The following is a 144,179-nucleotide window of genomic DNA, read 5'->3' on the forward strand; positions in this document are numbered from 1 at the left end:
CTTCTTAAAAAACCAACCACAACCAATCTGTATTGAGTTTTCTTGGGATCATCTCACCATTTGAGTTTCACCCGGGAAGCCCTTATTTTAAAAAAAATAAAATAAAATATTTAAAGCTATTCCAGTAGAGTTCTCCAATAGAAATACTGACCCTGAATTCAGTGTTCACTGTCACCTCTGACGTTCATGCAGGATCACAGGATCTTCAAATGACTGCTGCCACTGTGAACGAAACAAAGGCCTCCCAAGATGTGTGTGTGTGTGGACAGAAGTCCTGCCATCGAAGGATCCCGTCATCAGCTTCTTTCTAACTGAGGCCCTGGGAACAACAAAATAACCACAGAGCTCTTGTAGTCAAGGAGTTTCTGTGTCCTTGATTTTCTTTGACTGTTTATTTCATACTGCTTGCTGGGCATAAAAGATATCAAAGAAAAGTTCTTCTAAATCCCCGATGGAAGTTGATGACTAGAACAAGCTAATAATACATTTTATCTAAATGCATCTTTCAAGCCCCGAGAAATAATATACAGTATCAATTCCAGAGGGTATAAGTTGACAGCATGTACATCTCAGGCTGTGGTGCTAAATCAACCATGTTTGATTTTGCTGACCCGATATTCATATGGCCCGTATTTGATTCCTGAACTTAAACAGGAACACATTTGTTTACATTTCAAACAACCTGCATCCACTGAGCAATGGCATAGCAAACACTTGAACAACACTGCAGAAAGAAAACGCAGATGAATATGTTGAATCGATCGAAACTCAAGAATGATGGCAAACTTTACACAAGAGGAACCTGCCCGATTCACATGGCCATTTCGCCACAATAGAAAAACAACCTCAGCTTTTCTTTCTTTTGTTTTTCTTATTTACGAGAGAATTTTACAGGTTTTGAAGTTGCACATGAAAAGAAACAAATGATAAATGAGTACAGAAGTACACTCCTTCAGTACTATTCAAAAGCACAATGTCCTCACACTATTTACACACTGGGTGAATATTTTAGATCTTTTGTCATTTTTTCTGTTGAGGTCAATTTACACTATAAGTTTATGTTAAATCAAATCTTTGCCTGGGACACACAAGAGTGGGAAGTTCAAAAGACTCCTAATGGACATTCTCTCTTCTCTGAGGTTCTACCAGGTAACCTTTTGGAGTAAAAGGCCAAAGATACTGTCAGCTCTGATATGCAGACTGTAGATTTTCTTCTTCCTTCACAGGTAAGGTGAAAATATCTTTTTTTTCTTCTCCTAAAACACCTCAAAATCCTCCATAATGAGAACCTTTCAGTTCAATTCATCAGAGAGATCTTTGTAATCTTCTTATTTAAACTCTGGAGTGACCGCTCCACATCTATTTATATCAAATCATTGTACTGGGGGCGACGGTCAATAGTTTACTCATTACTATTTCTGACTGTCACTGTCAGAAACTAAATTATGCCTCTTTACTTTCCTGACCATTGGTTTGTCCACACAGATTTTAAAATGTATATATGTGTGCAATTCATCCATGAGAATTATTCTTATTACAGATCAAGAATATATCTGTTAGTTGGTTAAATGTCTTGACCAATTTGTGCTATTCCATTACAATTTTAAACGTACTGGTTCAAAAAAGTCATGTGGAGACACAACATGAAGTACAATCTCCTCATATTTGAGATGTGAAAAAAGCCCCAAAATAACCCCCTTCACAAACACAATAAGGCTAATATGTTAACGTTGATTTCAATCAATATTCAGTCAGCATAAAGGTATACTAATTCATGATGGATCGGAAAAGCTAAAGAAAAAAAAAGTAACAAAGACAAGTTGTTGTAAAAAAGAAACCACTGAAAATCTCACAAGAAATACATTCTGTATTGAACATATATACATCCTTAAAAGTACTTTGCTTGGCAGATGCTTGCAGTTCACAAATCTAGGAATTGTTACATCTCTTTAAGAATCTTCAGCTGAATTAAGGTTTGACCAAAGTTTTATTTATTTTCTTCATGTTTTTTTTTTTTTTCTTTTTTGCACAAAATGAACAAAGACTCAAGAGGAGATACAAAAGCACGTCAAATAAGTTCTCTGGATTTCATCTGTGAAGGTCTGTGTCCAAGATCCAAGTTTCACCATGAAGGAGATCGTCTCAATTTTTATTGCCATTGGCAAAATTCATAGACTAAATAATGGTTGTGTAATGGAATCATTGCAGCCTTGAACACAGGAAACAAATGGTGGTGGTAAAGTTCATACGTACTGGTGATTATAGCAGCTTTGAAAAAAAAAAGCAAAGAAATTATTAGCTTTGGAAAGACACTGGCTATGTTGCATCAATCCAAAATTTGAAGCACCTTTTAGCGTCTGTGTGGTATATTCAACATCCCCATTCTGGGCAACTATTTCGAAGAAATCCCTCCTGCACTGAGCGTGTGTTCAGCACAAAAAAAAAAAAAAAAGGACTCTCCTGCCAGTAGTTGATCTCCGCGCAATCTTTTCTTCTCCAGTGCCTTCGAGATATTTTGAAAAACCATCTAAGAGAAGGATGTGAATACAAAAAGGTGCCTTGTATATACATGCCACATAAATAATATCACATTTTTCATTTTAATAAAAGCATCTGAAACAAATTATGTTGGTAACTCCACACATTGTGGACTCCGGAAGATCCTGGCTCTTCAAATCTGGCCTGAGGACAGGGCCTTCCCAAATCCCAGAGGCTCCTCATAGGCCACGTCATAAAGAGAAACACTTACGCCCCAGCATGACTTCAGTTTTTGGGAGTTTTCGCATTTATGACAGGTTGTGTATTCTTGCATTTTTAATCAATCATACTTATTTAAAACACATGAAGTATACCCTTTTAGCTTCTACCATCAGGTGCACTTCTTGCAAAGGTTTGCATTCCTCTCCTTGGTGTAAACCTGCACATCGCCAGCTACCTAATATTGTTTTCTTTATGATGCCTGCAAGGTGGAAGGTGTCATCTGTACTTTATGAGTGTTACATCTCAGCAGGAAATTATGTAGGCTTTCAGTGACTGTTGAAATAGCTTAAAGGCAACATGGGTACAATTAAACAGGCTATAATGAACTTTTCAATAAGAAAACAGCATCACACAACATTAATCCCCTTTATATGACATAGTGTTGAGAAAATATTAGTAAGAGCTCTCCCTATAACTGCATATGTTCATGGGTTGATATTTGTGAGTTATATAATTGGCAGCCTCATAACTAACTGTCAAAAACAGCAGTATACCCATAAAAACATGGCACACGCACGCACGCACACATACACACACACACACACACACACAAACAAAGATTCATTTTTCCCATGTTAGCCAAAGTTTGTCTTGATTTTTCCAATTTGATAGCAAGCATTGCTTGTTCAAACTGCCTCAAATACTTTGAATATATAGATTTATAGTTTTTCATTTAGGTATGAATATGTAATGCTCACTGGACATGAGGTTAAAACAGTAAGTAGGATGAGTGTTTGCAGTCTTTTTTTTCCCTACAGAGACTCCTGAGCCCCACAGTCTCTGTTACATGGGCGGGCACTCGGGGGATTACCTCGGCTGTCGAGAGACTCACAACCTTTCACACTCTTCTTTGCACCAACAGACCGTTTAAGTCTCCTATTAATCTATTGCATGGTTCGAGACTCTGCCACTAGACTGTTGGAATAGTAAGATGTATTAAAATCATTTTCTTTTCATAGAAGATGTGTAAACATGTTTCCTCACAGCATGGCTCATTGTCAAGAGCCAGAGCTTCAACAAATGTGAATATCGGTGTTATTCAAATGGGGCGGGGTTATAAAAAGGTTATAAAGAATTTAATTTCTTTTGATACTCTGCTTTTGAGGTAGTGGCAGTGATATTTTGTTTCTTTTGGACAAACAAGGCTATTTGCTTTCACTCTGCTTCAAGTGTTTATGCCAGAACAATCTAATATGACATGTGATTTGACAAATAAAAGACTGGTATCAATCTTCTCATCTAATCTTGGCATAAATGGGAACAAGCCTATAATCAGAAATCCCTGGACTATTCATTAAAGAGAAATTTGATTGTTGATATTCCCGCTAAAGTTTAAAATGCTGGGCCTAAAATCACAGCGATAAAGCCCAAAAATGTCTTGAAAAGCCACATAACAAGTACAACTTTTTGTATATTTTTGTGGCAAAGACAAGAGGAAACATTCATCCGTTCCGATCTTGGCGGGAAACAACCTACGTGTTCCTCTCCAATTCTAATGCTTGACTGAAAGACCTCACAGTTTCCACTTAGTATCATAAAACTTCACCCTTTGCAAGCTGAATCAGTTATGAATCCTCACATTACTGTATGTCAGTGTGGCAGATATGCAGAATAGGTCTGATGAGCACTCTGATGCACGGTCATTGTTCCGGAGAGATTTCGCACAAGCGTGAAGCAAGGCTGTTGCGCGGACATGACTGACGTGAGTCTTCACGGCCCATTTTTCTCCTCTGGCAGGAGAACGGCTGGCCAAATTCAGTGCCAAGTGCTTGCCGACCTCTTGCTGACCAACATGTGGATGTGAGGAGACGCTAAGTGTACCGTTTCCAACCCTAATTAGCCTAAACTCAGCACTGTTATCTTAAGGAAACCCTCAGGAGCAGTGAGTCGGTCAAACTGCGGATATAACAGCAGTTAGGAGTGTTTTCCACAGCAAATGGGCTAAATCAAGGTTTCTTTTGAGAGGGTTATCACTGGAAACAAACTGCCCAGAGAGAGAGAGAGTGAAAAAATAGAAGTAAAACACTGATTAGCTTTTAATAAATATCCTCATTGACCTGGGTCTGTACCGATCATGTCATCATGTCATGGATGGTTTATGCAAAATAAAAGAAATTGTTATTTTGTGTCATATGTATTAAACACCTGCTGCTATTTTTCTGGTGCTGCCACAGAAGATTTAACACATCACTCACCTATAACATGTTTTCTGTCGGGGAAGAAAAAACAGCAAGTCCTCCTCGGGAAGTGAAAATAAATAAAAAGAATGTGGAGGAGGCGGTGTGCAAACCAAAACAAAGCAGGTTGATTTTTCCATTTGATAAGAACGGAGTGGGAATTTTCCCTTGTTTGAATATTTACAGTCCAGTGGCATCTGCATGTACAGGGGTCAGGTTTTTCCGAAGTGTGCTGCTCCCTGGGAAGGTCATACCTGGGGGAGATATCACTCCCAGACATTTCATGATGATGCACAACTTGTTTTAGATGCGTTTATACTGTATATACTGTTTCAACAGTCAGATGAAGTGGAAAAAAATGCTTTAAGTCAACACCATTTGTTCAATTGTCTTTAAATATTTTTTTCAATCGTCATTATCATCATCAAAAAAACTGCTATTAGTAGTAGGAATCGATTACATCAGTCTCCCCATAGAGTTGAGTTTCTTCTAACTTTGCATTTTTGCAACAATGAGCAATATTGCACCTTCAAACAGCTGTTATTTAATTCTTGAACAGCTTCTCTTGGCCCAATAATCCCAAAGGTTAGCTCAAAACAATACACTTTAGTTCCTGTATTTGAGCTTTTTTCGACTTGAGTTTACCCTGCTTCTTCTGTTTGATGCTTGACCCCTGGATTGAAATAATCAATAAAAACACAAGCATTGAGCTGGGAGGTCACGCCATCTCAGTATCTCTCCAAGCCCACCTTCATAGCTGTTCAATCAAAGAGGCGTGTGATTTTGAAATCAATGACACAGCAATTGATCTGACACTTGCCATCAGAATGGGCTTTAACTAACAATCCCCCTAATCTGATGTATGAACTTTTACTGGCTTAATGGCCAAGTCAGATTCCATGATTTGGTTTAGTATTCTCTTTCAGTGAGATGGAAAACAAGCTATTTGCAGAGGATTTCTTAAAAAAGAAGAAATATAAACACGATTTTCATTTCTAGAATAAAAATGTCAAGAAGAAATAATCCCAGTCATATCAAGATGTGGAACATGCCTCCCATTAATGGTATGTGTCAGTCTGTTTTAGGGTAAATACATATATTGTGTCCATAGCTGAAGCCAAGCTTATGGCAAACTTAGTTGGTGATTATATTTCCCTTAAACGTCATAGTGTTCCGTGAAGAAGCAAAGATCAGTGTGGATGTACATTTGCAACTTTGAATACTGTCCTCAGCCACAAAAACCTCCAACAATATCTTTATTTCCTGTCATATATTATGCTAACTGTTGATCACGGGCAATGTTGGACTCTAAAATATGGAAACAAACACAGCAAACATGTCAATGGGCCGTCCTGTTGGAGAGCTGGATTGCTGATTCTGGGCTTCCCAAAATGATAAAACAACACCTGCTCATTTCTCATTTTCTCCTTATCATGAGTTTATTCTACACTGGCCAAAGTATGGCCCTGTGACATGAATGATAATGCCAACGCCAGGTTGTTTGTGCAAAGTTTGAAAAGAAAAAAAAAAGCGTTGTGTTTGACACGCGTCCCCTCTCCTTGAATTTATAACCAAACCTCATAAGACCCAAATATGTGCAAACAAGAAACAACTGGGCCAGTCTGTTTTTGTACGACCAGGAACCATATTGGTCTAGGACCATGAAATATCTGACTTGAACATGTTGCAGAGACAAAGATCCAACTGCCACTGCTTTCGTATTTGTATTTAATACGTTGACACACAAGTTGTCATCGAAAGTTTATTTCTTGTGTAATGTCTTTTTAAGTCCTCCCTCCATATGTTTATAATTATCCTCATCAAGAAAGTCAGTAAAATACATCCAGCTTTTCTGCTACTCCTCTAATTGAAACAGTATGGCTTATCTGAACTGCATCCTTGTCCAACTGTTGTCATGGTGATGTTGACAAATCAGAATTGTTTAATATCAACTTCATAGTTTTATTGCATCTGGCACAATGGGTAAAACTGCAGTTTTTTTAATTGACACTCACTCATCCCTAACCATAGATACTAATTCAAGTGCTCCTGAATTTGCACTGGATGCGCAGTCCCATTGTTCATGATTTTAAATGGGGAAAAATGCTTTATATTTTACATTTCTTTGTGCTGCAGTCTTTTTATCATTACTTTAAAAAAAGGCATGGTGATAGTTTTATACAAATATGTATATATTTATATACAAAGACGTATAAAAAGAGTCGAAGGGGGCTGCATATATTTTTGTAGATCTAGAATAAGCATATGTCATACTGTATGTGGACGTCTGGAGCGGCAGGGACGTACAGTTGTGTTCAAAATAATGGCAGTCCAACATGACTAACCAGATCTATCACTGGTTTTGGTATAAATCATATTATGACATTACAATTTTCCAGTAGGTGTAGTAGAGTCAGAGAAACCTACAGAACCAACAATCATGATTTTAATGCTTGAGTCTGTGTAAGTGAATGATTAAGTGACAGGGGTGTGTTCAAAATAATAGCAGTGGGGGGTTCAATCATTGACGTCATTCATTATGTGAAGAAACAGGTGCCGTTCAGGTGGCCCTTATTTAAGGATGAAGCAAAGACATTTTCTCTGAAAAGCTGAGAAAGATGGGTCGTGCTGGACATTGTTCAGAAGAACAGTGTGCTTTTATTAAAAGGTCGATTGGAGAGGGGAAAACATATAGAGAAGTGCAGAAAATGATAGGCTGCCTAGCGAAAATTACATCCAATTCTATATCTGATGGGAAGTCAAACCAGGGAGACGCGGAAGAAAACAGAAGACGACAATTCCAAAGTATCGAACAATAAAAAGACTCAGCCAATGATCAGCTCCAGGGAGATCAGAGATGGCCGGAAGTTAGGCGAATCTATTGGCAAGAAGCCCCTGCAATGTCCCACTGTTAAAAAAAAAAAAAAAAAAAAAAAAAAGATGTGCTGACAGGTATACAATTTGCCAAAGAACATAGACTGGCCTAAATAGAAATGGAGAAACATTTAGTGGACTGATGAAAGTAAGATTGTTCTTTTTGGGTCCCAGGGCTGCTGGCAGTTTGTCAGACGACCCCCCAAACACCTAATTCAAGCCACAGTACACTCTGAAGACCATAAAGTGTGGTGGTGCAAGCATCATGATATAGGGCTGTTTTTCTACCTATTTATCAGATACCAAGGATCATGGATCAATTTGATTATATCAAAATACTTGAAGAAGTCATGCTGCCTTATGCTAAAGAAATGGGTGTTTCGACAATGACCCCAAACACACTAGTAAGCGAGCAGCATCTTGGTTCCAGACCGACAAAATTAAGGTTATGGAGTGGTTCGTGCTGTGAGAGACAAGGATCAGGAAGAATCAGGAAGAACAGGAAAAGAAATGTCTTTTTTTTTTGTCACATAGTTATACAGAGTTCAGGAAAATTTGACTAATAAATTTAAGCCATCATGGATAAACCATGAGCAGAAGGCAGCTAAGGTTACATGTCAGCTAACAGCACCAGGGGAGCAGTTATAGGTTCATTGTCTTGCTCAATAACACTCCGACAGACTAGGAGGAGGCAGGAACTGAACCAGGAATGTTTGCCAAACGCTCTAACCCTCTGCACTACGCTGCCCCTGTAGGACAGAACATGTTAGATGTTTTGGAAATAAAGTCAGAGGCAAACTAAGACGGTTCGGTCATGTGAGGAGGGATAGTGAATATATTGGCAGAAAGATACCATGATTGGAACTGCCAGACAGGAGGCCTTGAGGAAGACCGGAGAGAAGATTTACAGAGGAATTTGTGTGAGAGAAAAGGATGTCCCATCACTGGCTCCGGTAGCCACCTGCATCAAGTTCAAGTCTCTGGTGCTTGTTTACCGGGCAGTGAATGGGACAGCCTTGTCTCATCTCCAGGTTATAGTCAAGCCACATGTCCCTAACCGTCCCCTCCGATCTGCCACCTCTGGGGCGACTGTTCACCCAATCACTCAGAGCTTCTGGCTGCCGATCGAAGCGGTCTCGGCTCTTCTCAGTCTTGGCTCCTCAATGGTCGCTGCCCATCTTTCGCCGTGAGCTGAAAACATACCTCTTCACCAAACACTACCTTACTAATCGCTCTTAGCCTACAGATGAAGATGAACGATGAGCTGAATGTATGGATGTACGTGTATGGTTCTGAGATGACTATTTGGTTGAGTGGTCACTTCTGACTTACGACTACTGGTACTTCGGATCTTCGGTGACTGAATTGCACTTCTCGTAAGTCGCTTTGGATAAAAGCGTCTGTCAAATGACTGTAATGTAAAGGAGGCAGCATAGGGTCAGATGGAGGCAGATGGTCCACAGTGCTAAACCCTGAAGGAAACAGATTAACAGAAAAGTAGAAGATGTTAATGTTTTTCAAAACTATTATAAACCTGAAGAATATATGGACACTCAGAGATCTCCGTTCTTTTAATGATTTTAGGTTGAATTAATTTGGGGTGTATCACTACAGTAGCCCCGTACTGAAGTGAAATGCGGTTATTGATACATCCATTGTTCCAGCCAGACAGCATGAAATGCAAGAGTTACCATAAGTCCCATCAGGCCCATCATTTGTAATGGAACTTAATGCTTTATAAAAGTTGAGACCATTAACTCATTACGAAAAGATTAACATGTTTTTTATTGAGATCTTTTGTCACACTGCTCAGTAACTATTTTTTGGAAAGATTCGTCTTTCCAACTAAATAGTTCCATGACGCAGGTCAAAAATGTGTACTTACTAATAATGTCACGCTCATCTCTTTTTGTCCAATATTGTGTCTCCTGGTCAATGGAGACAAAGCTAAATCAAGGCAAAGTTGAGAATAGGAGTAATGACTTGTGACATCTGACAGTGTAATTTATCCATTTACGGCTCGAAGAAAATACGCTGAGTTGACTTGACCTCAAATCGAAAAAATGTAGTTGAAACAGCTTAGTTTGGCCATCGAAGCACTGACAGGCATTACTAGTGACATGGTGATGTATGTACCAATTTTCCTCTATTTGCATGATCAGCTTGACAGTGGCATAAAACAGAGACCTCTCAGCACGGTGGAGAAATTCCAAGACAAGCACAGGTGTTACTCGGAATATTAAATATAGTTTCCAACTGCTGTGCGAGTCCCAATGACCTACGATGTTTAACAATGAATTGGTGTGCATGTCGAGGCCTTGGTAAGATTCAATTGACTTTATTCTCCACGCAAACTTGATTTTTTTGCTTTGTATGAAGCGATGTGATTAAAAGACGAAAAAAAAACAAACAGTTAGTTTCATCATTGAATCCCAGTCATTGTAAGTTGGGCGAATGTGTTACAATGTCAATATTACTATGAAGGGATTGATATTACTGGCTGCCTCTTTGAATATGGTTTATTGAGTGAGACTACAAATGAAAGGAGAAAAAAATTGTATGTCGAAAAATCTGAGATGATAGATAAATCGATGATGGATGAATCATGGTTAATCAGAGGGTCACCTTTTGTTATCCACTCTTGTGCAAACTGTCATCGACAGCAGTCTCCCTGGAACAAAAGAACAGTTTGAAAGGATTACTAACTGACAGACCTGCAGGAAACAAAATCTGCACAGGAAATAGACAGTGTATTTAAGCATAATGCCGACAAGCAATAGAATGAAGAATATAATGAATGAACATCCACATACCTTCACGTAACTGATTTGTATTGCTTTAATGTTTTTTTTTTCCCTTTAGGAACAGGTAAGCCATGACAATATATGTAAAATGATAAGCGCACACAAAATCTGAGACCCTTTTGCACATCCATAGTAGCACATTCATACAATTCATCCCATTTGTACACAGGTGTCACAGAAATAATTTCTTATTCCACTGAAACAAGGTAACTCTCGATTCAAAGCAGACAGGTACAACGCATGATTGTTCATGAACAATAGTTGACTTTACACAACTCTTTTCTTGACTTTTACCTCTCACTGAAATTGGCATTAGACTTGCATTTAATGCACCGTACCTCTTCACTCTCAACAAATCGCCTCCATACAATCACCTGTTCGATAATGTCCAAACTGCTAAGATGAGATAATGCAAGTTTTTTTTTTTTTTTTTTTTTTTTTTTTAAGAGACATCAGGAGAGAAAAAAAGTGAATAAATAAGAATAAATAAAACTGACTTTCAAGAGGGCCAGAAAGAAACCTTTGGCAGTATGACAAGCTGTAGCCATCAAGCTTCAAGGGTTGCGGTGAGACATGTCTAACTTTATTTACCTCCTGCATTTATACCCATATGGAATATATGTCACTCTTTTTTTATTATTGTGAATGTAAGTGCTTTATTTACACAGCAGGCCTGTTCTCTTGTGATTAGGCAACAGAGGAGGACATTTTTTGGAGCGTAGAGACAGAAATAAAAACAAAATGCAGCTGAGCGCTTCATTGCAGAAATAGCGGCGTGTGTCACGGCTGGGTGGACTCTTAAATCTATTGTTAAAGCTTACAGAGGAGAGTGATTGAGTGTGTAATAGAAATGGGAGAACATGAAAAGCCACATGCAGTCAGTCAGCATAGATGTTTGAATCTTTGGCTAAATCATAATTGTAACTGTCATGGTTGCAAATGGCTGTTTTTATATTGCATTTTAAGTTGGTCTCCAAATATGTTCGTGCTTCCCTTTTTTCATTTCTTTTTTTTTTTTTTTTTTCTTGTAAATCTCAATGGCTTATACTAAAGAGCTAGAATGAGTGTTTCTCCCCTCCTGACACACTCGGATGTCCATGCAATTCAGTCTACTACAGTCTCTCAGCTTCTATTTCACTCATGCCCTACCTCGATCAGAGACAACGGCAAAATGAAAAAACATGACAAGCCAAAACAAACATATACATGTACAAAGTAATGTACACCATATATTCAAACACATTTCAAAATCATCGGACTTTGAAATCGTTAGCCAAAATAAGTATATATATATTTTTCTCAACCCATCAAGTAATCTTCTTTATCTAGACTGTACAATATATGTATGAGTAATCATGAGGGACCAAAGCAACAAAAATAAATACTTTTTCGCTATGTCACCTTTCAAAGTAGTATATCTATGTACATTTATATTAATATCAATTTCCTTAGCTTATTGTGAATGGCTGAGCGCATGTTTAACAAGCAGGCATTTGCGCACAGTGTGGAAACTCCTTGTGGTTTACTTTTATTTTTTACCTCCTTTGCCCTAAAAGTATCTAAATGTAAATTTTGACAACACTGGAACCAAACACAAAAGGCTGAACTGTCCTTAATACAGTGAAAGGTAACTCTGGCTCAAATGGACCAAAAAAAAAGGAACAAAAGTAAAAATATATAGTTTTTACCATTATTTGACTACTTTGACAATGGGTTGTCTACATCTTTTTGAGGACTCTTAGAGGAGTACAAAAATGTTGTCTATTTCATGCAGTCTTTGACAAGTCATACAGCCTCAGTGTACTGTCTAAAGGTTTCTAAGTCATTTTCAGCACACAGCTTAGAATGTTTTCAGTGATGTTGAATGTCTCTATTATGGAGGATGCATTTTGGGACAACAACATGCATAAAGAACAGTGCATAGGTCCAGGTCGTGAGGCCAGTCCCTGGTGATTTCCAGTGTGTTTCAGTGGCAGCGTCCACTATTGCAAGCAGCTGATGATGGGCAAGTCTATGTGATGCTGGTGGTACAAGCCTGGCTGAGTGGCGTCATCTGGTGGACAATCTTCCTCTCCCTGGCTGCGATGCCACCAGCTTCGTGCTGATTTTCAGGCAATCCAATAAACAGATTTGGAGAGAACAATCAGACTTGGACCTGAAGAGGTGATGCAAGTGTGGCTGCACTGACACAAATTGAGGTGGCCTTAGCGTGGCACGGTTTCTTTTTTTTTTTTTTCTTTTTTTTTTTTTTTTTGAGTCTGGTCTGCTTTGTGCAGTTTGATTCAGTCATTTTTTTTTCACTACAGAGCCCTTTCCAGCACACAACAGACCTCAAAATGACCAGTCTAAGGATTTCACAATGACTTGGAAGGTAGAAGAACCAAGCTTAAAGATCAAGCTAACATGCATAACATCTTCAGGCATTGTTTTGCTAAAAGCCATTAAGGCCAAACTTTTTTTTTTTTCCTTTTTTTCCTGAAGACAAGTTCCAACAGAAATGAGATCTCCTCTTTTTTCTGTTTTTTTTTTTTTTTTTTTTTGAGTTCCACACTTTATCTTTTGAAAAGAGGAAATAATAATGGCTTCATAGCTACATCATTCTTTCACTTGTTTTATAATAACCTTTGGTAAATCAATAAAAAAAAACATAAAACCCTAAAAACGTACAACTCCCTACTCTTTCTCTGAACTTGTCATTGTTCCTATAATAAACACTTACTTTGCATTTAGGTTACATCTTAACCAATTGTCCTCCTCTCTATGGCCTCTATATGTTTGTCACATTCACAGCTCTCTATCGTTCATCACTCGGCAGACCTTCAACAACTTCCTCAAGTTTCTTCAAATCAGGACCAAAGTCAGGACAAACCCACAAAGCAGAGAGAAAATAAGAGAGAAGAGAAACAGAAACAATCCAGGGGAAGTAAAAAAATGGGACATCATCAAGTCCACGTGAAAAAGACACAAATGATGAGGGAGGATTTCGAAAATGGCCACTGCCATTTAGGCCTCGAGAGTTTCACCGCTTTAACATTTTGGAGACAAAGCTGACGATGGCCATGGCGGGCTGATCTGGATCCAGCTCGGCGAATAGGTGGCTGACATTGTCTGTTGTGCTTCCTTGTTTCCGCGCGACAAATCCAAAAAGCCTGGATTTAGAACAAAACAAACAAACAAAATATCAAGATAAAATTGTTGGACTAATAATAAACATCTTTTATGTAACCAATAACAATTTCAATAATTAAGAATGATAGTCAGTGATTAATTTTAATGTGCCTTAAAGCTAGAGTTTCGGTACATGTCTGATTCATCCCTTTCACAAAGGTTTGGGTGTAGACAAGACCACACCTGGGCATTTTGCTTTTTTATCTTTTGTGACTTTAATTTTTTAACTCTTTTTTACTTTAATACATATATAATACATAGTACAAAATACTATAAAGTATTTTCAATCAATCAATATTGAATTTAGAAACGCTTTATAAATTTCCTTTTGTTTAATTTTGTGTGGATGGTTTCATACAAAATAATATACATTATATGTATACGGGTACATTTATGTGATAATTGATGATTTTAAAGTTAAAATAAAGGGCCAATAAATAAATAAATATAATAAATATTTAAATAGCAATTTTAATTTGTTCAATTTACATGATACCTGGTTGGCCCGCGCATAAAAATGAAATAAGAAATGTGGCCCGCGAGTCAAAATAATTGCCCACCCTTGGTGTAGACTGGAAAACTATTCTCCCGAAGGCATTTGGTACATTCTATGTGTATAATGTATGCTTACCTCACTGAGCCACCTCCTTCTTTGCCCCATCTACGGAAAGAAAATATCATTTTTATTATTTCTAACTGAATTGACATGAAGTTGGTTGATTTAAATATTTGATTACACAAAAAACATCATACTTTCTGTCCTGGGGATCAATGTCACAGTAGGTTACTGTGTTTAGGGGGTAATGTCGTCTGAAGAAAATCCTGGAGCAAAAAAAGAAAATAGATAAAAGTTTTTTATCAAAAATAATATTCTGAAAAGGATGTGTTGGTGTTTTTGTACATAGTTGCTGGTATGACTACTTACCGTATTAAAACCAAATTATGAATCTTTGAACCAGCGCTGTTTGGAATATGGTTGTCTATTCATATCTGCAAACCTGTCTTTTGAGTTTCCCCTTTTCGGTCACCATGGTAAACATTGTTTTTACAAAACAGCGCATTTGCAAAAGGATGCTGAGGATCAATGTGGGTAAATTGTGCAAATGTAATCAGTTTTGCAGCCTTTTACAATAGTTTGTGTTTTATATCATGGCCATTATGTGGTAAGAGGAAATGAGAACTGGTTTGAAAATGTCCAGTAATTAGAGTAAGACTTCGTCTGATGCCAGGGTGTTTATTTCTGACAGCGGTGATATCAAACTTTTGCTCTCCATTGTGGTCAGCAGTGAGTATTCATGGGCAGAGGATGGATTCAAAATGCAACATTAATTCATGAAGGAAGTGCTTGTATAAATTTTGCATTTAGGTGACGACACCCATGACAATCTATGTTTCTAGAGATTTATGCATCTATGACAGTAAATACTTGGTAAGGGCCACTCATCCAAAACCAAATATATTTCTACAGTTAGAAAGAAAATGAAATATAAAACATTAGCACCTCACTGTGAGGTTGTGCACTTTTTTCATGAACGTAAAACTTAATTACATTCTCATATTTTATTCATCTTAGTTTCATTCATCAATTGCAATCACTGATTTCCAAGCTATAGTGACTTGAATTACTCATCATCTGTATGCACAATTATAAAAATATGAATTATATCATCCACTCCTGCCTGCAAAATATGGGGTGTTTTGCATCCCCGAGTCAAATGAAGCGTCCTTTATATACTGTCCTGAATACATGAATGCATAGTCGTTAAGGTGATGACAATATTTCCAGGCTTTTGTTCCCAATAGTGATCAATTCATCAACTGACAAGAAGTTGATTGCATCACTATTACTTATAATGCCAAATGAGTTTGTCTATATGTAGATGGCTTGGACAAAAACCTTGAAAAATGACATTGGATGAGGCGGGGACACATACATTTAAAAAAAAAAAAAAAAAAGCATCTACATAATCTTGAGTGAGTTGACAAAACTGGGTGGAAAAGCAACAAACAGTGTCCACAACTTAAAATTCCCAAACCGATGGCCTCAATTTCAATAACTCCAAGTTATAGCATTACTAGTCTTAAAAAAAATTAATCGCGCTCTTGTTTGCCGCATGTGTTTACGTACTTACTTTCTTTGACTGTCTGTGAGTGTGATGCCCTGTTGTGACACTTTGTAATGAACTGTGGTTGCAGCAGGCAGAGGATTGATTGCCAGCGTCTGGGTGATGGCCTTGGCAATGGCCTGAGGCCCTGTGAGAGACTCCATGTCCACAGAGTTGATGTAGAGAACATTACATGCTGGAGACAAACAGTGAAGAGTCACTGACAATAAAAATGGTGGGAAAACAACATACATGCATGTCGTCGTGGGGTGAAGGTGAGGGATGAGTCTCAAGCTTACTTGGAAAAAAAGATATGTGGTTAGGCTTTCATAACTGAGCATGCATTACAACTGTGCATGTAGGTATCAGGAAGACTTCTTTAAAGAAAAGTTAAATCCAACCAACAGCATTCTCTTCATCACCACTGAAAGCACTGCATCGGATTCAGAAAACGTGCACGATGATGCTATGCTACTAAATGCAAGCTAGTAGTTACCATAAGCTTCCTCTGGAACCTTTTGAACTGTAAGGCAATGGTGAAATTGTGTGAGGAAATTAATTCATGATGAGTTATGTCATTGAACCTTCGAGGGAATGACCCTCACATTTCTCAAAGATTCTTTTTAAAAATATCTCTTTAGTTATGTTTAGATTTGTTTGTTTGAATAGGATATGTTTGTATGTTCAGAAAATGAGAAATTCTCTGTGAGGCAGGATAAATGGATACAAAAAAGTTGCCAGAGACCCTTCTATGACCTAAAGGCTGGACACTATTAAAATTGATATTAAAATTGATTACTAAAACCTTACAAGGAAATAAATGAAACAAAACGTTTTTTATTTTGGAACACAGTGATGTTAAGCAGATGTTGGGTTTTGGTCAAGGAAACGCCAAGATGCCTTTGGAATGACATTCACTTTTGGTATCTTACCTCATAACCTCTATTCAACTAAGTAATGTCCTCAGATGTTGGTTTGAATTGAGACCATGCTCTCAGCAACATAACATGCCAAGTGAAACAGTTTGGATTACAAAGCTAGAATTACAGCTTTGTGCTAGTTGCAATTTACATACATTTGGGAGCACATAATAAACTGCAGGGAGTACAAGACTTAAAGGAATGGGGAAAAACAAACAGACAAACTGTCAGATAACTGTTGAATAAATGTGGGCAAAACTAATAATACATATCTCATGAAGGATAAGGGACCAAATAATAATGTTTAGTTTCTGTTTGGTAGAACACCAAAAATACACGATAATACTCTACATTTCAATCCATTATAAGTCTTTTTACATTCTCACCTGTATTTATAGATCTTCCAGTCTTTTGAGTTTGTAAGATTGCCCCCCCCCCCTTTTTTTTTTTTAACTGGCGTATTATTAAACTTTCTAACTAACAATGTGTTATTAGAGTTACATCAGTACATAAGACTTACCCGCTCCTTGTTTAAGAAGTTCAACCACAGGATCGGTTGGTGTGGCCAGTTCCAACGCCTCCTCATTTGGGTCTGTGAGGGATAGGATAGAACAAGGCAGAAATTAAAGAGACAATCATTTTTTGGGGAAAAAAAAAATGTGGCATTTATGAGGAGAAGCAACTGAGAACATGAATTATTGTTTAAAAAGAGACTGTGACGCTGAAAAAAGAAGAGATTACCTTTTGTGGGGATCATCAGCTTACAGGGCAGAGCCAGTGGAGTCATTGAGTGTTGGTACACTAAAGCAGAGAGACAACCTGTAAGGAAAAATGATTCAAAATAGATTAGATGACTGAATATCAAATAAGCAGTCGATAAGTATTAATAGAAACAAAAGCCATGTTAAACAGTGCTATAATTGTTAAACCTCACCAAAGTACGGTTCATTGGGACATCCCTTCAGACGGACACCCCTGGGACTCGTCTCGATCAGGAAGTGTCTCACCAGCTCGTTTGTCATGTCACCAACTACGACAGAATTTTCCGTTTCTTAAAAATTAATCGTGACTTTGTTAGTTTTATATGCAACCATAGAGAGCGAAAAGGTTATTGAATATCATTCCAATCAAACTGAAGTCTTTTATGAAATATAAGATAAACACTGACATAAGTTATTTTCCAATGGCAATAATAAGGATATGGAACATGACAATGCAGTTTCAATAGAATACTACAAAGTATGCAGCATTTTTTTTTAAATTTAGCAATAATTTGATCACAATGAAAAAAAAAAAAACAACCCAAAAAATAATGAAATGAGAAAATATTTAATCGAAAGAAAATATAAGCAGAATTGAGTATTAATCGAATGACAAAAAGCCCAAATAATTTTAAAAAGATTATATTCATTCTGCAAACGATTTTCACAACATTCTCCACATCCTGCCACAACTGTAGGCAGATGCAAATGGAAAAACTCTTGATATTTTCCTTCCTGAGTCTGAAGACTGAAACCAGATATATCACAACTCTATTCTCGAAATCTCCAACATGCACTCTAACCTTCAAATGAAAGAACTCCACATTAAGCATGCTTTATCAATTTTTTGTAGTTGTAAAGTGTATTAACCTTTTTTGTTTTGTTGTATGGTCGGAGGTGGGCAGGCCACCTTCATCGCCAAACCGTAAGCCCCCCGGAAGGAATGACTGTCCCTTATGATAAATGCCCCGGGCTCCCGGTCTTTCAGCACATTGATGGCTACAGGAAGGGAATAAAAGAACAGACAGGACCCAAAATGAGCAGGCAAATAATGTAAGAAAAGGTATGATCATTGTTAGATATGCAAGAAAAAGATAAAAGGTTAATAAGGCTCTATGAGATCATTTACTTCCTATCACAAGTTCATTTTATCTCATCTTTTCTTCAGATTTCATGTTATCTTCAAAACTAATTCTTCATTTTGTCCATGATGGTACAGGTAGTTCAGCCTGCCCTTAAACAGATCTGTGATGCTGTCACCAAATTTCTCGTCAGGAAGTTCGCTCTCTTCTTTCTTTAAATTATGACAGATTAAAGTGTTTATTCAATTTATCAAACGCCCACGAATGATTTGTTTTATTGTATCTTAATCTTATATTCTTTGTCCTTCTTTTATCTTCTTAACTGTTTACATTACTACATATTAAAGGGCCGTTGCTTTGTATGTGTGTTGGAACTTTTTATTGACAAACTTGTAAAATATAGGTACATATGAACCTTTGGGGCTCACTAGAATTCAAGTGGAGAGTTTTCAATAAATGAGCAAGTTGTTTCTTTATTCTAACTCACCTTGTTCTCTGGAAATGTCTGGCTTATACCAGAACTTGGAAGTGTCCTGGACAAACTTGACATTCATCTTAATGTCCGGATAACCATCTGTTTAGATACACGAGACAAATGAGCGCTGGATTTGACACGAACCATTTGGGAGGTGAAATAAAATGAACCCTTCTGCATCTTACCATATATGGATTTGGAGACATCTGGGACCGTGTGCGCGCCAGACAGATTTGGCGTGCTGCTACCACTGGTTGGCGTAAAGTTTCTGTTATCCGTCTTTTCTGCATCCCCGCTGGACATATGTCTCTTCTCAGGCAGCTGCGGAGAGACTGGGAAGGATGGGGTGCAGGGCAGCTGGGTGCTTCCCTGGCGGGACACGGCGCCCAGCTCATCGGGAGTGCTGTGGCCGCTCGCTACTGTGTGACGTCCCATCAGAGGGCTGGGAGGTACACCAGAACCCGCCGCCGGGTTTCTGCCGATCAGAGGGCTTGAGGGGACGCCATCTCTATTGCTGCCAGAGGGAGTTGGGTGTCTGGCCAGTGAAGGGCTGCCTTGACCCAGGCGTCTTTGGAGCGCAGGACTCGGTGGAGTGTTTGTGGCCACTGTGCGGTGGAGGGTGTTCGGGCTGCCGGGGACGGTGTGAACACCCATGATGTTAACCTGGGAGCCATCAGGCGAGGAAGGCCTGTAAGGGTAAGGGTGGTTTGGGGTTTGTGGTGCTGAGGAACCCATCTTCCTTCTAGATAAAGATATAAACTAATATTACTTTGACATCTAAAAATTGCCGCTCTTTGAAAATATGATCGCTTCGCGGTCGTGCCGCTCCATTCAGTCAGCAAAGTTTCGTAAATCGTAGGGATTTTTTCCTCTTTGTTGCTGTCTTGTTCAGAATGTTTTTATATCAGGAAATAAATGTAATAACATTTGAAAAATAGGTGTTATTTTTGGCGTTTCAAGTTGGCTTGACACATCAAACACACACTCGACACCAAGTCGGTGTCTGTTATATTTCCGATTTTGTATTTACAATAGCTTTCTCAGAACAAAATTTAGTTAGCCTGGGTTTGTCACAGCATGCTTTTTGCATTTTTTTTTCACCTTTTTTTGCATGACTACTCACCCGTCCACATTGTGGATAGGACTACTAGAGGACAGAGGAGCCGTGAAGGGTTGCGCTCTGGAGTCCCCAAAACTGCGATTATCTGAAGGATGCCCGGTATCAGAACAAAACACAAAAAAAAAACAAGAAGAACAATCAGAGAAAGTTTAGATAAATACAGCTGCTCAATAATGGTTATCATACAGAACCTAACTGGGCGCAGTTACGAGATTTAGGACACAGACGGAAAACTCAAGTGATAGAAATGGGCCATCAGAAACATAGAAACTCATTGGATAAATTAAAAATTATATTGTCTTTTGAAAAACTGGGGTGCAGAACTGCAAAGGAAAAGACAGTTACGGAAAACAACGGCAAGAATAGCAACAGTAGGTAGAAACACTTAGACTGAGATACAGATAGATGTACTTACCTTGCTCTCCATCATTAGAATCAGAGTCTGACCATAGGAAAAGAAACAAAGCAAGAGAGGAAAAAAGGATGTGTGGAAGAAGAGGACAGACATACTGCAGGCTGTTCACGGTTTATACACATTTGCAGGTGCAACTACAATTTTGGGCAGCAGAGGGCAGACCCTGGTCTAATGTCTACTCCGATAGTTCATTCAATTCATGCGGATCTCTTCTTTTTGGGCGGTCATCACGCTGTATGTTGTGTTGCCTCAACATTTTCAGATTGATTCTTTTAATGCAAAGCATTATTCCCAGCTTGAATAGGAAAATTAGCTGGTGACGCAACTTTGTTTGTTCATTTGTGTATTCATTAAATAAAAAATGTTTGCTAACAGACCTGATCCACCCTGTTGATGAGGCTTCGGTCCTTGTGCTGACAGAGGAGTTGTGTTTGATCCTGGAGGAGATCGAGCTGAAGGCAGAAGAAGATTTGAAGGGATGAGTTTTCGTAAAAGGTACAAGTAATGGGGGTGAGATGCAGGAAAAGCCATGCAAACATGTTGAATAACAACGCCTGGCATGGAAAGATGTTCATTTGCACATGAAAATGAATCAGCCAGTGAATTAACATATTTCTGGCGCTCTTTCTCTCTTTGGTTAATATTTTCTCTGGGGAAAAAAAAAAAAAAGATTTCTTATTTGTAGTGGTGAAAATACATATATATTTTTTGTTGAAAGCTTAATAAAAGCAAACTAAGCATAAGTTAACAAAATATATTTGGTGAACCTCAATGATGCCAAAGGTGGGACAAAGGTAATTTTGTGATTTACTTTTTAAAACATCTGACACCTGTGATAAAATAACCACCCAATCTAAGTATATAATATCTTGTGTTCCATTCAGACGGTAATAGTAACAAGAGAAATATGCAATATTATGGGATGCCCTGTAAATGTGGGACGATGCGAACAGTATGGTGACATACACAAAACCACAGGACTACAAGTTAGACTGTGAAGGGGTTAGTGGCAATAAACACCAGCTGATGATGTATTTTATCTAGAAATTAGAGGAAATTCAAGGGTTGATGAAAATCTGAAGCTATTCTTAAAACAAGAGTAGAGTACTTAGTAGGAAATGATGTTCTACTTCTATTGTGTTAAGCTCAAGTTTAGCTCTCAAAAGAAAGAACAAAAAGTGAAGGAAAAGAATATATTTTTGTTTAATTTAGTTATTTAATGCTACGATAGTTCAGGCAAATTATTAGTTGAAAATAAGCTCTTTGTTTTATTTTTGCACCACATCAGAAATGAGGCCAAATGCTCACTTCAAGTAGCCTAGAGATGGTGAATGAGGAGTGGTAGGGCAGTGAAATTAAGTTTTGTGCCACATATTGTTACTGCAACATATGTGTGTCATTTTCTAACTGTAGGCAAAGGAGCTGTGATATAAGTACGTATTGACTTACGAAATGAACCTCACAAAATGTATTAATGACTAAAAAAAAATGCATCCGAAAACCATTTCTTTCATTATTGATACTTTAACTGAACGTGGAGTGAAAAATCCAACAAGTGCCACGTCATAACGAAGAAAAACAAGGAAAAAAACAACAACACAGAGGCAGGATGCTCCACATTTGCATCTTTCTTTGCATACCACTGGAACATGATATGCATCTTAAGCAGAAGATATTCTGGACCCACATAAAACCATCAAACCACAGGGGATGCAAAAGGAAAAGGAAAAAAAAAACAGCTCCACTCCTTTAATCAATGGTATCTAGATTTGGTTTGTATACTGAGCAAGCTAACCAACAAAAAAAAAAAAAGTAATAAAAATAATGAGAATAATCAGATTCTCAAATATGTTATATGCTGCATCACTAAATAAGTCAGATATAAAAAAGTTGGAAAAAAAACAGTAAGAATAATGTGTCCGCATCGTAATTAACAAACTGCAGAACATTCCTCTTGATGTTCAAAAACTATTTGCGCATACCTATTTTTTATTTTTTTTGGGGGGGTGTTGTTGTGAGTCATGCAAGGCTAATCCATCAATCCATCTATCCATCTTCTTATCCTGCACAGAGGGTTGTGGGGGACTAATCTTAAAAAAGAAAAATATAAAAAATATGTTTCTGCGCTTTCTCAAAAATGTTGTGCCACTTGCTATCCACATATAACTTTTTCATGTCTATAGAATTTCATATGGAGAATTACTTTAATAATATAGTATATAATATATTTAATAGTAGTATTTGGTTTTACAATAATATATATAGAACTTGTGTATAGTTACTGGATTTTACTTTCTTTTCAGCTCTGGGAATCTTTTAATGTTATAGGATTTTACACCAACAAAATAGAATGGCTGTTTTCTTTTCTAAATGCAGAGTGGTGAAAGTAGACTCGGGCCCACCCTATGCAAATAGTCTATAGCTTCAGAACAAAAAAAAAGAAAAAACAAACTGCAACCTATAAATCTTCAAACCTGATTCACACTGAGACAAGACAGCCATGAAACAGGCCACCACCTGCATCCTGCTCCTGCAGAGCTTGTCTGCAGCTTTTGGAAAATATGTTTACATTCAGAAGAATCGTTCCTGGAATCAGGCTCAGGAATACTGCAGAGAGTTTCACACAGATCTGGCTCCTGTTAGTACTGAGCGTGACATAAAGCTCCTTCGTCGGCTTACGGACAACATCAATTACTATTACTGGATAGGACTGGAAAGGGCTTCCACAAACGGAGAGACATGGATGTGGTCTGGAGGTGGAAATGTGTCTAATTTTTTCTGGGATGAAGGCCAGCCAGATAATTGGCAAGGAGAAGACTATGGTCTAATCTATAACTATAAGTGGCACAATTCAGGCCCAGACAGTTCCATTCCCTTCTTCTGCTACAATGTAGTGGTTGTGAGGCAGAAAATGGCCTGGGAAGAAGCCTTGGAGTACTGCAGGAAGCACCATCGAGACTTGGCCAGTGTGGCATCACAGACTGAGATGCTGTTGATCCAGAAGGAATTAGAGAAAAATTTCACCACAGAATATTTGTGGATCGCCTTGCATTTCTTCCCCGGCCGCTGGCTATGGGTGGATCGGCAACCGCTAAAGTACAAGGCTTGGGGTGAAACTGGTGAGCCATCATGTCCTGAAGTCAATTTGGAGTGCGGGGCATTGAAGGTGTTGGGATGGACGCAGCATAACAATGCAGGGGCTCTTCTTTCCACAAACAGCACCGTAACAAGCACCAACATTAATTCCGGTAATGCAGAGACTAAAGATAACGCTGGAGGTTTAAGAGGATCTGATGTGGCTTCAAATATCGAAGGAATAGAGTGGGACACTCCTGACTGTGAGGAGAAACACAATTTTGTTTGCTATTAAAAAAAAAATAGAACCAATTTTAACCCTGCCAACCTTTAACTTACTTGTTTGTTGCTCACAGCTTAAAAAATTCCTGCTATAAAGTTGTACTTAGTCTTTTCGGTGTTAGGTCCTCACCAGACTTGGCTGTTTTGCTTGTGTTTTGGCATGTTTTAACATTTGAATGGTTGTTGGGGTCTCACTTTTAGGGACCGTATGCATTGATTTCATTATAATATTGTCAGTTTGTCATTGTGTTCATACATTGGGAAAATTAAAAAGAAAAATAATAATTTCATAAACTACCAAAATGAATAACTTTGTTTCTTGTTTTCAGTATGTAACACTGTCTTTTCTAACCCCCCCATGCTCAGTTCATCATCATTTTGCTGAGAATTACTACCAATAATAGTAATACTAATTCTATTAATAATATTAATGACAACAAAAAGTAGCAAAGGTCAGAAGTCAATATTTCAAGATCAGAGAGTGCTCCTGCCTGCATGCAAGTTGAACCTACACATGTTGAAGTAAGGACTCTGTGGCATGTCAGGGAAGCTTGGTGTTGGGGGGGAATTCTCACCACAGCCTCTAAAAGTGGGGCTGTTGCCAAACCCATCTGGCTCATTGTCCTCAAACGCCTCCCGGTAGCTGTGCATGGGACCCTGTATCAATACAGATATTTGGGAGAAATTAAAAAATAAAAGATAAAATAAAGGAAAAATGTTAGATAGGTGCAATCTGATTCATGATTAAAATCAAAGAAAGATTTCAACATGAGAATTTGAATAATTTAATCTTGAGCTTTTATTCCATGACATTGACATATAAAGATTTTTATGGAGCTATGCATTATTCATATGGGAAATCGTGCCACACTGATCGAAATATACACAAGTTTTGATGAGAGATATAAAATTAGCTCACAGATGCACCTGTCAGACTGTAATGTAAGCGTTTTAAACTGAAAATAAATTATCTTTTTCTCCGACTGAGAAGTTGAAAAATGATGTGCAGTGTTTTTTGTGTCAAGATATTTTACCTCTCTGGGTCTCCCTCCGGGGTTAAGCGCCAGATTGTGGGTGAAATCTGGTGAATGTCCAGCAGCTGGCCTGTTGTCATGGCTGCGCTGATACTGACCCTCACTGGTCGTGCGGCGCCGACCTATCTCCTGTGGCACTTCTGGGGTCATCCCTCTGGAGCGAACCCCTAAGGGGAAAAAGGAAAGAAAAGTTAAAAAAAAAAAAAAAAAAGCATTTTTTTTTTTAAATTTTCAAATAGCACATAACTCTAAACCTCTAAAATGTATCCTTATTTGTTTCTATATACATGTGCATATCCTTGGCAATGCTAAGGCCTTTTTTAGTATTTCAATACATCATTAAAACTAGAAAAATCTTCAGCAGAGAGAAACTATGACCCTAGATTTCTTTTTCATAATTTTTTGATTTCCACAATACTCATAATAAAGCACATATATATATATATATATATATATATATATATATATATATACATATATATACATATATATATATATATATATATATATATATATATATATATATATATATATATATACAGTAACATTAGGTAAAAGACAGACTATTTCACCCATGGTAAGCATTGATTATTCATAATTTTTAACTTGTGATTCCATGTTAAATTACTTCTTTATGAAGGCACATGTCTACCGAAACATTTTCGTGACCCAAAAAGTAGAAACGGACTCGCTAAGAAAAAGACAAAAGTGAGAAGAAATGAAGAGGACAAAAAAGGACAGGAGGGAGGGACATGAAGATCTAGAACAGATGAAAGGTATCATAAATATATTTGAAAAGTAATGATGGTAAAGCAGGTGAGAAATACGGAATAAATGGTGTGGAAAAATGGAAAAGACAGCTAATAAAATTAAGGGACAATGGACAAACCAGAGAAGGAATAGGAGCGATGGCGGTCTGATTGTTGTGGTGTTATGCTTTCACTGATGCCCTGGATACGAGCGTTGTATTCTGTTCCCGGGGAGGGAAGGCATTCGGGGTGGTGGATAGTGAGAGGGAGGAGGAAGGCAGAGGAGGACAGTAAAAAAGGAAAAAGCAATAGTTGGAGGGTTTTGTGATGAAATGAATAGTAAAGAAAAAAAAAGAGAATAAGAATTACTTAAATGAGAGTGGAAAAAAGCAAAGGCATTTGTGAAATGAAATACTAAAATGAAATTTTCCAAATTAATTCTCGTCAGTTTCTGCTCTTTCTGCTCTTTCTGCTCTGCATCAACGTCAGCTTCAGAGCTCCTCACATGCAGCTCAGTGCTCGATCCTAAATACAGTACCAGGGGAAGTAAAAACATTACTAAACGTATTTCATTCACATATCAATACAGTGATACAACTTTTGAAAAATAGCTAAAACGCAGAAAATTAATCAAAACTGATCAATTTGTTGTTTTGTGTGAATTACAATCAGCATTATTCTTGCATAGTTTCTCAACCACCTGCCCAGCAGGTACATTTTTCGAATGTTTTCATGAAAACATGTCAATTAACCTTGCAATTAATTCCCATCTTCAATAACTCCCCTGTTCAAGATTAATAATCTGAATAGCTTATAATGTGACACTTTTATATAATACGCAACCCCTTGTTACTTACTCTTCATTCATTGCCTCTAAGCTAATAATTCCAAGTCTTACCAGCAATTCGGTGAGCTACGAGGCCTTCTAGGTTTAGCTCCTCTTCTGCATCTTGTTCTCGTGCTAAGGAGGATGAAGATGTATCTTTGAGCTGAGGGGTAAGAACTGGGAGAGGAGAAGACGAGGCACTGTAGCCTGGATAGGGAGATGATCCCTGCAGGTCCGGGGAATGGGAAGTCCCACTGCCTTGGTACGAGTTTACAGGCTTTAACGGTGCCTGCTGGCTAAAATTAGGGGAGGGGTCTACGGAAGTGTGGTGTGGTGACTGGCGTGTGTGGAGGTAGGGTTCTGGTGTGTGTGTTGGGGTAGGTTTTTGGCTTTGGTAAGCAGGATTGGGCCTCTGTGGAGAATACGCTGGAGATTCAATCGGAGGGTTCTGGTTAGGCAATGTTGACACTCTCCCAGTCGGCCGCACAGGTTGATGAAAAGCATTGTTTGCTGATCCAGAATTGTTGTAGCCATGGATGGCAGAGTCCGCTTGGTAGGAAGGTCTTGCAAGGGTCTGGGAGAACGGCGCCTGTGATGAATTGACGTTTTCCCCAGGTGGGGCACTGTGTGACTTGGACATGTGCGAGTTGATGGGGTCCAGGTCAAGCATTAGCATGTTGAGTGCTTCAATTGACTGCTCAATGTCCCTCTGCGAAGCCGAAGTGGGAAAATGGGGCAGGCTGTGCGTCGACTGAAGGGGAGGGCCAAAAGGATCGTCAGGGAGGCTATACTGATGCCACGCATTTAGGCCTCTTTGAACAGCCTCCCGGCTACTCGTGCTCCTCTCAGGGGCTCTCGGCATCATCTTAGGGTTAGTCTGGTCCGGGCTCCCGGCTGCCGGGTTACCAAATGACTGGGAACGGAACATTCCTCCTCCATTCTGGTAGTTGTTATATCCCCCGTTGGGTGAGGAAGAGTCTATGCTTCGGTCTTGCATCGCCGTGGGAATACGTACTCCGTGCACAGGCATTTTACTTAACTTTTCCCCAAGAATAGCTCTTTCACTGACAGCCGTTTGCGTTTGATAGTAGTTGTCAGCCGGTGTTCCTTGGCCTTCTAGCGACGAGAGTGTTCCCAAACTGTCCACGCTGTTGCCCTCTTGACTGTTGGGCAACTCGTCATCAAGAATATCTGTCTCACGCTCTTCCGCTGATGAGCCAACAGCAAGCTGGGTGTGGCCCCCGTTGACATGAACTTGTGCAGGTACTAGATGTCTAACGCCGCCACCTGGACTGGTGGACGTGGAAAGATATGTTTGCCGCTGGGTGGGTGCCTCAAGGCCACTCAAAAGTTGATCGAGTTCCCTCTTCTCCTGAGGGCTGAGTGGTGGGTGAGTTGCTGTCGGGTTGCTGTGGTTCACACCACTCTGCACAGACTGGCTCTGTTCATCAGTACGGTCTGTCTTTATGGATGCAGTGGAGTTGCCTGAGTCGCTGCTCACGGAGAGGGTATGATCTACAGCAGGTAGGGAAGCGTGGCCTGTTACAGGAAGAGTCTGCTCAGTGGTTTGTAGAGGGTGGGTGGGGTGCTGCAAAAGGCTCTCTGCATTAGTTAAAGGGTTTTCATGGACTGGGAGGCCATTGATGGTGACCACTCCCTCAAGGGAGTCTTTCTTGCGGATGCGTGCATAAAGGCTTCCATCAAGCGGACCTTCAGTGTGAACAACATCTGAAAGAAAAAGGAAGTGCCCCGTTATTAAAAATGCTAACATACCCATTTCTGTCGTTCTATCTCATCTTCTTTAATTAATTATCTTCGATTAGCACACACAATAAAGGATTTGATTGAAAGCTTCATTATGTTATTTAAAAAAGAAAACCTAATTTTCTTTCAAATTTCTTTTTTTTTTAAACATTTGGAATTTCATTATTACATAGAGTGGGGATTTTGGTCTCAAGTTAAGTGTTCATATTATTCTTAACATTCCTATGCACTTTGACATGTTATTTATTCACTTTACATAAAACTATCAGCACATCCAGCCCCCCAGAATATATTCAACAATTTTGAGACTTTAATTTGATTACATTCTCTCTGTTTTGAGTTGTTTCAATCCAATATCAGTGTATGTGAATATCCTGCTGTGTTCATTGTGATTTCATAAGGAGAATGATTGATACAACAATAATGTTCGTTAACATAGCAGCAAGCTGGCAGCAGCTAGTCAAGAAGAGACAAAAAAAAAAGATGCTTCTTAGCATCAACAAAATTGTAATGACCATCACAACTGGTTGCACATGTTAAGCCACCAATGAAGTGCATGCCTCCAGACTTTGCACATCCATCCAGGCCAGAATACAGTTTGAAAGTTTTGACAACTTTTGGCTGTAAAATGCACCGTTTTGTAGTCATGACCCTAAACTTATTCCTTACATTCTGATATGCCACCGGTAACATTAGCCAAAAGTACTGTTTTTCATAAATATGCAGATAAGCCTTGGTTACTATTTTTCATACAAAAGTGGGAACAATAGCTGTTTGCAAAAGACGGGATACTGGACGGGTCTCCTCAAGCCCCACCCGCCATGTTAAGCATTTAACCCAGCAACCAACAACACTGCTTCTGCAGCCCTATTAATAGCAAAGTTGCAGGGCAAAAGACCGTGTCATATTGCGACATGACCCAAGGTGGATCCTGTCCATCCTGCTGGAAATGTTGGCATGTGTAAACAAAATATTAAGAAATGCTATCTCAAAACCCAGCACTAGAAAAAAAAAAAAAAAGAATTGATTATCCAATGCTATGTCAGAGTGCTTCAGCACAAATCAATGAATTATCTTTGTTCAATGTTTTAATCTAACATTGTTGAAATGTGAAGTACAGTGATTTTCATCATTTTTGTCCGGGAGAATTCTGAGTTATGGACACAACAGACTGTTTTGACTTGGCTTTGCTTGAGACAAAAAAATAGAGAACAGGTTTGGTAATGACTTTCAATAGCTTGTAAGGTTTCAGAGACAAACTGCATGGGATGTTTGTCATGGACTAACGATATACAGTGGGTATGTAAAAAAACAAAATATCACTGTTTTCATTGCTCATCTGACATTTGTAATGTCAGCTCTTAACTTTGAAGGGACGAACACATGGTATGATGAAACATACAACAGGAATACTTGGAAAGGATTTTTTTCCTGTTATACAGTATCTAAAATTCAGTCGTAACACAACTTCCAGAAAAATACAGTTCTGTAACATAAATGGAATTGAACAGTAATAGTGTTTACATTGTGAGTACGGTTAATCCTGCCGTAACATTTGTTCCAAGTGAACATATTTGATAAATTCAGACTGGTTATGGGTCATTTGGTCACAATATAGTTTTGTATGGTGATAAAAAACACAAACATGACCACGGCTTGCTTTAATGTGAGATGTTCCATGTTGAATGACCCTTCAGGAATGATGGGGGATCATTCAAGGCCACAGCTACCGTTAAAACTCACAGCTACACAAACTCACACATAGTGGCTAAGAAAACTGGGGAATGTACGAGATAGATCTGTGAACACTGTCCCTGTGCTTGGTTGGTATTACAAGACAGAAATTCATATTTTAAGTCTTTTTTTTTTTTTTACATATACAATCTATATATTTCTATGGTTCTAAAATCATTTCAAGACGAAACACATTGGAATGCCCCTCCTTGGGGGAAAGAGTGAAATATTCCCTCTCTGTGGTCATCACAAAGATGGCTTTTGAGATCAAACCTACCGTCATGTCCAAATAAGAATCTTTACAGTCCTTAAGTGTTTAGTTAGTGCCTCTTCTCTGTCTTTCTTTTTGCAATCTTTCTGATACAGGTCTTCTGTCACAAATGTAGCTGAATGGGGAGGCGTTGCTGTGGCACTGCCCCTGCCAAAACGGGGGACACACCACAGTCGCCACGTTTCCCCGCTGTCTGGGTTTCAAATTCATCTCCGAGAACATAGTCACACACTGCCAAGGACAGTAGCACCTGCCTACTGACATCATCGAGGAAGGGGATCCTTGCAGTCATTGTCTCTCACTCTGTCTTATTCTGCAATATGTATATATCAAGTTAACTTTCTCATTCAAACTAATACTGGGTATTAAATGTCACACTTTTAAGAATCTGTTCATGCATTATCAATACATATGGATACTTACAAACACACACACACACACACACACACACACACACAGTATGTACCAGTACCTGTATGTTATATATGAACCCCTGATACAAGAATATTGTGGTGTCCCGGGCAGCCTCCGGGATGCGATTGGCCAGAAGGGGAGATAAATAACTGAAGCAAGGACTGCTTGATAAAGGATATGGACTGAGGGGCTAATTCAATCATCTTAAAGAAGGATTTTATTTTGTAATTGTTATTCAGTTACATTTCCGTTATGCTGCATTTGTGCCAAATTTTCAGTTAATTTTGAAGTGTGGTAGCCCGCCAGTTTAATGAGCTCCAGATGCTATCATGTTTTCAGTGTGTTGAAAATAAAAGCATGACTGAGAAATGTATCGTCATTACTAAAAAGCAAAAACACACTGCTCACTACAACATTTTACAATGGTTCAGCTGAATAAACATGTTCAAGGTTAAGAATAAAAAAAGATTTTCTGCATTTTTCAGCCTGATAATTGTAAGGACTTATTGAATTATTGGGGAACATTTTATTCCGAGTACTTTTTAGTATGCATCAAGTCATGGAATTCAGATGTGCATTTTAATTCTTTCAGACAACAAGGCTGCTCATTTTCTTCCTTTACAGAATAGGGAAGGTCCTTGTTCTTGGTCATAAAAGCTCTTTCATTGCACAAAGTTAGAAGGAGTGACACTTTTTCCAGCTGTTTGTTATCCCATCCTTAAGCTAAATCAGGTGAACATACAATTTCATGTGACACGTCATGATTCAGATAAACTGAAAAATGAGCAGACCAATGATTATTAAGTAACAGGGCTCACAATGTGGCATTGGGGTTCATTAGAATAAATGTTTTACCAGACGGCAGTTGAATACATTTTTGATTAGTTGGCTTACTTGGGTGCCTGCAGCTGCTGATGCTGGCTTAAAGTTTCCAGTGAATCACCAGCCTAAAAGATCCTCTAACACCAACTTTAACTGATTTTCCAGAAGCCAGATTAGGGTGCAGGCACCAGACTCGATGTACAAAACAGGGAAAAAGGGTTGCCTTTTCCCCACCAGTGCCAATACTCTGAAAGTATGTGTAGCTCAGTGGTAGAGCATATACTTGCATGTATGATGTCCTGGGTTCAATCCCCGGCATCTCCACTGTAAGTCGCTTTGGATAAAAGCGTCTACCAAATGACTGTATTCTATTCCACACATTTATGTCACACTAAATATTTTTAAACATTAAACGAGAGCTTACTATATATGAGCTCAGTGCATTCATATCCATTGAGCAAAGACAGACAGAAAACTTGGTGACTTATGCACAGGTTGCATGCTTCTGGGGTGAGTGTCAGACCATTAATCACCTTGACTAATTCCTTTCCGGGCAGTTTGCTATGATCCTCTTGACTCAAAAGAGAAGCATCAAACAAAGCTGAGCATGACTAGAGCTTTGTGAATAAACCTTCACAAGGTTACTACTGTTGCCTTTGCCCTGCAACCAAGGTGTGTGTGCAACAAGGGCGTCGGACACAAGTGTATGTCAAACATGACTGCTATGAATAAACTTCTATTTAGTATTTCTGTAAGTAGTTTAATGTCTGCAAATGTAACATAACATTGAAAACAACAGAAGGCCAATATACTGTAGATAATGATCAGGCTATTTTTATGTCTTTGTGAAAAACTACTATAAGGCTTATATTGCATGGCTCAGCTTTCCGTTACTCTTTAATTCTGTCATGGCTTTCATTTCAGTTGACTTTCTGCATCTATAAAGTGTATACTGCACACAAAATCACACCCACTCAGCATTTTAGACAGACATTTGTCTCCCCAAATGAGTTTGATTGACCTGCTCATTTAGTGCATTGCAAAAATGCAGTTACAGTGGCCACAAGGCAATTGGGCACTTTATAACTACTGTACATGGTCTTCTGTCGATGCTGCAGTGTTGCTGCAAAAACTTTTTAAATGTGATTAGTTTAAATTCAAAGCCATTTGTGATTTTGCCCCTATACAAAGGTGCTGTACACAAAAACTTAACTTACTTACAGTACAATAGCATACAAAGAACGACTGACCTATTTTAAAAGTGTGATCATGACCAAATGTTACTTTGGTCTGGCTTCTGAGAATGAAGAGCTAATTCATTTTTGCCAGTGGTTTATACTGATTAAGTGAAATTTTGTGTGCTCTGGCTGTACTGTAAAACAATGTTCAAAATTCTTGCATCTACATTGTGGTACATTGTGGAATGTTGAGGTTTTGATTTTGTCGCCCATTTTAAGAAGTTAAAAGAACTGTCTGATTTTTGGTGAAATAGAAGGACTTGTGTTGCACAGTTGGAATCTCCCAGTGGTTCAAATTCCAATTGGTTCACATCAATCTGTGTCACAGCTCATTACCAAAAATTTGCTTGGTCACCAACTTCAATATTGGTACCCAGACTGTCCTAAATATGCTGCCAACAACCGCTTACTGCTGAGAATTCTCTGTATTTCCTTCCACTTGAATCGGTTCCTTTGAATGTATATATAAATTCTCTTGTGGTAATGAGAATTACAAAAGGTGCTTGGCAGAACAAATTAATGCAATTCATTTTGGACAATTGATTAAGTATTTGAAATATAAAGAGAGTGATGTAGACTTTTTCAACTACTTCCACAAATCAGAAATACTAAATGCTGACGCATGCAACCAACATCCACTAAACCTTTGTTTAATGTGCATCACGGCTTCTATATGCTTCTCATATGAAACTGTGGCTAGGATTCTGAAAATCAAGACAACCAGCTTCCACCTTGTGTCCATAAATAGCAATGACATGCCTCAAATTTCATCAGTTAAGTCACCAAGCTTGACAATTAAATACCAAATAGTTGCTCTTCCCCTTTGATAAAAAGTTCTACGCTTAAAAGGAAAACAATCAGAATTTACTTTTTTTGTACCCAAGGGGCAATGGAGGGGAAAAATGGTTTACTGCTCATCCACTTATATGAGCATGAAAGAAAATTAAACGGAAACTAAAAGTAATATAGTATTTTTTGGAGAGTGTTTAATGCAGTCAGTCTGAAAATTGCATGAACACATGAGGCCATGCATAAGCACACATAAATACAGTTGGGAGAACAAGTATTTGATACACTGCTGATTTTTCAGCTTTTCCCACTTGCAAAGCATGTAGAGTTCTGTAGTTCTTATCATAGGAACTCTTCAACTGTAAGTGACGGAATCTAAAAAAAAAAAAAAAAAAAAAGAGAAACACATTGTATGATTTTTAAGTTATTAATTTGCTTTTTATTGCATGACATAAGTATTTGATACATCAGAAAACAGAATTTGATATTAGGCACAGAAACATTTGTTGGCAATTACAGAGATTAGATGTTTCCTGTGGTATTCGACCGGGTTTGCACACACCGCAGCAGGGCTTTTGGCCCACTGGGAAATATGGACTTTCACCTCCCTTCAAAGATTATCTATTGGGTTCAGGTCTGGAGACTGGCTAGGCCACTCCAGGACCTTGAGATGCTTCTTACGGAGTCACTCCTTAGTTACCCTGGCTATCGTTGTCATGCTGGAAGGACCAGCCATGACAACCATCTTCAAGGCTCTTACTAAGGGAAGGAGGTTGTTGGCCAAGATCTTGCGATACATGGCCACATCCATCCTCCCTTCAATACGATGCAGTCACCCTGTCCTGTTTGCAGAAAAGCATCCCCAAAGAATGATCTTCCACCTCCATGCTTCACAGTTGGGATGGTGTTCTTGGGGTCGTACTCATCCTTCTTCCTCCACCAAACACGGCAAGTGGAGTTTAGACCAAAAAGCTCTATTTTCGTCTCATTAGACCACATGACTTTCTTCCATTCCTCCTCTGGATCATCCAGATGGTCACTGGTAAACTTCAGACAGGCCTGGACATGTGCAGGCCTGAGTAAAGTGACCTTGCGTGCGCTGCAGGATTATAATCCATGACGGTGTGGTGTGTTACTAATGGTTTTCTTTGAGACTGTGGCCCCAGCTCTCTTCAGGTCATTGACCAGATCCAGCCATGTAGTTCTGGCCTGATCCCTCCCCTTCCTCATCATCATTGATGACTCGTGAGGCGAGATCTTGATCATCATCTTGACCTTCTTCCATTTTCTAATAATTGTGCCAGCAGTTGTTGCCTTCTCAACCAGCTGCTTGCCTATTGTCCTGTAGCCCATCCCAGCCTTGTGCAGGTCTACAGTTTTATCCCTGATGTCCTTCCACAGCTCTCTGGTCTTGGCCATTGTGGAGAGGTTGGAGTTTGTTTGACTGAGTTTGTGGACAGGTGTCTTTTATACAAGTAAGGAGTTCAAACTGGTGTATTAATACAGGTAATGAGTGGAGAACAGGAGGGCTTCTTCTTAAAGAACTAATAGATCTGTGGGAGCTGCAATTCTTACTGGTTGGTAAGTGATCAAACACTTATGCCATGCAACAAAAAGCAAATTAAATACTTTAAAAAATCATACTGTGTGTTTTTCCTGGATTTTTGTTTTAGATTCCATCACTCACAGTTGAAGAGTACCTATGATAAAAAATTACAGACCTCTACATGCTTTGCTATTGGGAAAGGCTGAATAATCATCAGTGTATCTAATACTTATTCTCCCCACTCTACATGCCTATTGATTCTGGATCGCCACTCATGCAACAGGTGCTGTCTTTTGTTGTGACAACGCACACGTGCATATGTGCACATGATTCTCGCTAGCGCTTGCTTGAATGCCCAATTGTCATGTTGCAGTGTTGGAAGCCATTAAAAAGGCATCTCAACACCTGTGGCTAATGGTTTATTATAAATAGAAAATGTAATACAACCAGCATAATTGGTGTATCTAATGAACCAGCTGTGCAATAGATTATACTCGGTGCATTGTTAGTACATCTAAGAGTAACTAACAACCCATTAGACAACACAGTGTTTTGAGAGGCAGGATGTCAGTCCTTCAGTTATGTGTCAAATATAACATCCTGAATGAAGCCGACTAAGAACAACTGCAGCAAATATTTTAATTTGAATAAGATACGTTCCTGGTAATCTTTTTGAGAGGAGCATGGCGATTAAATCTGAAATACGGCTCTAAGAAACATCCATATTTTCATTATATTTATCTCTGAAATGATGGTGGGTGTTTTAAGTTGGCTTTGTTGAAAACACTTGATTGGAAGTAAAACATTTATATTGTAATCAAAGATACTGCATGTTGCACAGCATCCTCAAATAAACATTTAGACATTTAAATGTCTGGACATTTTCATGACTGTGACAAATTAGTTGGATACGATTTTACTCTGTGACATGCTGAAACTGGCATGTGTATAAACACGCACACAAACATGCACCAGCCATCAAGTAGGTCTCACAGATTCAGCTTCACGACTTTCATATCACTATGTCGACGGCTAGTCTGCATGCCAGAGGTGGCTGAGATTGTGTGTGTGTGACTGTGTGTGTCTTCATACAACATACGAAAACATAAGTACTCGGATTCCTACTCTGTAAGTGATGGATATTTGACTCAAAAAAGTAAATGATTCCCATGGCAGTTTATCAATAGGGGAGTCATTGTCAAATCTAATTGTTGCAACTTAATTTCTCTTCTTGAAGATGTTTCACCTCTCATCCGAGAGGCTTATTTAATACTGAATACAGTTCTTCAGTGTGAAGAACCCTTTCAGATGAGAGGAGAAACATTTTCAAAGAAAGAAACTAAGTCCAGTTGCCATGGTAAGATTCGACCATGATTGACCGTGACCTGGATGACTGAGAATCTTCAGCGACACATCAGCGGGAGAGGTGTCACAGTGTGTGTATTGGTGACAGGCAAAAGGAAAACTGTCAGCTATATATTTGCACTATCTGCTTCTTGGTTCATCTGTCACTTGTGCTCAACAGTTTGAGGTAACGTGATATGACTGTATCAGTGTCTGTTTTCAAGATTACCTTCAGGGTGATGTCATCACAAACCTGTCCATCATTTGCGTGACAGTCATAAAAGGTAATCTGTCTAAAACCAGTTCCAGCCCTTAACCCCAATCATGTCCTTCTATGCATCAAATATAGAAAGGAAACCATGTTTCAGAATGTTTTTCCTTTGCCGATATAAATGTGTAGTTTAAAGTGCTATAGGTCCAAGATTGACAATATCGACCGCCTGACGTCTTTACATAAGACTGCGTTGTATATGGTCATGTATTGTCTCTCTGAATCACTTGATAAGAAATTGTCAAAATGAACACATATTGTAATCATCTAATATGGTGGTTTTTTTTTTTTTCTTTCGCAAACTACCAGTACAGGACTCAGCTTCCTGTTAACATGTGACATCTTTGTATGAGAGAATGTCTTAGCTGCAATATCACAACATTATCTCTTATATTAAAAGAGAACCCCATCATGGCCAGTGCATAGCTGGTTGGGACTGGCTTCCTCAGCATCTGTCTATCTATCTTTCTTCGACTACTGAGTGTCAGACACTTTTATAAAAGTGCATGTGCTTGCCATCTAAATGAATACCCGTCTGCCATCTCTGTCTCTATTTAAATCTTAAGAGACAGAAACCTTTTACCTGCAGTAAAAACTGAGCTTGCTCAATGTTTGCAAGCTGCAGTAACAGCCTATGAACTTCATCTGTCCAGAATGCAAGTATACATATGTATCTTTTGTGGTGACAAAGAAAAAAGTTTCAGGATTCATTTCTTGACATCAAGCTGGTTTAATAAGCTGTTGTCCAAAAGCTGCACACCCTCCATTGTAACAGACAAAGGGTGTGTGAGACTGCCGATGAAAGCAGTGGAGACGTAGACACGTCAGTGAGAAAACTGTGGTATTAAGAGATAAGGACAGTCTCAGCGGGGTTTCCGAGTCAGGATTTGAACCTGCTGCTGCAGCTCACTGTTCTGTCACCAAGCCCTCTAACTAGAAGCATTCTGTGCTAATGCAGAGAACACACAGGATGCTTTCAAAATACCAAAGTGCTCTCCATTTCTGCAGACTTCAGTTTATGTGAAAGCATGGCAATAAATGATAAAATTAGGAATGTCTCTTCAAAGCTATGGATGCTAAGCTAAAAAAAAAAAAACGGTGTCTACTGGCAGCTGCAAACTTCTCATTTTAAAATCTAACAGTCGTGCAAGTATTAGACATGTAATAAAAAGACATGGTATCAAATTCCAATTTTTTTTGTTTTTTTAAATATGTAACTTCAGAAGAACTACTCAGTTCTCTTCATCACCTCAAAAGAAACTTCCAGAACCCAGTAGAAATAACTGAATGACAGAAACCAATTCACATTACTTAGTGTTTTTGCAAATCGATCCTGCACAGCATGCAGTCAATCCAAGTTCTCTGGAACTCACATGAAGTTACCAACCAATGTCCTTAATAGTTTTGGTGTGCCCAAATTGCAGCCTGCCCATAAAATGTTCCACACACAGATTGCTTGTTCCATGAGTCATTTTATACCATCAAGGTGCCAAACACACAGAATGCAACAATGTTTGCATGGAAACGCAATAAACATCCAAACAGACTTAAATGTCTGTGGAACCACTGGACAAAAATTTTATCATTTGGGACAAGGTGCTAGCAAAGGAAAAAACGACATATATTATGTTAATAAATTAGTTATGGCAAAATACAAAGTCAGATGTGGACTTATCAGGCATAGCAGTGCAACACAATTATATGTATTGCTACGCTAAGGATCACAAAATGAGGCTTGCAAAGTAATTTAAAGCAATTGGTTGTAACTCAAGGAGGCAATCTGAAGTGTCTGTGAACTCGCATTGCAAGGCAAATCAATGCAAAGAAACACAAGTGATCAAAGAATGGTAAATTCGAGCTGTGCAATCTAATTTTTAGTAGTGCAATGCAATGTGCCATAAAACACCAATATGGTCAAATAATAATCAAAATAATGCTGAAATTTGAAGTGATGTCATGCAAAAATAAAAAAATTGGCATGACAAAGTCTACTGAAACAAATCATGTTTTAAATGTGTTTAACATGGGCCAGAACTTCGGGTTTGATGTCTTGGCTCCAATTTTTATGATTTGTCATACTCTGGATTTGACAGATGAACATATTTAGTTCCTTTTGAGCTGAATGTTATAGGTGCGCGTATCATTGAAGCCGGGGCTGAATAATTGTGGAGGCTGTGGCAGAGACAGGTGGAGGGAGTGATGGGAAAATCTGTACTTCTGAAGTTCAGGGTGATTTTGCATCACAATATGCTATGAAAGACAGATATTTAAAAACAATATAGCTGAAACTGATTGCCTGAATTTTAAAGATTCCAGGGAAATAACATGACAGAAGTTTCACAGTACAGAACAATATAGAAAATCGAGGAAACAAAGTGAGGAAGAGAGACTTCAAAAAGTTGATATTGTCAAAAATGCAGTAACTTAAATCAGCCTAAGGAGGGCAGAACAAACAATATGCTTTTGCTGGCGTAAAGGTAGGTGAGCTCTATGCCATTAAAACATTCAACAACGTACAAAACAATGATTGATTTGTTCATTAAGCATACAATTTAAAATACAGTGAGTACGTACATCTCGGACTTCTATTTTTAATAAAGTTTCTGGCTTTGACGATCTATTACTCACCCAATGATGATAATCAGCTTCTGTCCTTCTGCCCTTGGTTTAATTTCATTCCATAACCACTTCTGCTTATTTTACTCTTTCCTCAAAGGAAAGCATTCAAAGGAAGAATAACCCTCACTTTACACTGTTATTCAGACTTTGCACGCGTCCAGCCCTCTGTGCCTCTTTCAGAATATTCTGTGCCTGCCTCTCTATCTCAGGGTCTCTCTCTGTCACTATCCAGCTATTCCAGACATGTTTCAGGGCTTGGCCCCCGCCAAATATGGGAGGAGGGCTGTAAACAAGGAAGGCAGCTTGTGCTGTCACTGCCTCTCTACTGTAAACCGCACACATTGAAACAAGCACACACTCATTCCACTGTGGTAAGAGACCGCTTTTTATGTTTTTTTTTCAAAACTGGGGAAATGTGCAGAGCATCGGTCCATGCAAAATTAAACTCCAAAGTCCAAGAATTTATTTCTAACTAATAACAGTTTTATATACGTGTGTCAAACTTAGAAAGCTTCTATTTGCTATAATTTCACCATATTTGCTGCAGAAAGCACCAGTAGTAGTACTTTGTATTTAAACATACGGCATTGACCGACTTAAAGGGATATTACCAACTTCACTTCAGAAGAAAGTGATACTTTTGGTGCCATTGTTATTATGAGAGGGGAAAAAAAAACAGCAAAAAGACACAAACCTCTCTGGGTAAATTGTTTATCAATCTGTTGCTAAGCATCCCAGATTCTTCAAAAGAGTTTTAGAGATTAGAGATTTTTTGTCTGTTTTGGTGCCCTAAACAGTGGCCTTTTGACATTAGGGTCAACAGCTGCCAGGCCACAGGGGCTATTAGTGGAGCGAAGTCAAGCCAATGAACATACCACATAAAAACAGCAAAAGACCAGAACACATGTAAAGAAAAAAAATAATTTGTGTGTGTGGATTTGTATAGATATATGCTAAAATAGTTTAACAAAACTTCTGCAAGCAGCTGCATGAATACTTATAAATGTATCCTAGTCTATAGACACGCATTTCACAGCACAAAAGTAACATTATTTCAAACAAACAGCAGCTGTAGGCTAAAAAGACGTCTTCTTGCATGCATCAGTATAAAATATACATGACTGAGCCCCCTAATCCTACAGGCCTTTTAAGACACCTATCTTTCATTGAGCCCTTTTGACTGGATTTCCAAGGTCACTGTTAAAAACAGCGTACAGGATGAGTGTCAGCAAGGCTCTGTTGCATTCAGACATCAACACAAGCCAATAGTTTATGTGCATAACATCCACCAAGATAAACATCCCTGGATCATCCCTAATGACTGATTGGTGTTGAACGAACGGCAGTGTGTAAAAATAGTCTATTCTGTCATGGAAACAACCATCTTTGTGTTCACCTGGGAATGCAAACATTAATAAGTCATATTAAATGCCAAGAGTGTTTTTTGGCATCTCCATTTTGACATTTTTAAAACTTCTTAAGACTGCTCACAACTTATGATCACAAATCACACCTATTCATTCATGTACAAGAACTACTTTAAAACTAATTGATATAAGTCAGAAAACTGAATTCACAGAAGCTGTAGGTTTCATTTGTTTTTTCCCTTTGTGTGCTTGTTTTAACCTTAAAATCTTAAAACTATGAAATAAATACATTTTATCCTTGTTTTAGGCACTTTTCTGAAGGAATCTTCAGAAATGAAAATTTGTCAAATTAAAATTTGTGATTTGCTATTATACTTCATGTGCATATATTACACTTGTGATGTGAAATAATGCTGCCCCTGTCACTCCAACAAATGAAAATAAATCCATACATATACATTTCCAATAAACTCCAGGCTGATTCTATTAAATGAACATTGGTCTTGCCACCATCTATCAATTAATTTTCAAGGTTGTGGAAAAATATTAATTGCATTTGTTCATATATATACATACAAATATGCTCCCCCGTTCTGCGAACATGGTCCACTATTCGAACAGGAGCAAATCTGCAGCTTGAGCATTTCCCACAGATTTTTCTTTAAATACAGCTATTACCACAATATTCCTCTGGGGGAGTTCATAAAACTGAAATGGGCCTTGCACTGCAATAAAAAGACCCATATATAGAGCGGATGTGACCTCATAGTGTCTGCCAACTCCTTACTAAACTCTGTGTGAATCCATCCTTTTGTTTTTGCATGACTTTGTTTAACAGCAGTAATTATGATCCTCATGATCAGTGTTTCTGCAAGACTGTTGTCCAAAGTAACGATATGACTGGGGCAAATGGAAGGATAACATGCTGAGATGTTTTCTATGGCTTTTATAGCAACACTTCTCCTCGGCCTGACCTTTGGTCTACTGGATTTTTTTTATATATATATTTTGTAAAAAACTGAATAAGCAAATAATATGACAGGAGGAAATAAAAGGCTATTATGCTAATGGTTCTTTCATTTCTAAACATTGAAATATTTCACTCAGAGGGCAGGAGACAAAAAATGTAACTCTAACCACGTGAAAAAAGACTGTTGGTCTTTTCAAAACCTGTTTTGATAAAATGGTAGTAGTAAGTTTGTCTTTTAATGTATTTTGTCTTGTATTTCAATGTCACTTAAAAGTTAAGTAATCCTTATTTCTTAATATTTTTTCGGTACATTTTTATTTACATCTTTCTCTTCCTATAACTTCGTGTTCTATTGCTGCGGTATTATTTTTCATGGCAAGCTTATGACTACATTTCTACTAATTGCTAAAAAAAAGGAAATCCAAGAGTTGGCCAAAAAAGGCACTGCTGTTGTGTGCCAGGACTGTTGCTGCTGTATGACTTATGAACTGTTTGTGGGCTGGTAAAGCCGCTCTGACACCATGATATTACTGGGATTATAAAAACCAGTAACCTTGACAATGTGATGCATTGGAAAATTAAATTGCCTCTGCAAGGCTCTTTGCATGGTCTCTTAAATTCACTCAGCTCACAGCTCCAATTTACTTCAGCTGCTTTAAAAGGAAAAATATACTCATGCTATACTTTTGTTCTCTACTCAAATACCTCCCTATCAATACGAATCAATTTCAATACTGACTGCAGACAAGTGACTGAAAGGTATTGTGAGGCACATTACACAACTCGTGCCTGATATTTCATTCTAAACTTTTACCTCAGAAGCTCAAAAGCAGAACCAAGCAATGGATGAAGGTGGTTTTGAGTATTTGAGGGACGTGGGGTTCTTGATGTTTCAGGTTTCAACCCCCCCACACCGTTGAGGGGGCATTCAGTAGCACTGCAACTGACAGCCCCTATTTCTGCAGCAACTATTTAAGGCCTGTGTGTGTGTGTGTGTGTGTGTGTGTGTGTTGGGGGGGGGGGGACTGTTAGCAAGCAGGAAGAACCTATGTGGCTATGGCTATTGAGCTAATAGAACATAATGGCACTCATGAATTAATACTATTATTAGTAATACTTTAACAGTTTGTTAATGGAAGTTTTTGTTGGGAAATATTATTGAGAGATAAGTAACTAACAACAGTGTTAAGGTATGACATATGTGATAAAAGTTATATATACTTATATATTATATGCAGAGACAGACACAAACATCCATAAATAGGTTTACTATGCTGCTCCTATGAATTCATCGTCTGAAAAAAACCTGAAAACCAAACCACCTAAGCAGTATCACCTGACAAGTGTCTGTTAGTGACTGTAAAGGACTGATAACTTGTCCATCAAATTGTGTTTATATCTGTTTTGACTTACCATGCTCGCCGTCCACTGTGTCCTCACAGTGGTGACTGAAATTATCATAGGAGTCCCAGCGGATCAGGGGATCCTGGGTGTTGTAGTCCACAGAAACACTCGGCCCATTCTCCAGGTGGCTGAGGCCTGAGAAACAAATTTATGACAGGTAATATGGGAAAAAAAAGACAAAAAAAATTATTAAAAGTGAAAGAAAATACTATATATATATATATATATATATATATATATATATATATACACACACACACACACACACACACACACACACACACACATATATATATATGGTATATAGTACGGAGTATATGAAAACAATACTATATACATATATAGTATTTAATTTCACTTTTAATGTTTTATATATATATATATATATATGTGTGTGTGTGTGTGTGTGTGTGTGTGCCTGTGTGTGTTTTCAGTGCTTCTATTGTTGGTTGATAAAAATGTAATCACCTTTAATTTTTTCTGGGCCATATGAGAAAACGAACTCCACCTTGCCATATTCTGGGAATCTCTCATCTGTGCAAAAATAAAACACAATGACATATACATAAATGTATAGATATACACACTTCTTCCTCCTCTCCTTTCGGCTTTTCCCCTCCCTTCAGGGATTGCCTCAGTGAATCAACCTTCTCCATCTAACCCTATTCTCTGTTCTCCTCTCTCACACCAACTGCCTTCATATTCTCTCTCTCTCTCTTTCCATAAATCTTCTCTTTGGTCGTTCTCTAGACCTCCTGCCTGGCAGCTCCAATTCCAGTATCAGTCTGCCAGTATCCGATCCTATCCATCCTCGTCACTCCCAAAGAGAACCTTAGCATCTTGATCTCTGACATATGTATATACACTGCTCAAAAAAATAAAGGGAACACTTAAAAAACACATCCTAGATCTAAATGAATGAAATATTCTTATGAAATACTTTGCTCTTTACACAGTTGAATGTGCTGACAACAAAATCACACAAAAATTATCAATGGAAATCAATTGTATCAACCATGGAGATCTGGATTAGGAATCACACTCAAAATTAAAGTGTAAAAACAAACTCCAGGCTGATCCAACTTTGATGTAATGTCCTTAAAACAAGTCAAAATGAATCTGTGTTGCTTCCTGAGTGGACACTATGATTTCACAGAAGTGTGATTGCCTTGGAGTTACATTGTGATGTTCAAGTGTTCCCTTTATTTTTTTGAGCAGTATATATATATATATATACAAACATGTTAATATATATTTTGTGCAGTTTGAGAATTAAACCAATAATCATTTTAAAAATATATAAAAACTTGACATCACATGAGTATAATTAATGATAAGCCTGCTTACTGTGCCAGTATTCTTCAATTCAAAGATGTTTAAATTGCCCCCTCGTTTCATTTCCCGCAGTGTTTTATGCAGATTCACCACCAGAGGACCCCATTTACAATAAAATTGCAGCAGCGAGCAAGAGCTCTTAAATACATAACAGCAAGAAAAGGTGCCCAGAAGAACAACTAAATGGAAATTTCACTGGTAGTCAAAATAGCTTGAAACACACATTCAGTCCAGATTGAATACAGAAAAACAAACAGGACAATCAATAAGTGACAACGGCATTTACCTACAGTTTAACCAAATCTATTTTTTAAAGATTTTATTCAGGCACTTAAGAGAAAAGCCATTTCACTCATTGTATATTTCTCTGTCTTGACTGGCACCATTGAGCACACACACTGCTCTTTGTACATACAAATACTAAGCACTGCAAATACCAGCCCGAGCACAAAAAAATAATTTTCCAGGAGTGCAGTTACCTTTGAAGGTCTCATCCAGCTCATTTTTTCCAAAAACCACTCCGAGGTCATGGATTGCACAGGTGTGGAACTGAACCCTGAACACCACATCTCTGGTGGGGTTCCTGTACCGTTTGTGGTAACACTTTAGCTACGGCAAGCAAGAAAACAACAATCAATAAATTTTACTCACAACAGCCTATCAGTTGGTTGACAGATTTAGCAGTTGATTCAGATACGTTCGTAAGTTCACTGTATATTAGATGTTTTCATACCAATTTCTTGAAACATGCAACAACTCAGAATCCTTTAGATGAGACTCTTAGGGCTCTATTTTAGGCTCTTAGGGCTCTATTTTACTTCATAGCCTTGACTTTGACACTTTATATTTTTATTTGTATTTCTTATTCTCCCTCCTTCCTACTATTATCTATTATTGTTATGTTTTACTTGAACTCTGGCACAACAATTTCCTTCGGAATAAATAAAGTTGTTCTTATTCTTATTCTGAAGCAAGTTAATGTAATGCGCTGCTTAAATCTGCTGTGTGCTGTGTATCCCTCGCGGAGCAAAACTACTTGTACATCTGTGTGAAAGTGTGTTTTGTGTTTTGGGACAGGTTGATGCTGCTGATTTTGTTGTGTGTGAGCAATTAATAGCGCACGTAAATGCCAGCTCTTTGTAGATGTCATTCAAGTTCAGTAGCAAGAGGAGCCACACTGGTACTGGTACAAGATTGCTGGTAAGTGCACAGGCATAACACCATCGATTTTGATAACGTTTGCAAAATAAGTGATGGATTGTGAAAACAATACCCATAAAAAAGAAACAGAAATAAATATCAACTATGAAATGTGGGACTGTAGAATATACAATTTATGGTGAGATATTATTTTGAGAAAACGAAGTCGACAGATAGTGCCCTGTCTTAGATGAGTGAAAAAAGACCTGAGTCAAAAGCAGCCACTGTTCTCACCAAGATGTCTCCCTTTAGAAGCAGCCCGGGTTCAATAGTGATACAGATACTGGTGTTGCTGTCTCCTTGAACATTGCTGTGTATTAACAAAAATCATTACATGTGTAAAGAAAGAGGAGGGAAAAAAAACCTGGAAATCTCTTTCCTCAAAAGAAAAAGAAAACACACTGAAGTGAATTTAAGAAAAATGCCCATACTAGATTCCTGACGTGTAGACTGGTTGCATTGCCTGATAGATCTTTAGAAAAGGACGGCAGCCTGTGAAGGGAAATAAAGAAAGGGACTTAAAATATCTCAAAACCAACCAACAGAGTTCCTCAACCATATTTGGTGAGTCAATGCTCACCTCCTTTGGACTCAAAGTTCGGTATGCCGTGCATGATGACATGGTGCAGAAACAGGGGCTTGTTGTTAATTTTTATGTGTCCGGACAGCAGGCCGTTGAAGTAGCGGACATACCTGCAGAGAAGAGAAAGGTTATACTAAGTATTTCCTACCAAGAGAACATTTTTCCGGAAAGAAGTTGTTAATCAACAATCATAACCCCCAGTTAAGATATAATATATCCTGTACAGTATCATTTTGCACACTTTGGGGTTGTACTTGCTTATTTTCAAAACCGGTACATTGATTGTTTCTTCCATATTGTTATAAAAAAAAAAAAAAAAAAAAAACTTTTCAACAACAGAAGGTTAATTACCCTAATTCAAAATCAGTATATACCTATAGTTTGTGACACCCGATTACAAAATCCAGTGTCTCCAAAATGTCTCATCCCAGCGCCATCTTGAGGTGAAGACAATGGATATTAAATGCCAATCAGTTATTCATTTTTAACCATCCCTCAGAGGTGGAAACAACGATCCCCACCATCATTTGGTGAGAGACGGGGTTCATCCTGGACCAGCTGCCACTCGACCACAGGGTCACATATACTTTAGAGACGTACAACCACTCGCACTCTCTTTCACATGTCTGGCCAACTTCGGGTCTCCAGTGAGCCCAGTTCATGTTTTGGACTATGGGAGGAAACTGGAGAACCTGGAGGAAACCCACGCAGACACAGGGAGAACATGCAGACTCAACACAGACAGGCCCCTTTGGACCTTCACACTGTAAAATGGAAGCCCTAACTGCTGCCAATTTGTCGCCTGTATTTGAATCTTCCGTTTGTAAATAAAAATATCTATAGTCAAGGCACTTAGGGCACTTGCAATGGAGCACACTGGAAAAAAAAAAAAAACATTTTGACCGGTCTGTTGCGCTGGATTGAAGCACCAGTATTATGTTTTTTTACCAAATTCTCTGGCAATCGATACAATTCATGTAGATACTTTTGAATTATTCCACCACTGAGCATCGGGATAATCAGGCTGAAATATAGATCAGATCCACAAGACCAAAACCCTCATCCTGTGTGGTTCACCTTTACTGGCCATGAGCCCCGAGAAGTGAATTCCATCCTGACTATAAAACAGTCTTGATACACTATGGGAAATGTCAGAGTGAATTGGTGTGTACAAAGGCCAGCTGGGGGTCTGCTGTGCTCGTGTGGTCTGGTGTTAATGATGATAATGATGAGGGTACCAAATGTGACCTTGACTGCGAGGTTGCCACATGCACACATTCCCTCAGCTCTGCAGTCTGCGGCCAGATGGTTTAGCCTCTCTGAAATTCAATTAAACTGAAGTGGGACTTTGAGAAATCACTGGTAGGAAGTGTAGTAGGAAGGTGTGTGTGTGTGTGTGTGTGTGTGTCCCTTTTTCCAAAATTCAATTGAGCATGAAAAGTTTGTGGTCTTTGAAAAGGTGTACATTTTCAACACATTCCTTTTATCACTTGTTTTGTCAACTTTTGAGAAAGGATTTAAAACAAACAATGCATCAAATAGGAAATTTCCCTGTTAGTACTTTCTAATTAAATTTCAATGTTCATGATGAACTTTGTCATTTTGTTCAGCAGGAGTGCAATTAAGCCTTTTTTTCCACCTTTCATGCCTTACTTTTTTTCATTCATTCATTTTTGTATTCCGACTAACAGGCACTTGGGGTCACAGCAGATTGCCCATCAATCTCAAGACCCGATTTGGAGACATCACGCCATTTACACTCCCATGCATATGTCTGGGAAATTTATATTTCTTTAATTAATATACTGGTACTACATGATTTTGGAGTGAGGGAGGAAACTGGAGAACCCCGAAAAAAAAAACCACAGGAAGAAAACCCTCCTGACATTTTAATTTTATAGATGAATCACAGAACATGACATGTGATTGCCCTCTTATTGTTCCTTGTAAGCTTTAACCCTCAGGTATGACATAGACGTATGTCCTTGCTAAATTCTATTGTAGGAAAATTATATTTTTTAGTTTAAAGCCATGGTTAAAGTCAGTTGAGTTGTGACCACAAAAACATTAGGGAAATATTACAGTAAGCTTTCAAATAAACACTTCTATTAGGGGTAGAGGGAATGGTTGTATTTTTAACAGGAGCAATTTGACTGAAGGCAGGAAATGGGAAATGACACATGGTTCCCCACTGAACTTTCCATCAAAACAGCAGCCCGCACTCTCTGCTGGCAGGAGCGATTGAACATGGGCATACCAAATTCCTGGGTTTGTTTTTACTGCTTTCATTTGTGACTTATCCTCTCAAATACTGACCGCAAACGTCCCAATAACACTGAAAGATTCAATTATTCCCCTCTTCCCTTGGTCTCGCATCACCAAAATGTCAGTCCATGCTCCAGGTGATCCTGTCCTATCTCTTCTGGTCTTCTTCAATAAAGTTTTATGGCACAAAAAAAGACATTGTATAATGGAACCTGTTTTTCAGCTGTGAAATCAATAATATAGCATTCAAGATACACATGCTATCCCAAATTTGAATAAAAAGGGTCTCCTTTAAATGTGCAATTGAATAATTACTTACTAGTTTGAATAGGGTGTGATAAATAGATCTATTTGCTTCTATTATTAATTTATGTGGCCCCAAGACACTTCACGGATTTAATAAATCATTTCTGCACCTGGGGTATCTCATGTGACTATTCATTTTGGTGCTATAGCTGTCCTAGGAAAAGAAGCTAGAAAGTTTTTAATATTTTCCCTCCATTTCAACATATTGCCAGAATATTTGCAACCTCTGACATTTTCCACCTAAAATATCAACATATATCCCACAACAGCAGCAGCTGTTATGATTATCATTACAACAACAATATTACTACTACATGACCGTAATAATAATAATAATAGTAATAATAATAATAATAATAATAATATTGAACATCACAAAAAAATGATGCAAGGTGTCATAAAGGGTTGACTGAGGTCCTCTGTACCTCAGTGCATTTTTGATTAACCGTCACTCATATTTTGAGACGGATTGCCCTGGACAGTGTATGCTGTGAGGGAAAATAGCAATAGCACCGATGAGTCGATGTTCACTTCAGCCTAAATAAATATTTCACACCCAGGGTCAAATTTTGATTTGAACCAGAATGTATAATTTCCCTGTGCTAAATTAGGACTAAAAACTAAATGTGAAACAGATGCTCTTGAAATGCATTGCAAGTCAGACACAGTATTGCTGTAAATCCTGGTATTCTAGTGAATTTCTTTTAAGCATCCAATTAAGTACACAAAACATGTAATCACTCAGTATAGCCATGTATGTCATTGTAAATCAGAACCAGGAAAAGCCAATACTCTTGCTTTTGTGCATTTTAGAACGATGGTCCCAAAATATTATGCAATTATGCCAATCTTTTACAAGCGTCAGGGGCAGCAGCAAAATGAGCTCATCTCCTGTTCCTGATGTTCATGTCACACATACCAGACCATAATGCTGGCAGACTCCAGAGGCAAAGATAATTATATCCAAAGCAGGAAATAGCTGAGTGGTAGAAGAAGGCCATATACCTATTAGATAATGGCTGGCTCTCTAATTCACAGGCTGAATGAAGAGGTGTGAAATCCCCTGTTTTTTGGGTTTCTTCATTTATTCCATGTAACCTTTCATCCCTCTTGTACGGGAAGCTGCAAGATCAGGATTCCTCTCTTCAGAGGTGAAGAAAGCAATAGAGTAAAGGTCAACCTTTTAAAGAGTTATGCAGAGGAAGCAAATGATATGCTTGGAACTGATTTATGACTTCGAAGAAGATGCCTCAGAATACAGGCCCCAATGAAATTGCTCATATACCTGATTTGACTCACTCTGGTTAAGTGTCTACTTTGCTGTTTTGCTCTGTAGCCAAGAACAGATTATTATCCCAAAACAGTGCTGAAAGGGGAAGAATTAGAAGAAAAAAAAAAGGTCAGAAAGATAGGAATGAAAGGGAACCAAGCAATGAAACTTCCCCAGAGACTGGCGGAATTGCAGGCAGACATGATCTCAATTATCTTAGTTGAAATTCATTTGTAGATAAAGAAGACGATGACAACAGCGGCAAATTCTTTGGTAAAAAACAAAAAGCATTGAACTTGTTTTTGCTTTCTCTGAGGGGACTGTTTGTGTGCTGCATTCACTTTATTATCATGATTAAAAAAAGGCCACAAATCATACACAATATATCTAGAGGAGGTGGATGCAATGCTTTTAGTGTATTGAAGGCTAGGGTTCGTGTTTGCCAAAAGGCAGCGTAGCCAGACAGAACCAAGGGATAGACACAACTTTGTGCAGTGCAATAATAGGAAACTTGCAATCACAAGCTAGCCATGCTATCAGATATTCTAAATGTTACGAGGAAATGAGGGAAAAATCTCAACTTGACAAATATCTATCTTCTCCTTTCAAATAGTAATACATGCAATCCCAAAAAAACGTCTCAACAAACAAATGAAAACATGAAAATTTTCGTCGCTACCTAAGCTAAAAGACCGAGTTGCATTTTCCAGCTGACAACGGGGCCGAGTGAATTCTTCTTGCATTTGGGCTGCATCTGGCCTGCGAAACGATCGCTTTTATTTAAATTAATCCGTTGGCCAGATCTGTCCGAGCGCTCACCTGCCGGGTCCCCGGTGACGGTTGGGCAATCACAACTCACGTCCAGTGGCCTAACTGAGCCACATGTCTTGAAGGTTAAATAGTTCAAGTCTAATGGTAATTACTGTACGCAATAGCACTGTATGACAGCAGATTGTAGCTGTGAAAATTAGGAATAGTGAAAATTGCAACAACACCGACACAGCCCAAAGGGTGAGTGTGCACCAACTGATATGAAAGCTGTCAAACAGTGGAATGCAGAAGCAGGACACAAACCCAGATACTGTGACAAAGGCCATCATGACATCCCCCTAAATGGAGCAATATGGAGATTTTTTTCAGACTTTCAAAGAACCTCGCTCGGACCTTTCCAAATGTGCAGGTTAAAAGCAATTAAAAACCTGTGTTGAGCACAAATTTTTCATTAAGTTAGATTTAATAGACAAAGATTTAAATTTAAACAGGAGGTAATCACTAACCTTTTCTGAGATGGCTGACCAACAGGGAGTGCTTTGTCCTCATAGAAACGTCTCATGGCGAATCTGTCCAGTGCCTGATCTGCACTGTATAATGGAAAAGGAGGAGCTGTGTTATATTATCTGTAATACAGTGGTGCATTTTTGAAATTACATACAAATCCATGAAACGTAATAGCCTTTGTTTTGGAAAAACCTGCATTTTTTTTTTTCCCCGAGTTTGCCTATCAGAAATATGTGCTTTACAAGATTGAAAACAGGTTTAAATCCACCGGGCGTTTTCCTACCTATTAACATCTGGTTGCATAAAAGATTGATGACCTTTTGGAGGAAATCTTTCTGTGTGAGCCAGAAAAACAAACCAGCCACGATGGATTGTTTGGCCACAATAATCACATCAGTGTTTAATTTTCAAGGATGTTCAGGTCTCAGAGTTTTCGAGCCTCAATGTGATGGATTGCTGCTTCTGTCCTCACAAAACCTTTTGAAGAGGAGTCAACGCAACTGAGGGATTAAAGTGCTGAAATACTTTCAGTGCTGACTACAACTCTACAGTTCAGGAAATGTCTACCCGCGTGGTAACAGGTTTGTTACCTTGCAGATATGTTGCTGTAGTGCATGTAGGCAGCCACCACCACCCCTGTTCGACCCCGGTTTCCCTTAGAGAAACAAAGCAGAGGAGGGAAAAATACCACAGTGAGTACAATGATCCGTCAGAAGTAAGACAGAGTTTGAAAAAGATGTTTGATGCAGGATTAATCGCCAGCAAATGAGACCGTTTAGTCAAGTGTAGAGTCAAAAGGAGATCAGCGAGCAACATGAATTACATTACAAGTCGATGATGTAAAAGTATTTGAAACATGACACGGTCTAAAAGAAAAAGAGAACAAGTGATCTGCTAAAATAGAGCAGGGGCAGAATTTCGGCTTAATATGTTGCTTTCTTTTCTTCTGTTTAATAATCGAATATGAAGCCGCCATGAAGTAATCGCTAGCAAAAGGCGTTTTAATATTTCCACTGTTGCAGATTACTGTTGTAATTCCATTGTTGTCTGTCAAAATGTGTAATAAACTCACAGTATGGAGAGTTGGAAGTTTAAAGGGGGAGGCTGGGAAGAGAGCCAGTAGAAGGGAAGGGTGGGAGTAGTGACTTTAACTGAATCTGTAATATGTGCAAAACTACAATTAAAAAAAAGTGGACATTGTCGTTTTGTCTCAGTCGTCACCGGTTTACCTTGTTGTGAAGAACCACAACATTGCGTGGATCTCCGTTAAGCCACGTGTCGATGGCCTTGCACATGCTGCAAATCTTGTCTAGTGGCGGCGCGTGGTGGTCTGGCCAGCCGAATTCCAGTACCTGATGAAGATAGTAGAAACCAAAAACGGGATCGGAGAGTTCATTTTTGCTGTTGTCGTTTTTGTGTTTGATTAACCGCATAATTAACGACAGGAAACATTGGATGTTTAACTGACTGTACCTTGTGATTTAACTTTGCTAAGTCATTCTGCTGCTCGCTCAGGTTGAGCACCTGAAATCAAAGAGCAGAAAATGAAACAATTAAATATTAAAATGCTCTGAGCTTATGTTTTTGTTGAAGTCATAAAAAAAATCTTTATTGTGACAAAGCTTATTGCATTACAACAAAAAAGTGGTACATGGCATCGCTCTCAGTTTTCATATATGAAATATTATTCACCAGGTAGTGTTCGCCGTGTTTGGACCGTAGCATTGCTGCCACCTCTTTGAGGTGGTTAGTGTAGGTGCACTCCTCAGCGGCAGCGGGGAAAGAGACGGAGATGATCCTCTCTGTGATGTAGACCAAGTCCACCTCATAGCTTTCCTCCATGGCCTGAACCACGCTTTGACTTCTGGAGAAGATGAGCAGCAAAGACGGAGAGGATGAGGTCGATATTCACTCTGAGGACCTCAATGTCAGCTGATCAGAAGCTAAGTTTTCAATTTCCCAGGATAAGTGTGTTCATAACAAAATTTGACCTATTTTTCTGTTAGTCCTTTTCTACAGCTATCATTTTGAAACTACTAGTGTTAAAAAAAAATGTTTTCCCCCTTTGGTTGTGTGTTTGCAAAATTATATAATACGTCATACACAAATAGAAATGCAGTCAACTGCACTGAGATTGAAAAAGATTCTAACCAGCAGATTTTAAACCGGCAATAATTAGTCTAATAGAAATGTTGTATTTTATGGAAATGATTTAGGCAAATCATGACAAGCCGCCCAAGCTGATTTAGGGGTTCTTGTGTCCGACTTTATAAATGGCCAAAGACTACTTGCAGATACAATCTCACTCTCATGCAAGAATAACTGTATGGAAGCCAAGAAAATACCCTGATTGACGAGCCACTGGACAACAAAAAAAAATAAACAACCCTCATGTGACATGCTATGCAAAATAAAGTCACCTTGCAAGAATACTTTAATAATTTTGCAATTTTGCAATGAAGAACTTAGCTGAATGAGGAAAAGAAAGCATGGTCACCTGGTGTCTCCCTTTGACATGAGTCAAGCTGACCAGATTAGCTGAGCAGAGATTTAATGTATTTCCTTTTTAGGTATTATCCTCTCATTCAATGCTGATTTAAGTTTTTGTGTTTAAAAATGTATAAACAAGTGACAATTTATCAAAACGGTATGGGACACATTTAGTACAGATACCTTAATAAATATTGAATCTAGGCCAATCTTCCTCTGTTTACAAGATTATATTAATTCGTCACCCATGACTTTTGCTCACAAAAATTGATTTTGATTTGTTCTTAATTTCCTCTGTTATATAATGCGCGTATAGTACTGAGTGTAGCTGGGGTAGGTTTATGTACTATGGGGCCACATATTTATTTAGTCGTTTATTTGTTTTCTCTTAGCCTTACATATTTATCTCCATCTCCATTTCAATTTGCATTCAGCTTCAATCTGAACTCTCCATGGCTGAAAAAATGTATGTACCGCCTCATCCATCACACTTGTTAGTTTGATTATTTGTACAATTATTCTTGTTGGATCACCTTCAACAATATGCAGCGCCAAAGCTTTGTAAGAGCAGAGATGCTGTTTGACCTTTGAGATAGATTTATTAGGATCTCCAAGACAGAGCAATGGTGGTTACTTTGCTCAGCTGAATAAGACAGTCACTGGAGAGATGGAAAGTCATTGTGTGACAAAGTAGACCTGCTTGTTAAGTTGTTTTTGGTTATAAACATGTTTTTACACCTGTGTAGATATAGGCTTTATGTTTGGAATCTCCGTAAATCAGACTCTTGGGAATCTTCCCAAAGAAAAAACCTCTCCTAGTCTAAGATTTATCTCAGACTAAGACCAACTTCATCACTAACACCTCCTTAATCACCACTTGACAAGACTGCTGTTGATATTTTGGAATCTATCTCAGAGGCCAAACAGCAATCAGCTCTGTTGCCTTTTGAGTATATAATAAAGCTGTGTGAGAAAAAGCCATGCAAGTAAAATAACTGGAACAAAGGGAGCAATGAAAATTAACATTCTAAGACGACAAACACAATTAATAACACCATTTTTTTCAAATGCTATGTTGCTTTTACCAGAGGCAGAATACCTCATCTAAACTTTATTTTGTCCAAGTATGGAGTGATGTGCCTTACCGGGACTGCTTTCGCCTTATCTCCACACTCTTGCAGGACCTTGTAGATCCCTGGAGAGAAGAAATACACACTTTCATGTTCAAATTCTATTTGCTAATTATGAGGAATACAGAATTACAGAAATATGGGAATGATGTTATGAAGAATCAAAGAAAAAAAAAATCCTGAGCATAAATAAAATGGACATAACACTTGATGTAATGGCACAGAAGATAGATAAGTTAAAGAAGCCCACAATTAAAGCAGATTTAAAAAAAACAGCATAAATTTTGCAGAAAAAAAAAGGGGGGGAGGGCATTTTATCATTATGCTCAAGGAGGAAGCTGTCCTGACTCTTGTCAGGACTTCAGTTCAAACTTTAATTATCTTGTCTTCTGTTAAGTTATTTACAGAGAAAATAGTCAGGCTGCGTCAAGTCAGCAGGAGGAGAATGTACCTTCAAGGAATCTTCGCCTAATAGATGTGTGTCGGCACCTTTTTTATGGTTTCTCTTTTGGTGAAGAACATGCAGTATCAGCATCACTCAGCATCCATTTCAAAAACAGTAAGTAACCCCAAAACAGATAGAACGACAGATGGAATTATCTCTTCAAGCTCACCTTGTGAAATGATGTATCTCCACCCAAAATATCATTAAGAGAAAGTGCCAATGTTTAGTGGTCAAGTGGTTAAACAGTGATACTGGCAGGAGGGGTCTCTAATCAGGGTGTAAGGTTAAACACACAGCCCAAAGCTCTGCATGTTGCTGCTGAGCCGTTTCTCACAGATGAAAGTAATCCCGGCCCTAACAGCCAAGATGGGAAGCATAATTCTTAGTGATTTGACAGGAACCAGATGCTAAGTGGAGTGTGGACATTGGTGTTTGCGAAATGAAACAGCCTGTTTGCATGGTGCTTCAGGGGTTTCACAAATGTACATATCACATCATATGAACAATCTGTTGTCTTGTAGCAACATGCATGTGTGAACACCTCATGAAATTCAATGCAGCATGTTTATCCATTTAGATTAGTTTGGCTTTGGAGAGGGTTGGGCTCGCTATTCAACAGTCACAAGATATTCTCTGAGGATGACAACCTGCATTATTCCAGTAAATCCTCGTATTCTTCTGGATGAACTTTGGTAACAGAGCAGGCATGAAATTCATTTAAGAGCTCAACATGCATGTCCGGAATTCCTGGTAGAGATAAGGGTCAAAGTTGTGATGATATTCCCACTTCCTTAACAGTTTTGTTCACAGGTGTGTGCCCCACTACACTTGGTCAGCAAGAAATATCTGCGAAACAAAATTTGCCCAATAGCAACTTGGAGCTTTGCAAAAAGAAGCCATTCATTCAAGTTATGCATTTCTCCATGGAAATCATAAAGTGATATGTGAGAAGTCTAACAACTTCCAATCAATTGCCCAAATGAAAAAAGGAAACGGAACAGATGGAACATCGACACACAGTACTTGGTCCAATGACAAAGTGACAACAATGTTTGCAGCCAATCTTTTAACGTGACTCTTTACCGCGAGCAAATATATTTCCTCACTGAAACTGTAGTAGTGCGATGGTACTTGTGCCTTCAAATGTTTTAATTTCTCAAAGAAGAGCCTTAATATAACATTTGATTTTCTTTGAACAAACTGTTGAATTTCAGTTTTTTGATTACCTATCTTAATACCTATTTTTTTGGAATGTATTCATAAACTCTACAAAAACATTTACCACTTGCGATCTTGTGATCATGTCATCACTTATTTCTTGATAGCATCGGATCGGAAATTGGAATAATTCAAGGGGTAGCAAAAAAAAAAAAAAAAAAAAAATCACGTTTTCAATGAGCAAAATCTTAGTCACATAAGAGATACGTGGGTCCTAAATAAAATATTCAGGGAAAAGAAAATTGTGCAATAAGCACAAAACAGAGGATTTCCATGAATTAATTTTTGTCTCCTTAGGAGTAGCCTACCTTGTCAAACAGGTGCTCAGTGCTCCACCTCCAGGAGGAACACAAACAGGCAAGTTGCCTTTGAAGGGAGCTACCAAGATGCATGGCTTTGCAAGGTTACTGCACTCTTTTACATATTGGATTTAAAAAAAAAAAATCACAAAATGTCCAGATTGCCAGATTTAGTAAGAAAATCCCAGTTTAAAATGGGGATCATATGTCAATAGTTTGTTTCAAATCATAATTTATATAAATGCACACTCAGTTCAGTCCTCAAGATGGGAAAGCAGCCTCTCTTTGTGCTGGATGTGCAGAATTAAGTAAGTAACCGTTATGCAACATTTCTATCTCACTAGATCCTGTTTTGTCTTGTCCTCTCCCTCATGCTGGCTTTCCCTTCTATCTATCAACTCCTCCCTCTGATTATCTCTCATTTTCCTCACTTACCCTCCCCTTTTTCCATTCTGATTTTCCCCCTACTGTGTGAATCCACAGTATAAATGCATTTCTACTGACAATGTATTTAAAAATATCTAATCTGCTAGGTGCAAAAATAACTTATTACAATTTTAAACACACGCAATATGATTCTTTTTTGTGACTTTTTCCTCATCTTAGCACGCATGTTTAAACAAAGTGGACATCTTTTTTTTTGCCTTTGTGTCCATTGTGTACAGATATTCCAAATTTATCATCATTGGTCCCACAACAGTTTTCTTGATTTACAGAGTCGGGAGCTTGCACGTACATCTCCACTCACTTTCTATCATCTCTTGTGCCAGAAACTGATTTAGCGCACATGGATGACCCAGACGAGACCCATGCTGACTCAATTATGGTCACGATGGGGCAGTTAGACTCAAAACCACCATCACTGTGTTTCATATGGACTAACCGAAAAAACATTCCAACACTGCATTCCTTCTCTGCTGATACACTAAGCTCAAACACACACATTTCTATGCATATGAATGGAAAACTCTGTAGAACATTGATCGCTGAAGTCTGGAGTCAAAAGGGCCGAAATTATAAAATAAAATCAATGCCCATTCCTGCAAGATTTGGATGAAAGCAACCAATTATATCTCATGGGGAAATTCTATGATAAGAAGTACCAACAACCACATTATTGTTTTTAGTAAAGGATGGGCATGCCAGTTGAGTCTGCAGCCAATTTTATTGTGAAAAGTCTGGTTCAGCTCCATATCTATGTATATTTTTAAAACAGCAATATATCATTGTCAAAGTATGGTTTGCAAAAAAGTAGGTTTTAAATTGGTCGTTTGTGTGCTTGTCCCCTTACTTCATACCAGCATTTTTTTTATTAATCACACAGCTTGCTCTTGCAAAAGAAGTTTACAAAAACTGTGATAAAAGGGAAAATCCTTCTTCTGTTAATACTTAACAAAATTCATTTGTGATGCATTTGGACACAACACAGAAATACATTGGATTGTAATTGTTTCTCAATAGGTTTCAAAGGTCATCCAGAAAATAAGAAATAAGTCAACGTGAGGTGAACAATGATCGGAAATACAATCTGGTTCTAACACACAAGTCTACACATATTCAGTGTGTTTGGTAGATTAGCCAGCATGTGGAAATTACTATAAAGATCCACTTCCTGATCCGGTCTTATCAGTCCAAATGTCCTTCCCTGATTTCCAACGGCTATGTCCCATGACCCTTGGTGAAAACAAATACCCACCTGTGTAAAGTTTATCATGATTGCAGTTGAATTTCGAGTTTTATATCATTCATTTCTCTGGATGCAGCCCTAAGCCAAATTCAAACATTACGTGATGAGGTGATTATGGACCAATTAGGATCAATGAACTGACTCTTTATTGTGGTTTGGGAAAGTTGAAATAATGGCTGATAACATGAACCAGATTGACTCCAAGGACCTCAATGTGGAGATTATTGTTTATGGATTTTCACATGTACAGTAAACAAACCCAAGGGGGTTAGCAGATGGAGTACAATACATTACATTACATTTGGCCGACACTTTTATCCAAAGCGACTTACAATAGAGGACATAAGCACTGCAAATAACACTTGCAAATACAAGATGCACAGGATATATACAGAACAGTAAGCTGTTTTTTTTTTTTTGTTTTTTTTTTTTAATACCAATACATTGGTCAATCTGTTCAATATATCAATAAATCAAACCTCTTTCATGGTGATGCCGACCGTATCTTTGAAAAGACAAAGGGATTTATGTTTTCTGGTTTACATCCTCGTTTTAGTATTTAACAGTAGTTGTTGCAGTGCGCTTCTTGCAAGAAAAACTTGAAAGCTGAGTTGAGACTTCAGCTAGTTTACTTTTCAATCATTAATCTAAAAACATATATATTGACTTGGATTTCTGTCTGCAAATGAATTGATTCTTCATTTGAATTCATGTCCACCCCAATGTTCTGACTTGGACATTCACTGAGACATTGACCCAGAAGGTCCTTTTGTCCTGTGGGTTAAATCTGTTCATCCAGTATGGAGGAATTCCCTGATCCTTTTTATCTGACTGTCGTTCCTTGGGGTGCATCCCAGATGTTTTATTTATGTGTAATTAAATGCCCATGTTATCTAGACTGCATTAGTGGGTGCAAAAGTTAGTATGATAATTTGATCTACTTCAGTGCGCTCTGAATTGAACTCTCACGTCGCTGACCCACGGATCAGGACTGCTCCTGCTGAATTTCTAGGAGGCGCTGAATGTGAAATAATGCCTGGACATATTAGTGTACACAGACCAATCTGTGTTTATAATCTAACTACGAGTCACAAGCAAATGGCGGTGGCCAATGTAAACATTTAGGCGACATCTGATGTGTCATGACTCACAAATGGGGAGAAAAAAAAGAACACAGATGCAAGAAATCTGTTTCCGCTTTTATCTTTTGAACAATCTGATGTCACGACAGGGAAATAAAGAGGCAAGGGATGGTTACCATCTAAAATATTTTAAACAAACTCAAAAATGTTGCTTCCTAGACCATTGGCTTAACTAAACAGTTTTCTCTCTGCATTAGCAGTAGTTCCCCCCGTTTCTTATTTTTATGGAATCTCGGTGTCTTGGAAGCCCCACTAATCACACAGCCTTTGTGGTTTTGCAATGTCAAGCAAAACATGCATGTCTAGTCTCAGGGCAGGACTTGACAGGGATTCTTGGCACAGAAAGGACACAATTTGCCGTGTGCCTGGCAGCAAGAAATGTCACAGCAGCTTTTCTAATTTTGTAAGATATGTTCAAAATATTTTTTACACTGGCAAAGAAAGGCGAAGTAATTTAAATCAGACCACCTGGTTTTATGTACTCCAGAGTTGTTGTTTTTTTTTTCAGTACTTTAGGAAAAGTCTGACATCATTGAAACAATTTCCTTGATATAAAGAAAATAATTCCACCATACAAGCAACTATACACACACACACACACACACACACACACACACACACACACACACACACACACACACACACACACAAGGGAGACAATCCCTGATCTGGAGCAAAGGAGATCAGAAGTAAGGACATGCCATACAAGAGCAGTAGATTGATGAACTGAAAATCATTTGCGAATTCAACGATTGAGTTTGTGTCCTCAACATTTGCTGCATGGAACGCTGTTTCAAATTGTTTGTAGTAACTCCAGAGGAATTTTACGTAGGTGGTTACTTCCGCAAAGCGAGTATCTTTAAATATTTTAATAGCGTGCCATCAAAAACCAGGTCAGACACACAGAAGGTCTGATTGGCAGGATGTAAGGCATGGTGCTGCCATCTTCTGTTTGGTGCAGGAACATAAAAACAATTAATAGCAGAAAATCACTGTCAAATTACTTTTTAACAATTAAATATTTTTATTTGGATGTTGGACAGATATCAACCCATTACAATCGTTTCTTCTAATACGAATTGAATTTACATTGCCTAGTGGCCCAAACAATTCCCGATCACCTTTCTGTATAGTAAGGCAACAGGCATAACATGAATTTCAATACAGATACATGGTGTTCTTGGAATCCATTTATTTCAGCATGTTGCTTTTCTCTGTCACTTTGATACTGTGACACATGACTCTTTAAATAGATGTTTGAGATTCACCACTGTTACTTTAAAGGAAAAAAGCAAATACATTATATATATCATAATATATGTATATACGGATCGGCGCACAGGCACACGCACCAGAATTGCTCAGAGGACTCTGTATGATCTGATGCACACAGCACATTTACTGGGTCTTTTAGAGGCCCTTCACATTGAAAAAAATATATACATCTTTAAGTTAAGAATAGAATACTTTTCCATTCCAAGTGAAATCCAGTCTTGGATTCCAAAGTCATACTACAAATTGTTAGTTTTGTGATGCCCCTGTGGTTGCAGTCTTGAATAAAAACTCTAATTGTTTTATTTGAGCCAAAGAAAGTGAGTAACATTGGATTCTGAAGTACTTCAAAACGTGGTTTTGTAACCTAAACTAATACTGAGTGTTACAAGTAACCCTATCAACATTCCAACACGGCAATCTCACTCGATTCATCATTTTCTTGAATGAGGAAGCTGCTGTTTCATGTCACAATGACTACTTGTCAGTCGAGTTGGCATTTTAGAAAGTCTGAGTCCAGATAACTTCCTATATGCATACTGTGACTGAGCTTCACAAATAATAATGGTGAGCTTGAAATTGACTCACAATGGTGGCTATTACTGCTCCTGCCAACTGAATACTTCTTTTAAATGGAAAGACGCCAGACAAGCTGAGACAGAAAGAGAAAATAATTTGTTGTCGGTCATAGATGTTTAAAAAAAAAATGATGGCATATGAAGAGAGAAAAGAACTCAGTATCTGAGTCGACTTAATGGTCAGTGTATGAGTAATACAGCCGAAAATGAAATCCTTCTGTCATTGTTGAACATCTCATCCCAAACTCCATGAGCTTTAAGCTGAGTGCTGACAGCCTCCAATGCTTTGTGAAGCATTTCCAGCAGATTTTGGAAACTGGCAGCAGCGATTTGCTTCCCTTCAGCCACAAAAGCATTAGTCATTTTGGACACTGAGCCTGAGGTCCAATCTGATACAATCACAAATTCCAGTTTATCCCAAAGTTCTCTGACCGGCTGAGGTACGGATCGGTCAAACTCTGTCACACCAAAGCATTTTCTCATGGAGCTGAATTAGTGCTTTGGGATATTTTCATGTTGACAAAGCAATTTCCAAAACAGGGTGAAAAACTTGTCAGACATAAAACTCTATTCAGATGCAACAAGTCTTCCCTTAATCACTTAGACATGACCAAGAAGCCAAAGCCACAAAAGCAACCTCAGACCAAAAGCAAACAAATGAATGTGTCAGGATCTATCATGAATGTTATTCCAGCACAATGCTGCTTTAACAATAATAGGACTTTTGAACGAACAGGTTTCGAGTATATCTGTTTACTAATGACTGTAATAAATAAGAGGCGATACATACCGGTGTGTCTACATGCTTTAATGGCAGCTGAGGAGTGGGTGGCTGGAGAGAGAAACCAGACAGTCAGTGAGGGGTAGTCATTGTCTCTTTCACAGTAAGGAAGAAACATGTTGATCTGATGGATTTAAAAGTTGGGGAGAAAGAAGATTTAGAGACTTCTTTCTCTGTGAGTGATAGTGATTCATAGCACACAGTGCATCCACAGACTTAACTCATGTGAAATTTCTTATTGACGCATGAAAGGGTTGTGCTTTGAATGGCAACTGAAATAGACCAACTTGAGTACTTGAGTTCACTTTTGTTAATTGAAATACATACATATGCGCACGCAAACACACAAACGTTTTTTTTTTTCCTTTCCAAAATTTAATAAATGCTTGAATAGTAAACTTAACTGTATATCAATCACCATATATTATACATCAATTTGAGCCAGGGTAAGCTAACACAATAAATATAAAAGCCGGGTAATAAGCAAAACTACAAAAATCAAATTGATAAGCCAATTATACTGAAATGTTGGACCGATATGATTTCCTTTTGATCCTGTCTGGATTTTTAATATGAAAAACAAAAAAAGTTTGATCTTAATTTCTACCATAATTCAGGAAATATGTACATGACTGTGTTTAACAAGCAAAAATACTCCCTTGGGCTACACGTAAATCGCTGAACGAGGCAGCGATGGTGACGTTGAGAGGAACTTCCCCGAGCACAAGATTCGTACACAACCCCTGTAAGGGATTAACGTATTGAGGAAAATTTCTTTACTGAATTGAGCACAGTGTCCTAGGCTAATGTGAACTCTATAAGCAAAACCAGGGGGGACTGTTTAACAAGCTGGAGTAGTCACTTAAATAGGGCCCGCATCCAAGGTAAATAAGAGCAAAGCTGTTACTGTAGCTTGGAATGCTCCTAATTTGGTCATATAGTTGGCAGTTTGTCTGAAATGTGAACCAAGACTGAGTATTCCATGCTTTATTTAACTTTTATAGAACACTGACATGAAGTCATGATAGTGATCAAATTGCTCCGCCTACTTATTTTTGGATCGTGTCTCAGCATTTACATAGTGTTCGGATTTTGTCATGGGGTTTTTCATAAACTCATTAACCAGTCAGTGTTGTCCTGCTTTTCGTCACTTAAATGTTAAAGTTTCACTCTGTGAAATAATTTATTTTGCATCGAATTACACTGTAGCCTGCAGAAAGGAGTGGATAGAATTTTAATCGTGTCGTATTTTATTATCATCAAAATAAAAACATGCTTGACTCTTGTAATACAAGAATAATGCAAAGGCGAAATAGTGACATTTCAAATAGTTCAGTCGTTAGTTAAAATGATCTCATATCTCTGTTAAAAAAAATGCAGCCAGTGCTATTTGAATAAAGTAAAGAGCAGATCAATCTCTTAATATATTGCTCAACTAATATAATAATAATTATGCTATAGTTTTCTTGGTAAAACTGCAAAGCTGTTACAGGCTTTTCAAAGCATCTAAGTCTAACATTATTTCTATATGTCACCGGAATTTTTTTGCATCATCACTAAGGAAACGCCTCCTTAGCTTCGAAGCATGACAGGGAAGGTGTGTTAAGTGAACTTGAACAAAAAGAGGGAACCTTAAATGGCTACAGCCTTTGACCTCTCACTAAAGGCTTTCACAATGTGTATACTTTTGACACAGCGGTAGGAAGAATAATTGCATTATAAAGGGGATTTAAGAGGTCAGAAATGTCTTGAGATGCTTCCTTCGTGATCTTAAAGACAGGCAAATACACATACACAAACTATACTCACCAGCTCAAAGTTGGTAGATGTCTGACATGCTGTGGTGACCTGTGAGAGGAAGAATAGAAAGATTACAAGAGCAGTATGTAAACACCACAGTATTATCTGCTGACCTTGAGCCAACTCAAATGAACAATGAGTATAATAACATATTCAATTTAGCCCTGTCCTACATGTAACAATCAATCACTGACACAATAGACAGGGACAACTGGTTATATAGGTCTGAAAAAGCAAAACATACAGCATTGTGGTTCAGGAACATATGTGATGGCTTTTTATTCTGTCTTGCAATTCTAAGGTTACTATTTATTAGAGTATCTAAGTGTAATTTACTGCATCTCCCACTGAATGAATTCATCCATTTAAGACACATCAACAGTGCTTACTCATGGAAATTACTTTAATGTAAAGAAGTGACAAGGAAGAAGATAAATGCCAAAAGGATGTCACAGACGCTGTTTTTTTTCTAAGATTACATTCTGTGTTTGGTCTTCGTGGGTTGCCACACTGCGACTCAATTAAAGAGCCGTGATCCTCAACGCAGCTTGAAAACACAACAACCATTTAATGGGCTGTAACACAGTTCTTTTTGTCCCTTCACAGAGCCATTGAAGCAGTGCTGTGGCTACCTTTAATTCCAGCAGAATGGTAGTTTTATATGGACAGCAGGATATTCCTTCCTATTCTAAATGCAGCCTCCAATGAGAGCAGGTACCTTTTGTTGCTCCTCACCCATGCAACTGATTTATATTGCCATTGTTTTAAGTGCACACATTGACACAACATTCAAATGTAAGTATGTCTACTCCAGAGAGTAACGCATACCTGTCTGTATTCACACAACTCAACTGAAATGATCTTTAACAGCACTAACTCTGAGGTACAACTGTGACGACTACTGTGTTTATATTACAGTATGAAGTGCACGGAGTAACTAATGAGATGCCATACCGGGTACCTGTGATTAAGTTAGTTTTGTTGAATTTCAACTCATCGGCTATGTATATCATCTGGCTATTGATATCATGTGAGTATGGGACGGTGCGGCAGAATTATATCGGTTAGCAATTGCTAATGTTTCCAGAACATTACTTTACACTGTATTTCTGCATGTTTGCTAACAAAGTGGCTTTGTTGCAAAAAATTAAAAAGAAATACCAGAGCTATTGGCTGTTCGTAAATCCCCCAGCAACAACACAGCTTGTACCTTACTTATACTATCACATCAAAATTAAAACGGTTTTGATTTCTTGTTGTTGCAACATTTAAATAGCACTTAGGTTCATCACAGGCCAGTTTGGTTCTTAAAAAAGTTTGCTCACAGTATCCATAACAAGTGTGGCTCCAAATAGTCTGCCTTCCACAGACATCAAATCAGTGATCGCCATGCGTAACAGGGTACTCTAGTATGCTGCTGAACTACAGTCATATTTCATTTACCCTTTTGTGTGTCGAAGCACATTTTGGGGACATTCGTAGCTGCGTAAATGTACAACGGTGCCAAGTATTCATTGTGCCTTGTGCTGATAGGTAGTTTATGTGCTATGAGATGAGACGGCCCTATCAGCAGACAACAGACGCAAAGAGGAAGGAAACCACTGTAATTAGTTTTCTTTGAGAAAACAAAAGACTTATTGACTTTGTAATGCTATCATCAAACATATCAAAATACTATGGTTGGATAAGATCACAGCAGCACTACAGATGTCAGCCGCTGCCTGTTGATATGCAATGTGATGGCATGAGTCCCACAGTCAGTACCTGCTTTGTATGTGATTTAATTTGCCGTGCCCATATGAACTGCCTAATCCAAGCATTCAGTGCAACTGAGTGCAATTCCGTGCATGCTTGCACAGCTCTTTAAAGAGGAATTCCTTAAAGTCGACAACGATCCTTGTAGAACGTTACTTAACATATCCAGTAAAATTGGGGATAACTGGGGATATCTTTGTTCTATTTTTTTTTTCTGAGTAGATTTTGCAATTTTCCATTTTTCAAATGGCACATTGATTACATGTTTCCCACCAATTTGAAAATGTTATTGCTTTTGTTACAATAGTTTAAGCAACAAAGCATTCAGGCGACTAATTCATAAGGAGCCGGGAGCAAATTCTAGGCTGCTGTTTATTACCCTCTCTACCAGAAGCCATGGCTGACATTCATTCAGCAGCGATGTCAGTATTTGTGGCTTTGCAGAAAAGCCATGTGCCTTTTTTATCCAGCTGTTAGGAGGTGCTGTTCCATGAGTTAAACAGGCGCAAGACTGTAAACATCCCAGTGATGAGTTCTGTCATTGCTGATAAAAAGGTCTAGAATTTGAAGTGAGCAGTAAATTTACATCCGGAAAACCCGGAATGTATTTGCCTCGAGTCTATCTCGATTCATTGGAGCACTCTTAAATGACTTTAATGAAATGTGTCAAAGACATGGGATATCAAAGGATGGAAAGAGAAAGTACAGACAACTTAAACACAAGTGTGTCCCCATCACATCCGTGAGCAGCAAGGCGAGAGAACAACCCAGACTTCATCCATATATGGTGGCTGCAGCTGCAAGCTAGACTCGTACAAGCTTCACGTGGTTTTTACCAGCTCAGACGGATAAAAGTGCAGGAATCTCTGAGGGGCCCAGCCACACACTTCTCCATGAGGCTGGGATAAAACCTGCGCTTCATCCATCCGTAAATCTTTGTATAACTCCATCTATGACGTCTCAAGTCAAATTTTGTGACTTGATAAAGTGGCCAGAGGTAGGGCCATTATATTTCAACAAGCCATCACATTAAATTGCAAATTACTTATATTGAGTAATTTTTTTTAGGTCTAAAAATGTGTTATATTTTTCAACCAAATTGTGTTTTTTTTTTAATATGATGCAATAGAGACGTTCAGTAATAGAACTCTTTCTTCTCATTTATCTTAACTTCTGAAAAGAGACCTACATTTTATCCCCAACAAAGCAAGAAGCAGCCAAACAAAAACACCTACTGGGGATGAGTCTGAGAGGACTTAAGCTCTTAAAACAGGGAGCTTATAACCTCATCAAGTCACAAGGGGTGTCTCGAAAGTCACTAGACACAAGGAGGCGAGCTGAGAGGCCTCAGCGTGGGGCAAACAGGGCGGAGTTTATTTGGACTGTTTCATTAAAGGTCAAATTTCTTAGGTCTGTCAATTTCACTGGCATTTTTCCACATTTCCAAATATTATACTGGGAGTATGGAGCCCTGAGAAATACAACAATTGCGGCTGTCTAAGTAGGTTGATATGGAAATTGAAGAATATTGAAGGAAGACTCAAACCACTGTGATGAGTCATTGTATAATGAGTTAATACAAAGCGGCTCTAGCAGGACAGTGATAAATCACATTTTTTTTTACCCACACACACTTTTAAAAAGCTTTGGCATTATCCCTCAGAGGTATCCGAGGAAGCAACCTGTGCAGCCGGGCTGTCAAATGATGGCTGCCGTATACAGCTACTGTATTTAATCCTGAATTTCTGCATTTTCACTTTTAAATGATTCAAAGTTACATGTTTAAACACTACCAGGCTATGCTGCAGAACAAATTTCTACATTTGTCCGGATCTGATTTAAGTTAAATGCTATTGGCAAATTAAAATCAAAGGTATCTTTACCAGTTATTACAATATACAGCCACTGATCAACTGTAAGTGGTTACATATTTGTAATTAGAATTATAGGAGGGGTAATTAATTAAAGAGGTATGTTCTTCTCTCCACCCAAGGAACGTGTTGACGATTTAGAAAACTTTGCTGATATCATATACATGTTTCTTTCCTCACAAATTAAGTATGAATGTTGATATGCAGAGGTGATGGCAGTATGCAGGTTAAGCAACATTCCAAAATACAATGAGATACCAGTGCTAAAGGTTTTTTTCTTTTTTCTTTTAATTTATTTAGGTTATTACCATCTCCATTCCCTCCCTGCATTTGACATTTTGGGTACATGTTGAGTTGGTGAAGACATCTGGACAAAAAGATGTGCTGACAAGCAACAGTAGAAAAAGAAAGCTTTGCTCAGAAGTCTGCACCAGGTTTTGCTGCCAACAGAATATGAAGTGAGCCAATGCAGCAGGGCAGAGAACGGTGATTTGGCATGAAAGGGAACTTTTGTTGCTGTCGGACTGAAATCCACTGCAGCCAAGATCAATTTTGGATTAAATCAGGCAGGTTAAATGCAAAATAAATAAACAAACAAACAATGATAAGACTGCCTAGAAAGGGTTAAATCTGCCATATTCGTCATGTTTTTTTTCCTCCCCAGCATAAGTATTTGATGGAAGTGTTTAAGTACTTGCATAGCTCAACAGCTGGTTATAAATTAAAACTTGTCCATAACTAATAATGCGTTAGTCATTCTTTTTGATATATTGCATGTGCATATTCATTAAACGTAGTATTTTGTGGGTGTTGGGTTGTAGTTGTCAGAATGATGGAACTCCTTGGCAGGTTTTTGTAAAACACTGATGTAGTAATAGTTAAGTTGGACACGCTACAATTGTTCAATATGCCCTTAACTGAACAACGATAACTCTGATCTTAGTTCATCTACTTTAACTGACCTGAGGAGGGAAAACATGTCTTATCCACTGTGCATAAATCATCTCACTGGCTCCAAAAAGTAAGCCTACAATTGGTCCAACCACACTCAAATTCCTCAGGCACTCCTCCTGCCCACACAAGAGCCACTGCCACAGTAATGGCAGTTTGCCTGAGAAAGTAAATTCTTCACTTTCCAAAGAGGGGCCAAATAAGGCCTGAAGCTGAAACAGCCCTGCTGGAGGAATTTATGCATCGCCGGGTTTTTGTTTTATTTGGAGGGCTAATAAATCTACCAAGCCTTATAATGTAGGAGAGCCTGTTCTTCCCTGGTTTGACATTTTGACATGTCAAGTGTGTAAATTGCTACTTTCAGCTTGGTGGCAGTGTGTTCCTTGCAGAGAACGTGTTGCCAGTCCCCAGTCAGGTTGTCGGTGTTTTAATAATACTTCGTGCATAATTGTGGTTGTAAAAGAATGAAGGATATTCACCAAACAAAAAGGCCATGTGGGAAATGTTTACCACTACAAGAAAAAAATAATGTCTTCAATGTCATGATTCAACTTCCTTTAAGAACAGAAGATGTCACCTGGAAACAGGCCATTTTGTCATGAGTTTAGGCCGTATGCTGGATGCCTAAATTTGGAACTGGTATGAGAAATATGCCCCTTGTTCTGGCTTTCACTGGGGTCTATCAATGTAACATCAAGGGCTTGTCGACATAAAACCTGGCATAATGTTAAAAGATTTGATACTAAAAGTTTTGTTTTTTTTTGTCAACATGCATATACTATTACTTTATCAACAAATGAGGCAAGAAATGTGGCAAATCGAACAAACCACCAAACTGACAGTAGATTGGATTGCACATAAAGGCAGCCCCTGAAATCACCTTCATGAAATTATGAGCTGAACTGTTGTTTTATTCAACCAAAGTTAACACATGAACACATGAAGTATTTTTTCCATTAGTAAGAGAATATCCATACCATCAAATAAAATGTAGCTATTAATCAGTTGACAGGCATTATGACCACTTAAAACTACTGACCTGAAATAAAATGTGTTTTTCCTATAAAACAAGAAGATGCAGGATCTTAACATTGTCAAAAGACATTGTATTGCATTTAAGACCAAAAACAACACATCTTGTTAAAAAACACACATCACTCTGTAGTAATAATTATGTTTCATGACATGTCAACGCCACTGTTGAAATCTGGTTAGTTTTAGGAACAAAAAACATTTGGTGAGGGTTAAGAAAATAACAAAGCTTAGATTATATAAACTCTAATAGAAGTCTCTGGTATTTGTTGGATCTATTCGTTGCCGCAACAACTCACTCACTATACGTCATCACATCACTGCCTTTACCCTGTCAGAATTTTTTCTTTGTTTTTTTTTTTTTTTTTGGGGGGGGGGGGGGGGGGTCTGATTTCACACATATCTGTGGTTTGCAGAAATGTACATGCCATTTTTTAAATTTATCTATTTATTTTTCTCTGGTGATTGGCCTGAAACACCACATTTTATGGACGCTATTTCAAATGAGATTCATCATATTGGATTGCCTTCTTATTTGAATTAAATAGAAAAAAAAAAAAAGACTGCCAGTAAACTCCAATTTGTGTCCAACAAAGGGACTGACATTTTTTTCACTTCAAAACCATATTGATGTTAAGAATGAGGCCCAGAGGAACTTAATAAAGTGGACGCACACAAGAGGCCAAAGACCACGCATCTCAGAGGAAACAGCTATTAGATCATGGTCAAGCCACAGTGAGCGGGTTTTGGTTTGGCCTCTTGTAAAGTTACTGCAAGCTACAGACGACAAAATACCAAGCCAAACAATGAATATCAGATGTGCAATTGTGGCTCGCTTTGGACACAGGTTGAAAACCTCTAAATCGGAAAGCCCGCCTTGGCATTTAATGCAAGTGGAACTTGATTGCATATCATAAATGTTAGGTCATTTAATTTGCCTTTCAGTTGTGGGAGAGGGCTAACATTTTGCCTCACCTAATTTTCGATATTCTAGGTTTCCACTCGTGGGAAACAGTTGCATTTGCAAAAAAAAAAAAAAAAAAAAAAAAAATTACACTTCAAAGGCCAGGGACTGATGAAAGTAAAAAACAAACGTGATTTGTCAATTACTTGATGGCGCTGATGTCGAATACTGCTGATGTGTCGGTTCCTGTTTCATTGGAGGTTGTGGTGCAGGATGCAGGAATTGACCACTAAGCAGCAGTTAAAAACAACAACACGAGCCAAAATCAATTACTACACTGAGAAATTTGTAATAAAATTACTACAACACAAGCTGCTTGAAGTGTTCCTTGATTATTTTCTAAAGGTATTGATCAGTTTGTTTCTTTAGCGTCTTTAAATTTTAGTCTTGCTGGTCACTTCTGCTCTTATAGATCTGCGGCGTGTATTTAAGTTACAAGACCTTCTTGTTTTCACGGTTTAAGAGACTCACATTTGGTTTGTTTGGTCTTGTCATAAAAGCTTGCAGTATATCTGAAAATTCAATCTGAAAAACAAACCTGATACTGGAAACAAACACATATGAGGAATTTGTAATTGATAGAGCCAGAGAAAGTTCAAAGTTGGGTTCTTCCCATGCAAAACCTTTGAACGCAATTGCTCCTAAGACTTATTTTCATTCCGTGTTTCTTTTTAGGTTCAAACGTTTCACTCTGATTCGAAAACTTGGTAGAGAATAACAGCCTAGAGCAGGTAAATGTAGAAAACAACCATCTTGAGAAGGATAGACCTGCAAAGAAAAGTCATTCCACAAGCATCACTCCCAGAGAACATCTTCATGTTATGAGACACAAGGGAGACATGAGTGCGGGCTCTCCTGGCAGATTAACAGGGGTTTCTGGACAAGTTAAAGAACATGTTCTCCCCAGACCAAATTAAGAAGTACTATATCAGGACAAGAGCATCAGGTTTTATGTTTTGTCATCGGATCAAATTGAAAATGTGCTTAAGCACATTGTGAGCTGCGGTGCCATATAAACCGCATGCCCTTGTGTTGTTTGGTGGGAGACCAGACATGGAAGCCTCATGACCTCTTGGCCATTCATGTTTAACTGCCATCCCTGTGTTAACTCAAGGTCAAAGGTGAATGATTGCCATCATCAGTCAAAAATTGTTTCTCAAACTGTTTTTGGTGGAAAGCAGGGTTGTTTCAATGAAAAAGAACAAGAAAAAAAGGTAGCGATTTTTTAATTCACAAAAAGCATGTTGTTCCTCTGCCAAAGTAGAGGGAAGTTATATAGAGTGAGAAAGGGAAAAAAAAAACACTTGCGCCTGCAGCTTGTTGACCCATTGCTGCTTTCCCTGCTGCCACAAATCACTACATACTTGTCAGGTCAAGAAGGGCTACCGATCAGCAAACATATCTACTTTGTTCCCATACAGACAACTTTCCCATGAACATGTGGAGGATTAGAATAAACTTTAAACATGAGAAAATTTGGCATCCATGTGTCATTCACATTTGAGCGATCCGTCAGATCAGTTTTTATGACTAAACCAATAAAAATTCAACCTGAGGCCCTGTTTTTTTCAACTTGAAATCCTGCAAAATTTACTCAACAGCCAAAGCTACAGAAGCTACTGCACAAAATAATTTCTCAATGCATGTGAATGTTCATCTCTCTTACCTGCACTCGGGTTCCCTTTTTTTCTCACGCTTTCTCCTCCTCTGCCTTGGTTCTACCTCTGCATTTCTCCCGCATTCAAACTTCCCCTCCTCCAGGAGTGCAAGAGAGGGAGTACCAAATACAGAACACCCCCTCTGCCCCCTTAGCCTCCGCCTCTCTCACTCAAAACAACAGCAGTAATCCCAAACGCGTGCCAGAAAGCTACTGAACTCAATTCAGCGCAGTCTCTGGACTGGACCAGGATACACTCCTTATACTGCTGGCTCTCACTTTTCCAGTCAAATGCCAAGAAATTTTAAAACAGTCTTCATAAAGCCAAGAAAGTGGCTTGAGGCTCCTCGTGAGTTCAATACCCAAAATGAGAGCCGTCCGGGGGCAGACAGTAACTGTATCTCTCTGTATCCCTCCCTCTGCTCACCCAGTCCGTCTGTTCTCTCTCTCTTTCTCTCTCTCTCCCTCGCTCTCTCATTCAAATACTCAACCCAGCTGTTGACAGATGTTTGACAGGCGGAGAGATAGAAAGCACACAAGAAAGTGAAATTGAAGTTTCTCCTCTGCAGTATTGTCATTTCGAATTTAAAGTGCCAAGAAATTGCCATGAGGCACACAAGTGTCAGTATACACTAAAAACACGCGGCAGGAGAATACAAAAAGGTTTGAACAAATTCAGATTGAGTGATATTTAGATGCCGCTTTTGTCCGTATCTATAGTGGGGGTTATTGAGAGATCTAATTGTTCTTCAGAGCTATTAGAGCAATAACACACGTGCACTTCGTCTTGCTGTGGCAAACCTTCCTTCCTCTCCAGAGAACACCTCCACTTCTCGAGATTTTCCTCCCCCAACTCTGGTTTCACTGCAGATCCCAATGTCATCTGCACAAATCATAGTCCATGAAGACCAACCCCATCTGTCAGCTTGTCCATTACCAAAAGGAACAGGAAGGAGTTCAGAGCTGATTCTCAATGGTCAAACCTCCACACTGAACTCCTCTATCGGTCTTACAGCTCTTATACATGTTCTGCACCATTCTCACGTATTTCCACGCCACTCCAGACTACCTGATACAGTATTACGGCTCCTCTCAGCACTCTGTCATATCCTTTTTTTTGTATATATATATATAAAGGGATAATGCAGCTCCTCCTGACCTTCTCTGTGCTTCTCTATCAACATTACAAAAGGAAATACTGCATCTGTGTCCCTCCATCTTGGCATGAAACTATACTGTTGCTCACAACTGCTCACTTTGACGGTCAGTCTCACTTCCATTATTCTTTCCCAAATCTTCATTGGGTGGCTTATCAACTTTATTCGTCTGTAGTAACTACAATTCTGCACATGTGAAATACGTACATTAATTCACAATACATGAATTCTGAAAGAGTCTGAGGCCATTGCTTGGATTCAACATATAGAAGTTAGATTATTACGTGCATGTAAAGTATATCAGAAAGTCCAGTGTAGCGATTTGCAGCCGTTTTAACTGTGATTTGTCTTTTTTTTTTTATTTTGACGTGCATTGAAACCATTTCTAGCTCAGCCTTCTGCGCTGTCACAAATTAAAATATAATTCAATTTCCTGTTAGATTTGACATACTCATGTTGAACTTAGGTCTTGACCTCCAGAAGTAGGAGTTTTGCTAAACTGGGCCATCAGTCATCCGCTCGCACCCGGTTATTAGGCCATCCCTATAGTCTGCCTGCCAAAACTATCTCCAGACAACTGCGCTACATCTATACTACGGAATGGCGTCACTATGGCAACAAGCTGTGATAGCTCTTTGATGTGACGTGTTTGCTCCAGGGAAACAGACTAGCTTCTGTGAAGGCCTGCGAAGTAATGGGAGGCTCGGCTTGTACAAATGTGTGTGCGTGTGCACATGTGCGTGTCTCTCGCCCCCACCACCTCTCTCTTGTTCTACCTTTTTCATTTTCATGCCTGAATGGTTATTCTGTTATTCCCTTTTCCATGCCAACATTCTTGAGCACCGTTCAGCCCTGCTTTAAGCATGTCTTGCTGTTTATGGTTGTGCTCAACTTTCGCTCTTCACAAGTCAAAACAAAAGGAAATTCTGAAATGGAAAAAGTCTCTAAAACACCAATAAAGACAGTAAATTTTCGAGTTCAATGTCACACACAAGTACTTCATTGCAATTAAAGGAGGTTTTAAATCAGGAAATAAATGAAAATTTTGCTGGTTTTAAATTTCGACTGTCCTTGGGTTGACTTTTTAACCGTGGAATTATGGGCTGTTTTGAATGTTTGATAGTGCAGCCACCAGGGCCAGAGAGAAGTATACACAAATGTTCAAAATAGGAAAAGAATAGATTTGTAGGTACAACAAAAATTATATTTTTCAAGTCCTGAGGCTAAATAAGAAGTCTGGATTTGATCTATTCAAGTGTAGGCAGGAGTAGCACCACAACAGCAGACTTTGACGAACCTTATGATCTCAAATGCATCAAAATTCATGAAATGAGGCCAACTGTCCTCTAGTGTCAATAGGAGGTTAGTATTATAGCTTGCAGAGGAGCATTTACATTAAAATTTATGCAAAAGTACTGGATTAGCCACCATGACATTTTTGGCACACTCTCTCAGTAAGAAGTTATCGATATATTTTCGTCTTTTAGATCCAGCCCAACAATTAATAGCTGTGTAGGACTATGGTTTCTGCCTAAAAATCTGTCTAACCAAAAAGACTCTCCCTCAGTAAACTTATTTCATATATAGTTGATCGAAAGGAACCGACTGCAGTTTGATACTCAGCTGCCATCTGAGAGGATTACTCGCAGGGATGGGAAATTAATTTTCACGAGGGGCCAAATGAGAAACCTGAACGCTGTTGGAGGGCCGAACCAATGATAACAGAAAATCAACACACTTGTGCAACATGAAGGGAATAAATAAATGTTTTGTCATTCATGTTAAACTGCAATCATTCATGACTGTGACCCCCGCGCAATAAAAATGCCCAGGTCTGCTTTATACGTCGAACGTGACTTTGTTACTAATCGCAACTCTAAGCTCTAAACTTTAAAACTTTTAAACTCAGTTGCGTTCCCGTAACTGAGTGGCGTTATTGAATTGATATTCTAGGAAAACCAATCGTGAGCTCTGATGCCATTTCGGAGGGATGGATGTCGTATTCAGTGCAAATGATAAGTCTTCCACAATTTCAATCATTCCCCTTTTGAGAGTTTGTTTTTTGCTGTGCTCGTGTCTCCGTTTCCATTCTTCAATTTTTGTGCCTGCTACTTAATTTAAATGTTTCAGGTCAATGCTAGCCAGTTACATAAATAGTCTCAAGTTTTACACCACAGCAGGTGGCAAAACAGGGTTACAACTCTGCCTGTTGACATTTTAAAGAGCATCTGGGTCGTAGTATATGGACTTGTGTCATTTGCCAGAGGTCTAATTAAAGGCCTAACCCAGTTTTCACACATCCACAAGTGTTAGGATGTGGATGAAAATGTTTGGGTGGAAGGATGAAAACGGGGAGCTCAACAACCTTTACTCCAATGACCTGCAAAAATGATGAGGCTTACTAAAGTCTGATCCTGCACATCATCACGCATTTAAATGCGAGACAAAAAGTCTGGTGAAAAATAGTCATATACTGTAAAAACAGACAAAGCAAATTTCATGAGCATATCCTCTGTTGAACATCATGAAAGCTCCTGTTATGTGAGCAGCTCATGAGCTCAACTGGACAGACAAGGATTTTGAGCCACTGGAAATGAAAGAGTATCATCTGAGACACCTCAGCACAATAATATACCGGCAAGTCTCTTTTGCGTGACAAAGGAAATGATAAAATCTCCCAAAAATACCATTATCATGTGATAGTTCTGCCTAACCAGAGGGAAGGCTACATTTCTGCTGATTCTCTTTTTCACTTTTAGGACTAACAGTGACACAGCTTCGCACAGCCTTACGGAATAAAGACAGAAATATATAGAAAATGACTGCTCAGTCAGAGTGTGTAAAAATTTTCAGATTCGTCTTTTACCACTGATTTTATTCTTGGATGGTGAACATGATTCACATCCTTCTGTTTCTGGCCTGTTGATGCTCTAAGATCTGTGACTACAAATACAGGAAGTGGCAAACCCTGATTAAAAGAGCACTTTGTTCCATCTGAGAGTAGTGATAAGTAAACATGCAGGGTAGTGCCAGTTTAGAAATAAGTTCAAGAACTGAGGATATTTAGAAGAACCGTAGTTATGATCTGTCTATAACTTTTGGCTATTTGTTGGTGGAACAAACACCTGCACCATGTTTTTTTTTTTTTGTTTAATTATAAATATAAAATTGGGAAAATAAAAAAAAGCAGCAATGAGAATATTGCTAATTGCTAATCATTGTCTATTATCATTATTATTTGGATAATGCATTTTTTTCTACGAAGGTACCATTGTGAACTGATAATAAAAACTGCCTTTCAGGATTTAATGTTATGTCACATTGCATATAATTACGTTGAAACAACAGCGAAACTGTTAGTTTTGAAGCAAGACAGTTCATTTGAACCAAGCAGTAGATTGTCAGAGATAATGATAGGTGATTCCAGCATTTGCTTTCAATCATCTAAGCTTACTATTGGCAGTGATAACTTAAAACCCACCAATTTTACAGACAGCCTGAAGCAACAGCTAATTTAGTTGGAAGAAAACTGTTCAACATGGTCACCTCCTCCAAGTGAACGTCTCCTAATGGTCTCACCCGTCCTCTCTCAGGTCTTCATGGAAATTAATTTATCGAGGACGGGTTCCTTATTTTGACAAAAACTAAAAAAAGGATGAAAAATGTATATTACACTTACATAATTGAAAGCAATAGGAACATATATCCAAACAAGCCATTATTTAAGGCACAAATAGACCCATATATGAAATCTTAATTTCCCCAACTTATGTGTATCTGAAAAAAAATTGTGATAGGTTGTGGTAGAAATGAAGTATTGATATGTGTAACACATTGTATGATGTCAATACAAAAAAATGAATAAAAAATTACAAAGCAATAAAAAAAAAAATCCCTTGCACTGTTGATTCCCTGGGAAATATTCTAACTACTTGTGCTCTGATTTGGCTTGTTCAACCCCTTCCCATCATTCCTCTCTGCCCTACCTTTCCTTGCCAGACCTCGCCTGTCTTCCTCCCCGCCAACCCTCCAAACAGCAAAAACCACTGCAACAACATTCCAGGAGGCTCCTCCAAGACATGGCAGGGATAAACTAGGAATAATGTAGGCAACTTTCCCAACAGAGTGAGAAGGAACAGTGAGCTTGCAGATGCTGAAGTAGGCAGACAGTACAGACATACACACACACACACACACAAAGATAAAAGGTAAAGCTGTTGAAATTTGAAAAAAGTGTTAAAGTTTACATGCAAATGGATTATGGAATGACATGAATCAATAAACGGTCAACAATTAGGAGCAAAATAAGTGTGATATGGTAGTGGTAAAATGAGTAGTTGAGTTAATTTTCCTTATGTGTTGAATGCCTCGAGTTTCTCTAGAATAATGGTTCTTCAGTTTTAGATTGGAAAAAAATGACACAGAATATGTTATTCAGTTTAAATAATCTTACCAACATTTGTCTGACTAGTGTTGAGCAAAATAATCAAGTCGGCATTTAATTCATTCAAGTAATTCACTTGAATATTTTTCTGAATAAAAGAATCAGCTAAGGGAGGATGTCTGCTTGCCCCAACATGTAACCAACAACAGTATGTTTGTGATATATATCTTGATCTTGGGCAAAAATTTTGAAATTTTTTGATGATGATAATGTTTTCCTTTGAGAAACATCACTCCTTCTCACTTAAGTATCATAATTTCTCTTGTTATTATTTTAAATTCCAATTATTGTGTTGTATCAAAACTTTCTGGTAGACAAATACAATAGATCTGATTTGTTTTGCACTTCTACTACATAAACTATTCAGTCCTTTGGTTTATATATTAGCTGCACTCAATTTTGACTACAGTTTAGTCCAGATGTTTGTAATCGAATCACTTTCTTTTTGTTTCATTGCAAATTTCAGTGAGGTAACAATGACTGTTTAAACAAGAAATGTTTGGAAGTTCATCCTTCAAGCCATTTAAGCATTTTATGCTGGATGTTAATCTCTCACCAGCTATGTCCGAGCAAACCTCGTTTTGAAATTGGTAATATCAATAAATAGATCGGTTAAAGATGACACTGACTACTCAAGCTAATTATTTCAGTACAAGCAGATTTGATGAAGTTAAGGTTTTCTGGGGGAATGGTTTTCTCAGGAGTGTATTAGACTGACTGAGAGGGGAAAAAAAGATTTATTCAACATAGTAACCCTTTACAAGAGGAGGAGGAAATCGGTTGCGTGTCTATTTACTCCCATGTATAATGGTTCTGTTCTTACATTGCAATCCAATTTGGAGCCTGTCCAAAACGCACACACTTTTTTTTTTCCCTCACTTGAAAAAGACATCTGTCAGCGAAAAATTGTATCAATGCTGTGTGTTGCTTTCAGCTTTTATTTTGCTTTCATTTTAGTGAAAACTACCTTACTATGGGTACTTACATACTTCTATACCAACATGGATGCTGGCTTTTAAACTTTCCAGGTGGATACTTAAACGACAGATACCCAACCAATCACCTACGGTATATCTTGTACAAATTCTCAGAAATATAATTTCTGTAACATGCAGGATCTGTCACAGACTGTGCATGTTACAGGCAGTAGTGCCTGGTCCACAAGCAAATATCCAATTTATTCAAATCCATTTCAACCCCTCACTTAACATCAACTCTTCTGGTAAGGAATCTTGAAAGATGTTCCAATGACTTCAGTTAAAGCTGTTTATAATTATATTTAACTTCCAAACAGGCTGCTGCTGAAATTGTCAGAAGTGCTCAAAGAATCTTAAGATGGAGATTTCTGAGTCTCATCACCAACTTTGTTTTCAGCTGTGTAATTGAGGACTAATGTATATATGCCCATGTCACTGGTGTCATCTATGATGTGGAATACATGTGGAACTGAAGAAGAAATATAAACTAAGCTTTAGCCCAGAGGACATGATGTCCAAGAGTTTAAGAAAAAAAAAAAAAAAAAACAATCTGAGATGTGGCCAGCTCCATCATTGCAGTTTTCCATTCTGCGTCACTCCATCTCAGATGAGCTTAATCCCAGTGAAGCCGCGGCATCTCCAGGGGTTGTTTACATGTTATGCTTTGCACAGACAACCCTAAGCTAAAATTACATCAGTGAACTGTCATTACTGTTTGCAAAGTGTTCTGGAGCCTGTGCAATACATTTATGGTCTTGTTTGGTTCATTTAATCTTCATGTCTAAGGGCACATTGTTGATACATTTTAAGATTTAATACTGTTCCTGTTTAAAGCACATTCAGTAAACAAGGGTAGACCAGTAACCTTGGTATACTGTCATTTGGAACAGTGCTGTTGCCCTGGTGGAGACATTGAAAACTATATATAAACCATGCCAATTAATACAAAAATGTTACTAAAGTAGTTGCAATAATGCACATCGAAAATGCGAATATGTTTAGGAGTCATTGCTATGATATAAATCATCATCTGTCAATCAATCGGTATAAATGAACATGTAAAGGCCCAATGGAAATGCCATTAAGCAGGAATACGCTACATTAAAGTCACACCTAAATGAAAACAACATTAAATATGAAGATGAAGCAGCTTGAAATAATAAAAAAAACAACAAAAAGAAGTGAGTATCGTAACGGCAGTTATCCTTGAGTCTGATGAAGTGCGAACTGCAGGCGGTCACCTCATTGTGCTTCATGGCAGATTTACTGCTCAAGGTCAATGTGAAGTCAGCCCAGGAGAGGCTTCACCAAGTCTCTAAGAGTCCACAAAAAAAAAAAAATCTCTCTCAACACCTTCACAATCTTACATAGAGAACATGCCACAGCCACATGTGGGCCTATCTATTGTTAATCAAGGTACAGTCTTGCTGGTACGACATCTTAATAACTACACCAGTCAGTCAAACTTTCACCAGTATCAGACTCTCATATATATAATTGTATTGATAATATACTGGCTGCTGGTAAGACCATAAAATAATACATTTTCATGTGTAATAGATCTGGTCAGTTTTTTGTTGTATTAAATCCCAATATTGACCACTAGAGCTGGACAACTGATGCCTAGTATTGTTTTAAACCTCTTTTTAGCTCAAGAATGGCACCATTTAATAATTGCATAAACATTAGCTGATTTATTCAGTATTATATTTTCTTTGATCCTAAATGCCTTAAAACTCCCAAAACTGTCACAAGTGACAGATTAGCAAATCACCAAAAATAAAAAAAATATATATATTTCCACCCCCCACCCCCAAACATCCAAAAAAAGTGGATAATATTATGCTTCAAAAGATTTACTTCCAATATTTGTTACTACCATGAGCCATAACCTTCCTGATTTTTCTTTTTTTGCCACCGCAAATGGCTTTTCCTGTTTTTTTAGGTATTGGGCACAAACTTTAGGAACACACAGCTTTTATTCTAAATAATATTTGAGGATGTTGTGAAAGGAAAAGAGGTAAAAATATGTGCCTTTCAGACAGCAGAGGCTGATGGGTAGGTGGGCGCAGATTAGAGGGGATTTTAACATTAAACTACTCCCAAAGAAAACCACTAAGAATAGCCTTGTTACGCTCTTCCCCTCTCCTTTTTCCATCATTCAATCCTCCCTTCCTTCCTTCCTTTTCATTTTCTCTCCACGTGCATTCTTCCTGTTCCCACTGCAGAACAGGATCAAATGGGACTCAGAGATGGAAGCGTTGAATGCGTGATTGTGTGAGAAGGTTTACTTCCCTTTTATGAAGAACTTGTGTAACAGTCTTGGGATTTAATATTATGTCTTTCCTTAATTTCTTCCACAAATGCATCAAAAGCATCAGTGTAATAACTCATCACCTGAATATTGATTGACCATTATCTTTGCCAGAGGAAAAGTTAGTCCACTATGTTTTAGAAAGAAAATGTCGTCTAACTAATACTTTCAATCAATGCGGATGTAAATTTCTAATGCAACAAAAAAGGGAAATATTTTTAAAATGCATTAATGCTTGCTTAGCATAACCCAAGACTGAAAGATGCGATATAAGAAGTTTATTTTAAAAAGCAACTTAATTCATAATCAGGCTGTGTGCAGGGTGATTTGGGGTACCTATGGTCACTGGCCACCATGGGTACACATGTAGTGACACAACTGCTCACGTCTATTCTTTTATCGCCTCTATTCAACCTAGTGCATGTTATTTGAAGTGTGGGTAGGAAGCAGAAAAACCCCAAAAAAAACTACAAAAGCATACAGAGAAAAAGCAAACTCCAAATCAGCAAACTGGTTTTAAAACAAGAGGGCCCCAGGTTTGAGTCCAATGACAAACTAGCACCTTCTTAAGTACAGCACGACCATGCTGTCCATGGAAAAATTAGTCCCAAGGTGTTATTCCATAAATCCAAATTTGTTTGACAGGTGACAAATAATTTTTGAATGCATGTGAAACTTGAATTTATATAAAGGTATGTGCATTGACTTCCTGAAGTGACAAACTACATGCAGAACAGCATCCCCTTTCATAAAACAAACCTTAAATGGTTGAATGTTTATCTGATAAGATGATGAGTATTTTTGGATCCAAGTAAAATTCAGGTGTTTTCATTGTACAGATCCGCAATATAATATAAAGGGCACGGATCATGAAACTGCTGTCTTCAGGTCTAAAATCAAACAATCACCATCTGGCATGTACAGTATGGACCAGGAAATAACTTTCCATATCAAGATTACAAATTCTACACATTTTACAGAAAGAGAAACCATGTGACCAGAACGCCACTCAGACTCTAAGCCATGATAAAGCATTTCTAATATTTGTCACGTTAAAGATTGTCTCTCTTCGACTGCATTAAAAGGTTGAACCTGGTCAGCAATTTAGTGTTTTTCTGAGGCTAAGCCATCCCAAAAAAGTCATGCAGGATATTATGACCACAACTTTTGAGGAGCAGGGGTAGAATCATAAAACAGATCAGACAATATACTCTTAATTCAAAAAGGAAGGGTAAAGAAAAAGAAAAGTGTCTTAAAGATGCTCGGTCTGGAGTGAAGTGACACATGGAGGGAGCACGATAAAGAGCTGTGGGCTGAGTAGAGGCACGTTGTTTCGGGAACCCAGCGTTTTCAAATGCCAAAAATTTGTATGGTGGTTTATAACAGATGAAGCCGATAGTCTTGGTAAGTTATCGTGGCAATCATTTTCCCATCTTCCATTATAAATGGTATCACTCAAGCAGGAATGAATGCTTGAATGAAATGGAATTGTCAACACTTTGCAATATGACGTTACGGCACAATCCATGTGATTGCTGGGAAAAACTGCAGTTTTGAGCTGCTTTTTCACTGGAGACACCTTGATACCCTGATGGCTCTACATGGCCATGAAACCATGAATAAAAAAAAAAAAAAAAAAAAAAAGCATCAAAGAAAGTTTAGACTTTAAAACATAAAAAAATTGAATCGATATTTCACTATTAGTATGTCCGTTGAGATGATAGTGTAACCAGTAAATAAGATGCAGATCATTTTGATTAAACCATTCAATTTCTATCCAAAAACGAAGTACGAAAAAATGTTACATAAAAGTGTACAATTCATAAATACATAATGTTCCTCTTTTTTTGTGTAAAGACAAACCAATTGAGGTTCAACCACTGTTTCATATTCATTACTGAATCAAATGAGCTAAACTAAGACAGTCAAGTTTAATGTATTGACAGTCTATTCACATTGTGTTTAGGGCATTTACGTAAGTATGCTTCTTTACTATTCATAGCACAGTGGCAGCAGCATCATACTCCAATGTACAAGTGCACATATTGCAATGTGACTTTACATCAGGCTGCAAGAGTGTAAACCAACAAGACATCCCTTTAAACAAGGAGCAAAAGAGGTTCATTCTCTTACCTTCACTTCACATTTTTTATGGCAGGACAGCCGACACACTGAAAGAAGACAGACACGGTCATTTTTGCAACAGTTCATTCACCGATTTTACAGAAAACATATGCAGGTACTCAAACTGCGGTAAGGGGGAGGTCAGAAATTACAGGGGAAACGAGGTAAAGAGTCAGTTTCTCTGAAAATGAAGCTCACAGCAGCAGGTGTGGGCTTGTTCCCCTCACTGCAGCAGAATTACACGTCATGTTCAGATGCTGCTGAATGGACTGAAACTGCAAAGCGGCCAGACCCAGTTCTAGATGCATCATGTAGCGGTGCTTCCCCCAAGTGGCAAGAAAAGGGAAACACCAAAGGAGTTTAATTTGCAGGACTTCTTTTTACATATGTATTGAAGTTCTTTGCATTTGTAAGTGTTTAAGACAGAAGCATTAATTGGTTGTAATTATGAGTATATATTTGTCATGTCACAAGGCAAAAACAAGTAGATTAAACTCCAAGTCATGCCTCAAAGTCTGAATAGGTTCAACCCCATGACCTCCTCACACCTGGTGAATGAGTGTAAAGCCTAGGTGGTCCCCAGGAGCAAGTATGTGCTTGTGTGTGTGTGTGTGTGTGTGTGTGTGGGGGGGGGGGGGGGGGGGGGGTTATGGTCCAATAGTTCTACGTTTTTTCAAGGAGCAGCAAAATATTAACACGGATTTTACATTTTACTATTTACTATGGAGCAAACAAACCCTTAAAAAAGTGTATGTAAAACTTGTCCTTTTTGCTATTAAGTGAATCGAGTTTACCAAAAGCAAACTGCAAAGTGCTCTGACTGACATCATTGCTTAGTATTTGTGGGAAAATGTATATACACTGGGTACAAACACACACACACACTTTCATAACCCTACACACCTTTTTTAAACTGACAAAATTTGGAAGAGACTCAAAGATTTCAACATGGTAACTGTTTTAAGAGATAAGAGACCCTATACTAAGTATCAATAACTTATTTCTCATACGAATCAATAGTGTTTGAAATGATGTATATTCTAAATGTAAAATTTTGGTTTCTGCAATAATATATGGAAATATTGATTGTAATTATTTCAATATCACAAGGGTTGAAAAGCAAATAAAATGTACTGACTGAAGTGTAAGACATCCCATGTTTTTGTGCAAACTGCTATCAATTCAATACATAAGTGAATATTTGTCTGTTAAATTTGAGAAATAACCTTTAAAAGTATTCCCATCCTAGACAATAGCAGCGTATTCTGTGTCACTCCTGTTTGTGCAAACAATTTGAGGTTTCATTACAGCCTTGCTTAAAGTTTTCTTGGAAACCTAGAGCATATCCACTGAGGTGCCAAGGGGAATCTTTTTCATCATTAGGTTTTTATCCGCTACTAATGAGTCACTTATCTACAGGAGGCACAAGTCTGTTCTCACATGGTTCCAGGAATAAAGGAAAGGAAACAAGGTAATAAGGTGTTAACAAGGGGATACAGAAGAAAATTACATCTGAATATTTTCCCTTTCATTCAGATACCATTGCTGATGTTCAAATAAAGTTAACACAGCTTTGTGTTTCACCTTTTTTACTTTGAATCTGTTAAATGTAGAGGTAGACATGCAAGCAGGATTTATCACATAACAATAATCCATCCTGGTCTAGTATTCAGAGGACACAAGAGAGAATTTGAAACCATAAAGCCTCCTTTTGAGAACATCCTGTCTCTACTGGATCAATTTGTGATGAGAAATGGCATATTTCTTTTCATTTCTGGATTTGAAATTATGAAAAGGGGGGCTTCAAAGAACTTCAATGTGACTCATGTCAGAAATTTTCTATGATGTTTAGTTTATTGTTCGCATGGAGATTTAAACAGTTCACTGTTAGATTAAAAACTTCTGGAGCTACGGTATGTATGTGTGTATATATATCAATATATATATATATCAATATATATATGTATATATATATATATATATGCAGAATTCTATCACGCACAATACATCTTGATTGTAATTATGTACAACTGTTTAATATACACCAATAGTAAACAAAGTGTAGCTTAAACTATCTGCGGAAATGGATAAGGAAATAAGAATTTCAAATTTGCAATTTACCAGCAGCCCCTATCCCAGCTTTCTGCATTGCTACCACCACTGCAACACTTTAGGTATCCCTAAACACATCTGGAACAGCCCATCTTGTTGTCACATGTTATCTCTGGGCTGCAAGCCCTCTGGCAATGTGGCCTTTTTGTGGGGTGCCTAGCAACACTTCCTAGCAACCATAAAGGACTGGAAGGATGCTCCAATGAACAAGCATTCAAATGCCTCTCCTTTGTACTGTGAATAGCCTCTTTCCACAGAGCGAAAAAATGATTTTTGCTGATTAAACCTTGTTTTTGCACATTCTAGCCCTCGAGGATGGATGTGTTATGGATTTATTGCATACAACAGTATTTTAACATTGATGACAGCAGAACAAAGAAGGAATGAGAGGGAATGTAATTCTCCTCCGCTCCCCTCTGCACACTTCCTTTTGTTTTCTATGCCTATCTCCAAATCCGCCTATAACCCATTATTTTTCTCCCTCTTTCGCCTGGCTCCACAACCCCATCCCTCACCCCACTTTCCCTCTTATCTAGGCTAATGCAGCAGGAGCCGCCATGCTAATTTTAACAGCAAATCCTCACCCAAAGCCCCATAAAGGCCTGATCTCCTACCACTGGGTTTCTGTGTTTGTCAACTCTTGGGTTGAATATGACGAATTTGTAGCTCAAAATGGGAGGGGTCCGGTGAAAGTATTTGACAAGGAGGGATGGAAGGAGGAAAAGAAAACAGCAGAGGGTAAAAGGATTTTGGGGAAACAACTAAGTAATATTAATATTCAGTACATTTTTCATAGGGTAACAAAGAAACCTGCAGTTAGGATCAGGGGGTGTGCGGCTGGTTGGGGGGGCAGCAGGATGCAGAACAGGGTTCTGGAGGGAACTGAAGAAGATACTGCAGGAAACATGCACTGAGATTCTATACACAGTAGAGGTAGGACCAAAAAATGAAGATAAGGTGATACTTTATTTATCCCTATAGGAGAAATTCAGGTGTTGCGGCAGCACAGGGCAAAGGACAGGCAACAAAAGACATTAAACAATAACAAGAAATATGAACAGACATTAAAATGGGGCAGACACAAAAAATTATAAAAAATCATGGATAATTAACAGAGGCTAAGATAAACAAAGTAAACGAGTAATTACATTTTTCACCATGTTTATATATATATATATATATATATATATATATATATATATATATATATATATATATATATATATATATATATATATATATATAAAGTGATGTACACACAAAAAGTCTTTTCATTTTCCTATTTTCAATAAAAACAGTACTATCTTCCCCAATCAAACATCCAAAAATAAAATCATACATATTAGGGTATTTTATCACATATCATGAGGTTACCGCAGCAGTCATAATTTTGGGGGGTGGGGTTTATGGTATTGAAGTTGTGCAAAGTAAATGAACTTATAGTAATTTCTTAATTAACTGATAATGTATACATTTAATTTTCAGAGTTAGCCGCAACAGGGAAACAAAGTGGTTACCCATTTTATTTGGTTAGAAATGTTTAAGCATATGTTGATGCTTTTAGTTCCTGTCAAATACAGCAGATGAACAATAACATATTTTATTATGACACAACTCTATTTGATTTCTTGATTCTACCCAATTGTCTAACCACTGTTTCAGGGAAGATTGTATGTAAATTACAAAAAGCAGCATCATGAACATCAAAGTTTGAAATCAAGACAATGTATAAAGAAGCATAAAATGTAGAGATTTATGAACAAGCGCCTCAAAATCAATGATAAAGTGTCATGCTTGTATCTTTCCATCTCTAGCAGAACGTGAAAAAAAAAAAAAAACAGCAAAATCTCCCTCATGCAGTACATGTCAACTCACACAGATCCGACTGCGCTCACTGACCCCTGAAGCCACTTTGAATAGGAATCAGGAGCATCTCCCTCGGTCAGTCTAAAAATGTAATTGCCACTGCCTAACCACAAATCAATCATCTTGTCCATTCGATCAGCTTTCTCACCTTTGCAGATGAGACCCTCCTTGGTGATGGCCTGCTTGCATATATCACAGCTCTTGGCCTTCTTGAATGGCTTCAGCTTGAAGGTGTGTGTGTGAACCCCCTCCAGCTCATCTGGCTGTGAGAGAAGAGCAAAGAGAGAAACTGTTAATTCACGTCCAATGGAGCCAATGAGAACCAGAAATTACAAATTGATGAAAATGTTGCGTATTCAACTCCTTAATGGGTTTTGGTTTCATGTGATCGCTGGACTCAGGTCATTGTCACACACGCGTTTCTCGGCTAAGTTTTTCTATTTCATGGGAGAGACGGTAACTCTTAAAGAATGATCTATCATATAATCTGGGAGTTTCACAGAGATAATTGCTCACAATCCATAAAATGAAGAGCATGTAACAATGTAACCTAACCAATGAAATTAAACAGATATAGAGGCATAACAGGAAGCATTGAAAATCAGATACTGCAAACCTTGATTATTTATGTTTGATACATAATTAAATCATATTCAAGTACCATTCAACAATTATTATCTGGACTCATGTACCTGTTGACCAACTTGAATAACTAACAGGCCCATTTTACACATGTAAAATAGGAAATTGATTGATATATCTGCATTTCCAGCAGAGAATCTAGTCAAATATCAAACTTTGATATTTGGTGAGATGTATGCTATGTTTTCCCACATTTTGAGGAAAACATATGGGCAAATTATTGATTGTGCTTAGGTTCAACTGTTTCCTCCGGGTTCTTCTGTTTCCTCCTACAGTCCAAAAACATGCATCAGGATAATTGGAAAAATTGGGAAAATTGCCCAGGTGCGAATGAGAGAGTGAATGTTTGTCTGTCTATTTATGTGGCTCTGCAAATGACTGGATTCGGTTCAACTTCCTGTTCCATCAGTTAAATCAGCCAGTCTCTTGTTTATCAATGCTCAATGCAATAAAACGAGCAATAACAGGGACTGAGGACAGGAACATTTAAAAAAAAGATTAGAATGCCATCGTTAAGAGGGTATAGAGCGAGTTAACAAATACCGTCCAATGACTTGAAAAATGATATTTATATAAAAGTTGATTATAAAGTTTGATAAAAAATATTCATGAGCAAAAGGGAGATATCACAGGAGAGCAAATACACCGAAAAAAAAAAAACAAATGAGGACGATTATCACTTTTCTCACATGAATTGAAAATATCCTGAATAGATAATCACACAAAGTTCAGTTAAACGAGACATAAAAAAGTTGTATCAAACTTCTAACTTCTTTCGAGTAAATGGTCAAATATTTGCTTTGTTTAGCTCCACTTCTGTATGTTGTATGAATTTTAAACCAGACAGATACATTTTGAGGTTGATAGAGGTTCATGACATGAAGTGTGATACATTAATTATAATGGAAGAAGCCTCAGTGGCTCAAAAGAAACAATAATATTAAGTCTTTTTCTCATACTTCTGTTCTTTTATCAAAGTGAGAAAGACAGCAGTTCATGTTCATGAAACTACTTTTCAAAACAAATTATTTGGCTTCATTATGTTTTTTTTTTTTTTTTGCATCTGTGGAAAAACTGGCACACATACACACACGCACAACTCAAAAGCAGAGGATGTTTTCACTTTGAAGTTACTTAATTAAATTACTAATTAATGACGAAAATGGGAAAAGCCTTACAGCAGCCAAATACAGCACAAACTGCAATAACATAATCACATCTCTCTCCTTAAGAGCCAGTAGTACAGTCAGAATTACAGTAACTGGGAAATGGTTAAATAGGAGGAACAAACCTGAAAAATACATGTCAAAAGATCCATGTTCTTATTGAAGATTTTTTTTTTTCTTTTCAAGATCGTATCATTGATGCTCTTTGGAATTCTTGTGTCTAAATGTTTGTGAAAAGCTCCTGAGAGCAGCTGATTTTAAGAGCATAAATTTTATTTTTTTCCCTTAGATTCTTATTTTTGCTTAAAGTGAGACAAAGGAGAACAGACACTTGCCTGGATATGTCTCTCTGTCTTTTACTGGTTGCCTCTCCCGAGCTCTCCTTTCTCACCATCCCTCTGGCTTTACAACCTGCTCTCTGAGTCATAGTGACAATGTCATTTCCTTTGTGTACTCGTGCTGCTTAGTCCAACTGGGTTGGGCTCTCCTGGACTATAAATCCTGCTTCTTTCTGTTAAATTTATTTTACAGGCACTTTGCTCCATCTATCAAAGAAAAGATGTCTCTCAAGGCGTATTTACCTTTATTACAAACTTATTGGATTGGATGGTTTGTCTACTGGCTGGTCAACGCAACTTATTGGAAAAAAAAACAAAAATGCCAAGATCGTAAAAATGTTATACATATATATGAAGCAATATATAGTAAGATTTTGTGACTATAATCACAAAATGACATGTTTTTACATTTCACTTGCAGAAAAGATAACATTACAGAACAGCATCAACTTTTCCTTTTAACTATTTTACACACCGTCATGAAAAATGCATTAAACTTGTGTAGATCCGTATGAATGTTTATTTAATGATTAGCTTAGTTCTGGGCTCTGTTTACTCTCTAGTTAAGATGAATCAAATCTCTAAAAGTGCTCAAATAAAACCTTTTTTCACAGCTTGATCGTGCTTACTGTAAACCTTACTCGAGACAAGATTCCAAAAAACTAAATTTAAGTGGAGCAAAGCCCTGCCCCTCGACTGTTCTGCTGACATTTGCAAATCTATTTATCATCTTGAGAAAATGCATATTTACATATACTGTGGCTACTGTACCAGCACAACAACACTGAATATTGCTACTTCTGGTTTTGGTTCAAAAAATTCACAATCGGAAATTTGGTGATAGATTTATGAATCATCACCATTACACTCCCTCAGACTTCCGCTAATGTTGCATTTTAATCCTTAAATATGGTTGTAAAGCAATACTTGAGTGAATGTCGCTAGTGTACATATATTTTGGAAAATATTCACTCATTTTCTGTTGTTGCCTACATGTTATTTTCTGTTGTGTACACAAGAGCGTCTTCGCAAACCTGAAAAAAGTTAGGAGAATCCAATAGCTGGACATCTTACTTTAATCTACAAATCCTTGCGTAAAACGGAGGAAAATGTTTCTTTCCATTATAGTTCAATACATCTTTCATCATTACTGATCTCTTCTCAATCACTGGTCTGACAGCTATAATAGTTTTAATGTGTGATGTGGTGACGTAAAGAAGAACTGACTCTTGTAATCCTTTACCTTTCCGTGTTTGAGCTTATATTCTGCTCGCATTACACCAGGCTCACCAGCCTGTTTTTCCCGTGCCTGTGCTGCATTTAATTTAGCTCAAAGCTTTTACAGAAATGTATTTCTAAGCATTTTCACTCCCCTATCTCCCTAAATCTTAATGGCTTTTGTCACAGTGTGACACACTTTCTATAAGCTCCAGCAAGGAATCATCGCTGACCTTGGCTGCACAGAGTCAAGGCAGAGAATTACAACAGCAGTCGAACATTATGATTGGTTAAATGCTCAATAATTGCTCCGAAAATGAAGGTTCAGAGATAAAACGTGTAAATGGCGCAAACTCTGAATAATGATTTGTTGTCGCATTAACATTGTGTTTGTTATGAATGCTCAGGGATGCAATGGTTGGTATTCTTGACTCAGAACAAGAAGGTTCCTAGTTCAATTCAAAGCTCAATTGTGGAGTCGTGTTCCTGATACAGCAGGTTATTAAAGACTACATTATCTTTCCATGTGAAAGTATGTATGTATGCATAGTACAATCCAGCTCTCACCCAATGGCAGCTGGGATTTGTTCTTTCCCGTGCTTGCATTGAGTCTAGACTCTAATACTTGGCGGTTTATCAATTGAAGTCCTGAATAAACTTCATAACATCCAGAACTATCGTCCATCTACTTATCCAGCCCAGTTACCATATCCATCGGATCAAAAAATTCACATCAAAAAGTCCTCACACATCCTTACCTGACGGACTTGCACCATTATCATACCTTGCAGTCCCTCCCAAACCAACCTGCTCTCTTCACCACTTTGAACATTAGACAATTTCCACCCCCTCCTCCTAAAACACATCAGAGACCAGTACCGCTCTTTGAGACTTCAAAAGAGGATCAAAAACCACCATGAGTAAGTTACATGTATGTTTAATATTTCTTTGTTATGTGCTCATTTCTTAGGTCATTTTGATGAACGGTAGAATTTCCCATGACGGCACTGAATACGGTAAAACTCATTCTGTGATTAGTTGAACTGTTTATCATGTTCTGATGGGTAAATATCCAGGTTGGACATTTTTTGCTGTGTGGAAGAGTTTTAGATTATAAATAGCAACCAAAGTATCTTGGGGCCGAGATGTTAAAGATGATCAGACAGAAAGCCTTGGCGAAACCTCTGAAATGAAGCCGGCTATGTCTGTCATTGGCAAGTACCATGGTTACCTGGCTGCCACAGCAACAAGGGCTGGCGTTTCTTGTCAAACAATGATGGATGTGGTAGGATAAAAGAAAAAAAAAAAAAAAAGCGTAAACCACATCTTTGCACACACACTTGTATAAACATGACTGCACACTGTGAGAGTATCACCGCGACAGGAGTGCAAATGGCTCTTGGACGGCTGCCTTGAAACATAAAGGATCCAACTTTTTTCGAGGGGGTGGGAAAAACTAGCCTCAGCAGCTTAAAAATAGCAAATAGTCAGCAAAGTCGATAAATGAGTGTCCAGTGCACTTTTATGCAAGTTCAGGAAGAAAGGCAGGAAATAAGGTAGACATTGATGGTGGTTATATCACCCAGTGAACAGAATACCAGAATAAAGTGATCTGCTTGACAGAATGATCAAGAATTATTTTTGATAGAAGCTTTTATTTCCGGTAAACTCTGTTGTACATGTTGTATCCCAATCACACAGAAACAAAGTAATGCATGTCTTTTTCTGATCATGATGAAGACTATCTGATAAAGAAAAAAAAAAAAAACACAAAAAGTCTACAATATGGCACCAAGGAATTAATAGATTCCAGAGTAATGCTGGGAAATATGAATATCATACTGAGATCCTCGGTTGCTCAGAGAAAATTTTGCCGCTATAAAATCTTTTCAAAAGTACATGAAAAAAAAAAAAAAACTATAGACACATGTGGCACACAACTAAAAGCATCCATAAAAACCTCGATACAACACACAAGCCTTGTCCTGTACGTCGTGTTAGAGGGAAAGTCCCTGGAGAGGGCGGGAGAAGGAAAATGGAGAGTTATGTACAGAGACAGAGGGAGAAGACAGCAGGGGAAATGGATGTAGATGGAAGAAAAAAAAAAGAGGGTATAAAAGGCATCAAGCAAGCGGTCTGAGAGCCAGGGATGGCAGCTGAGGAGAGTAGGTGTTTCTCTGTGTGCGTGTGTGTGTGCCTGTCCAAGCTCATAGACAGCAGGCCCAGTAAATCAAGACTCGGTGCTTCTCTCCCCTAGGTGCACTTAGCTAATGAAAAGCACCGCTACACTACCTCGACCACGACCCCACTTAGAGCCAAGATGTGGGAGCAAGAGGGGGGACAACACTCTCAAAGGCACCTCTCTGTCCTTCTGCAGAGACAACCCATGGACACAAATTAGTCCTGGCATGTATGAACGGTTGCAAAGCGTACAGGTATTTAGTCACACACACAGATATAAATGCATGAACTCGGGGACCATTACAACCATTTAGCCAAAAAAAAAAAAAAAAAGTCATATTTCAGCACCCAGCGTTTTTTTCTTTTTTTCCAGCTAAGTGAGACAACTACACAAAGGAGTCGGCGCAAGTTTTACTCTTACTCAGATCTAGACCCGGGCCATAAATTGATTACATAAATAATTAAGAGTCAGCAGTTTACTCTCTTCCAAACAGAGGAAATTTATCAACATCAATGAGGCTACACACACCACAAGTGAGTAGAGAGATTTTTGCATAGTGTCCAATATGCTGAGAAATGTTGGCTTAAGGTGGGAAAAAAAAGTAATAATTTATTCTGAGACAATTTATCCTTGCTAGCCAAACCCGGGCGACTTGATTATAGTCTGGAATACCTGTTTATATCGAGAGTATTTTCGACTGCTGCCGCTGGGACAAAGTAAAAAAAACACTTACACTGTTTCTCACACAAAAGCACAGAAACCTTACTTTGCACCCATGTGTCTCCAATGTGTTTCTATTTGTAGCACAGAGCAAAATACTTCTGTGGAATACAGAAGAGCCCAGACTGACAAGAAAATGTTGGAGTAGAAATGTATCACTTTGCATAATGACATCATTTGACACAGTCCCAGTAGTCCATTCTTTGCTCAGTCAGTGTCCCATATAGTGCAGAGACCATCTTCAAGGAACAGTGCTGACAGAAGTACAGCCCTCTGGTGATGAGCGAGTGAAAAGTCAAGTTTAGGAGATTTGGAATTTGACAGTTTTCATGACACTACATATCGCACGCTCTTGTCTGTGCTCAAATGTGTGGGGTTAAAAGATGAGACATTAAGATTATGCTGACATACCTCCACATCTGTTGGGTGTGTTATTTTCTTGGGAACCGAAGTTTCCTGCCTTTTGAGACTGTGTCTGTGGTCTGTTTTTCAAATGACTAATAAGTTCAAAGGCTGCAAAGCCTTAACTGCTACTCCACTTACCCAAATTACATAAATCTAAAACGAGGGTTGCTGTTCTACTTTACTGTTACATATCTTTACAGTGGAACTTGGTTAATCTTGTTGCCTGCAAAAAGCCGGGAAGCACGGGAACAAAACCTTTTACTTTCAGCAGGTGGTTCAAGAGCAGCATTGGATTAGATTCTAATCCAATTCATCTAATCATTAGATGATGAATGTCATGAGTGGAACCCTTACACTAATATAGGGTCATAAAATTGATCGGGTTTGTGAATATACCTCCAGAAAGCAAGTTGTCAGGACGAGAGTCAGCTGCAGGAGCCCAAACCCAATGTTCCCTGTGTATAAAGCAAGGAGGAAACTTGAGCGGGTGACAAAGAGAGCTACACCGGTCATTCTATTACCTGGCTTATGGATGGGATTAATGAAGGGAGCGAATGAGTCATGCGGACGAACAAACCCCCAAGTACTACAAAGATAAAAAAGCGCCACATCCAGCCAAAACACTGGATGACTCAGTGAAGTCAAGCATGAGCAACAGGCCCCACAGAAATTGACATGCCAGAAAGGGAGTCCGGCGCCCCCCGAGATAAAACAGCAGAACCACACCTGCTTTCAATTTCCACCAAATTTAAATTCTCCCTGGAACAATGGCCGCCTTTGTGAGATGTAGAGCGAATAAGAAACATGGGAGAGAGGGGAAGCCAGAGCCAGGATGTTAGTAACATTTGTACATGTGCGTGTCACCATTGATGTGTTTCATTCGCTTTCAGTTTCAAACACTCTTTTGCAATAAACAATTACACACTGGACCTCCAAATGCAGGAATACAGGGGGTATTTTTTGTGCGACATCACAGGGTGTTTAAGTGTTTAAAAAGTCCTTAATCTTAGCATAATCTATATTAGCTCATTTCACATTTTATCATGAAATTAAGTAATATTTTTATTCCCAAAAAGGAGAGAAATGCAGGATTGAAGTGTTACTAGACAGATTTATACTGGCTTAAATCTTCATATTTCTTATTACCATGTCATTATTCAACAGCAACCTATTTTATCATCTAATTATGAGAGAAATCTTTTGAGATGCAATCCTTCCAGGAGCAAGCGATCACTAAAACTGAGCGCATGTCAATTACAAATTCAAGTACTGCGAGAAATGGCATTGCAGATTCTTTCCTTAACTAGCAAAAAAGAAAAATACAGAAAAAAAAAAAAAAAACATACAAAAGATAAAAATACATGGTACTTCAAGTATGCTATACTTAATCCAACTCTCCCTTCAAATTTGAAACTGCATAATTTTCACATTCAAAGCTATTGCACTAAGCCACAGTTGTGTATTGCCTGTGTGGCCTATTAATTTTTGCAGTATTATGGAACCAGAATACCCTCTAATGCCATTGCAGGACACAGTGAGATTAGAATTTTTTTTTTTTGTTGCTCAAGATTTTCTATAAAATTTTCAGTAATATTATTGGGGAAAAAAATCTATGTCTAATGGCCTCAAAGACTGCAGAGATTGTTTTCATCAGTCGGAGTTTTAAATTCAAAATTGCACAAAATAGCCGTACTTTCCACATTAGAATTGATCATACATCCGATTTCACTCATGAAAAGATTTGAAAAAAAAAAAAAAAAACAAATCACAGTTGCTGTCAGTCCCTCATATTGGTACATATACTATAGGCATATCCTATTTCATTGAAAATTTCCAGCATAAAAATGCTCAGATCCTTTCAACGGCCTGACAAAATATAGTCAGAGTTCGAACCTCCTCTTAGACAGTTGATTTTGCACATTTGGATTTGCTCAAGCACAGTTGTCCCTCAAAGGAGAGTAAACTAAACTTCCTTTCTAAAGCTGGCAGTGTTCCTTTAGTGAAAGTTTGAGAGACTCTGTGTCACCTCACTGTAAACTCAGCCTTCACTGGCAGCCTCCACTCCATTTGAACTCCCTCTGAATCTATGATCCGCAGACCACAGATGGCATCTCAGTTGGCTGATATTAGCAGAGTGACTGAGATCGTGTCTCCTTTTTACTTTTACCATTTTGCAAAACAGTTTCGGTGGTAACACACTGCCAAACTATGTCACACTCACAAGATTCTCTCTGTACAACTACTAATGCCAACTATTCTTAATAAATCCTGGGTTGATGTGGCTGTTGTCAATGTGCCTGCATTTAAGGGAAGTAATCCGTCTTGTTTAAACACTCAAGAGCCTTCACTGTGATTATGCTTGTGATTGGCTGCAAAGAAATGCCCTTTAAACAGTGTCATGCACGATGTTAGTGATGTATAATGCAATCGCATTTTTTCTGAACACAATTCCTCACAAAACAATGTAGCACACCGTTAGGACTTTTAAAAGTTTGACAAGATTTCAGGTTTTCTTTTTTTTTTCTGCATCCATAAATCACAAGAGTATGGATCCGTGTACAAGAACATAAACATGAGTTAAGGATGTTTTATTTATGACAGAGAATATAGCTGGCCCCAGTGGACTGACTATGGTCCAGTTGCCAGATTGTAGCTGAGCCCTAAACCGATCGAGCAGAGAAACCATGCGTGCATGCTCCTCCTTATGTGTAAGAGTTGAAGGGTTTGTGTATGTGTGTGTGTGTGTGTATAGGAATAGGTCTGGTAGCAATGTGATTACATATGGATGCCTCAAATCAGCAAACGCAAACATAGATTTGCCTGTGCGTGAGGGTGCAGCTGTGACACTGTTTGTGTGTGATATGATCAATACCAGGTAGAAAAAGAGACACGCAATGATCAATGAGCCGTGATCATGAAGTCTGGGCTGCTTATGATCATTAGTCAGCTGCTAATGTACTTAGAATGCCATGTTTGCCTATAAGCTCAGTTCTTTTTCAGTCACCTCAAGGAAAAACAACACAACAAGCTCAGGACCAAAAAAAAAAAAAAAAAAGGCCCAGCTTGCAAATGTAGATTGTAGGCAGGTCTACATTGCCCATAACATGTAAATTGCGATGTGCATGCCTGACTTATTTCTGCTCGATCTCTTCTCCATCAGTTCTAAAACTATCCTTCCGCTCCTCATAAGATATTAAAGTTTTAATGCTGAACAGTGAAGACAGAGATCCTGCTTGTCAAAGTGTGCCTTCTCAGAAAGTGAGACAGAATAGCACCTTAACCCCCTTTCCTTTGGATACATTTTGAAGAAAGGGTTAAACAAATCACATTGTGCTATCAAGTGATAGAGAAAGCGGCACTGAAGTATTGAGGTCGGCAGAATTGCTTCACTTGATTGATTTTAAAGTTGATCGTTATCTTGGCAAGCAAATGTATGCAAATGTACATCAGTCCCATATCAATATTCAGATCCGTCTGGTCAATTCAGTTTGATTCCTGATTGTTCGCTTCTGCCAGGCAGATCAAAACTACTTCTACTTCATGTCATAAAGAATGGGTGTAGTCGGAACATGGGCCAAATGTGTTGGGAAATAGAGATAACTAGCAATACCAAAATGTCTGTGAAGGTTCTCAGTCATCCAGGTCATGGTCAATTCTTGTCAAAATTTTTTTGTAGCAACTGGACTTGATTTTCCTCCCTTGAGGACATTTCACCCTTCAGGAAAAAAATTCAGGTCCAGTTGATGGGGAAAAAAAAAACATTTTGACAAGAAGCAATACCTAAAACAAAACCGGGCTTGTTTATAAATGTGAAGGCATAATGGTAAACAAAATGGCTGTTGCCACCCAAGCAGATTTGTGCTCTGGAACATTTATTTACTTTAAATAATGAGCGGAGAAAAAAAAAAAAAAAGAAAAGAAAAACACTGAAATGCCTCACCGTGGAGAAACGTTTGCTGAATCCTCAAAAGCTTTTGCATGCAGAGTGCCGTCTGTTTACAGTTTTTCTGAGAGTCAGCACAAAGTCAGAGATTCTATTAATCTGATTGGTCCTCTATCATGTGTTCTTCCTTTGGTTGTTGTGTAAAATATTCATTTGCTCTGATTGGTTGTAGGTGTAGCAAATTGTATATATAACACTGTATGGCATTGAGCCATTGTGAAGACCCACCAGGAATCTTAAATAAAGAGGGACTAGCGCATAGTGTGGGTTGTAATCATTATAACCCCACAGTACATTAGTATTCAAACATACAATATTAAGCAGCAGACCTTGTACTGTCTAAGTCTTAATTGTGACTTGACAAATATTTTAGATCACATATGTATTGCGCCCAATGACTAGACTCTCTGTTCATACAAATTGAAACTCTTCATATCATATGCTTGATTATGTGTTCGCTAATCCATTAAAAAAAAAAAAAAAACAGCAGGTTTATCTGGGAAAATTAAAAAATAAAACCTTGTTTAAAGGATTGTGAAATTTAATTATTTTGGCAATTGTTACACCATGGTGTCCACCTTTCATTTTTCTCTTTCTTGTTCGCATCATTCACAGACAGGCCTACATTTTTTCTACACTGGGCAAAAACCCATGACAGGGGATGAGAAGAGGGTGCAGGGTAGGTCACCGTGCCCCTGGGAAGAGTGTGGCAGCTGGGTACAGGGCTGGTTGCCAGGGGTCTCGGCTGATCACCTATAGTCACCTGTTCGCAGATACAAAAGCCCTGTTTTGCAAAAGTAACAGCAACATTCTAAGAAAACTAATGAAGACTTAAAGATCTGGTCCAACACAGCATGAATTCACGCTAAGGCATACGCAAATGAGGTGGCCAGAAAAGTTTCGAATCTCCAATGCGAACTGAAGAGACATCTGGATGTAGACATTTATGTAATAGCTGAAGAAAATTTGGGAAAGGAGTTTCATCGGAGGTTGCCAAAAAGCAAATTTATGTCAGTTGAAAGAAGACCATCACAAATGGCTTGGTTTAATATCAATACACACCTAAATAAAGAGAAAAAAATTCCCACTAACTGTGGTATAAAGCTTTTTATGAAATGTCCAACAAAAATAACAAGAAAAAAAAAAGATCTGTCACTGTATCTTTATCTTAAGAAAAATCTTTGTGCATTGTTTGAAAAAAATGAGACAGTTTTAAGTTTAGCTAGACAAAGAAAGTGTTTTTTAACGAATTCAAACTCTTCAAAGGTTTAAACCATGTTGGAAAGCTGGTTTGCAGAAAAGTAGGAAACACTGACCCTTTCAAACAAGTCCAATAAAAAAAAAAAAAAAAAAAAAAAAAAAAGACTGAAGAGTATGAGACTGGAAAGATTTCAACAGTATCAAATTTCACTGACTGTATGAAATGTTGGGTTTTAGGATTTTTATGACAAGAATTTGATGATACCGTGGTTTTGAAGGTAATCATCATGCTCATTTTTGCTCTGCATAGGACATGCATAGGGATGGAGCAGATTGTGTATCTTATGTTCACTTTGTCCCTATTTCGGTCAGAACTCCAGGAAGCTGAAAAACAAAGCAGTGTTGGCTTGAATCTCAAAACTGTGTCTGAAGTAGCTGAAATATTTTGAGGAGTGGCTGTTTGAGTTAATGTGAAATCATCAGAACATTTATGGTGTTACATTGCCAGAGGCTCAGGGACAAACGGTTGTTGTAGAACACACGGGAAGAAATTGGCCGGGAACTCAGGATAAAATTGGACAGTGGCAAAGGAGAAGCTGATGTCCGTGTGGGGCTGCTCTGTCAGAGACGACAACACGACTCTGAGCTGCTTCCCCTGGGAAAGATGGAGGCAGTCACATTCAGAATGTTCTAAATGTTCTGATCTATTTTCAATGCATAGAGCATTATTGAGCCCTTATTGTAGCATTGCTTGTTAGTTTACCTGCGGTTATTTCTTGTTGAAAGCTTCTTGTCTTGGCAACTTGACTTGAATTTCATCACTTGAAGATGTTTCAGCCCTCATCCGAGAGGCCTCTTCAGTTCTAATGACCTACGGGGAGTTTCCGAATATAACTGCCAGGTTTTTGGGCGGGTCTCAAGAGAGAAGTCAAAGAAGCCATCTTTGTCAAAACAGAAAAAACATTGCTGAACAGAGGAGGAGGCCTTAGAGAACTTTTCACAAACGCCGTACTGTGATACCAAGACGGATTTGCACACACGGACCAGCCACATCTGCATCCTCCAAACAACCAGGAAAGACCCAATAACGGAACCAGCCACAGGTAACATCCACATGAGCCTCAGTTCATGTAATCCAACAGGTTTCACTCTTTTGTTTAGCTTTACCTTTTCATATTCCAATCCAGGGAATCCCACAAAATTGTTCCTTTGTTCCAACAAACAACACCTCCATTAGCATAACAACCCCACTTACACCTAGTTCCTGCAGACCAACTCTTCCATTTACACAACAAGCCACCATAACCTGGACCCGCCCAAAAACCTGGTACTTATATTTGAAAACTCCCCACAGGTCATTAGAACTGAAAAAGCCTCTTGGAAGAGGGTTGACACGTCTTCAAGTGAAGAAATTCAAGTCCAGTTGCCAAGACAGGAAGATTTCAACAAAAAATCACCATGTCCTCGATGACTAACATTCACTTGCAGTGATTGATGATAAATAAAACAAATATTTTGATGAATGTTTTCTCAAATATCTAAAAAGTGTGTATCAACCCCCCTCTTCCCCAGGAGTAAACTAGACGACATAGCAGACTCACATAAGAGTAACAGATATAGTTGACAGCTCTTCCTGCAGGAGGTCAGGACCTTACAAATGACTAAAGTTGCTGATCTGGCCAGAGGGCAGTACTTGACCCTCTATGCTGGCCCGTGTTCCCTGAATAGCTCTGTAATAGGAATTAATGCTCAAATGAGATATTAAATTGAAATTCTTTATAAAAAAAAAATCGTGAATATTTTCATTGCTTAAAAAGCTATAAACTTTTTTGCTCCATAGAAGTAGAATAAAATGGTATCAACTTTCAAGTTATTCTTGGTTTGGCTTTTTTTTTTTTTTTTTTTTTGGCAAGTTTGATTTTACAGGGATTTTCGAGTCGAGAAGAGACTTTGAATGTAAAATCATATTACCGGGAAAAGCTATAAAGGGGATGCTTTTCCCGAAATAGTCCTTCCATAGGTAGAGACACCAAGGCAGACCCATTACTCAAGAATCCCCTCGCTCAACACTAGGTTATATCAAGGCAGGGCTACACTCATATTAGCTCAGAGAAACTGCATTCCTGATATACACCAGGCCACACACTGACACATACATAAGCATGTCACTCACACACTCACACAGCAGTAATACACGTAGAGGCGTGGCAAGCAGTATGGTCCAATCAAAGCGTGATTGATTTCCAGAGCTCTCTGGGGATTTGGTTCAGTCAATAAGGGACCGTGTTAGACAACTGAAGACATGATGGATCTACCATGCATCTTGCCCTACAGCATCTCAGCTGCTTTGTGCTGGACTGCAGTAAGGAATACCGAATTAGAAAGAATGACTAAAATAAATTGTTTAAAAGAAAAAATACAAAATAATTTTATCACTCATCCAGTGACTTCTGGTTGCCCTTCCGCCTGTCTAGTCTATGTTGGTTCTGTACAATCCAACACACAAAATACTCAAATCTGTTGTCTTGATTGGTCCAGTTTCTTCTCAGACTGTCTATCTGGAGTGGGTCCGTGGTAATTTCAAAACCGCTCTTGATTGATTGTTATCTAGAGCAGAATTCTGCCAATCAAGGTCAAGAAAAACAGATTCAAGGAGATATTTTTTTCATATGAGCATCATTTCCACTTGAAGAAATAAAAAGTAATGTTTTGGATACGTTTGAAGCCTACAAGATGCTAGGACTCTGATATACTCTTAAAGAGAAACTGCTGTGACCTGCTGTTGCACTTCTTTGGGTCTAGTTCAGAGACATATTAGAGAAATGACTGGTGATTAAAAAGTACATTTATGAAATGTGCTTATTCAAGGATGCTTTGGGGAAGGTTATTGGATGGAAAAAAAAAAATCTGCAGCTGTGTTGACAGCATGTCGTGTCAAAGCAATTCAATGTGTGGAATCTTCAAGATTAACCAATTTCCTCATGCTATAATTGGAAAAAAAAAAAAAGATTAAAAACTGCAAAAACAATAACAGATCAAACATTTCCCATGACAACTTGAAAGTACCACTAATTAGATTCTTGTAGATAAATGATATATGGGGACTTTGCTCCCATCCCGAGTATTACTAAACCCCAGCAGATGGGGACCTACATTTCCAAAGAAGTTCTCAGTGTTTAAAGGGAAAAGAAAAGAAAGTTGGCAGTAGTTTCTGCTTTTGCTTGTAGATTGTATGAGAACAAACAAAGTTTTTTCTTTTTCACTGAACCCAAAATGGGTACTCAAATTTTATGCCTAAAAACTGTTTAAAGTTGGATACACCAGTGTGAGATCATTTACACATAAAGACTTTCTGGCTGGAATTCAGGTGACAGTCTTCAAGGCAAATTTTGCTCCTAGATGTGGCTGCAATAACTGCACTTGCACTGAATCTTTCAAAATTTACATGATTCAAATGAAGAACAATATTCTTCCTAATATTTAGCATTAAAGTATCATTCAATAAATATGGATTTTTGCTACATGTACCATTTTCAATCAAAAAAGGGTCCTTTATTTTGGCTAAAACGTGCCTTCGGGTAATCTTTGAACTTCCATAACCCACTGACACTACCGAGAAATAAGTGTTACATTTGCAAAGTTTCTTTTAGATTTAAAGTGAATATTATCGTTTCAATTGTCAAGTCAAGAGCACCAAAACAAACACAAAATCTTTGGTCTGTGCAAAAACAGTGTCACCCGGGAATACCGTAAATATAATTTTAAACATTAGAACCTAGATATCACATTTTAAAGCTTAGCCGCTGGTGAACTGGTATTCATCACAGACCTGCTTGGGACATTTCAGCGAAGTAATCAGCTCATGGATGTATTTGGCTGCAGCCAAAGGAACTAGCCAGCATTTGTGGCGTTTTCTGTCAGCATGTCAAATCTAATATTCTCTCTCAGTGCATTGGCCTGATAAATTATTAATAGCATGTATTGAGGATGCTCTCTTAGAACTTGCGTCTTGCATGTCACTCAGCTTCTATGTGTTACTCCTTTCTCCTCTGATGTAACACTTCACAACACTGATTTGTCTAACATGGAGTTTCCTCTTCAATATTCCACTCATTTTTTTGCTATACTGAGGGGTAATACCACAGGATTCCAAGCCAACTCAGTGTTTTACTTTGCATGAACTGCGTGGGAGCTCTTTCACTGCCATGCCATGTTCTCCTTGCATCCTTCCCTGCAGAAAAGTAGGGCAGATGCCGCATTTAACACTTGGCTGCGATTACACACTATGTATACAAGAATTAAAAAAAAGAAAAAAAAAAAAACAGTTCGACACAATGCATAAAAATCGTAACATTACAATATGCATAGATCAGCTTTATAGAATGAACAATTGAAAGAATTTCAAGGTTTCACATTTTTGAAAAAAAAAATAAAATTGTTTCACATCTCCACACATGTATGAATATAGGTGCGTGTGATATCTGTGTGCTCTATCAACCTGGACAGTCCTGATGCTGCGTGGAAAGCCCCCCTTTCCTGACACACTCAGTCAGTCCCAGATAGGAGCAGTGAGCAGCAGCAGATTAAATTATAAAGAAGGGAACAGAAATAGCTCCAGTGCAGAGGCCGCGTGGACTTGACAGAAGAACACGCCGATATGAGTCGCCACTGAGCAGTCAACTGAATTAGCGTTGCCCAGATCACGGAAGGGAAAACGTAGATTTGCCAACCACACACTCAAACTACTCAAAATACAATGGGAATCACCTGCTCGATCTCTCTTTACCGGAGGGTGAAGAATGTGGGGAAATCTTGCATTTTTACCATTCAATTTTGTCCAGACCCCCCTTTAAACATCTCCAACTTTCTCACACCAGTTTACGTCCCATGAGTAGAGAGAAAAGGACAGCTCATAAAGCCTTCCTTATTTTTGGACCTACGTTTCCCTCATAATTCTTGAAGTCTCTAAATCCCATGAATGAAAAAAAGAAATCAGACCTTCACAAGCAAGATTAAGAGGCAAAAACCCTGCTGCTATGGTTTTCTTTTCAAGGGAGACCCTAACCATGATGTCACTCACACTTAACAAGAAACATTAAGTAAGATCATTTGAAATATTTTATCAAGGTGACAGGACAAAAAGTCTTTATGATGTTAGTTGAATGATGTAGGTTTGTAAATATGCAGATCAAGTCAGAATTGGTCTCAGACTCAAAGTGATGTGTAAAGTGGGTCTTTTACTTTTCCCTGTTGCTCATCAGTGATTGCCAAGACTATTACCCCACCAGTAAATTCTTACCCAAAACATGCAGGAAAGACATATCCAAGTCCTGGCCCTGCCTGCTAAAGCAGAGGGCAGAGACAGAGACACAGAGGGCATCCTGGAAATAGTGCCTCTCGAGGTCTGTCCAGTTCACTGAAGAAATCCACGATATTCCCAGATATTCCCAAAGGCTGCATATAAGCTTTGGTGACACGGATCCATGCTAGGCATGTGAGGTGCACAAAAGGTGGGGAGGGGAATGCTACTCTTGTTTTCTCCTTAGCCAGTCGATCTCTTCTGAGCTCCCTCCCTCTCTTGCTCGTTTTCTTGCATTGCCCCTTGCATCGTCCTCTCTCTCTCTCTCTCTCTCTTTCTCTCTCTCGCTCTCCCTCTTTCTCTCTCTCAGATACTCAACACAGCTGTTGACAGGCGGAGAGATGGAAAGCGCATGAAAAAGATAAATAACTGCAGTTTTGTTGTATTGTAAATGTTTCTTCCAAGAAAAAAAACACACCTGAAGAATTTAAAAAGATGAATTGAATCCTGAATATATATTTTTTTTTCCATCTAAAAGCAAGCAAAGCTCTCGCTCAAGTTTGGTAACTTCATTCCATGGAAGAAAAAAAGGGAAGCGATTCTTTCCCTCTATTTTTTTGCCCTCCCCAAAATTCCCCTCGAATGATCCTGGTTAGCTCCTCCTTTCACTTCTCGATCTTTACACAAACGCCACATTGACCATCTTGCAGCTTTTCCTGCACCTACAATTCCCCCCCACTTCCCTTCGGCAAGCATACTCAAATCCAGTTTGCTCTGTCATTTCAGTTTCACACAGCCCACTCTTTTCTAGGGGGCAAGGGACTGCCTTGACTTTCTCATAATATCCACAAAACTGAAAGGCTGCTGTCGAAGATCAAAGTGACCACAAAAACTGCTAACATTTACAACTTCACATACTGCAGCATTTGTGTGCACAAAGGAAGGCCATTGGCACATACATTTAGGCTTTTGTAAACACACACGTATATATATATATATATATATATATATATATATACACACATACATCCACACACACACACACACTGACCTCTTTCACAGTAATAATTAATTGATACGTTAGTCTAAATTAGCATTTTCTTACTCAATGAATTTGTATAGATAAACAAACATTAACACAATGAACAATAATCCTTTAAAAAAAATAAAATAAACGAAATCATTACTATGGCTGCTTTACACATAAGTGAACACAATGTCAAGAAAATCTTTAACACAAGACCAGAGATAAAAATCCAGCTATAATGCCTGAACAGACAGTAGAGACAGTTACAATGGCTTCAGTGACAAAAAAAAAAAAATGAAAAAAAAAAACATATATATATTCCTTAATCCTTTAAATTAGAAATTCAGAAATGAACCAAGGAATGGTTAGGAAAGTCATCCAATGTGAACATCTGAAAGTGACAGTAGCAAATGATACAGAAAACTAAGATTCCCAGAGCCAGTAATAAACTTAAAAAGCACAACAGTTCAGTATCCAATATGCTTGGGCCAGTCAGGCGCTTTAACAAAGATTACATGCACCTAATGCAAAAAAGAGAAAGTGGTCAGAATAAAGTTACATTTCCTTGTCTAAAAGGGCAGAAGCAGGACTGACTGCCAAATGGGAAACTTTATTTTATGTAATAAAACAAGATTTTCAATGTTCCAAACATGATGTTTTTGCATCCCAAATTTTCCAGCATGCTAACACCTCTGGCCCTGTGTGAGGATTGTTTTTTTTTTTTTTTACATGTGCATATTTGTATTAAGTACAGCAATGATCAACATTTTATCAGTGGTGTGGGGACATTACATCAGTCCACAGTCAGATCCATAAAGGGCTAAGAGCCAATTCATTTCAGAAAACACCCTCTATTGATCCCTGCTGCACTCTATCGCTTCCACTGTAACACTTACCTCAATCCATAGGCTAACCTGACACATAATCTGTGTGTGTTTGTGTATGTTCCTGCTCATTTCAACATAATGTCAACAAACAGAGCAGGACAGAAAGAAAGACTGAGAATTATCCTGCTCATTTGATGTTGCTACTGCTGACCGCTGAATTGTTTATTAAAACAGATTTTATCCCAATGTTGGATTACATAGCACCCGTCATTTTCCAGCAGTTAACTGGTCTCGTCTGGGTTACTAGCAGCCTCTAGTGGCCTCCAACCAACCCTCTTTGTGCAGGTGGGTGACCAGAGGCCCTGTATTTACCCCTATATTTTCACATGTACCTGTCACACCCTGTTTTTTTTATTCCGTATACATCCAGGATAGCTATTAATCTAATAAAGAAAAAAAAAACGTTGATCTGGAGACTCACTGCAATCGGGAGAGGTGTATTTTCTAAATGCAGCATTTTTACTCAATGATATCAAGTTCCTATCCCCTTATTCCCTGTGTAACATGCCAAAGTTACATGCTGGCGAGCAGACATCCTTCAATATCTACTCTCTTTCACACACAATTGGCAAACAAGAAAAGGAACTTCAGATCAAGGCCAGTAAACGATCCATTAAACTCCAAAATAACGGTGTTGCGGCCCTCTGCAGTTCTTTGTAAAGAATAAGAAATCTGACATGTACAGTACATGTGAAAATACAAGCAAATGCACATGGATATTTCATCACCAGCTCTGCCAATGCAAACACACTCTAGACAAGATGTTCAAATATTTGGGTTAAATGGGATACACTGCTCAGACAGAGGAAGAGGATGACAGAAGATAAGTATTCCTCTGTAGTTCCCTCTTCTATCGCTGAGGAATCCATCACATTAAAGCTTTAATGCTGGAATAACAAAGCATCCATCATGTTGAACGCCAGCCCAGAATACAGTGAACCATTCAGGGTTTGAAATTTGCAATTCTGTGGGTGCAGTACCAGCACACTGTTTCCCCACAACGCAACTTGCATCATTTTACGTGCAGTGCAATTTGGAAGCGTATTATAAAACACAACAAGCGATGAATAAGGTTTTCATGCATATGCTTGAGAGGAAATCTGGAGGGAGAGAATAAGGAGCCATTCACTCGACAGGTTTCTCATCACCATCTTCTCTTTTGGCTGTCTGCAGTACTGCCTGATGTGAATTTACTGCCCGGGAGGGCATTCGGTAAATGAATAGGCAAGCAAGTAAATACCGAATACGGAGGAGGAGAGGAAATAAAAAAAAAAGAAAACACAGAACCAGAGAGGGTAGTTGAGGGGGGAAGCAGACAAGAGGAGGAAAGTAAAAACAAGAAAGGGGAACAAAATAAATGAGATTATACAGAAGGGGCTGAACATGAAGGGGAAAGGGTAGAGAAAACAGGTTGTATAATAAAAAAAAAGATTAACGGTAGTTATTAGGGGGGAAAGAACGAAAAGGACAACAAGACCATTTGATGAAAACTGGAAAATACAAAAATGTTGAGCAAGAAAGCAAGACGGACAGAGAAGAAAGGGAATTCGAGGAAATGCAGGAGAAACAAAGAGGCAAATTAGTAAGTAGAGAAAGACTGCATGCGAAGACAAGTGTGGTTTACCCTTCTTTAGTAGTGCCATTGAGTCACCATGGTAACACACACGGATACAGAGAAACCCTCAGCATTATCATCCCTCTACCCCTCTCTCTGATTTCCCATCTCTCAGTTGCACAGCTCACATTCAGTCAAATATACACACAATACTCGCAGCCCTATCTCCTGTCGTAACCTGGTCTTATCATGTGGGGACTGCGCGAGCTCCGTTGCCATGGAAACTGAACACCTCACAGAGGTCCTTGGAGGGAAGACAGAGCCTTTACCTCTCCACTTTCACCTCCCCAGATGGTCACGTGATGATCTTCAGTGCGGCAGCTGAAGCATCAACATGCTGAATGACTGTCATGCAAAAAGTGTTCAATTCAATTCTGAAATAAAATACAGTATTTTGTGACAGGCATCGTGGTTTCCGGCAAGCTTCTTTTTTTTTAACTCGAATCGCTTGATCAGCTAAACCTGAAGAGTATTTTCATCAAAAGCAATACAAAGGTAAGTAGGAACTTCTTTGAAGATGATCAAACACATGGAATGGGGTATCTTAACAATGACATAGGAATGGTAAATTTGTCTTTATTTCATTAAGTGCATCAACTTCCAACTTTCTACTCTTAAATAGTTTGTTCGGTAGTTATTTTTAATCACCATAATTGAAGAAAGTTCGCTTAAAGTATCCACAAAACAAACTGAGCTGAACTGTAATACTTTTTTTTTTTAGGCTGCGATGCTTAATCTACACAGAAAAGGCAAAACATAATGGGTTTTTTTTGTATTTTTATTTATTTGATTGGGCCATATTATTTTATTTCCTAAGATCCTGGAACAAAAAATGTACATTTTGTATCATGAAACATATCTAAACAGTTAAATAAGCAATAATCTGTTGCATTTTTAACTGAATAAATGTGGCTGACTTCTTGATCACATTAAGGGTGAGGTCAACTAAAATAGTGCACAAGCACAAATAATCCCCATCCATTTTATGATTTTTTTTTCCCCCCATTCCAACAAAATTCAAACATACGGAAGCCCTGCTGGACTAAACATATTACCAGGGAAATAAAGAAACTGGCCAATGACGACACTAGCGGCCGAGAATAAGCTGTGAGCGAAAAAAACAAACCCTAATCAACTTGGGATTGGATTTGTTTGTTGTGTACAGTAAAAGCAATATATAGAAAATAACAAACCAGCTCTCACACACACAAGCGTCCAAGGAGACCAAAGAGTTCTCATTCGCGACATCTACGTACGAGAGGGAGTGCGACAGGGGGTGTGTGGTGGATTCAGCGCGGGTGTAGAGATAAGGAGCTGCGGCAATTGGGTGGGGGGTGGGGGGTGTTGGAGGGAGTGTATTGGGGCTTGAAGTGATGGGCGGCTGCAGCACTGCACTCCATACAACGTCACTACGAACAAAATCCAATGATTGCCAGGCATTACAATTCCATTGCTGTCCAAATGTCTCTCGCATGCCACTGCTAAGAGCCTGCAGCAGAGGTACAGTAACAACACGGCAACAAACATGTACTCATAACATCTGGTTCATTTTACACCTTCAGCCGTATAGATATGACCACAATAAAAAGTACCAGAGGATGACCTTAAACCGTTTTTTTTTTTTTAGATTTCAAAAAGCACTGTCGATACAGTGCTTACTGTTTTCTGCCTAAAACAACCGCTGTTTAAACAGGTCTTTCCTCTTGAGATTTCTGTGCCATTTTCATAAATGAAAAAAGGAAACATGCCAAAAAAAATGATCCCGTCCATCAGCATTTGTTTGGGAATCTCCTCAGGCACAGTTTTTGGTATCTTCATGCTTTTATGTAAGCGACTGATGTTATACATGACTGATCATTAGCTATTTCCTACAGAAAAACTGAAAAGCAACAACTGTGGTGCAGGTTTTAGTATAAAACCACAGGCTCTGCAAAAAAAAAAAAAAAAAAAAAAAAAAGAGCCATACGCACATTCAGATGATACCGTTCAATAAACTTTGTTTGGCCTTTCTTCCGCAGACACATGTGCCACATGACCGACCCAAACATGGCACAGGGATAAGAGACCCAACTCCCCGCCAATCAGAAACGTGCATACATGGCAAGAGATTCAGCGGCGGAAAATGGAGAACACATTCTTTTTGATATGCAAATGTCCCATAATCATGCATTAAAATTCTGCAGTTGTGAAAGCAAGGTGACCCTATGTATCCAGAGAAACAATCGTTTCGCTGCGAGCGGCATATCCAAAATCTGACTCCAATGGTCCCCCATCATTTATCTAGAGCAGCTGGATTAAGACCACATTTGTAACACTGACCTTGAGTCAGTGCTCAGAGGGACACCAACCGGTCCTCCAAAAGCTTATGGTCCATGACTAGTCGCTGAGTCCGCTTTCACAGTATCGACACTTTAGCTGGCAGACATGGTCGAGTTGCTCGATAAAGATCTTGATACGGCTAATACGGGATGAGAATTTGGGCTTGAAGAAAAATCACTCCTTTGGTTGTAGCGAGATGCAAAAGACAATATGTCCGGGAGTCATCCTCTATGTGCTGTAAAACGCTTGTCGGTCTCCCGTTAAAAACAACCCCACACCCCCCATCAGCGGTCCATGAGGTCTTACCTTGTCTCGCTTGACCCCCCGCAGAGGAAAGAAGCAGGCAAAGAGGAACTTGCCCCAGCTGATGACGGCAGCCAGGCACCAGTTGAGGCGAGCCATGCCTGCGTCTGTCCCGTCTCCTCTGCCAGCCTATTATCTGCCTCCTGGCTCCGGGATAGGATCCTGTAACCCCACCACCACCACCACCAAAAAAGAACAATGTCAAGCAAAAAAAAAAAAAAAAAAAAAACAACCTGCAGACAGGAGACCTTGTCCTAGTCCGGGGAACAGGAAAGAAATCAAAACCCTTCTGTCAAATTAGTCTCCGAACAGGGACGGATTCTCCATTCAGGATTTTTTTTTTTTTTTTTTTAAAGGGGGGGGGAAATCTACACTACCTGTCTAGCTGTCTGCCATCCCAATTTGTGATGGGGCTGGCGTGAAGCTACTGGTGCCCCACAAATGAAATGCAATGGACCCTTGGATGCTCAAGAGGAACCAAGAGCATCAGGAGCCTAGAAAACTGTCTGTCCAACCATCAGTCTCTCCGTGCGTGCGCGTGCGTGTGTGTGTATATGTGTGTGTTCTCTGTTTCTAAAGCCCAGTGGTGAAGAGTCAGTCCTCATATGGAGATGAACACCGACGGCAGCACAACGTTAAAAAAAACAAACTGATCGACAACATTGTTACGCGCACACACGCACACACACAAACACTTGCGTGTCCACTCTCACTGTGTCTCCGCGCACATTCACGCACAAGTATGCATGCATGCGTGGATGGCGGGGGAGGAGGGTGGGGGGAGAAAACGCTGTCCTGGCACATACATCCACAGGCTGAAGAGCCCCCCTCTCATCACACGGCTCCCCTCCAGGCTCAGAATCCCCGGTGCTTCTCTTTCTCTCACACACACACACACACACACTCTTCACCCGCTCTCTGCTTCCCCCTCACACACACACACACACACACACACGCACTGACGCTGCAGCACTTACTCAGCCAGCGCGGGTGGAGGGGAGCCGAGGAGTGAGCAGGGGTGAGAAAGGCAGAAATGACTGAGAACGGAATAATTGGAAGAGAAAGAGGGACCGATGGGAGAGGTGGAGGTGCAGGGGGGTTTGTTTGGAGGAGGACAGACGGAGTAGATCCATCGTCTTTCAGAATGCGGCTGAAGGAGAAGACGAGAGACGTGCATGTGAGCGAGCGTGTGCGCATCAAGTGATGATGACTGGATGAACTGAGAGAGTGAATGGGGGGAGTGAGGAGGAAGGGGTGAGAGACATGAGGTTGGGAGAAGAATGACAAAAAGGGGAGTTGCGGTAGGAGTATGTGGGGTGGGTGGGTGGGGGGGATGAACACACACACACACGAACACACACACGCGCACACACACTTACATGCGCAGTACAAACGCACCCGGACCCGAAGTGGGCGTTACGGTGAGCGGACGGTACCTGGTAGGCAAGGGGTGAGGAGATCTGGGTCGGAGGGAGGAGAAAAAGAAGAAAAAAAAAAAAGAATCAGAGGAGAAGGGGTGCGAGGTGTTGAATCATTGTGTCTTGAGTAATTACCCCATCACACACACACACACACATACACACACACACACGCACACACACACGGACGACTGCAGTTGGTGCACAGGCTCGTTCACTGTGCTGCAGTCTCTCTACGCTTCACTGGGAGCACATTTTCACTGCAGAACGCTTGTCTTTGCTTCCCCCTCCTCCTTCCACCACATCCCCCCCCCCCCTTTTTTTTTTTTTTTTTACTCCTACCGCACTAACCCGACTCACCATCGCCACACCGACGCAATCACCGCACATCAAAGCAATGTGCGGGGAGGGGGGGGGGGGGGGGGGGGGTGAAGTGCGGGAGAGGAGGCTGCTCTGCCAACAAGGCTAGCTTTAGCTGGATGGGGTGGGGGGGTCTTATGCAAAATGCTTAGCCATATGGAAATGCTCTGGCAATTTTGTTATCAATAAATAAATAAAAAAAATCCTTGCAGTAATAAAGGGAACTATTCACATTTGCAACTTTGCACTTATCAGGATTGTCTGTGAAGGTTCTCGGTCATCCGGGTCATGGGGAATTCTTGTTTAAATCTTCTTGTTTTGGCAAACGGAGGCCTCTCGGATGAGGAGTGAAAGGTCTCCGAGTGAAGAAATTCAAATCCAAGAAGGTTTCGACAAGAACTAATCAGGATTATTTACAGGATATTCCATTTCCCTGCCCCCACTGAAATTATAATCCATAACTCACATCAAGAATGTCAACGATAGACGGCTTAAAGTGATGTAAATATAATGTTACATCATTAAAACATACAAGTGGTAAATGAACACGTTTGGTTTTTCCCCCCACTCTCTCTTCAATCTGCATGTGCTCTTATTTCAGCAAATTCCCCCTTCATATAGAGAGTCCAAAACTTGAACCAGCGTATACCGATGTCATCGGCAACGCGAGGCAACCGTTAAAGGCCCGGCTCAGGTTACACACTTCGTAAACCCCGATCGAATAGATTTAGGTCACGCAACACGACTTGAGAGCAGCACAGCACTGGGTTGGAATGGAGCAGACCTGATTTGGAAGAAGCAGATTTCAGGGAGAGGACAATGCATTAATAAATACGGGGTTCCCTTTCAAACTGATTGCAAGTTCTCCCATTACGAGAGACGTTTCTTTCAAAATTCAGATGAATTACAATCATTTGTCCAGAATCTGTGGGAAGCACTTTGACAAAATAGCGGGACAGTTCTGTTTACAACAGTGAGATGCAGCCAATGGCTTAATCGGTGGCGTCATCACAACACAGAATTACAATTTTGTTTAATGGTAGTTTAGAACTCAGAAGAGTGTTAAAAGTGAGACGCTGCGTCACAAAGTTGCTTTAGTTTAACTATTTTAGATAAATAGATGGCAGAAAAATTCCAAGTGGTGCCACATCAATGTACATAAAAGCAAAAGACGAGATCTTTCCTAAAAGAATGACATCAAGGGATTTTCACCCCTTTGCTCGGGGTTAACCTGAGTTAAAATTGTGTTTTTTCTCCTCAGATTTCTTTTCAAGGAAAAAATGGGATTGAGCCATATCGAGTCCCTGTTAAGAAGGGGAGCGTTTTTTCTTACCTCATTAGGAAAGACAAAAGCAGAATACACAGCAAGAAGGTGTTATAGTTCCTCTGCCACCGTTTCCTGCATTTGTCTTTGTCTCATGATGAGTTGTTACAACTTATGATCTTTATCATATTTAAAAAAAAATGCCAGAACCAGTTGCCATGTGCTTCTTTTCTAGAGTCAATATAGAAGTTTTCATGACTTCAATTAGGTTTGCAATCCATATGAGCCACACCAGAACTTGTTTACGCTTAGTCTAGGAAGACCTCTTTGTCATTTTATTTGGTCATTTATACCAGAAATCACATGCACTTACACAAATCACATAGAATGCATGAAATTACACTATGGAGGCAAAACAGAGCCTTTCAACTTTACTGGAAAAAAAAAAAAAAAAAAAAGATGAAATTGCTGAAGTGGTCCACCTGAAATTGATCATTTCCAAGCAGCTACAAATCCTCAATTACATAGCCATACCAAGTTTGATCCACACATAGAAACAATATGCTTCAACTCTCAGCTTTATATAGATTTGCAGAAAAATGCAAGATACCATACATGACTTGTCCCAGTATTATGACAATTATTTTAACTTTTCAACCATTTTCAAAACCCTAACCCACATGTACTGCACCGCCATCAATTTTGATAAATTGACAGTATGACGAAACCGGAGAGAAGTGAAGGATGAATCTGGTTATTACTTGTCACGAGAGACACTCGTACATATGAATATTGTATAAAAAGGTCAGCCCCAAAATCATGATGAAATAGGAAGTGAGGTCCAGGGCCATCGGTTTGCCTCTCTAGCATTCCTCAACATGCCATTGAAGGAACTGAAGTTTTGGCATTTGCATCATTATTATGCCTGTAGCCCAATACTTTGATCTAAAACTTTGCCTGAACATAAATTGAACATAGGAGGCTAAGAACCATAAATCTAAGTAGCACAGATGTGAGAGGATTTGCCACAGACATTAATATTTTCTCTGTTCTGCTGGCACTGTAACTGCATACATACTATACTTTTCACATACGATACTAACCAGGATACTAAATTCAAAACTGGTGATGTAATTCCTGAAAAAGTTAATACATTCATATTTTGCAAACAATCAAGATGCATGCATCCTAATCTGTTCCTGTGACTTTTGGATGAAAAAGTACATTCCCTTCTATCTTTATAATGGTAGACACAGAAAAATTACTGATGGAAATGACAAATGTGTGATTCTGATGAACCAACCCCAAAGCCTGACATGTACCCAAAACACAACTGGAACATATAACTTTGCGCATCTATACATGGCCACGTGTGAGAATTAAAATGTCCAACCAAAAAGAAAAAAATGGTCTTGAAAAGCAAATATATATATTTCTTTAATCAATTCACCAAGCGCTGCGATACAAGTGCATTAGAGCAATTTTACAATTCAGCATATTTAATTTTTATGCTTCTTTCGACTATATTGTCTTCTACCATTTTCAGTTTTGATGGAGCGTTTTGTTTACTTGAGCGAGTCAGGTTTTTTTTTGTGCAGCACAGTATTCTACGGCAATATGTACTGTACATCTCCGTGTGAGACTGGGCATGTGTCCCATTCTCTTGGCAATGCGCTGACCTTTCTCATTAGGCATAAGCAACTTGCATAATCACTACTGACTTCTATTGACTGGCCTGTCACACTGTCTATCCGCTTGACTGGAAACCCTGAGAAAAAGCGAAGGCTGCCAAAAAAACTTCTTCCTCAATGACTTTCTTCTGTCATCTCCAGCAGGATCAGACTCCATCAATTTTCAGCAAGCGCACAAAAATAGCAGCTTTACAAGTAATCTATCCTACAGATTATCTAGTTATTATGATAATAAATTTAGAAATATACTTCAAGCAGAAATAAACTCACTTTTCTTCGCAAGTCTCTGTGGACGACACAACTTCAGATTTGCTTATATTGCTTTTATTCATTCATTATCATGTGACTATTTATGTGATGCTGGACGTTTACAGAATGTCACATCTCCACACTTTGGCATTAATCCTACACAGGATGTAAGGGAAATATGGAAGATATAAAAGTGAATAGTCGTTGATATGTTCTGCCAGCAAATGCATAGAAATACAAGAAATATTATGGGGTGCAGCTTCCAAACCAGCATCCCATTCACATTCAGTGCACATAGTGTGTACTGTACTGAGCAGCCACCCCATCATTCACTAATGTGCAGACTCATTTCCCTTCACTTTCTCTTTAAATCCCCATTTTCCCTCTTTCTCCTCCTTCTTTATAATGAATGTGTAACGCCGTTTAAATAGTAAAAATTAGACATTTACAACAACCCAATCATGAGCCCAATTGTCAAAAATGTCCCTCTTCATCACATTTAATCCTAGTGAAAGCACTGCAGACACAGAGGTGACCCTCGTGGCAGGTGATCAATGAGGCAGTCTATTAAGTGAAGGTGCTTCGATCAGTAATTCTCAATAACACTGGGTCACTGTAACCATCACCTCCTTTAAGCTAAAGATAATATTGTTTATGCTCATAATCATGAGTTTTTTAAGGCATAGTTGAAGCACGTGCAGGTCTGTATTCCATCATTGATAGGAAATCCCCGCTGGTGAAAGGTTCGTCCTCAGCCGGGGGAGATCATGTCAGGTGGCAAAGCACTCAGGTGCGCTTAGAGTGGAGGTCTATGAGTGATGACACATCAGGGACCTCCTGCCAAGTTAAACTCAGTTATCCAGCAACATCTTCTCCCCCTCCCCCCAAATATTCTATGCACACTCACACACACACACACACACACACATATGCTCTCACACATTTTCCCATGCTCTAAAGCTCCAACGAACACTTTTGATTACTCAGTATCACACCAAGGCCGATGCAGAATTTCCTGGTACAACGGCAAACCTATTTTACAAGGACACATTTTTTCTGGTATAAAATGTTAAAAATCCAAAGATTTCTCACAGTAGCATTGTGCTTATGTTGGTTAAGTCTTGAAAAATTCAGTTTTCAACGAAGTGATGACACCATAATTTCCAAATTTTTGAAAAACATTCAAAATAGCTTAAAATGCTAATGGATTTTGTTGTCAATTCTATTCCTCCTGTACATTCCAAGCCTTTTAATACATAAAAAAAAAAAAAAAAAAAACACTTAGCGGTCAAAGCTCTCAGGGAGTCCACAGGCGACTGCCTTTGTCATGACATTAAAAAAATCATATACAGTTCACAGCAGGGTATATTTTAAACATGATTTTGGGTAGCAACTGAAATTAAAAAAAAAAGGTGGAAATTATACATTTTTGTAGTTTGAGAAATTGGCTCAATGGAAGGGAGCTGGCAATGAGAGACATTTCTGTATCCCCATGAGCTTGACATTTATAACCCCACTGTCCAATACCATATAATTCCTTTTCATATTACAAGTTTTACTTATTCTATTTTTTTTTCCAACAAAATTAATTAAGCTTGAATTAAGCGCATTACCTACAGGCATTGTCAAAGACAAAATTTCATTTTTCTGCTCCTATATAGGCTTTATCAGGGAGTCCATATGCTCTTTTGTCAGTTTCACGGCCTTGCTTTCATAGCCTGGACACGACTAGCTGATCTAGGTTCAGCTAGCAGCGGCTAATCACTGATGGAAATGTCCCCGATAAGCTGCAATGAAGTACCAGTGAGATGACAGCAGTGTAATTTGCCTCAACAGCACGGTTATCATCACAATCAGCCGCAGCCTGAGGCCAAATGAAAATCGACCCCTGATTTGACTCCACTCCTTTAAATCACACACACCATGCGGCGTTCACCTTCACAAACCTGAAGTCAGTGGGAGAGGAGTGACTTTTGGAGGTTATCTTGGATTCTGAGGATGGAAGCATCAATGCTAGATTTGTTATAAAACCACAGTGTGATCAGTTTGTATTATTGGGGAGGGGGTTGACCTGAAATGTGGTGTGATCAAAACACATTTTTAAAAATCAAATTTAAAAATTCAATAATGCTGCACTTAAGATGGCTGATAGTTAACCTTACTGTACCCATACAAAGCACGCACGCACCAAAATAAGCATCAAAACATGCCTTTAAACAAATCTCCCTCAATGTCATTCTCAATGTCATTTTGTCATTCAAAGTTTTCTGATGTGTGAAATGAAAATTCCAGCTCGAGGGCCATAAATTCTCCTCCGTCTTGTCATCTCAAGATGTGTGCTGGCCAGAGCAGCAGCGGGATTCTCTATAGAGGCTGTGTTCATTTTTGAAGTGTGCCTGAGAAAAAGCCTGAGGGAAGTTATCCGTTCCCCCCCTTATGTCCGAACATCCGACTCATAGCTCATATCCCGCTGCTGACTTGGCTGTTCTCCAGTTGCGTTTGTGGCATGCTTTTAGCCCTGCTAATGTAGCTACCAATGTAGGTTAAAGACCCCCTTGTGGTCGACAAACACTCTGATGCCGGGGGACACATCTCAAGGTGAACACAGTGTTCAAATCATATGGTCTCAATAATAAATAGGACAAGAACAACAATGTTGGACAAACATTTCACCTGCTATTTGAAGTGGGTTGGGGGGGGGGGGGGGGGGTAAAAAAACGTATTTTCATGCAAAGAAAATAGACAAATAAAGGACAAATCAGAATAAATGATGTGCTTTTCCATAAAGGTATGGTGGGTTGCTAAATGTTTTGAAGAATAAGACAATGTGCATTTGGGCTCAATCCTTTGCAGTTACAGGACATCAACCGTTCAACTGAGCAAAATCTTTTCTTTTTATTCTGCAGGACATGAAGTAAGACAGTATCTTTTGAAAAGGTGCATTCGGTTCTTCCACGGAGGCTCATCTAGCAGCAGGCACTGACGGAGAAGGCATGGGGCCCCTGCTCTGACCATGAACTGATCCTGCAAACTGGCCTGCTCTCCCCTCAGTTAATTTCAAATTTCAGGGGGTGTTAACAGCAGCCACAGAGCAAACACTGCTCTGAACTTAAAGAGCAGGACATACAACTCGTCAAAGTAAAAGCATATGCAACAACATTCCTATTAATGCCTGGACACATTTTTCCCTCTGAGTGAAAGCTTCAAACGTCAGTTTCAGAGTAAATATAAGGTACATGTTACTCAACCCTCTGAAGCAGAGGCAGCCGTCTTATCGCTCCTCTGTGACTATTTGTCAACAAATATTTGTTTAAAACTGATCTATAAGCAAAGGCAGTTTAAAATTGGAATGAGAGAAAGCAGGACTTGAAGAGGAAAAAAAAAATAAAAACAATGTTGATCATCTATGCTGTGTCAGATGGATTATTTGTCTATATTATAAAGAAACTATTCCCCTTTTGCTAATGATAAACACAGCTAATTTAATATATGATAGCATTTTGTGGGTTTCTGGAGGTCAGTATTGCATCCTTTTCAGTGCCGTCAGCCGGAACCAAAAACTGCTATAAGCACGTGTAATAAACCAAAGCAAGCGTTTCGCTGCTGGAAAGATGGGACCCTCTCCGCTTTATCACACAGCCTTGTCTGCTGTGCTTAGGAATTTGCAGACCCCTTAATTCCCTAAATGGGCCAAATAATCAATAGGAAGAGGACTGCATGTACTCACTGTAATTACACACATTTATCAACAATCCCAGCTTCGGATGGGAGCTCCAACGGATGAGAGTCTGTTGTACAGTCGGACAAAGTGACAGTCAATCCACTTTATCCGCAAGCAAGACCCGGCAAGTTGATCTCAGGATTGGAGCAATTTGCTGCACTCATGATGAGAAAATATCCATGAAACCAGTGGAAGAAAAGGCAGGGTTTGAATGTCCTCTGGATAATCACGGACCATACATTTCAGATTGTGTGAGACTGAGCAGAACACAGTTGGCACCAAAGACTCTCACTCGAAAATGTTAACCCTGCGATACTGGCCAGAAATCTGTCTGGGGCAATCTGGAGAGCTCTTGGATTCCGCAAATGAAAATCAACACACATTTTGCACCTTCTAAGAAACACTGATTACTAAATTCCAAGCACTATCTTCAACTTTAATATATTTTGTGTGTGTGTGTGTGTATGGAAACTATGGAATCTATATATTTGTAATATCCATCACGAAAGAATCTTTCCATAAGTTATTATCAATGCTATTTTATATGGTTCTGTTTGACTTGTGCACAAGGATGGACAAAACAATCCAAACTATGTTAGTAGAAAATATAAGTATTTCAAAATTAAAAAATGCCTGAGGGAGAAATTCTAAAATCATTCTGACCTTGAGTCAGAGGACGTCTCGGACAGGCCCCGAAAATAAGCGTCACAATGAATGACATCACCTTTAATAGTGACACTAAAGCCTGTCCACTTCTGAAGCGAAGGAGGATATTTGGTAAAATGGAGAAATCCTTCCTTCCCATCCAGGGTTAGAAAGAAGGGAAGATTCTCTAAGTCTTCTTATCTCAGCTTTGGGCCACTGGAAGGAGGAGTGGAACAAATTGGAAAGGACAAAGTGAAGGAGCAGTAGACAGAGAAACAGGAGATGGATCACAAAGACTCGATGCAGCTTGTGTCTATCAAAAGTAGTAAAGCATATCGTTAAGCTTGTTTATTTTAAATCTTCTGGCATATTTACCTTTCGCCTGACATTGGGAAAAGGAAAGAAGTGACTTACAATCCTTTTAACACTGAATCAGGTACACTAATATCAAAATATAATGAACAGTTCACATTTATGAGAATAGCGACAACTTAGTTTGCCAGTAATTGCAAACGGGCTTTATTACCCAGTGTAAAGATTCCTGATTCTGTAATAAAATATTGCATTATGTTATGGTTGTTACAGTAAGCAGTAGTTGAAATTCAAGTTATTAGGTCCAATTCATTATCCAAGTGTTACTTGGATTACGAATATTCACATTTTATAGAAGACAGTAACATTTAGTAAAAACAATCTGTGCAAGCCAACAAAGCTGATAGTTCCCACATATTAACATCTTTTGACAACTCTAAAAGGTGAGGACACAGTCATCAAAACAACATATTGTGTCCTGTCCTTTTTACTTTTCCTATCAGACCAAACCTCTTTCATGGATGGAAGATGTGATGGGGATATTTGTAGATATACATTTGGAGGAAAACACGGACAGGCAGACCTCAACTGTCTTTCAAAGCCAGGAGAGGCAGCGAGCAACATGCCTCTCCTGAGGGAATTACGGAAACTGAACCATTCTAAAGGCCCAGTATATCCAACGGGGCATTTTTCCAGGAATGGCTGCCAGACCGTCACAACTCTGGCAAGCAACAAAACATTGACGAACATAGGCACATACAGATTATACAGAAAGGAAATGTACACAGATCATTTATGCAGAAATTGATTTGTATAACAAAGTTTTATACTTCTGCTGTCAGCAGCTATGCACAGAGGCATTGTTTTTTGGGGTTGTTAAAATATTTGCGTAATCCCTCGACTTAGTTTCTAATAATTCGGCAGAATCCGTCATGTAGACTCGAAGGATAAGAATTCGGTGATCAAAATCATGAATCTGACTCATTGCCAGGAACACAAAAATCATAATGAATGAGGGGCTTGATGTAGAAATGATCAAAAATGTTCACTTCGACTCAAATTGTAGACTACTGGAATGCACCAGTGAGTGCCTCAGTAATTTTGTAAAATAGTAGTTTTGCAAGAATTTCACACAAATGTGTGATGGGAGAAATGAGAACTTTCAATGTTTAAAGGTCAACTTTCCTGGGAATCACGATGTTCTGTATAATAAACTCTTTACTGAAAGACAGATTGGTATGATTGACAGAATCTCACCACTGGATTTGGTTAGGAGTGTGTCTGCAGTAAAACAAAATCAATTCTTTCAACTGTGATGCAGAGGAACAGGGGAATGAATTAAAAAGGTGGGATGAATTGAATTAATATTTTGTTTAAAATTAAATAAAAAAAAACAAACGTGACTTGTATGCTGGCAAAGGTGATCTACAGAAATGTAACCCTTTCTATGCTACTTACTGTAATATTAAAACTGAATGTGTATACTCAGTAAGTGGCTTCATATGGTTCCACAATGGGCTTATTTTACTGGAAAAAAAAACCTTTGAATCACTGACCTCCATAGGCATACATCGTTATACGAGTTTTCAGCTCTGATTTTTTAAAGCATATCGTGCGGCATTGTGAGTTACCTTTTCAGTATGAGATTTTTTCACAATTTCAGTGTTCTTCACTTTAAAACAACTTCAAATGTGTAATTTTTTAAATGTATAAAATGTCTAAAAATGTCTGAAAGTGGTCAGTGTAAGATGGTAGGAAATTTAATTTTTTCATATCATTCAGTGATTTATCATGGTACATATTTGTCTAGCATGCAGGAAACATGGAGAACATTATCTTCTTGCACCAATGTGTGTTAAAACTGACCAGACTGGTGACATTTCCGGCAACTGCTCCTCTTTGCCTTAGCCTAGCGCCATTGCATCGTTGCCTTGGGAGATGTTTATGTAAGCCATGCCTAATCCTTTTAACTGTTACTTGGGGTGCTGAGCAGCACAAGTGTTAAGCATTGCTGTGCTGCAAAAAATGTCTATTGCAGACATTTGTGTTTATTGAAATATGTTAAATGTGGGGGACTTAAAAGATCCCGTCCACATAGGCATCAGCTCATTAAAGTAGACTGTGGATTGGACATGGTTTTTGCATAGCTGAATAAAGGCTATACTATTGTAACCATGTAGATTATGTGTTTGTTTTGACTGTAAATTATATGTTGGTATTCCCACGGTCCTGGCACGCTACCCCTTAAAAAGCTAAGGTTACACTATCACTAATTATGTAAACAGAATATAAAAACCTGCATTTTTTTACTTATGCTATTTAAAAGGTTCACATTAGGTTTCTTACGCACTGTTAAGTGGTGCGGAGTCTAATCACAACTGCCAGCTGTATACTGGTTCGGAAACGTTTACATTTGGGATTTTTATTTTTTTTTTACTTAAAAAAAGCTGTTTGAGACATACAAAACAAACAATTCTATAAAATGTTTTGCATCAACCTTTCGCAACAGAAAATAGATAAATTAAAATGAAAAAAAAAATGTTTATCCAGCTCAGATGAAAAATAATCGAAAGAGAGAGAGATACAGACAAACACACACACACACACAGCTCTGGAAAAAATTAAGACCAATGCAAATTTTTCAGTTTCTCCGATTTTGCTAATTAAATTGGTATATGTTTGAGTGAAATGAACATTTGTCTTATTTCACTGGTAACCTCCAAAAATTCAAATACAAATATTGTAATTTAGAGCATTTACTTGCAGAAAATGAAAAATGTTCAAAACACCAAAAAAGGCCTATTGCTTTTCGACCTAATGACAAAAATCATTCATATTCATTTAAACACATTACTATCGTTTTAACTTGGGATTGATTTAGAAATCAATATTTGGTGGAATATTTGCTATCACAGCCTGAATCACAGTGCTGTTGGGTGACTTTACACCTTTCTGGGCACAAGAATTCAAGCAGCTCAGCATTCTATGATGGCTTATGACCATCTGTTTACCTCTTGATCCCAATCCAGAGGTTTTCAATGGGGTTCAGGTTTGGAGATTGGGCTGGCCATAACAAGGTTTTCATCTGGTGGTCTTTCATCCACACATTGACACCTAGCTGTGTTCATTGTTCTGCAGGGAAAGCAATCCTCAGAATTGGGGAATATTGACAGAGCAGAAAGCAGCAGCTTTTCTTCCAGGATAACCTTGTACGTGGCTTGAATCCTGCATTCTTCGCGAAGACAAATCTGCCCCACTCCAGCCATGCTGAAGCATCCCCGTATCATAATTAATTCTCCACCAAATTTCACATTGGGTGCGAGACATTGTGGCTCGTAGGCCTCTCCGGGTCTCCGTCTAACCATCCGATGACCAGGTGTTGGCCAAAGCTGGAAATTAGACTCAGAGGAGATTACTTTATTCCAGGCCTCTATGATCCAATCCATCTGGTCTTTTGCAAATTTCAGCCTGGCTCTTCCTTGCTTCTCATTGAAGAAAAGTTTTTTTTCTGGCTTTCGACTTCAGCCCTGCCTCAAGGAGCCTGTTTCTAACACCATTTGCTGTTATTTTTGTAGGCCACGTGATGTCAGCCTCGGCTCCTGAATGACATTCGAATGAGGTGATGATGATGCTGGTTAGCAGAAAGTAGATTTGTCGTTTCAAAGGTCTGCTGCATGGTCTTGTTCTTGTGTTCTTCTATGGAATGGATAACAACTGGACAGTCACAGTATCCCTTGGCAAGTAAAGCCAGAATTGAATACTTCTTTTACTTATACAAAAATTTGCATTTCTTTTGACATGGTCAATAGTTATATTTCTACTCCAGTTACTTTTGATGTACTACTAGAACAGTTTTTGCCTTCCCGTTGGTCCGTGTGCAGGAACATAGTGATGACCACAGCAATTGTTTTGATGTTTTCTTCTTAAAATAAGATTTGGTTCAGGTGATCATCTCACCAGTACCTTATTAGGTAGACACGGGAGTGCTTGCATTGGAATTGAAGAGATATTGGAATTGAATGACTGTGGTAGATGTAGAGATGCTGATTTTGGAAAAAATTGCAGTGGTCTTTTTTTTTTTTCCTGCATGGCACATATACAGTTTGAAGATCACCAGATAAAAATTAAGATAGTCTTTGACAGAATGGGCATGCTAGGCAGGATTGAAACTGAACTCATGTACCTCATGCTCATGGTTTCAGCTCCCATCCTCTGCTGTGCAGTCAGTTAGGCACAGATGCAAGAGTGAGTCCAAGTGTCTACAAGGGACAGAAGTCCCAAATATTTAGCCTATGGCATTTGGTATCTTTGCCGGGGGTAGTACATGATGCACATTAAAATAATCTTGCATCATCGATTTCCAATTTGCCCTATTTCTTACACTAGATCCTTTTTGGATCATTGGTTTAAAAAAAACAAACAAAATCAAGCAGCTAGCCTTGTTCCTAAGCCCATTTACCTTTGGAACTTTACCAGGTTTTGTTTTAGACAACTCCAGACCCCAAACCTTCTTTACTATAATTCCTCTGACATTCCCGCCAGTTAAAAAAATATATAACCTTTAAATTTTTTTTTTCAATAACAGGACTGTTATTTATCACACATGCTTCCCTGTCTCCTGCAGGAAAGAAGTGGCGAGGGAGAGGTCTAAGCCTAATTATTCCGATTAAAAGGCAGAGAGTATGAACGAGTCATACAAAAGAGGATTATACAGACATGAAAGAGGAGAGAGAGGCGCAGGGAGCTTGTGTAAAGTCAGACATAGATGATGAGACGTCACATTCATACACCCAACATGCTTTGGAGAGGAGATTGGACAAGGAGCTATAATCACCCCTGTCTCCTCATCTCCTCCCACCACTCACTCTACTAGATTTTGCTCCATTAGCTATATTGTGGTCTCTTGGCTGGGGAATCAGGGTACTGAACAGTTACTAGATAATGAAGGTCAACATTTGAGCCAATAATAAGAGATACATTTGGGCAACTCTGCACTATGACTATAGGATGTCTGTCCATCTGGGGCTCCATAGCTTTGATTCGGAATGAAAAAAAAAAAAAAAATGAAAAATAGGTTCCTTTGATAGTGACACATTTATGATGATTAGCTGAACTTAAATGAAACAGCAATTGATTAAAAATATGCTTTGCATAATAATGCACAGCAAAATGTCACGTTTGAACTTTGCATTCAAAATCAGTTGGAAAAATCCACATTTTGCTACATTCAATGACTTTCTGTGTAAACAAATATTTTTAGCTAAGTTTTTTCAAGGTGATTTTTTCTGCGACTTATTGTCTCCTCTTAAATTAGGGGTGTAATTTTCACCGAGCGCCATATCAGTATAATAGTTGCCCTCAAAGCGCCACATGTAACAGTTACAGTATAAATGGAACCAAATCCATCCATCTTCCCTCGCTTGTCCGGAATCGGGTTGCAGGAGCAGCTGCAGTGAGGCCCAAACCCCAGCTTCCCCCGCCACATGGTCCAGCTCCTCTGGGGGGACCCCAAGGCGTTGCCAAGCCAGCCTGGAGACAGTCTCTCGGGCATGTCCTGGGTCCTCCCCGTAGCCTCCTCCCAGATGGACATGCCCGGAATACCTCCCTCAGGAGGCATCCAGGAGGCATCCTGGCCAGATGCCCGAGCCACCTCCTCTATGCGGAGGAGCAGCGGCTCTACTCCGAGTTCTCCCCGGATGACCGAACTTCTCACCCTGCAGAGTCCGGCCACCCTGTGGAGGAAACTCATTTTGGCTGCTTGTATCCGCGATCTCGGTCTTTCGGTCACTACCCACAGCTCCTGACCATAGGTGAGGGTGGGAACGTAGATCGACCGATAAATTGAGAGCTTCGCCTTTTGGCTCAGCTCCCTCCTCACCACGACAGACCGGTACTGAGTCGGCATCGCTGCAGACGCTACACTGATCCACCTGTTGATCTCCCGCTCCATCCTTCCCTCACTCGTGAACAAGACCCTGAGATACTTGAACTCCTCCACTCGGGACAGGACCTCTTCCCCGACCCGGAGTGGGCGTTCCACCTGTTTCCGGTTGAGCATCATGATCTCAGATTTGGAGGTGCTGATCCTCATCCCGGCCGCTTCACACTCGGCTGTGAACTGTTCCAAGAGAGCTGGAGATCATGGCCTTATGGAGCCAACAGAACCACATCATCTGCAAAAAAGCAGAGACCCGATCCTACGGCCACCAAGCCAGATCCCCTCAATGCCCAGAAAAGTTATGAACAGAATCGGTGACGAAAGGCAGCCCTGGCCGAGTCCAACTCTCAACAGAAACGGGTCCAACCTACCCTGCTGAGGGTATAGCGCTGGGCCACTGTTCCACGACAAGGACGAAAACAACACTGCTCCTTATGAATCCGAGGTTTAACAGCCCAGCGGACCCTCTTCTACAGCACCGCTCAATAGACCTTACCAGGGAGGCTGAGGAGTGTGATCCCCCTGTAGTTGGAGCTCACCTTTTTTAAAAAGGTCTGCCAGTCCGGCGACACTGTCCCCAACATCCACACAATGCGGCAGAGGCATGTCAGCCAGGACAGCCCTACAGCATCCAGAGCCTTGAGGAACCCAGGGTGGCCCTCATCCAGCCCCGGGGCCCCACTACCGAAGAGCTTTTTGACTGCTTCAGCAACTTCAGCCCCTTGAAATAGGCTCTTGTTCCTGAAAGGCGTTTCAACAGGGTTGAGGAGGTCTCAGAAGCATTCCTGCCACCGATCTACAACGTCTCGAGTTGAGGTCAGCAGCACCCTGCTCCCACTGTACATGGTGTTGACAGAGCATCGCTTCCCCCCTCCTGAGATGCAAATCTCCTCAACACTGACCGTCCACGACTCCCATGCCCACCGCTGGAGTCCACCAGCAGGTTTGAGGGTTGCTACCCCTAATTTAGTAATGAAATTAGATAAAATTCCATTTCTTACTACATCTACATGGAAAAAACAAAAGGACACTGTTTATTTTAGTTATACTTATAAGAGGACCCCTTTAATTTCAACGGTTTTAAACAGTAATTAGAGAATTATCACTAAGTTTTGAAAAAAAAAATCCATCACTTAAGGAAAAAATAAAAGATCTTATTCATATCTAACATGACTTGAAAATTACCTGTAGTACATACAAAAAGCTAAAAGTCCATCTAACAGAATAATCCATGCTAAATTTAGTAAAGGTGCATTGTAAAGTTATGTCGAATATCAAATGCCCAGTTCAAATCCTTCTCAATTGTATAACCCTTAAATTGAGTATTCTGTAAATATATCATTATAAACCGTACCAAAAAGGTCTTTAGATGGGTTAAACTTACTAATTCCTCGGGGTAACATGACGTTCATGAGGATACTGAAAAACTTTAGCACTACTCAGGGGTTTATGCGATAGGTGTACACGTCACTGCAGAACTTCTCTTGCTCTCCTTTTCAGTGAAATAGGTTCATGTTACTAATCGATACGTTTCTTTCAAGACCCCCCAGCAAAAAAAAATCCTCCATTTCAGCCATGAAAATAGCTGACAGCTGCAAATCAAAATAGAAAGTTCTAATGCTAGTGATCAATCTGAAGTGCCAAGCATGTTTAACAGTTGGACATTTAAAAAGGTGAACATTTCAATGCTGTACACACGAGTATATTATATACACATGATGCACAATAATATCATATGGTTCACAAGTGAATAATTTTAATGTTTAAATGTATGGATGAAGAAGAAAGGGCTACTTGACATCACACAGATGCCATCAAAATTCATCAAGTTTCCCAAGGAATATAAAGATATTATTTTCCTTGAGGAATTCATTCATTTTAAAAGACATTCCCCTTTCCCTACAGGGTAAAGCACTGATTAGACAAACCGCTCTTGCAATTCTGTCTTCTCTCTGAAAACGCCAAAAACCTACACACACCTCCAAGCTCTGTTCCGTGCCAGCCAGGAAAGCAGTGAGGGCCTCCAGCCCATTAAGCACAGTTTTGTTCTACTCAGCACGCCATCATCACTCTGATGCATCTGCTGATCACAGCACACAGAGGAACATTAAAACACAAACTTCACCAATCACCAGGGAACCACAGAAAAAGCCCAGACCTCATTCTCTCCCATGCCCCTGGACTCTTTTGGTGCTGGAGGAGGAAATAATTCCTGGAGGTATCTAAAGGCTTTGGATTCTCGCCACCAGATTAATTTCAAACGAATCATTGACCGATGAGATGAAAATTAGAAATGTCAAAACATCTGATTTTAATGGCATTACCGATGAGATTGCCACACCTGTAAATAACCTTTACTGTGGGGAGGCTTGCCATAATGGCTGTGTAAACATTTATTTTTCCCACAACACAATTGCTGTGTAATGCAAAATGAGAAACATGCAAAACAACTTTAGAATGGTGGTATACAACATGGTTGCCTTGCAAGGAATGTGGTCCTGGGAGGTTCTTTGTTTTAAAGTCACTGGCAACACACACTTTCTCTCTCCCAATTTCAAAATGCATTTTGATTCACTGAGGAAATAGTCTAGAGAGGATATCTTCTCTTGGAATAGTTTTTGTTAAATATTTTTTAATAAGATTGACCCCATATATGAAGAGAAGTGTCTGCTTTTTATGCTATACTGTTTCCCTTCTCCATGTCTGTTTAACATCCAGACTACATATATCATGATTTCCCTTGTGTCCTTCTACTCTCTAAATGGTGGAGGCCTGCTGTGAAATTTAGGGTGAAGGAAATGGACATAATTTCCTCTCCTCACCTCCAACAAATTAAGGTCCAAGTGCATTTGGCTTGTCTTTGCATCAAGCTGACCACCACCGCCTGCCTAACATCTGGTGTAACACAGATAGACCACACATACTATTTTCCCACTGCCAAGAGCCAGGGGAGCAAGACAAGGTTGAAATTGTTCACAGAGCTCATTAGAGACCAACCAGTGGCAGAACACCATTTTTCTGCCAACACAGCGGTAATATCGAGGTGGCAAAGATGAGGTGAAACAGGCAACCACAGAGAGGAAAAAAAACAGTTAAAACCATCAAAAATTACATTTTTACATATTAAATTACTTGGGAGAACAAAGCTTTGTCACTTTCTCATTTCATTACAAAATATAATCAGATGCTGACTTACCGCTAAGCTTGCAGCCCCTTTTCTGTTCATTATAGGGATGGTGTCCATTTCTTGGGGCGATGAAAGACATGTGCATTTTTCAATTTACAGAAAAACAGCGCAGTAAAATCTCTGCATTTATTATTGTGGATCCGTCAAGTAAGATCACGTCTCATATTAAGTTTCACTTCATGGACTCAAATATTGGATTGTGGTATTGTAGAAAACAGGACAGCTCATATAGAACCTTGATAGTCTGACTGCCGTCGCACATTTGTCCTTAAAAAATATGAGCCTATGGCCAAAATACCGTTAAATGGATAACACAAGGCATGATACACAACATGTGTTGGACCTGAGCCCAGTTGAAGATTCCAAAATAAATGAGGTTTCTATTTGAAAGATTAAAACTGACGACGAAAGAAAAAAATCAAGAGGACAACGGTAAACACCAGAGGGAAGCACCGCGAAACACAGACTGAAGCCATAGACGAAACTTGCACAATTTTCACAAATGACAACGAGACACAGGTGGCAACATGAGGTCTGGAAGGAGCTGATTAGGAGAGGTACAATAAATAAGAGCAAAGCAGGGCGGGCAGGGACAAATTGGATGCTAAGAAAAACTATGGAAAAATGCATGGATATGGCAAGAAACTAAATTTGATACACAAGACAGTTGCTATCAAAGTAAAACATGAAATTGCAAAAAGCTGAACTGACAGAAACAAACCAAGGATATGGAAAGTCACACGGACAAAAGACACAAGAATAATTGTTTGAAATAAAGCTAGAAATGCTTCAAAACACTTCATTCAAAAAGGATTTAAAAGTGTAAAAGTCCATATGAAATCACAACAATATATCTTTTGAATCTTTTTTTTTTAAATATCTTTATTTTGTTGTTGTTTTTTTTCTTCAAAACACTTCAATAAAAACATGATTTGAAAGTGTTAAAGTCCATATGAAAACACAATATATCTTTTGAATATTTTTTTTAAACATCTTTATTTTGACTTTTTTTTTTTCACATTGCTTGACATTCATCCGGAGACAATCTATTAAAAGTTGAACCATAAAAAATTTTATAAACACTTTGGATTGCGACCATTCTTTCTCCATCTTAAAATCCAGTGCAAGTAAACTGATTGACATCTATTTTCTTTTACCATTTATCAGAGCAATGTAATTAACAACAACAGTCATACCCACACACACACACACACACACACACACACACACACACACACGCACACTCTATTCTAACTATATTGGACAGGTTCTTGATAACCTTGGTAGTAAGTGTAAACTATATGAATCCTCTTATGTGTCTTAATATATTTATAGGACCATGTTTTGTAATGTAATGAGAATAGTGCTCTTCGATGCATTATTGAAGGGAAATGAATATTTATGATCCAGTTGTGGCACAGTTTGCCTTTTCCTACTTAAGGAAAATCATGCAACTCATTTGGCATGACCCACATACTGCTGTGAAAGTCTCACTGTCTCATGCAACTCTTGAATTTTACACCCAAACCACCCTAGGCAGAGATTGAGTCTCCATATTCAGCTTTGGGTGAACACCAAATGGTACAACATGGAGGTACAAAGTAGTCTAAACAATATCCAGACCTTTTAAATGTGTTAAAATGTTTTCCAAGGAAGGTAATGGTTTAAAATTATTATTCAAGATGACGTTCAAAGATCGGATTCTTGAAAGTTGGCCAAAAGTCAACCGGAATTTAGCAAAATGAAAAAGCAAAACAAGCCAGATGAATGATTATGAAATTACAAATCTTCAAACCTTCAAACAACAAACCGATGAAATCATTATAAAATGTAAAACACTTTTACCTTGAAAATCATTCAGGTTATATATGTTGGGATCAAATTAGTGATACTGTGTTTTCTTGTTTTCTCACATAAACCCCAGAGTTGGGGACCCTTGAAGTTTAGTTACGCTAAAACCCTGCTGTGTTAATGCGGCTCATTAAAAATATACAGAGATACATTCAGGCAGACCAAAGTGCTTCTCTGTTACCAGGAGCTTCTGACATTGTAAAGGTACTGGATAGGAGGAGTGACCTGAGTAGAGGCTAAATGGCAGCTTGTTCTCTCAAGCCCTCTTTTAGAGTTCAGACAAGTCCCATGATGCCGAGAGATTAATGAAGCTGCACCGGCAATGTGAACTCTGCAGGACACACACAGGGGCAGACGCGCGAGCACACACACTATTCATTTCTGAATTTGGCAGTTTCCATGAACCTGCACTGATTTTAATTTACGTGACAAATAGTCTACCACAGTGCGGGTGATTTTCACAGTACATATTCGTCCAAACCCACATGCGACTATACATTCACATTGATTCTCGTCCCTATCCGAGTCGTCAGACAGAAAAACGAGCTCCGCTTCTCAGCATCCACATAGAGTGGACTCAGAGGATAAGGAAACCCTATTCTGAAGTCTGGCAACGATACAAACTGCACCAGTCAGGAGAGTGTGGATGATGTCGCATTAATACTCGTACTAATCTTCTACCTGCAGACAGGCCAGTGGTGATTCTTAAAGACAAAAAGCAGCAGTGCCTCTTTGTGGCCACAAACACACACTGCTTCTACTTCTGCAAAGTGGAAGCTTTGCTCAGGACCTATATATTTATGAATATTTATTTTTATTTTGGCAATTGCTTTTTGGTACACATAATCGCCACATTTACATGATTTGCTCAACAGTAATTACACCTAACTATTCTTAAACAACACTATATTTTAGATAGAATCCAAAAAAAGGCATTCCTTTAGGAAAATAGTCGATGGCGTACCATATTATCATTTTGTAAACTCAGCACTGTTACCTGTATTCATCTAGACATAGGATGAATTCTCATTATCTCATTTTGAGTTATTCTTTCTATTACACTTACCCAAGAACTTAACTGGACACCTGCAAAATGAAACATTTTTTCTCAAACTACACAAAAACTAATCCTTGTAGTGGCTCCTCATAGCTTACTTATGAACCCATCAACTGAACAGCAACGAAACACACAAGAAACAATGACAAAATATTGAAACATGAAAATATATTTCAGTTGGTTACAAGTTCCATAAAATAACCACACAATCAACAGCGGCACAACTTCAAAATAACTACATTTACATAATGAAATATTTAATTTACGCTTTTATTCCGGGCAAACAGAAGTGTCGACTGTTAATAAATCCCCCTTGAGAAGAGAGGGATTTCTTTCCTTTGTTTTTTCTTCCTGTCTTACAATTCAAAATCGATACAATAAGAGGACGTCTCTAAACAAAATTAACCATCACATACAAGAGGAGCTTATAAAGACCAATGCTCACTATGACTTTTGTCTTGAAATAAAGTCACTGGACGGAGCCCAATGTATTCTATAGAAATGTATAAATATAAATTATTCACAGTGGTTCATAAACACCATACCTCTGTTATTTGAGTGATGGTTGTCTTGACATTGTTAAGTAATTCTTGCTTGAATATAATAATCAACCAATATAACAACCACGGTTTCTTTTTTGTTGACAACAGTGTGTTTTTATGTTATGCTTTTTTTTCCACATAGTTTTTTCATTCATCTCTTTTGTTATATTTCATTTAACAACAAAAAACCTGTTCATCAAATATTTACAATCATCTATTGTTATTTACCCAGTTTTTTATTTCTGAATTATTTATTTGACCTGTTTACCAATTTCTATCATCTACCCTGTTGGTAAATTTCCCTTACAGTGTGTTCAGCACATTTAGAATAACGCTTAAATTGATCCATGTTGAATACTGTGCTGATAAAGCTCAACAAAACTCCCAAAAAGCACACACAAGTTCCCTTTTGTGGATGATGGAGGTCGGGCTGAAGTTTCAGTGGTGGCTGAAGTCCATAATCAATGTTCAGAGTAAGAAAGGGAAAAGTATCCAGGAATTGGAGGAGCTGAGGAACCCCTGGCTTCTGTCTCCAGTTGCCTTGTGTCTTCGTCCTGCTGATGCAAATCACCAAGCATCTCATCCGACCTCCAATTAAACTGAAGCGTCTCAACATCTGTATTGATTGTAGAGTTACATTGGCAAACGAGACAAAAAACCTGCTTTATCTGTGAGTTTCGGACGATAAAAAAGGCTGCTTGGATGAATAAGGGTAAGACCATCAATAACGGCGTCAAGATGGGGATGACTGTCTTGCAGGAGGATACTTTTCTACTCCCCCTCAGTGTAAGGATGATGAAGAAAACTCTCAATGCCAGCTGCAGCACAAATATCAGAAGGTAGTAGCCCACAGTACGATTGGCACGATGGTTGTCATATCTCAGAATCATGGCCACTCTGAGCGCTGCATGGTACATGCACCCGTAGCAGTAACAGATGGTCAATAAGCAAAAGGTTGTAATGACAGATGGGGGCCCAAACAGAATTATGTTTTCTCTCCAGGACAATGTGATGTGCTCCTTAATGGTAACAGCACTGCATACGAAGCCACTGAGTAGCTGAAGACCGAACTGAATCCGGCTCAAGAGAAACCCTGCGTGAAAGCTTGCAGCCACACTCACCAGCCATATCAATCCCAGGCTGATTTGAATGTTGAGGACATTAACAATCCGAAGGTAAATGGTGCTGTGACAAATAAATATATACCGTTCAACTGCCATTAGAGTCAAAGTCATTTGGAACACCAGGAAAAAAGACCTCATGATACAGAACTGCGCAATACACCAGTATCCATACACCAGAGTTCGCAGACACAGAATAGTTGACAGTACAGCTACACCCAAAAAACTACTCATACAAATGCTAGAAAATGACATGCTTTTCAGCATTATATACTGTGGTTGCCACAGAACCTGCTTATACCTTGCCGTCAGGAAAAAGAGAGATCCGTTTGCTGCCAGTGAAAAAAAAACACAGAGAAGAAAAACAAGAAGAAATATCAGAGATGTTTGATCTGAAAAAATAAAATCCGAGGAGCGACAGCTGGGCATTTCGGAACCAAACCCATTCCTGGTACTTGGGGTAGTCATAATGGATACATTTGAGAAAGAGTCTTTTGAAGCATTCATTGTGAGGGTCTCTTGGCCACATACTGAAGCTTCTATATATAAGTGGCTCAAATGGTCTTGGGTGTTAAGAGGAGGTGCAATCTTCAGCCCGAGACTGGAAGCAAAGAATTACATAAAATATGAAGGTCATGGTAAATTGCTCAGATGTGTGAATGAGAGTGACTAGTTGTCTGTCTGTATATGTGGCCCTGCGATTGACTGGCAACCAATCCAGGGTGTAGGCTACCTCTCGTCTGATGGCAGCTGGGATAGGCTCCAGGATCCCCCATGACCCTGAGTAGGATAAGTGTCAGACAATGGATGGATGGATGGATGGATGAAGCTCATGGTGATTTTATTTACATTTCAATGAGGATAATATGATAAAATTAGAGGGATACAAAAACAAACAAAATAACCAAAATGAACATAAAAATATATCAACAATTTAGATGAAAATAGTGTATATCGGGGCAGATGCATGATTGCGATCGTTCTGACCTTTAAGTTGCCAGGCAACTGATATGTCATGTATAGTTCTAACGAAGGCAGACATCCAATAAGGCCGGTGATGTAAAAGGATAATGATCACAGGTGTTTGAAAAGGTGTTTGCTCGGAGTTTGACATTAAATGAAGCCTTAAAAATCTAGAAATGTGATATTTCTGAAAGACAGACCAATAAATTTGGAATTCATTAAATATTAAATCTTCAATCTTTGAATATTTCAATACAGACAACAGTATTTTCATGTGTTTAGCCTGTATTTAGGGGATCTATGATAGGCAAAAGAGCTTAAAATCAACAGTGACACAACATACATGCCAATCTTCTACAGCCTCCCCGAAAGAGAAGACGTAGAATGTAATTTTCATCCAAGATATAAGAATTACCTTGGTTCTACAAAAATTAGATGCCCTGCTCCTGAATATCGTTACCTGAAAATAAGACAAAATCCAAAAACCAAAACAAAGAAAGAAAAAAGGAACACACCAAAGCAAATATGTTTATAAACATTTCCTGAATGCTGGAAAATTAATAATTTATGAATTCTGAACATAAGATCCTTTTGTAAAAAAATGTATGTTTAAACAGCTGTACATATTTTATTCTATTTTTAAATAAATGTTTCAATGTAAACTAAAAGTAAATTTATTGTTTTGCAGAGGTTTGTAAATTTTATTGCCTCTTCCTGTCACCAATACATTTTTTGGTAATCTCAATATTTATTTCAAAACTAGGTCCCTATAAATTAGCTGAAAGTATGTTAACCTCATTGGATTGATACTTCAGCCACATTTTATATCTCTTATATCCCTCAGCCAAATTGCATAACTGTTTGATAAGTTGAGGGGCTTTATTCAAGGTCTTCATTTCCTGCAGCAGGCATATTTATTATTGATTTTAGCAATATCCTATTCATCTCCTACAAACCCTAAAGGGAAGAAATGGCACGTTAATGTTTCAGCTGATACCCTGTGCTCTGCTTGGTGCATAATGGTTTATTCTTAGTATCCAATAAAATCAGCGGTATACATATTAGTAATTTTGATGGTTTATTCCTTTTTAGTTGGTTTAGTGTGTATTTCAAAATCTCAACTGATTTGAATTTGTAATGCACTGTCAAACATGCATTACTTACATCACGTGACAGTCATTACATTCATTGGTGCATTCACTTCACTGTAACAAAATAGCTTGTTTTTACAGATTTATACTCTATTCATCCAAAGAAAAAAAAAAGCAGAGGTGAGAGGGCGATGCAAAAATAATGCAATCTAAGAAATGAAATACCCTTGGGTCTTTTAGTTAAATAACTGACTGAACTTTGAGAAATGCAATAAGTTTTTTGCAGGGGAATTTTCTCTTTTTTTTATTAACACTGCTCACATTGTTTCATGCCTAAGTTTTGATATGAATCCAACAGCCACTGACAGCCATTCTTGGTGCAGATGTCATTTAATTTGTCTGTTTCTAAACACAGGGAAGTCCCAAAATGTATGCCATAATGTTGAAACTTAAAACTTCACTTCCCGTACAGGAAAATTGCTTAATTTCATTGACATGATTTCATTTAAGTTGAAAATGCTATAAAATTAGATATTTAGTTTGATTTAGCTGAGCAATAATCAAAACTATCCTCACATGTGCAACAAAGAGAAACCAAGATATGAATTTTACCACCTATACAGCCTTACATTCAGAGACCAAAATTTATTTAAATTAAATAAAGTCTCATACATTTCACAGCTATAGGAGCCTACATAGTAAGCAAAAACAAAGTGACTCTTTGTCCAAACGCAGAACTACACCACAGGGTAGTTGAAGACAGTTTCTCATGATCTGAATGAAAAGGAAGAGCTAAAGCTGGTGGACGGAAGAGGACTGAAGCCGAAGTAATGGACTCCCAAATTTACCAACCGATGGAAATAAAATGGAAAAGAAAAACTTGAGGTCCTCAGTGTCTGGCATTTCAGGAAGCACCTCCATGCTGATGAAAGATTCCATCATTTAAAAAGAATCTGACAGTCTGTAAAATATTTCATCACGTTACCATGCTTAAAAGGCAAATAGATACATTTGAGACATTTTGGTATTCTGCAACTTTACAAAAGTTCAGATTTAACCTTTTGTGAATATGAACATAATTGACTTTTGAAATGTCTGTAATAGCGTAGCATTGCTCATCCTCCATCTTCAAATTCAAGATGGCACCTCCAGAGTTATGACAGAACCGCCTGAGAGTTCTTAATGCCGACCAGGTTGTCTGCACTGAAGGACTTCCTCAACACTGATTTGCTCAGGTCCTTGTACTTGTCCTCGCACAGTCTGGAGATGGCCTGGAAACAATATTGTCAACACAAAACTCTTACTACCTGAGCAGTAAAAGAGGAGACACCCAGGAAATTTATCACTGATCTTCCAGCAGTCACTTACTAACCATATTTACTGCTGATAGAAAACACCAGCACAATAGCACTGTGATGCACTGCTGGAACTTCTTACCTCCAGCTTCTGGGCCCGTTTGTTGCTGAGTGGCTCCAAGGGAAAGCTAAGGTTGTTGTCGTCAGCCAGTGAGCGCAGGTCAAAGTAGTACTTGGCATAGACACTAGCCGGGACATTGATGTTGAACTGGAGCAGCTCCAAGAAGTGACGCTCCATTTCGTTCCTGCGGTACACAGAACAACGCCGACCAGATTCTTAGAAAGAATGCTGCGATCAATGAGGTCTGCGGGTGTTTTTGGGTGAAGTTGAAGATACATTTGCTCCGAGATTGACCACTAAGACTTAAGGCACACTATGATAGATTATTGGGATCAATTTGGTTATTAGTACTCTGTTTTCAAAGCTCCAGGGACAGCTGTGCTGGGTGAGGCGATTGTCACATTCTCAATACAAAAACTCTATTTTTTTTCTCTATACTGATTATACTAAAGCTAATCCCAGCTGGCACGCCGAGTTTATTTCATCTTGTCAGTAATCTGTTCTTGCCATCAAGAGCAGAGTTTCAGCTTGTCAGATTTTCAGCTTCAAATACAGTTTAAATGATTAAGAACACACCAGTCATCAAGAGAATTTCTTATCGAAAAACATCAGAACCCTACTGAAGGTAACACTATTACAAATTCAAAGTATCGAGAGAAAAAAAAAAAAAAAGGATAGGATTATGCACATCTCAAGACCCTTGACCTTCCCTGTTCAGAGGGGACAAGCTACTGCAGCACTGGGGCTAAACTAGACATCCTAAACACAGAGAGGATCCATCACAGACCTGCAGGGTCTGATCTGTTGCTGATATTTTCAGATACTACTCTCCTTTTCAGAGAAAATGTCAATATGTGAATAGATACAAATTGACTAAGAAGTGAGAAAAGCTGATAGAATTTTAAGCGTAGGCAAAGCTACTTTTGATTTAATATTCTTGAACTCTGTGGAATTCTCAGAATGTGGTGCCTGTACTAACTATTTAAGTGGAGAAAAATAATGAAAAGAAAACCAACAGGGTTGCTACCTCTGTTTTTAAGTTCGAAGAGCATTTCATTATGAGTATTTTAATGGATCCAAACAAGCACTTACATGTCCTCTACGGTGATATCTTTAAGGATCTGGCAGTAGTCGACGTTCCACACGGCCTGGTCATCCCACACCTTTGAGGCCAGCAGGATGGCGCCAAGTACGATACGCTTCCAGTTACACGGACAGATGTCAATCTCTGCATATGTGAGCAGCCTTTCCAAGTACACCTAACACAACCATTTGTTTACCATCAACATATGCAAATCAGAGTTAAAGGGTCTTTTTTTTTCTTTTATTCCAATTACCAGGGTAACAATGGCACACTCTGCTGTGAGCTGTGCGGAGCTGAAGAGCGTTCGTATGAAGCGGTAAATGAGCTTGTGCTCCGGGTCGATCACAGAGTAATCGTCTGGGACTTTTTCTCGCTGTTGGAGAGAGCGTTGCAGTGAGTCAGTTAGGAGTGAGAAGAAAAATCAGTGAAACGTGTGTAAGTACAGCTGAACTCACCGACAGAGGGTGCTTCTTTTCATCAAATATATCCAAAGAGCGATTTGAATCTCTGCAGGAGTGGCACATTAACAACTTGATGTTAAATTTACATTGCATGTGAAATTTTCAAGCATCAAAAATGAATTCCATTGATATTACAATAATCCATCTGGCAAAAAGTAATATAGAATAATCTAATCTAATCGATTGTATTTGAGGTTATCTTTATCTGTAATTTTTTATTAACACAGCTTTTGTTGTGATGCCACTTAATTCAAGTTGCACAGGTTGAGTCAGAGACTTTTAGAAATAGAAAAAAAAAATAGAAAAAATATCAATGCTACCCTAAAGAAGAGGTTCCCAAACACTGAAAGAGGTTAAGAAGCAAGACTTCCTTACCGGTTTTTAATGTGGTAGTATATGGCCAAAGATACGCTGGAACAGAAAGAAGTCAGCACAGATTGAACATCTTGACCTTTGATGTGATATCACCACCTCATCAGTCTCTATTCAATGGACACTTTCTCTTCAAAATATGAAACTTTAAGTAATTGAGGGGAATGTGATTTTGAAAAAAAATGTTTTCACAATGTTTTACAAGCTACATTTTTTTTTATGAAAGTATATCCAGCATCATCGCTTGAGGTGATGATGAGATCGGTTTCACTTTGTAGAAAAAATCAGATTGTGATTGATTTCTGCTGGAAATTCAATTACGACAGTCAGTGAACCATCTCAATTCAACACATTTCATAGCTGTTAATAAGACAGTGATATTCTAGTTTCAGATAATGTCATATCCTCATCCAAAGAAGAACAAAAGTAAAGCCACATACCATTTGATTGTGCTCTTTAGGTTGGGCTGACTGACCGTACTGTCATCAATGAATATGGTGGAGCAGGAGCTGTATTTCTTTGTCAGGAGGCCTGGAGATGTCTGGAAAAGGAAACGTTCTTGTGTTTTGAAAGGTTGAAGCTTACAGCACGAGCGTCATGTGAATGGCTGGAGAGATGCCATGCTGAAACTGAGTTTCATCCATGGATGCAGATTTTTTCTTAATTTTCCAGGTCAACTGCAAATAAAGTAGACGCGTTGCCAACTTACATGATTCATGTGGTAGCTTTTCCTTTTCTCCCGCACTATGGAAAACAACAACAACAAAAAAATCAGTCAGACAGAGAGATGAAAAAGGGTAAAAAAAAAAAAAAAGAGAAATTGATAGAAACACTGACCATCTGTCTGAGACTTGTTGAGAAAGAGTGTACTGGCTCGAGGGTGGTCTGATGGGTTGGCCTCCTGGGCCAACTCTGAAAGATACAGGGAGGAAAGTGAAAAACAACAAAACTTTTTTGGTATTGTGAGCATTAGAATGCCTCTCTGCAATTGTTTCACAAAGTTTTGAATTGGTCATTCAATGAGCAGTTTTCTTTATGCTTGTGGTGGATTCACAATTATGTAAATTCAGAGTAGGACAGTGGAGCCGATTCACAGCAGTGGAGACTTGATCTTGGCAATGTAACAATGGCATTTAGTTTTAAAAGTTTTTAATCTCACAAATGTGACAAAACCACACATTATGTTGAGTTTATAGCCGTGGCAGTTACTTCATTCTTGACACATATGTTTCAGTCATTGTTGATTATTGATCATACTAATAATATATAATATATAATAATATATAATATAACTATAGTATACTAATTCAGTCTGGAGAATCATTACAATGATAACAAGTTACCATGACAACAATCTCATAAGTTACATTTTTAGTTCATCTAACAACATGACTTTTCTCTCCAAGGCTTGTTGTCTGATCATAGTTTTTTTTTTACTGGTTTGTTTCCTAATTCCAAAGGATCATATCATTGTGATTCCTCATACCACATCTATCTTACTTACAATGAAAAGTAAGATGTTTAACTTTCTTTGTGCACTGTTGCTGAGAAAGAGAGATATGTGGGGTATTTCCGGGGAACCGAGGCACTGACGCAAATACAAAGTGTCACTATAGTGCAGGGGTTGGTAATTTTCTTAGCTGGCGGTACACATATCCTATTTAATTTTTATGAGCGGACAAACAAGGTATCATGTAAATTGAACAAAATGAAAATTGCGATTTAAATTTTTTTTTTGGCATTGTAGCTCAACTTTAAAATCATTAATGATCAAATAAATGTACTGACACTATTTTGTAAACAAAGGGGGAAAAAGGGAAGTTTCAAAATTCAATATTGATTGAAATACTTATCAAAACGTTCAAAGAAAGTAGTTTGGGGGACCATAAAATGCCCAGGTCTGATACAGTGTGTACAGTACGTTAAAAGAGGGATCTTGGTTCACCCACCGTCAGGAAGCTCTCTGTCACTGATGTGCTGCAGGTAGGTCCCGGTGTCTTCACTCACGTCCTCGGTGGTGGTAATGGGACACTCCTCCAGCTCCACCTCTCTCCTGCGGATCTTGGGACTCTCTCCGCGGGAGATGCAGCATGACACCGAGCCTCCCATAACTGACCTACAACCGTCCCGTTTCCCATACAACTCAGGAGGAATCTGTCCCTCGGATGGCTAACACTGTGCCGTCAGCTAACTAATCGTATTAATACAGCGATGGCTAGATCAAGTTAACTTGAGATTTTAACATTCCTTAGCACTTTTATACAACTGGGATCTCAATCCTTCGTAAAATTATCTTCACATTATTTCGGTTTAGTGCACTAAATTCGGGTTTAGCCTGTGTTTTTACTGCTCCAAGTGCAAACAAATCTAGCCGGAGAGCACAGTCAGGAATCTAGCCAGGAACAGCCAACTGTGTATCTGCGGAATGTGCGGGACAGCTGACATATTCAGGGCGTGTGCGCAGCAAAGCACTGTCGCATTTCGATACTTGGACATTCACATGCAAGCTCAATGACTGAAATACAATCTAGCCATGTTAAAGACTAGAGCTTAGCAATGCAATCCATCTCCGCCGCTTCCTACTGCTAGTCGGCCATCTAACTTAACGCTTGCTTCCCGCACCTCAATCCATCCTTGGCTTTCCTAGCATAATGAATCGATCCATTTTCGCCACAGCTCAGGTCTTTGACACAACACCGTGAGACAAAACGGCATATAAATTCGTAAAATTAAGAAAAAATCTGGCTAAAAATAAGAACCGCGTGGACGCGGTGTTATAAATGTTAAAGGATAGCAAATGCTAGCATTCATCCCGTCGTAATTGCAGTCACTTCTTGACCATCAAGCACACGGAGAAGCAACTTGTTTTAAAGAAGGGTTCCGAGTTTCCTTCAAAATAAATCCCCATGTCTGTCGTTAAAAGGGTGCTCATTGCTTTTACAGTCACCAATATGAATGATAATGTATATAAAATACGTGCTTGTAATTTAAAGGCCAAGCTATTTCACTCAGTAAATGGATCCAATGTTTTTTTGAATTTAATTTAAATAATGCTCACTGGCAAAACGGAAGTACTATTTTTGTGAGCTATTATCAATTGATAAGTTTCTCAAGCGTCCGCCCCCGACGCTATGAAAAAAAACGCCAAAAAAGTGGGACACGCCCATCAGAGCATTCCATCTTTCTATTGGTCACTTTATGCCAAGCAGTTACTTTATTGGTTACATGTCATTGTTGGTCGAAACCTATTGGTATTTCTTATTTTTCCTGTGATTCTTTAACGTCACACTTTTATGGAACAAACCAATTTCTCTCATAAAATTATCGGAATGGAATATTTGACCGATATCTAGATTCTAACTCTCACAATGTAACAACCCGAATGAGCGCGTTGACGTGTATTTAGACGGTGAGTTCCAGAAGATGGCAGCAGTGCAAACACAATGACGTGTGGCTGCCGGAAATACCCGGATGAAGAAGAGAGACTACGTCGATGGTGGCTTCGACATGGCTCTGGTTCCGTATGCGGAAAATGCTTTGCCCGTGCTCTCGAAACTGCAAAACACATCTGCAGAGTTTCATTTCGCTAAACAAGACATACGTCTTGTGCAGGACTGGAAAAATCTTGGTGTAGCAGCAGTTGTATGGGATGCTGTGAGTTACTACTTGGAACCCCTTATTTGTTTCTGCTTGTTTGCACTTTAACGGAACGCTGTGTGTTTTCCAGGCTGTTGTCATGTGCATGTACCTGGAGCTGGGCAACGTCGAGTTGAAGGGGAAGGAAATCATTGAATTGGGAGCCGGCACTGGACTGGTCGGCATTGTTGCAGCCCTGCTGGGTGAGTGGAACAAACCGTTTAAAATGCCCAATCGGTCGAGAGTGGACTCTTTTATATTACACCTTGGAATAGTAGGGCTAATCGCACTTTCTCTAGGTGCCAAAGTGACCATCACTGACAGAAAGCCTGCCTTAGATTTCCTCTCTGCCAACATAAAAGCAAACCTGCCCAGGGATCGCCAGGATTCAGCGGTTGTGTCTGAGCTGTCGTGGGGCGAAGGCCTGGAACGATACCCTGCTGGGGGCTTTGACCTGGTGCTCGGAGCAGATATTGTGTACCTGGAGGACACGTTTGAACATCTGCTGCAGACAATGGAATACCTTTGCTCGGACGTCACTGTGGTTTTACTGGCATGCAAGATACGATACGAGCGAGATACCTACTTTCTGAGGATGCTGAAAGAGCGCTTTACAGTTGACACAGTGCACTATGACAAACAAAGGGACATTCACATATATAAAGCTTGGAAATTACCATCCAGGAGGGACTGATGATGGATTTATATGAACATTTAATAAAACGATCTAAAATATTCAACCAGAAACATTTTTTATTAACAGCTGCCAAAAATGTAATTGCTCTAACATAATGTACTGTATCATACAAATTGATGCTGAAACTGAATAGAAAATCAAAGAAAAGTAACAAGCATACTATGTCATGACTATACATAATACCTAAATAAAATGGCATTCAATGATGAAAGTATCCACTTTGTTTTATCTGTGTGGTCGGCATCATCAGGCCATGGCCCTCACATGTAAAACACCTGACCAAATACATGATTACACCTTGATAAAGCAACCAAACACTCACTGACACGGATCACTTGTTATTCTTGAAACATCTT

At 38.8% G+C, this 144,179-nt stretch overlaps 5 protein-coding genes across 35 annotated transcripts in view; 2 read left to right on the forward strand and 3 right to left on the reverse strand.

The window, feature by feature from the left end:
- Nucleotides 1-11,509: 11,509 nt before the first annotated feature.
- tns1a (tensin 1a) lies at nucleotides 11,510-112,247 on the reverse strand. 30 transcript variants are annotated; one of them, XM_086148366.1, is made up of 36 exons: nucleotides 112,184-112,247; nucleotides 110,751-110,909; nucleotides 87,632-87,746; nucleotides 83,515-83,552; nucleotides 64,269-64,307; nucleotides 62,469-62,510; nucleotides 55,053-55,102; nucleotides 53,110-53,281; nucleotides 52,891-52,941; nucleotides 52,647-52,769; nucleotides 52,008-52,072; nucleotides 51,417-51,500; nucleotides 46,296-46,408; nucleotides 46,147-46,207; nucleotides 45,950-46,025; nucleotides 44,995-45,124; nucleotides 43,649-43,714; nucleotides 43,190-43,315; nucleotides 26,700-28,355; nucleotides 25,942-26,022; nucleotides 25,053-25,219; nucleotides 24,531-24,675; nucleotides 21,039-21,113; nucleotides 20,662-20,688; nucleotides 20,250-20,331; nucleotides 19,312-19,868; nucleotides 19,139-19,225; nucleotides 18,440-18,568; nucleotides 17,743-17,859; nucleotides 17,550-17,627; nucleotides 17,329-17,400; nucleotides 16,385-16,411; nucleotides 15,916-16,084; nucleotides 14,537-14,605; nucleotides 14,415-14,444; nucleotides 11,510-13,764 (listed from the first exon to the last, which is right to left on the reverse strand). In XM_086148366.1, exons 2-36 carry the CDS (start codon nucleotides 110,844-110,846, stop codon nucleotides 13,635-13,637), a joined length of 5,145 nt encoding a protein of 1,714 aa, XP_086004492.1. In that variant the 5' UTR covers nucleotides 110,847-110,909; nucleotides 112,184-112,247; the 3' UTR covers nucleotides 11,510-13,634. The 30 variants fall into 30 exon arrangements, 28 of the variants coding, with proteins under 28 accessions (XP_086004492.1, XP_086004507.1, XP_086004501.1 ...); XM_086148381.1 differs by lacking the exon at nucleotides 112,184-112,247 and having other exon boundaries at nucleotides 17,743-17,838; nucleotides 24,594-24,675; nucleotides 110,751-110,984; XM_086148375.1 differs by lacking the exon at nucleotides 112,184-112,247 and having other exon boundaries at nucleotides 24,594-24,675; nucleotides 110,751-110,984.
- LOC147233508 (C-type mannose receptor 2-like) lies at nucleotides 22,653-24,537 on the forward strand. Its single transcript, XM_086148396.1, has one exon. It carries the CDS (start codon nucleotides 23,162-23,164, stop codon nucleotides 24,029-24,031), a length of 870 nt encoding a protein of 289 aa, XP_086004522.1. The 5' UTR covers nucleotides 22,653-23,161; the 3' UTR covers nucleotides 24,032-24,537.
- A 24,201-nt stretch (nucleotides 112,248-136,448) lies between the features above and the next one.
- Nucleotides 136,449-142,311, reverse strand: LOC147233509 (cyclin-Y-like protein 1). Its single transcript, XM_086148356.1, has 10 exons — nucleotides 141,440-142,311; nucleotides 140,328-140,402; nucleotides 140,200-140,234; nucleotides 139,931-140,031; nucleotides 139,494-139,529; nucleotides 139,113-139,164; nucleotides 138,911-139,030; nucleotides 138,666-138,832; nucleotides 137,595-137,757; nucleotides 136,449-137,428 (listed from the first exon to the last, which is right to left on the reverse strand). The coding sequence occupies exons 1-10, from the start codon at nucleotides 141,597-141,599 to the stop codon at nucleotides 137,312-137,314; spliced, it is 1,026 nt and encodes a 341-aa protein (XP_086004482.1). The 5' UTR covers nucleotides 141,600-142,311; the 3' UTR covers nucleotides 136,449-137,311.
- A 521-nt stretch (nucleotides 142,312-142,832) lies between these two features.
- Nucleotides 142,833-144,037, forward strand: mettl21a (methyltransferase 21A, HSPA lysine). The gene is made up of 3 exons (XM_086148399.1): nucleotides 142,833-143,144; nucleotides 143,218-143,329; nucleotides 143,426-144,037. The coding sequence occupies exons 1-3, from the start codon at nucleotides 142,962-142,964 to the stop codon at nucleotides 143,818-143,820; spliced, it is 690 nt and encodes a 229-aa protein (XP_086004525.1). The 5' UTR covers nucleotides 142,833-142,961; the 3' UTR covers nucleotides 143,821-144,037.
- LOC147233511 (cyclic AMP-responsive element-binding protein 1-like) overlaps nucleotides 143,862-144,179 on the reverse strand; it is a 7,278-nt gene continuing 6,960 nt past the window's right edge. For both annotated transcript variants that reach the window (XM_086148398.1, XM_086148397.1), the window contains exon 8: nucleotides 143,862-144,179. This exon is cut by the window's right edge and continues 1,629 nt beyond it. The gene's annotated coding sequence lies outside the window, so the exon portion shown is untranslated.

The sequence above is a fragment of the Fistularia commersonii genome, chromosome 6, assembly GCF_037954325.1.
Source record: "Fistularia commersonii isolate RoL2024-O1a breed Wild chromosome 6, RoL_Fcom_v1.0, whole genome shotgun sequence".
Classification (NCBI taxonomy): Eukaryota; Metazoa; Chordata; class Actinopteri; order Syngnathiformes; family Fistulariidae; genus Fistularia; species Fistularia commersonii.

Excerpts from the sequence above, each read along its gene's own strand:
- LOC147233508 (XM_086148396.1), top strand. The coding sequence starts at position 23,162 with ATGAAACAGGCCACCACCTGCATCCTGCTCCTGCAGAGCTTGTCTGCA.
- tns1a (XM_086148366.1), bottom strand. The coding sequence starts at position 110,846 with ATGGCTCGCCTCAACTGGTGCCTGGCTGCCGTCATCAGCTGGGGCAAG. Across the intron at positions 43,316-43,648 it reads TGGCCCAGAAAAAATTAAAG|GCCTCAGCCACCTGGAGAAT; the intron begins GTGATTACATTT and ends TTTGTTTCTCAG. Across the intron at positions 17,860-18,439 it reads CATACAACAAAACAAAAAAG|AAACGGAAAATTCTGTCGTA; the intron begins GTTAATACACTT and ends TTAATTTTTAAG.
- LOC147233509 (XM_086148356.1), bottom strand. The coding sequence starts at position 141,599 with ATGGGAGGCTCGGTGTCATGCTGCATCTCCCGCGGAGAGAGTCCCAAG. Across the intron at positions 140,403-141,439 it reads TGACAGAGAGCTTCCTGACG|AGTTGGCCCAGGAGGCCAAC; the intron begins GTGGGTGAACCA and ends TGTATCTTTCAG. Across the intron at positions 140,235-140,327 it reads CAACAAGTCTCAGACAGATG|TGCGGGAGAAAAGGAAAAGC; the intron begins GTCAGTGTTTCT and ends TGTTTTCCATAG.
- mettl21a (XM_086148399.1), top strand. The coding sequence starts at position 142,962 with ATGAAGAAGAGAGACTACGTCGATGGTGGCTTCGACATGGCTCTGGTT. Across the intron at positions 143,145-143,217 it reads CAGCAGTTGTATGGGATGCT|GCTGTTGTCATGTGCATGTA; the intron begins GTGAGTTACTAC and ends TGTGTTTTCCAG. Across the intron at positions 143,330-143,425 it reads CATTGTTGCAGCCCTGCTGG|GTGCCAAAGTGACCATCACT; the intron begins GTGAGTGGAACA and ends CACTTTCTCTAG.